The following is a 144,179-nucleotide window of genomic DNA, read 5'->3' on the forward strand; positions in this document are numbered from 1 at the left end:
TAACTGAGTTATTTCAAATCCTCAAGGAATAAATAATGGTTCTGCCTTTTAAGTGTTTCCAGATCATAGAAAAAGAAGGATCATTTCCAAGTGTATTTTATGAGGTTAGCATATTGATACCAAAACTTGGCCAGAAAGACATTAAAATAACTAATGCTTATAAAGAGCTTTTTGTATAATGAGCACAATTGCAAGTATTCTAAGAATATACATTCATTGGATTCTCACAAAATGCTTATGAAATAGATACTATTATTATCGCTTTTTACGGGTAAGAAAACATACACACAGAGAGGTTAAGTAACTTCCCCAAGATCCTGCAATTAGTAAATGGTGGAACTGCGATGGAACTCAAGTGAGTTGGTTCTAGAAGGCAAGTTATTGACTATACGCCTGCCTCTCATAGTGAACAGAAACTACAGGTCTTACCTCACTTATGAATGAAGATGCCACCATTTGAGATAAATTACCAGTATGTTAAATGATAAAATGTAGGATTTATTCAAAAAAATCAAAGCTAGGGTGCCTGGGTGACTTAGTCAGTTAAGTGTCTGCCTTTGGTTCAGGTCATGATCCCAGGGTTCTGGGATCGAGTCCTGCATCAGGCTCCCTGCTCAGCTGGGAGCCTTCTTCTCCCTCTCCCTCTGCCTGCTGCTCTGCCTACTTGTGATCTCTCTATCAAAAAAATAAATAAAATACTTAAGAAAAAAATCAAAACTAGATCAATAGTGTAAAAATTCTTCAATTCTTAAATTCTAGGTAAATGAAAATGTATAGGCAGTAAATTCAATTAAAAAAGGACAAAAAATCATGCATATACATTTGTAGGAAAGAAGCAAAAATTCTCCTTACTCATAGTATAGTACACACAAGAAAATAAAATGAAAAAAAAATGTAAGAATTTAATAAAAAGGTCATTGAATAGATTTGGGTCCTGGGGACATGAGACCCAGGGTCTCAAAGCAGGAGTCCTTAATCTGTTGACTGCTCTCTTGAGTGATAAGGATAAGGGCAGAATGTGGCCACAGATACTTTCTGTGTCACCTAAAATTACATTGTGCCATGAGATCATAGGTTACTGACTCCAAGAATAGACCTTTATACCTGTCCTTTGGGAGGCTGGGGACAAAAATGATGTTCTGAGAAGTTGCAACAAAATTATATAATTTCATCTATGTGAGACAGCCTCTTTGATCTGCAAATGTCCCTTTGGTTGGCTGGAATCTAAATCCCATTATTAAAGGTCCTTTCCTTTGTTAGAAGCTTCCTTAAGGTGTTAAGTGAAATACTTATGCTTATGACAGTTTACTAATTCTCAACAGGCATTTCTACCTTAGTGCAAGTAATTTAGGGCAAGTATGTTGGCTTCTCTGGTCCTTAGTGTACTTTTTGGTAAAATATATATATATAATGTACTTTTATATATATATTACATATATAATATATACTTATATATTATATTAATATATAATATATACTTTTATATATATTACTTTTATATATTATATATTTGTATTTTATATATACATATATACATATTATATATACATATATATGTATATATATACACATATAAAATGTACTTTTTTATAAAATGAGGAGGTCTGAATAAGAGAATCTAATATTTTCTTCCAGCTCTAACGTCCCATTATTCTAGATCCTAAGATCCTTCCCAGAGAGCCAGCACCAGTGGCTGCCCTGGAGGGGAGGTCCTAAGGAGCAAAATGGTGGTGGGTTGGGGAGGAGACCTGACGTAGGGAGAGCTAAAGACAAACTACATTTCTTTCACAACTTTGAGATATGCCTTGTAAAAGTATCTTTGCATGTAATATATGAAACATATGTGCCAAGGTGGAAAACAGCTATATAAATAAAAAGTATGGGATGCCTGAGTGGCTCAGTCAGTTGGACATCTGCCTTTGGCCAGGTCATGATCCCAGGATACTGGGATCGAGTCCCACACTGGGTTCCTTGCTCAGCAGGGAGTCTGCTTCTCCCACTACCTGCTGCTCCCCCTACTTGTGTACTCTCTCTCTCTCTCTCTCTCTCTGACAGATAAATAATACCTCAAAAAAAAAAAAAAAGTATGCTAGAAGGCACTGGTGGTCTTCAGTAAACTCTACTCCTTAAGGTATATCCTTTCGGCGTTCCAACCCAAAGCACTGAGGAATTTACTAGTTTCCTTCTTTTGGTAAACTCTAGCCACTTCTATTCTTTTCTTGCTGTAGTAATTGTGGAAACACTGCCCATCTCAGGCTCTCAGACCTCATCAAGAACTGATACGTGATCCTGGGGGAAAAGTGCCCCACACTGAGGGCTCCCTTCCTAAGTTACTTTTCTCCTGGATCTTGGCCCCATGGTTCTTCACCGTTTTATCACATTCTCTTCCTTTGTTCTTCTGTTGTCACGGTGGAAATTTTGTTCCAAATTATACAGAATGCTCTTTTTGATGGCCACTTTTTTAATTCAAACTCCTAAGGTCTCTCCGTCATTTAAAAAAAAAAAAAATTCTCAACAATGATATAGGTGGATAAAATCTGCTGAGTGATCACAGAAGTCCCTTATAAATTTTATCTTAAAAGAGGTAAAAGGATTTTAAAATTACATTTCTAGTTCTCCCAGGTATAAATCAGGCAGAAACGTTTATTTTTCAGTCAGGATAACATGATCCTGTGTTCACTATATGATTGATTTTGTTCTGCCAACTAAAATTGATCTCCATAAATTTTATACCACACCATTGTCTTATAAAGGATACAATAGTTATTGTCAGGCAAAGGCAACCAAAGCATAAAATAATCCTTAACAGAAAGTTATTTAGAATCCCATTTTATCATGTGATGACCTTCCTGTCAGTGAGATAGTTAGAATGTACTGTTAAAAGTAAACCCTTTAGCAACAAATACCTGTGTTTTAGTTTTAGCCCTGCCACTGTCTGAGGCAAATTAATCTCTCCCTTTTAGTTTCCTCATTGGTTAGATGAGAATTACTATGTACTCAATCAGGGATATTTCCAGGGTAAATAAAACACTGCTTAGGAATAATTATTTCTTAGCATAGCAGTAATCATATTCATTATTAGTCATTAGGCTTGATCACAATTTTCTAACCCTGGTTCTACTGACATTTTGGACTAGATAACTCTTTTTCTGAAGGGATGTCCTGTATATTGTAAGATGTTCAGATCTTGGCCTCTGTCCACCAGATGCCACCTGTACCCCCCTCACATAAAATGTCTTCAGACATTGTCAAATGTTGCCTGGAAAGCAAAATTTTCCCTGAAGAGGAACTCTGTGCTGGCAAATCACATATATATAGGACAGTCATCATACTCAAGTTGGAAAAACGCTAAATTCGAAGTTAGAATATATGAATTCATATCCTGGTTTTCCCTTTATTAGTTCTATGACTTCAGAGAATTCCTTGATTTCTCCTTGTCTCAGTTTCCCCACTGTAGGTATACAGACACACACACACACTCACACACACACACACACACACATGCACACACAGGTACATGTTATATGATATGAGTGAATATATGTAGCTATTTAGTATATGTGACAGTTCTTTTTATACTTAAAAGTACCATACATGAATAAACTGTTAAAAGGAAAAAAAAAAAAAAAAGCTCGTTAAGCTGTATCAGAATTACACTGGCATGGTAAAAAAAATAAAAATTGCTGGTCTCTTGATGACCTACACCCTCCCCTCCATCTTTGAGGCCTTTTTTTTTTTTTTTTTAATTCCATACATCACCCAGTGTTCATCACAGCAAGAACCCTCCTTAATCCCCGTCACCTAATTCACCCATCCCTCACCCACCTCCCCTCTACAGTTAAGGTTACAGTTGTTCTCTGCAGTGAAAAACCTGGTTTCTCTCTCCCTCTCTTTTTCCCTCTTTGCTCATTTGTTTTGTTTCTTAAATTCCACAATGAGTCGAATCATATGTTATTTGTCTTTCTCTGACTAATTCTTTTTCATTTAACATTATACTCTGTTCCATCCCTGTTGTTGAAAATGGCAAGATTTCATTAATTTTTATGGATAAATAATATCCTATTGTATATATATTCCACCTGTTCTTTACCATTCATTACCAATGGATACCTTGGCTGCTTTTATAATTTGGCTATTATAAATAAGGTTGCAATAAATATATATTAATTAACTATATATAATTATAATATATTAATTAATATGTATTTAAGTTAATAATAATTTGATTAATAAATTAAAATATATCCAGTGTTTTGTCCATATTGGAATAGATTCCTATTTCTTTTTTTTTTTAATATTTTATTTATTTATTTGACAGAGATCACAAGTAGGCAGAGAAACAGGCAGAGAGAGAGGAGGAAGCAGGCTCCCCGCTGAGCAGAGAGCCCGATGCAGGGCTCAATCCCAGGACCCTGAGATCATGACCTGAGCTGAAGGCAGAGGCTTTAACCCACTGAGCCACTCAGGTGCCCCTAGATTCCTGTTTCTTTAGTTGAGAACCAGATAAGGTGTTCAGTTCATGTATAGAGGCTATGTTGTTTTTTGTTGGGTTTTTTTTTCTTTTTTTTTGAAAGTACGCTTCACAACTGTATTAACCCTCCAGTTGACAAAACACTCAATGAAGAGAGGCACAGGAGACAGGCTCAGGAAAAATAAGAAAGAGACTAAGCTTTGTGTTTCATTTCTTTTGTTCATTCTCAGGCACATACTCATTGTGTGGAACAATAAGGAACAGCACACACTGTTTGTGTATTTATTATTCATTGACCTACACGGATCCTGTAAGCAACTCAATTGCTTTGATAAGATGCCTCTGGATACTTCTCCACTTCCCTATGCCTTTGAACACACTGCTACCTATATCTGGATGACTTTTCCCCCCAATGTACTTAATGAGCTCCTAGAAATCAGTATTAGTTTCCTAGGACTGCTTTAACAAAATACCACCTCTGGTCCCTTGAAACAACAGAAATTTCTTGTCCCACAGTTCCAGGCCTGAAGTCCAAAAGCAAGGTATCAGAAAGGCCATGCTTCTTCTTAAACTTGTAGGGGAGAATTCTTCCTTGCTTCATCTAGTGATCAACCAGGGACAATAGTAAACAATGAACTGATACAATGAAAAGACAAAATTGTGGGGGTTTTTTGGTAAGGATAATAGTTAAAATATTGATATAATAATCCTGGAAAAATAAGAGAAAAGAATTCATGCTGGTTAATGTTGGCTTTGGGAATGGTATGTAGGGAAAGAATGCAAGAGATCCTATACAGAAAAAATCGTTAGGACGTGAGAACTTACTATATGGACAGTAATAAAGAAGTCATTAAAGACCATTTGGATGTGGCAAGCCTAGATGAACTTGGGCAATGCGGATTCCATAAAATTTGTTGGGTCCCAGTAGCATGAGTATGTGAAGTGTCCCACAAATGGAGGGAAACGTGGGTCTGCCACTGAAGAAATGCACTGGACTAATTGATGAAGATTTGTTAGTTGTGTGCCATGAGACCAGAAGCCTCATGAAATTATAAAGAAGGATGGGGAAGCACAATCAAGGAAGAAATGGTAGGGAGATGAAAAGAGGAGTAAAGATGCTTTGTTCGGTAGATACACGGAGGGAAGAAAGGATGGGAGAGATTAGTATTAGCACAGTGCTGTGGAACTGAGAAGTGAAAGTTCAGGAAATACACGTATTAGGGATTTTTTAAAAATCACAGGGCTAGAAATAATGGCTAAAATTCAAGAGGGTTTTCCGTAACAAGGGGAGAGGATTAGAGCGGGGCAGCTCAGAGGTGAGAGGCGTGTCCCCGCCCAGGATAAGGCTGAACAGGCAAGTGAGTGATTTGGATGGCCTATGAGCATCCTTGTCACCTTGTCATTGAGGAGTACTAATCTGACCCTTTTTCTTTGAGACTTTAGCATAATATGACTCACTCCCTGCTAGATGTGAAATTGTGCCTTAGCAATTTATCCGAGCTATTAAAGGGGGAGAAAAATTGTACTTTATGGAAAAACCTTTTTTAATTTTATTAACACCTACTTCAAAGAGTTACTGGAGAAATTAATCTGACCCTGAATTCCTTAGCAGAAAGAAATTCATTGAGTTTCAAATGAGTAAAAAGCTATACTCTCTGTTTAACAGACTAGGGATAGGCTCCATTACCTTTAGCTATTTTAATACCCTGATAGTGGCTCAGTTTACAAAGAATGTGACTAAACCTATCCCTTATCTTTGTGATGTCAGCCAGTCCCAGCAGAAATACCTTATTGGGACCTGCCTCCCTCCCTAGCTCCAGAAGCAGCAGGAAATGGGCATAACCAGAAGGAACAGGAAGAGATAAGTTTCCCCCAGGAGTGTAATTGCCGCCTCTACCAATAACCATAGATATCACAGGTGGGCTAGGGGAACGGACAATAACTTTCCTGTAATAATACAACTAGTTTGATAGCAGCACAAACAAGACAGAGCACACTGTTCAATATTTTTGGAGCTTTCAATGACATAAGTTTTGCCCTAGTCAAATGGATCCTATTAATACTTTCATTTTTCTGGCCTAATTTCGAAAGTTATAACGTATCAATGCCCACTGGACAAACTTGTGAAACAGGATTCCCAAATCACTCTACTGGAAAAGATTTTGTAACAATTACTGACAGCAGTGAGTTTTGCTTAGGCTTTCGCATTCAGTTATTTTAAACATTATACTAAAAATGGACACTAAAAGCCACTCTGGGCATACATCTGCCTGTAGAGATCAGGGTGAATTTTAAAAAGTTTTCCTTGGGACTTAAAGAATGTAGGTAAATGGGATAATCTGGGCTAGTAAGAATGGGACGCCTGGGTGGCTCAGTTGGTTGGACGACTGCCTTCGGCTCGGGTCATGATCGCGGAGTCCCGGGATTGAGTCCCGCATCGGACTCCCAGCTCCACAGGGAGTCTGTTTCTCTCTCTGACCTTCTCCTCGCTCATGTTCTCTCTCACTGTCTCTCTCTCAAATAAATAAATAAAATCTTTAAAAAAAAAAAAAAAAAAGAATGGCTGACTGTCGGCCGGAAAGGATTAAGAATGACAGGGTTAAAGATAAGCTTTATCTTGGCAAATGAATTGCTAGGGGGCATAAAGTAGAAACCGTCAAAGTCTAAAAGCGAGATACTTCTATTTCATTTGGCCCTTTTCCTGGAAACTACGGATCTAAGAGCAGTTGGGAATTGATTACGTTTACCATGTAATTATATCAAGGTAAGATGCAAACCTTTCCACTCAGAGGTTGCTTGGAAGCCACATCTCTTTTCTTCCTCTTGCTTGTCCTAGTTTCCACTATTTGTAATCAGCAACACCCCCCACGCCCCCAGACACCCGTTCAAGGTCAGAGTCAGAAAGAACCAGAAATTTAAAGGTAGACCGTGCCAAGGATGAACAGCTGTCCCCAATCTGGGTTCTTCCTGTTGCCGCTGTTGTGTAGTACTCAACTCCTTGCTCTTGCCACAGATGTCCACAGGAAATGCATCAGAGAGGTCTAATGGGAGGGAATCAGACGCACATGTTCCTTAGTATGTGGTGATGGGCATCCTCAAAGTGCCCGACACAGACAACCCTCCCTCCCAGCTAGAACTGGTTCCAGGTTTGAGAAATGCTGAGCCTGTCCACACAAGCCTGCTGCCGAATCCCCACTCTTCCCCTTTCTCTATACCTTGTCAATAAAGGAATTCCAGAGCTGCTTGGGACTGTGGGGGGATGAAGGCAGCTCTGTAGTTGAGCTTAGTCACGTCCTCATGTGAGGGGAAAGTGCAACGTGTCCCCGGAGGGACTTTCCTGCCCTGCAGAATCCGAGCACATGGAACAGTTTAGGCAGGGAATAGGCTCAATTCCATGTTTTGAAATTTAATTTTCAGTCCATCAGTTATGATCAATCAGAAAACTGTTTGGTGACTGAGACTTGAAGTTACAATGTTTCTGGGTCCCATCGTCACAGTTAATTATTGCATTCGGCCCATAACAAATATTCAGACATTTTGCTGACCTGCCAGAGCAATGAGCATCCCGTTGGTATGTCCTAGCACATGAGAGAAGTGCTATGATTTCAACAAGATGTTGACGTCCTGTCACTGCTCACTACTCACTGTTCCCTGTCTCAGGACGTGGCAGGTTCACCTCACTGCCCCAAACTGCAGGACTCAATCCAGATTCCTGCTTCTTTACCTTCAATATTTAAAAAAAAAAAAAAAAAAAAAAAACGAACCACGAATCCTGTGGATTCCACCTCCTTGAAAATCTTTCATCGCCTTAGATCATTCAGTTGTCATAAAAACATTTCTTTTTTTTTTTAAGTTTTTATTTATTTATCTGAGAGAGAAAGACTGAGAGATCATGAGGGGGAGTGGTAGGGGTAGAGGGAGGAGAGGCAGACTCCCTGCGGAGCAGGGAGGAGGGACCCCTCTCCCCCAAAATGGGAGATTCCATCCCAGGACCCTGGGATCATGACCCTAGTCGAAGGCAGACACTTGACCATCTGAGCCACCCAGGTGCCCTCAAAAACATTTTATATAAGAATCATTGCACTAGCTTTTTAATAGATGTCTCTGCCTACATTTTTGCTTCCTATGCTCATGTTTTCCATGCCCAGCAATGCAGCCTGGGCGTTCTCATGTACAATTTTGACCTTCCTGATCCCTCGCTCAAATTCCACTATGGTTTTCTATCATCTGCAACAAAGTGTACACAGTTTGCAGCACGTACAAATTTCTTCATTATCTGGTCCCTACTTCTTCAGCTTTCTCTCTAGATACACCCCCGCCCCCAATCTGTTCTCCCTCCCCATGCCTTTTGTGTTTCAGCAATACTAAACCATCTGAAATCATCAAAATACTACAATGTATCTCATATAATATTCAAGACAGAGAATGTTCTCTATGTTCCCTCTGTCTTGAATGTGTTTATCCTCTCTTCTATCTAGCAAATTCCTCAAATCAAATAAAAAATGTGTTAAGTGATGAAGTATTCTGATATGCCCAGGGGTAAAAGGTTGCCTATCACATATCAGATGAACTTTATATGTAACTCAATTATGAAAATTGCCATGTTCTGTTGTAAATGCTTGTTTGCATTTCTCTTGCCCACTAATCCCTGGCTTCCCTGATGACAAAATCTTCATATCTTTTGTTTTCTTTGTATCTATACAATCCTGCATGGGATTCGCTTGCTTTTTCACTCAACATGATTTTTCTGAACCATCCGTACTGATTTGTTTGGCTGCCGTTGCTCATTTCGCATTCTGTGTAATATTCTAGTATTCCATTTTATGAATGTATTACAGTATTTTACCCACTCTCCCATCAATGGACTTTTGTGTTGTTTCTAGGGGTTTTCCTTATTATTATTATTATAGATGATGCTGTGATGAAGTCTTGCTCATATCTCCAGGTGCACGTGTGCAAGCTTTTTTCTGGAATATGTATCTGCAGGTAGAATTGCTGGATTGTAAATCATGTGCTTTTTTGACTTTCCAGATAATGCAAATGTATTCCAAAATTCTTTGCTAAAGTGTGTTGGTTTTTTTTTTTTCCCAAATCTATATTGGCCTGTCAAACTTCTATTGGCCTAAGCCAATAAAATGTAATGTTTGAGGTTATCTTTTCAATGGAAATCATTAGTGTCTTTGCCAGAAAATATTTATTGGCATTGTTTTAAACAAGAATCATTTCCATTGCTATTATTTTCCTACAAATTCCCTAACAAATGCATTTGTGTTACTATTGGTTTCCACTAAAGGCCACCTTTTTACAGTTGCAAAATAGCAAGGTCAGTAGAAAGCCACCCAAGGTATACACCCAATAAATCAGATTTATCCTGGGGAATCTGTTAGCCAGGGATCCCTAAACTGCAGCTGCCTGGCCAGATCCAATAATGGTCAGTAGCCTGTTTTTATGGAGTCCACAAACTATGATACTTTTTTTTTTTTTTACATTTTTAAGGAGTTCTAAAGGGGAAAATAAAAAGGATATGCTACAGAAATGTATGTGGACAAAGTCTAAAACATTAACTATCTGGCCCTTTACAGAGTAAGTTTTCCTACTTCCGTGCTAGGCAATGCCCAAAATCCCATTGAGAAGACAGCCAATAATATCATTTGCTTTTTATAAGAACAACTTTTTTTTTTTAAGATTTTATGTATTTATTTGAGTGAGAGAGAGAATGAGCAGGAGGGTTAGAGAGAAAGGGAGAGAGAGAGTCTTTAGCAGACTCCACTCTCAGCGTGGAGGCCCAATGTGGGGCAGGATCCCAGGATCCTGACATCACAGCCTGAGCTGAAACCAAGAGTCAGATGCTTAACCAACTGTGCCCCCCAGGTGCCTCAAGGACAACTTTACATTTTTTTTTTCCTTCTGGCAGATTGTATAAAGTAATACTCTTCCCAGTGATGTGTAAGAAGTCAGGTTGAATAAAAGTTGGGTTTATTTTGGAGTTTTAATTGATTTTTGCCTATTAATGAGATTGTGTACCTTCTTATAGGCTATGGTCATTTTTACTTAGCTTTTGTTTTCATGTCTGTGTTTTATCCATTTGGGGGGATTGTCTGGCTTTAATATTCCAATAATTTTCCACTTGAATATGTTGTAGATCTTTCCTTAGTGCACTGTTTTTTATTTTCTTTACAAAGTTTTTTGGCAAACAGATAGAATTTAATTTGTAATTAAACATATCCAACTCTTTATGTTTTGAGCCTTTTGGGGTTTGAAATCATTCCTTATTGCAAGGTCATAAAGACATTCTCTTATATATACTGCTAAAAAAAAAAGAAGAAATAGGTCCCCAAGTCGAGTCACTTGTGCTAAGCCCCACTTCAGCAAACCAAGACTTAATACCTAATGTAATTACAACCTCCCCCAGGTATGTAATCTTAAACCAGTCAATCTGGTTTAAGCAGTCGTGACGTAATCCACCTGATAGATCCTTCCAGTCCCCAGAGGAAGAAGTCATAACCCACTCTTCCATTGTCCCTGCCCCCTTTGCCTATAAAGATACCCCATTTTGTACTGCTCTTTGAAGCTCCTCTTCCTTTGCTAGCTGGGATGCTGCCTGATTCATGACTCATCTAATAAAGCCAGTTAGATCTTCAACTTTCCACAGTTGACTTTTTAAAAACAGATTTGGCGGCAGCAGTGGCAAACATCAGAAGCAAACTCCCGATAGCTTCAGAGACAACAAGAAAAACAGGAGTAGTAACCTGAGAGCCCTTTGAGTTCAGTTTTTCTCACCATTTCTGTGGTTTCTGAGGCCTGTGGGTAAGTTCCTCTCAGTTCTGGGCTCCACTCTCTTTATGTGAAACTACCTATCTGATTAACTTTCCAGTTAGTTCCCTATTTGACTAGAAACCCCAACCCTTGCTTCTGTCCCCAGATTCTACATTGGGAACTGCTGGTGGCTTAGTTGGCAGTTCTACATTTGTTTGGAATCCTGCCCCAGATGCCATATTGGGAACTGCTAGTGGCAGCTAGATTTCCCCATTTGTTTGCAATCAGTCTGTAATCCCCATTCTTTGGGGTCCATTGGTTCAGTCCCCTCCCCAACCCCTAGATTCCACATTGGGAAATCCTGGTAGTTGGACTGCATTCAACTTAAACACTGGACTGGGTCCAAGATCAGACTGGTCCAACTTAAGGACTGGACTGGATCTGTGATCAGATTGGGTCCACTAAGTAAAGGCTAGTGTTCATGGAACTCTTGGAAGATAAAAAGCCACAAATTTGATGGTCATGGGTTGAGCACTTCAAAGCTGTTAAAGTGGTTGCCCCTTAACGCTAAAGACTTCCAGGTTAGGATAAGTCGGTCCCAGGACAGGTTAGAGTGACCTTAGGTCATCTGCCAACCTTAAGAAAATCTCTGAGCAATGGGGCTTACTCTGAAACACCACCCAATCTCCATCCCAGTGGCACATCCTCATTAACGTTAGTTTGGCTCCAAGAGATCCAAAGGCTTAGCCAAAGAAGAATGGGAGCCTTATAATTCTAAGGAGGTTAAGCGTGCCACCTTCCAGCACACCTGCTTATTTGATGTTTAATTGCTGTGGTTCTGGAACTTAGAAATATCTACAATAATGACAGAATCTTGCCAAAAAACCTTTTGTCTCCTGAGAACATAGTAACTTGTCAGGTTGGGATTTCCAAAATATGGCTGGACAAAAGTGGGGGTTTAATTCCATTTGTGGTCAGGGTCCTACAAACTTGTGGCCAGCCCTCAGGGAGGGAAATTACAATGGCCATTATGAGAAATGTTCCAATTAGATAAGATCATTTAAGAAGCGCACTTAAAAATAGTGTTCCCAAATTAAACAAACAGAATGAGATACCTATTTTAATTGGTATGCAGAAGGCTTCAAAAGGCTTCGAGATTCCAAAATAGCTGCTTTGGAAAAAAAAAAAAAAATCACCCACACAAAAATGACACAAGAAGTACCTAAAACGAAAGATGGACTTCACTCCTTCTGCTCCCCTCCTTCCTCCTATATAGCACTTTTTCTATCATTTATCCTCTAAGTCGTCCTTCCACTCTAAAGAGACTCTAAGACTATAAACGGAAGTTCACCAAGTCAGAGGTCTCGCGGATGCCCCTGCGCGTACTGTCAAAGGAGGACCTCCATAAGGACCCCTCCCCGAGTTGATGACACTCTTTCGAATTATCCAGTAAACTGCTACGTTATCCCCTTAAACAGCTCAGGGAAACTAAAATTAAATTAATGAAAACCTTGCCAAATTCTGGTAGATACCAGAGCTACACCCTCTGCTTTAAACCCCACATGTAGCCTGCAGATGAAATCCTAGGAAAACTGGCAGAAGCCCGCCCGCTAAGGGTGAAGATTCTCACCAGAGTTAGCTCTCCCCCATCACTATCAGTAGTACCTGAAAAAGAGAAAAATAAAATAGCTTTTACACTCAATTGGTGGATGTTTCTGAAGTCCAAGGTGCTGTTTAGTACTGCCAGAAATACTTACTGTTTCCCAGCTGAAACTGAAGGATATTTAAAATGATTTTTTTGATGGGACACCTGGGTGGCTCAGTCGGTTAAGCCAATACCTTCTGCTCAGGTCATGATCCCAGGGTCCTGGGAAGGAGTCCCCCATCAGGCTCCTTGCTCTGCAGGAAGTCTGCTTCTCTCTCTGCCTCTGCCTGCTTGTGTGCACTCTCTCTCTCTCTCTGACAAATAAGTAAATAAAATTTAAAACAAACAAACAACGATTTTTTTGAATTGATGGTCAAACTAGAAGTTGATATTCAGAACCTGATAGGACTTTTTTTTTTTTTTTTTTTTTGTCTTCTCCCCTAAGCTAAACTAACTCTAACCTTCTTATCTAGGCCATCTCCTTGAAATGCAAACTTCAGGGAGGTAATTCTCAACAGAAAAAAAAGGGAAAGAGGCCTTAAGATACAAACTGCTGTAGAAACTCCCTTGCCCAAAATCTAGCCCACAGCTTCCATAAGATTACTTATCAAGGACAAGTGGGTATTCTCCAATTCTTGGGTGAAATGATCAAAGCATTTCTATTAGACACGTTGTTAGTGTTGTTATTCAGATCTTCTATGTCCTTTCCGATTTGTGCATGTGATTTATCAAATGTTGAGAAAAGAATATTAAAATCATCCTTATCATGGCGAATAACTAGTTTTCATTTGTAGTTTTGTAATTTTTGTTTTTTTTTTTTAATGCATGCTCCCCGATGTAATCAAGTTTAGAGTTGTACTACCCTACCGAACTGATTATTCTTTTTTGGGGGGGGTCAAATTTAAGTCTATTTTGTCTGATTACAATATTTCTACACTAGTTCTCATTTGGTTAATATTTGTTTGATGTATCTTTACCCATCATTTTGCTTTTAACCATTCTATAGTCTTATGTTTTAGGTTTCTTTTTTTTTTTTTAAGATTTCATTTATTTATTTGAGAGAGAAAGAGAGCACAAGAGGAGAGAGGTCAGTGGGAGAACCAGACTCCCTGCTGAGCTGGGAACCGTTGTGGGACTCCATCCCAGGATTCCAGGATCATGACCTGAGCCGAAGGCAGACGCTTAACCAACTGAGCCACCCAGGCACCCCTTTAGGTATCTCTTTCTTTTTGATGGCTGAGTAATTTTCCATTGGATACATATATCACATCTTCTTTATTCATTCATCAATCGATGGACGTTTGGGTTCTTTTCATATTGGGATAATGCTGCTATAAACATTGGGGTGCATAAATCCCTTTGAATTAGTATTTTTGTAGTCTTCAGGTAAATACCTAGTAGTGCAATGGCTGAATTAGAGGGTAGTTCTATTTTTAACTTTTTCAGGAAAAACTCCATACTTTTTCCCAGAGTATGGCTCTGCATCAGTTTTCATTCCCCCAACAGCGCACCATTGTTCCTTTTTCTCCTCATCCTCGCCAACACCTGTAGTTTCTTGTGTTGTTGATTTTAGCCATTCTGACAGGTCTGAGGTGATATCTCACCGTAGGGTTTTTTTCCTTTTTTTAAAATTTAAATTCAATTAATTAACATATAATGTATTATTTGTTTCAGGGGTACAGCTCTGTGATTCATCAGTCTTATATAATACTCAATGCTCGTTACAACACATACCCTGCCCACTGTCCATCACCCAGTTACCCCTGTTTGGCTCTCTGGTTTCATCTTGTTTCATTTTCTCTCTCTTCCCCTATGATCCTATGCTTTGTTTCTCAAATTCCACATATCAGTGAGGCCATATGATAATTGTCTTTCTCTGATTGACTTACTTCACATAGCATAACACCCTCTAGTTCCATCCATGTCATTGCAATTGCCAAGATTTCATTTTTGATGGCTGCATAGTATTCCACTGTGTATGTGTGCGTGTGTGTGTATACTATACCTTCTTTATCCATTCATCTGTCAATGGACATCTGGGCTCTTTCCATAGTGTGGCTATTGTGGACATTGCTGCTACAAACACTGGGGTGCAGGTGCCCCTTCAGATCACTACCTTTGTATCTTTGGGAGCAATTACCCCAAGAGGGAGCTCTCCTACACTCTTGGTGGGAATGCAAACTGGTGCAGCCACTCTGGAAAACAATTATGTAGGTTCCTCAAAAAGTTGAAAATAGAGTTCCCTTTGACCCAGCAATTGCATTACTGGGTATTTATTTCATTGTAGTTTTGATTTGTATTTCCCTGATCATCATCAGGGATGCTGAGCATCTTTTCATGTGTCTGTTGGCCATCTGTATGCCCAGGTATTTTGTTAGTCAAATGTTTGCTTAGATTTACCTATGTTGTTACTATACTCTTTGCTTACCACTCCTTCTTTAATATCTGATCTATCTAGTATTAACTCAGGCAGGCTGAGTCGACAAACCCGGGGGGAGGGTCCCACAGGACCTATCAAGAAGGTTCTCGGCTTCACACAGAATAGAAATCAAATGTGCACCCGAGAAAATGAAAACAGTTTACTGAATAGGGTGACTGCCAGAGAATAGCAGATGGAACACCCAGGAGACTCAGAAAGGAAAGGAGAATGAATCTCATCACTGCTTGGGACTAGGGGTTTATATTGGAAAAGAGTCTAGGGTATGTGTTTCTTCAGGAATCCATGGTTGGCTCCCATCAAAGGTGAGTGTCAGGTGAACAGTAGGTGTCATTGCATGAATTACTGAAGATAGGGGTATTGATGCCAGCGTGAGCTGAGATTTGTTTGGAAAATGTTTGGGATCTGGCTCCTCTTAGGTGTTATCAGGTGTTTGGGGCCTAGGACAAAATTCAGAGAACGGTTCACATTCTTGCTCCCCCCTTGAAGTGGGAATATAGCTTCTTTGTCTGATTCAGAGGCAAAATATGGAACATGAGTAAATGGGGCCTAGCAGACCAACAGCAGAGACGGATGGGGCTGTTCTAAAATGCAGACCCTTCAGCTTCCCTACTTCAGTATCATTTTGTTTTATAACCTCATTCTCAGTAAGTTCCTTTAGAGAAGTTAAGTAATCATAATTCTCTCAGTTTTTGTTTGGCATAGACTCACATAAAGCCACTTTATTATAGATTTTTAACTTGGGAATTTTCAAGCCACATAATTAGTTTAAATCCTAGCCCTACTGTCCGTCTGAAGTCTGGTTATGAATTTGCACCAGAAGTTTTTGGCCTAAATACACCTACCTAAGTCAAGCTGAAAAAAGCAAACATTTATGTTTGGCATGGGGAGGCAAGGGAGAAAGTGGGAATGGAGTTCGAGTTTTGTTTTTTCTGTTTTCTAGTTCACCTTTGCACTACTGATGTTTCTTTTCAGTGAGCTCAGCTTTATGTAGGAGTCTCTGACCTGACTTTTCACCTGCTCCCTAGGAAGTCCCTGGCACTTCTAAGTCCTGTTAAAACTGCAGCTCTAGGTTTGGGGAGGCCTACAGAGGTAGGTTGATGCCCCCGGGCAGGGCCATTTTTAGTGCTTATAAGCCTTTCTGAATTCCTGGCTGAATTCTATGATTTTGGCTTTTCCTTCACTTTCTTGCTGGCTCAGTGGTGCATTTAGAGGGTCTTTAAAAGAAAGACTTTTATCAAGCATTTGTAAGTGTTGCATATAAGATCAGCTTTTAAGGATCTATTCTGCAACTTGCCTGAACCAAAGCATTCCACGCTTAATAACTTAGGCGTGGTAGCTGGGCGGACTTTTTTCTCCTCCATTTTTATAACCCCCCAAATTGCATGATCTTGAACAACCTCTGTAAATCTCAGTTTTCTGAGTTTCATCAAACCTGGGGGCTTTTCATTAGATCCCTTAGAAGAGAAATCTTCTCAGACTTGCATAACCTCCTTCCGGGAAGGGATTTAGCATATTTGATAAAACCCTTAAATTTCTGGTAAACTTTAATGAGATTAGATTTCTTGTGGGAAACACACTTGACTATCAGCTGAAAGACAGTCTAAAGATAACTAACCATGCCATTTTTCCTTTGCTGTGTACTCTGTATCCACTCTTTTTTTCTTGTAAAATACCCTTACCAAGAGTGGATCTTTGAATTGGCTTCCTGTAGGGTTTTTCTTTGAGCCACAAGACAGGACTAAAACTATGATATATGCTCTAACAGAACAGTCTGAAAAGTTCTCATTAACAAATCTTTAATTTTTAAAAGAATTTAAGTGAATCACCTTTATTTCCAACTTTCAGCTATAAGTTTAGAGTCACTATCAGACTGCCTTATTTTCTACTGGTAATAAGATATTCATGAACTACAAGGATATTCTATTACCTTACAAAAGAACTTTTCCTGTTTAAAATTTTTGTGCAAATTGGAAAACAAAATGTAGCCTGAAAAGTTTAAATAGACATCTTAAGATCGGGCATGAGTTTGACTTGCATTTCCTGTTGATATGCAAATTTAGGGATTATTCTGGCCATGGCACCCCCCCAACATTCATTATTATGTTAATCAGAAGAAATGTATTACATTTTTAATACATGGGGATCCCTATGAAGGAACTGAGGACTGGCTACCTGGGGCGGGGGAGGGGGGGAAGAGAGGACTTTTTTGAACTCCTTTTAGTTCACTGTTGATTATGTAAGGTTGAAATAACATTTTGGTAATTATACTGAACAGTAATAAAAATTAAGCACTGAAGTGTTAGAAGATCTAGGTTTTCACACAGTGAATTTTAGTAGCTCACCTATCTATGCTTCAGGACTTTCTGTAAAATGAGGATACCAGTAACTCAGCATTTGAATCAAAATAAACAAGGTTTAGGGGTACGTGGCTGGCTCAGTGGGTAGAGCACAGGACTCTTGATCTTGGGATTTGTAAATTCAAGCCCCACATTGGGTATAGAGATTACTTAAAAATAAAATCTTAAAAAAAAAAAAAAAAAAAGAGGGGCACCTGGGTGGCTCAGTAGGTTAAGCCTCTGCGTTCAGCTCAGGTCATGATCTCAGGGTCCTGGGATTGAGCCCTGCATCAGGTTCTCTGCTCAGCAGGGAGCCTGCTTCCCCTTCTCTCTCTCCCTGCCTTTCTGCCTACTTGTGATCTCTGCCTGTCAAATAAATAACTAAAATCTTAAAAAAAAAAAGAATGAAAGAAAAGAATGAACTGGGTTCACATTTCCAGTTGAAACAGTTCTGGATGGTTTTTACTTAGCCAAGCTCCTTATGCTCATTTGTAGGTCAATTATATCTGTATTTTAGGATTGCATGTGGATTAAGTGGCATCTAACACGTGCACCAAGAAAGAGTAAAGCATAGAGATATGCAGAGAGTACTCTTGAAGCCTATATATTAGATTAACCTATATTAATCCAATTATTTAAAGATTGCTTTAACTTTTTGAAAAAATGTCTCTCCACTGTATTCCATTTACTATTAGCAAGTACCGCTTTTTCTCCCTGCCTTTCAGCTGTACCATGTAAAAAATGTAAAATCGGTCAGTCGCTTGATGTTAAAAACAGATAATTGCAAGTTCACAAAAAGTCACCTGTATTTCAGTAGGACCTTCCCAGGGGTGTGTGTGTGTTTCTCTGTGTTTGCAATTAGACATGATTCGAAAAAGGAAAGGGATCACTGTTAAAGCTACTCATATGTGTTTGGCATTGAATAACTGAACTAAAAATCATGTAAGCAAAACAACAACAAAACCAATATGGGAGGTCTAGTTCTTCTGAGCTCCTTGACACTTAAAACTGCTAAAGGCAGCTTTTATAAAGGAATCGCCTCTGTACAAAAAGCATTTTCTTTTTCTTAAAACTTCCTTGAGAAGGAATTGCATGTCTTACATGAAAATGGTGTGCTGCTTGGCTCCACTGAAATGACAAGGGTCCAGACACATAACTAATTTTAGTAGGTAGAACAGACACACTGTAGCCTATTTTTCCTGACTCTCCCACTCCCCATCCCCAAGCCTTCAGATATACACATCACTGGATTCCCAAGAGTCAGGAGGTGGGAGTGGGGGGTTTCACTACATAACATAGCTCTTGACATCATTTTGGGTTGACAAAAAAAAAGAAAGAAAGAGAAGGAAAAGGAGAGAAAGCAAAGAGAGAAGGAGAAAGAAGAAGGGAAAGGGAGAGGGGGTAACGAAAGAAAGGGATTAAGAAAGGAAACAAAAAAGAGGAAGGGAGAGAACCTAAAAAATGAGAAAGGAAGGAAGCTTGGATAGAGGCAGGAGAAGGAGCAAGAGAGCGAAAGAAGACTGCGTGCGAGAACCGAATCATTTTTGTCTCAGGTTGACTAGGGAGAGCAACAGAACCTTCATCAGCACTACACAATCTCGTAGAGGCAATGTATTGCTTTCTTGAAAGCCCCGAAGCTGAGCAATTCCAAGAATATTTGGCAAAGCCCTTTTGGGAAGGGTGAGGTGTGTGTGTGGGGGGGGTGCTTTCTCGCACACTCGTACGCCCGCCCCCCACACAAGATGTGAGAGGGTTCGGGAGACCTAGCGGAAACCTTCAGGTCACCCAGAGAACTGCTCCTCTCGCTCGTCCTGCGGCGGTGAGGCGGAGGGGGGGTGAGAGCGCCGAGACGCGCGGGGCGCGGAGATGTGCAAGTGGCGAAGCTGGACCGAGCGCAAGCGGGAGCAGCCGCCCAACTCCCGGCGCGGGATCTGCTGAGAGGCCACGGTGAGTCTCTCCGGGCGCGGGTCCGAGGGATGCCCGGTTCCCCCTCGCTCCCCCGGGCGCCGGCCGCCGCGGGGCCCGGAACCTCCCCGGAGTCCGGCCTTGGCTCGGCGCCGCCGCCGCCGCCCGCAGCCCGGAGCCCGTGCCGCTCCGGGCGCGCTGGGGCGGACGCACGGACCGACCGGCGCTCGGCGGGGCTCCCCACGCCCGGCCCCGCGCGCTCATTAGTCGGGATGTGTCTGCTCAGCCGCCTCCAACTTCTCCCGAATCCCACTGGTGAGTCCCGGGAGAGCGAGCCAGCACCTGGGAGCTGGGGAAAGGGTCCGAAGGGCGCGAGAGCGCGCGGGCGGTGGGAGCCGGCGGGACGGGCACGGGGCGGGCACAGCCGACCCAGGGGAGCGGCTGCCCGCGAGGCGCGCGGAGCAGGGTCGGCGGCTCGGGTCGGGTGCCACCGAGCGCCCGGGACCCTGCGGCGTGGGCGAGGGAGGCGTGCCCTGGGAAGGAGCCGCAACTAGGACCTGAAGAGTGAGGCAAAGGGGCAAAGAGGGTGACTTGGGAGGAGGGCTCTGCGAGTGATGTCGGGGCGAATCCTCAGGTTCCTTGCCGTAGCTCCCTGCAGCCTCTGCCTCCGGGGGTTGTGCTCTCTTGTCGAGATCAGCGCTGCCGAATTGCAGGGGGACGGATTGGGGGGCTGGGAATTTGCCATTCGGCTGCAGAGACACTGATTTCTTTTTCTTTTTCTTTCTTTTTTCTCCCCCCCCCCCCTTTAAGGAAAGGTTTGTTTTCATTTTGGTTTCTATGGGATTCTCTTCTCATTTGTAACTCACTTTTCTATTTTTACTTTTCCTAGCCTGAAGATCCTTTCGTTATCCTACCTCTTCATCTCGCCTTAACCTTAGTTTGCTCTTATATAATTTATGCTGATAGCGTGCTTGTGTCCGCGGAGGGTTGGTTGGCGGGAGCAGAGGGGAGTTCTTTTGTAGATGAAAGTTTCCTCACCTGATCGGTCTCTTGCTATTTGTATTTGAAAACGAGGGTAATTGCAACCAAACATTCCTCTTTAGCCACTTGATCGAGCCTGTTCCTCCCCCGTAGGTGATGCAAATGGTAATTTTATTAAACTGAAAAGTAGTTAACCTGACTTGCGGTGTCAGCGTTTAGAACCTGCTAATCGGCAGATCGGCTTGGAAAGCTTGCAGCGTCTTCACTCTTGCGTTCTTTCTGGGTTCCAGCGCAGACAGAAATTTGTCCGAGACTTTCTTGAACTCCAAGCTGTGACTTCTGTTGAATAGCTACACTGCATATGGGAGTGATGTGCTTGGTACTTGGTGTCCGGAACTCCGTACCCCGGGCCCTGGGAACACCTACAAATTAATGTCCTGGCAAAAAAAGGAAATGATTTCTCTTGAGCCTGCTCAGCTTCTGCAGCCACAGCCTAAATATGGAACCTGTTTCTCCTGCTTCCTGTGCCTCAGTTTCCATCATACAAACTGTTTCAGTAGTGTACCCTCAGGGGCTTGCAGAAATGCTAGTGTGGTAAAGTGCTGTGAAGAGGAAAATCACTTTGGTTTATAGGCTTCCCTTTAACAAAACTATTATCCTGTAGGGTCTTTGATTGGACTCTGTCATGAAGTGATGCCTGTTCTCAATTGATAAAGGAATTGCTGTGTTATATTGCTTTGAAATGCAGTTTCTACTTAAGCAAAATAATCATTTATTCTTTGGGGGATGTTATTAAGCTAAAGTTCAGAGATTTCTTTTTGGGTTAGATCTCCTAGATCTCTATGCTTTCCTGAGGATGTGTCTACATTTTGGTTTAAGTTTTTCTGACCATATCACTACATTGAGATGCAGTGTTTTAAACGTGCTAGGTATTTTTTGGCATATATGGAACTGTGTCAACTTTATAAATTTTTTTTGTATTCTTTTGTGCAATTGCCCCCAACCCTCCCTCCCCTAAAATGCAGTTGGGTGTGGTTGAGGTGGCTCTTCTGTGACTGGGAGTTGGTGATATCTTCCATCCTGTGTTTGAGATTCTGACCCCTGTTTTCTTACAAGAAAATAGTGAATCCACCACAGATATCTGAACATGAGTGACAAGGTTAACTAGGCAGTTACACTGGCCTCATTTCTGTTTTTGCTCAGTGCTGTTCAGAAGTGTTACTTAGGAGCAAAAAACACGTCGCAGAGCGTTTACAAGAGTGGCAGATGGAGAGTTTGCAGGTGATTCAAAGATGATACCTTTTTGATGCCGGTAAAAGGACTAGCAGTTTTGGTCACTGCCTCTATTTCCCTATAACAGTTTCTGTGGGCTTATGTGCACAACCATTGGGAGCCCAGCTGCCTCTTACCCCAATCTCCATGGTAAGGAGGAGATGTGAAGAAAAAGTCACACAGCCGGGAGAAAGACAGACATGCCTACCTACTAGTTTTCTTGCTAGTTGGAAGCCTGGTGGTGCCAAAGAGCAGCTTTAATTTAACCCTGTGGCTGCCCTTGTTCGTAGCCCTAGAGAAACTGATTATTGTTTCTAAGAACCAAAAGGAGAAGTGGATCGTATTATTTGAGAAATACTCTTCCGTAGATTGTCTCTGAAATACTAGAACAGGAAGATACATGCTCCAGAAAGGGAAATGTGATTAATATTCAGATGCTCTTTGGGTTGCTCTTGAATTCTTCTGGGGAAACTGGGAAAATTGTTCTTTTTATTATGAATCTCTCTGTGTGGTGTCCAAGTACTAAATTTGGTCCCATCTTTTCTTTCCCCAGTCACCATCCCTATTAAAACTCCAAGGACCACGATCAATGCAATTCCATATCATAACCCCAGGCGCTGTGAGACTAAGCCAACATGAGTTACATAACCATTAAGTAAGACATTTTAACATTCAGGTACATTACATTCCACTTTTATTGAGCAGACACAGTTTTCATGATCTAATAAGATATTTTTATTTGATAGTCTGTCCTTGGTTATAGCCTCGTGTAATCAAGAGAACAGCATGCTTAAGACTTTGTATCCAGAACTCTAAAGTCCATTTGTTGTTCACTTATTAATAACTCACTGGAGAGATTAAATTCCTAGTTATCAGCGGGATCTTCCAGGCCACACTTCAAATATAGACTCCATTTCAACTTTATCCTGTGCCTCAGTTTCCACAAAACACACTCACAGGAGATTGTGGGTATTCAACAAAGCTCTTTAACTCTAGGGGTATTTCTGAGCAGTCACTTCATCTAGGAACTAAATTATATGCTTAATTTGTATCAAACTATAAACAGTCTGTCAGTTTATGATGCTCTTTTCTACAGTCATGCAGAAAAAGTCTGGGCTTTGGTGGATGGTCAGTAAAAAATCACAAGGCCTCTAAGAGAAACGTAATGAAATTTAGTATTTCGGCTTACATGCCTTTGATTTCCCTCCCCCCCCCCCAAACTTCTGGCACTAAGATCTAAAATAGCTTTTATTGTTTGATGATATATTTCTATTTCAAGCAGTGACCAACTGTGTTGTATGTAAAGGACATTTACTAGTTGTGTAGTTGGGCAAATTACCTGAATTTTCTGTGCTTCAGTTTCCTAAGTACAAAATTGGAATATTAGTGGCCACCTTATGAAGATGAAGTTAGTACGTATAAAGCACTAAGAACTAGTGACTGACACATGGGACATACTCAATAAATGTCAGCTCTTAGTAGAAGTATTCATATTAATTTAAATACAAATTAAATAAGTATCTTAACAATAGTTACCCTGACCTCCAGGGTAGAATTTTTAAAAATTATATATATTTTTTTCTTCTTCCATCGCATAAAGAAACATTGATTAAGGGTAACATCTTTCATCCCTGAGTGTAAACCACTGACTTTGGGCTTAACAAGTGACCATTTTCAGAATGTTGCCTAACCAGTTAATAGATACCCACATCAGCAGTAACTATAATTTTGAACTGTAAAAATAAAAGTTGTTTTTAAGACTAAAAATTAACTCTCACAAGTGTTTGTTCCTTTTTTGTTTTTATCTGTATTCATGTTTCAAATTATTGCTTAGTCAAAACCTCAAAGTATTAGTCATTGATTTCCATGCTTATAAAGAAGCCACTGGTGCAAGATACAAAATTCACCTTTGATGTTGTCCAAAGTTCAGAAGGGTGAGTTTAAAACTTTGCTTTATGATGGTGCAGCAGTTATTTGCTTTGAACTGCCAAAGGAGTCCTATGTGAGTATTTAGCCGAGACTTCTTGTCTAATTTTGCTTGGATCATCAGTGATACATATATATATATATTTTAAAAAAAGAAAAAGAAAGAGAGAAAGATGGATTGATTATGACCTGTCATGTCAGATTCATTGGCTCTGTACTCTTTGTTTTCAGAATCAAAATTCTGACTTTCAACAACAATTTATTTCTATTTAAAATGAATTAAATCTTTACTTTTATTTAGCCACATTAAGCTTATGGAAAATTGTACATACATTTCCTCTTCTTTTTCTCTATTTATTAATTTGTTATTAGTGATATTCAAAGACTTTTTTTTTTTTATTTACAGATTTTAGGTGATGGGCAGATCAGAAAGTCAGATGGATATAACGGATATCAGTACTCCAAGGCCAAAGAAACAACGATGGACCTCCCTGGAGATCAGTCTCTCGGTCCTTGTCCTGCTCCTTACTGTCATTGCTGCAACGATGATCGCACTCTATGCAACCTATGATGGTGAGTTACTACCACGCTCGTGTGCACATACCTGCACACAAGAGTGGGATCTTCATCTGATGCTTTTTTCATCTGCCAAATGAATGTGTTAAGGAGAAGGACACTGAAGGATGGTGGTATAAAGATTCCTTTATAAAATGTCACATCGATGTGTCTAAACAATGAACTCGGGCTAAAGTACAATGTCTGTCATGTTTGAGCTAAGTTATTAATTGCCGAGTATATTTAGTGTACTCATGCTTATGATAGAAGGATTCTAATGTATAATTTTATTTAATTAAGGTGTGCACAATTTTATGGCCAACTTCAATTAGTGAAATTTGTTGTGTCATTGAAAGTGTAAAGGAGCTCACAGGGATCTAAGAGGTCTAATTTGAGTCTTAGAAGTTTTTCACAATAAGGGTTAGAAAAGATTGGTTCCTTAATAGGAAGAAAAAAAAGATTACCAGACTAAAAGGGCTGATTATTTCAATCTGATAGACCTAGGTCTTAGTGGGTAGAGATGATACAATTAATGCACTGTTTCATCATTATCAAAATTTTAAATTTAGGATTTGCCTATTTTATTTCTGTATATTTATTTCTAGCTATTGACAATGATGTAAATACTCGGGTTTCTTAGCTCTTGCTTGATGGAACTGATTATTTAGTTGGCAGTTTTTAAAAGAACAAAAGGTAGTGAGAAATTAGAAAACCGTATTGGAAATATTTATGCATGTTTCCTTCTTTTTCTAGATGGTATTTGTAAGTCATCAGACTGCATAAAATCAGGTAAGAAGATGGCTTTTAAATTTAAAAGTTTTGCAAGTAATGTATGGCATTTAAAAATCAAATGCTAATAGGCAAGCATCCCTACATTTTCTTTGTTTATACTTTTATTCCTTATACCTCATTTATTTATAGTCAAGGAGAATCTAAATATAAGTAGTAGATTAATTAGCTAGCTTATTCCAAAAAAGAATTTACTCTTTTCATACCTGGAGTGTTTGGTAGGGTGATAGAGAACTGTATCTCTAGCTTAATGGAGCTTGCCCCGTGGTTGGAGAAAGAAAATCAACCCATTGAATTGGTGAGCGTGGTCGTATCATTAATGTTGATTTCTCGATGCTGGTCGTGAGCGGGTGAGAACCAAGAAGGGAGTGAAATGTAGTCTGTAAAGCGAGGTGGAGACGTGGAAATGTGGGAGGGGCTTTGAAACAGGGCTGGGTTTGGAAGTGGAGGTACGGAAGAGGGATTGCCACAAGGAGAAGGAACAACAGAAATAAATCATGTTGTTGAGAAGCAGTGCATATGTAGGCTTGATAAATAGGGACACGTGATGGAGAGCTTTGAAAATCCACACGTTAGCCTTGAAGCTGTAATGAAGGAGAAATGGCTGTTTTACAGGACCGATGGTTCAGTAAGGCAGAAGCTGAAAGATGATTCCAGGAATGGCGGGTTGGGTGTGTTGAGTGAGAAGCCGTGTGCCAGAGAGGGTGGGCAGGTGGGGGCTGCTGCTCCCATGCTGCTCTGCGTGGAGGAGGCAGCCTGTGCTGCTATGAGAGCTACGTGACAACGTGAAGGGAGATTGGTGGCTCAGTGGAATGTACCTGCTCAATGAAGGACGTGAAGAACTTGAAAATAAGGCCAAGTTTTAAAACTGAAGGACTCGGGAGAATGGTGGCAGTGGACACAGAGACAGAGATGTTAAGAGGTTAAGTGTGTCTTAGGGAGAGATGTGATTAATATGGATTTGGACATGTGGGGGCTGACTCAGGGGTTACACCCAAGAGGAGAGAGACAGCAGAGAGGCAGGGATGGAGTGGAAGATCGCTCAGGTGGTGCATTTAGGATCTGTCCAGGGGGTGATGGGCAAAGCCCTGGGAGTATTTGGGTTCCCAAAATGGAGATGAGCTATAAGGGCCAGATATCAAGAACTAGAGGGGAGGGAAAAGAAAAGTCAGAGAAGGGAACAGAGAAAGCATGTGGAGTTCTGAGATAGCACATCGGTTAGACTGTGGTGCAAAAAAGAAAAACATGTTGACAAGGAGAAGAAAGGTCGCAGCTGAGCACCACACCCTGGGATATGAACACGGCATTTACCTCTTGTCTCCTTTGGCAGGAGAGTCTAAACCTCCTTTCTAATGTTTACATTTCCTCCGAGAAATAACCTGTCCCAAATGATTTTGAACCATTTGCTGTTAGATGGTTTTATCTGGGTTTTTGATCTTCATTGTCCTTTGTAAATAATGATGAGAAACTGTCTCGGGATTTCAGGTGATAGTCTTATGTTCTGAATATTTGCCCTTTGCTTTTCTGTATTGTTTTTTTGAGATTTTCATTGCTGTAGTCATCCTGGAACTCATGTGTGCTGGCAGGACACCTAAGATGTGGTTGCATGACTGGAGGGAGGCCTGATTGGGACATTAGCCACTGGCTGCTCAACATACTAATAGGGACTTGCCCATCCAAGGGCTTTCCCAGAAACCAAAGAAGTTTATTTATTCCCCAGGAAATGGCTGCACAGATACCCTGGCTGGGAGATGTCCAGGGTCACTGTTCCAGAGTTGGTGTGTGCTCAACTTGTCAATGTTACCATTTGCTCCTCCTCCAAACCCTGCCCCACTTTTCTCTTTACCAGCTGCGTTTACTATAAGCTCATTACCTTCCTGTTTCGAGAACCTCCTGCTTACCTGTCACCCTCTGTCTCCTGTGAACCTCTAGCTGTCTCCAAGTTTCTCTGTCCTTAATACACTTGACATGTCTTTTAAGTCTCTTAAGCTATAGATTCTCTCACACTTTCTCTCTTACTCCATTTTTCTCTTTCTTTTTTGTTTTGTTTTTGAAGAAATGGAGTCCTTTCACTAGGGAGGCATAGAGATCTGGGCAGATTCCCCTCAGGGTACCTACCCCAATTAGCAATGTGATATCTGGAATCTGGACTCTTAGATGTGACTTACTGCTTAGGGGTGGGCCTTCAGCTTTTTAAAATAGTGTTTAGCAAACCTCCATTCATTAAGACATATTTGACATGTATCCTTTAATGGGAGGTTAGAAATCATACCAGATGTAAAACAGTTCCAAAACTGTTCCTTGGCAGAGAAACATATACAGTAGACATAGCGTCAGTTGCTGAATAACTCTGTTCTTATTCAGCTCTGTTTGTTTACAAACTGTTAGAATGCTTCCAGGTTTATAGTTACTATTATTCCTGAGAGATGAAATGAAGATGAAACACACTCTCGTGGATACAGTATTCACACTCCTGCCTGCTCACACGCCCACAGTCCCCTGCTAGTTAGTAAACCTTTTCCACCATAGAAGATACAACTACTATTTTTAGAAGTTGCTGCAAATTAACAAAATTCTACGGGAATTCTTGGGCAGAAGAAAGTATTAAAGAAAGGGAATGGGCAGAGTCCAGTGGACAGAAAGGAAGAGAAAGATGGGGAAAAAAGGATGTTGAAAAGAATATAAAGTCTCCTCTTGACAGTTCTAGATGACTTTAAAAGACTAGGAGAATTCAAACACAAGCATGGAATTCTAGAAGTTGGTATTTCTAGGCAAGGTGCTCACTTTCAGTGAAAGTTGGTTCTAGCTTAAATCTTTCTCCGGATGGATGAGGGTGTCAGGGCAAGTGATGAGTGTGCTGCACGGGCTCCCAGAGCCCCCACTGCCCTCAAAGAGCTGATGCGGCCCTAATTGGAAACATTGGTTATGAGGCCCAGGCTTTGACTGAAATGTCGCATTTGAGAGAAACATGCATAGACTCCGATATGACCAGACATCTTTAAAGGAGCTAAGGTTGACTTTATGAAGCCAATAAAGCTCTTGGAAGACTTTGCTCATAAGATTCGTCACAGGCTAACCAGCTCTATAAACTGAATAGGAATGACCTGATGGGACATCACCACAACAGCTCACATGTAGACAGTGGCTGTGCCTGTTGCTCTCTGGGTCACTCAGAAGGATCACCGGACACTTTTCAATTACAACCAGGGGGTGCCTGGCTGGCTCAGTTGGTAGGGTGTGCGACTCTTGATCTCAGGGTTGTTTGAACTCCACAGTGGGCATAGAGTTGACTTAAAAAAAATTAATAAATAAATGACAAGCCAGGGGGAAAACAAAACAAAACAAAACAAAAAAACAAACTCTTCGATCCTTTGAAGTCAATACATAGAAATTAAGTCATACTAAGGCAAAAATGAAATACTACAGGCCATGGATATCTTGAAATGTATTTGGTATTAGGTACGTTAAATCTGAACATCTGCAAATTTAAATATCTAGAATAGACTCAAATGATGTTTATAACACATACCTAAAGATAATTTGTGTGTGTATGTAATGTATCAGTATGAAAGATTACACCAAACCCAAAATAAAACAAACACTACTTAACAAATAACAAGTTAAGGCAGTGTTCAAAACACTACTATTAAAGCATGAGTAATATTATTCATCTCTTATTTACCATCTAAGATGGTCAAAAACGTGGAGTTATGAGTTTACTTGTGATCTCTCAAACTTCTCCATGTGATTCTAAGTCCTGAAACTGGCTTCCTTTGTGCTGAAGCCTTATTGACTCAGAAGATTTCAAGGAATCACATGCTTTAAATCAAGGCTTCTCAGCTTCATCACTGTTGACATTTTGGCCTGGATAATTCTTTTGGGGGGAGGGGGCTGTCCTGTACATTATAGGATGTTTAGCAGCACCCCTGGCCTTTTATCCACTAGATGTCTTGTACCATTCCCCTCTCAGCCAAAAATTTGAGACAGCCAAAAAATGTCTCCAGACATTGCTATGGTCCCCTTGGGATGGTAGAGTCACCTCCGAGTAGGTTCCATTGGCTTGAAGATCTCCAGAGATATCCAGTGCTTTTTCCCTTTGTGGTAGGTGGCGTAATGCCTCCCTAAAGATAGCTACTTCCTGTCCCCAGATCCTGTGAATATGTTACCTTATTTGGAAAAAAGGGACTTTGCAGATTGGATTCAGGATCTCAAAGTAGGGAGATTAACCTGAATTATTTGGGTGGCCTTGTGTAATCACAAGCATTCTTTTAAGGGGAAGGGAGCAGGAGGAGCATTAGAAACAAAGAAGGAGATAGAAGCCCAAAAGTGCAGGCAGCAGAGGTTGGAGTGAAGCAGCCATAAGCCAAAGGATGTGTGCCACCTTGAGAAGCTGGTAAGGGAAAGGAATGGTTCTCCCTTACAGCATCCAGAAGGAATGCTGCATTGATACCCCTTTTTAGAACTGCAGGATAGTAAATTTGTGCTGTTTTAAGCCATTAGGTTTGTGGTAATTTGTTAGCGGTCAGAGGGAACCAAGACATCCTCCGTAGCTACTTACTGGAAGGCTATCTCTGAAGAATTCGGACTCGCGCCCATCTACACACATGGATGTTTCCCACCAAGCTGCCTCTTCATTACTAAATTGAGGAATGTAGAGGCGCCTGGGTGGCTCAATGGGTTAAGCTTCTGCCTTTGGCTCAGGTCATGGTCTCTGGGTCCTGGGATCAACCCCCGCATCAGGCTCTCTGCTCAGCGGGCAGCCTGCTTCCCCCTCTCCCTCTGCCTGCCTCTCTGCCTACTTGTGATTTCTCTCTCTGTCAAATAAATTAATAAAATCTTTAAAAAATTTAAAAAAAATAAATTGAGGAATGTAATACAGAGATGTAGGGAAGGAATGTTATGTTACATGGATTTGTAGAGGAATATAATAATAGAATACAGACGAATAATACTAGAATATAATACAATAAAATAATAATAGCTACTACTGATTATTTATGTGTCTAGCACTACTGTAAGCGGTTTTTACATATTAACACCCTTGATTCTCATAATGACCCTGTGAGGTAGGTACCATTACATCTTATTTTTACAGATGATTGAACCTGGGCTAGGATTCTAACCCAGGCACCTGGTTCTAGAACTCATACTCATCACCATTTCTCCATGTTGTCTCAAAGGAGACTAGGAGTCTCTCCAACATTTAATACCCTATGTCTGTACATATGAAAGCAGATTGCCTCCTCTCCTGCTAGAACCTAATGCTCAGAGGCACAAGAAGACTCTCTGAGCGTTGAAATAATTAAATCCAAACTGAGAAGGAGGAGAATAAATAAATCTCTCTTCAATCCAGAAACCAGCTATTTTACAGAGACCATTGAACATCTTCATCAGTGATTTTTAGCACAGCAAATACAACCTGGAATTGAGGGGTCTAAAGAAGCAAATATTAACAGTGTTGTCTTAGACTCTCCAGGGGATAGAGAAGCCAAGTTAAGATACATGAGCAATATGATGCACAAGAGAGAGAAAAAGACTGTCTGTACAGTTGTGCAGGTTGTATACTGCATAATTATGGTAGACCCGAGAGATTGGTTCACAGAGCATGGAGACCTGGATGAAACCTCTCAGAATTATTCATTTCCTTTCCTCTTTAATTCTCTACTCACCAGGCAAACTTTTTTTTTTTTCCTACCAAGCAAACTTTTGATGATTGTTTAATTATTAATAGAAAGAAAAGAGGCATTCTGTTCACTTGAAAGATAGATTCAGCGTGGTGAGATAATGGGTTCATATTCTGAATATGAACCTTCAAATTCCTGATCATTTTTGCAAGGATCAGATTCTGGTAATGCCCTAGGTGAGGTGTCTTGGCATCAGCTGGCCTTTTCCTGGAAGCAACAGGGACTCCCTGGCTCACCATTGGCCATGGTCTCTCTCCTTTCTTGCCTGTTAACAGCCTGGAAGTCTCCATGAAGGAACATAGCACAACTAGATCAGTCCAGGAAAGACCTCAGACGGACTCTGGAGGGCTACCTGGTGCGTGGCAGCCTTTCAGAGTAGGAGATGAGGCTATTTCATTATGTAATTAAGGTGGAAAAAAATCCTCTGGGCAGTAAGAACACAGCAGGTTTCCACAGCAGGTATCTTAGTGGAAAGCCAGCTGAAGCTGCCTTGTTAATTTAAATGTGGCATGTGACAGTTTGCTTTGGGCAGCTTTCCTGACACCATTCTCTTGACAATTGTGTAGCATTACTCTCTTTAAAAATTCTCTGGTTATAATTAGCATCTGTCAATCAAATCCTTTCCGAGAAGGGAATCAATTATGTGATAAATACAAACATATGTAACATATTTTTCTTACCTGCCGGGTAGAATTTAAGCAGGAGTGCACTGCCATTTTTCCCCCCTTAATGCATGGCCAAGGCATGGAAAACATAGGTAAGTTGAATGAAATGGCTAAAGGGGAAGAAAATTAGCAATGCCTGGTAAGCTTATTTGGAATCCTAAGGTTTGTTTTACAGCTGTGAAAATTACCTATATGGGAAGGAGAGTGTCTATAAACTGTAGCTTAGGCTGGGATGAGGACCCTAGCTATACACTTAACATTGTAGAGTGAGAGGTGTGGGAAGACCCCTTGTGGCTCGAGGGTCTTCCTTTCTTCTGTTCATCACCAAATCCATAGGCTAGCAAGGTGCTTTCCAGTAACCCTTTGATATAATAGGAAGATCAAATTGGTAATATTCATAGATTATTTAAGGGAAATTTAAAAATAGAGAATTAAAAAATCATGAGGGAAAATTCCCAAATCCTGAAAGACTTCATTTCCTCTGATCATTTAGGAAAGGAGATACAGTGTAATGGTGGAGAGGAGGAGACGGCTCTTGAGCCTATTTCTGACTGACTGAAAACTGGAATATAGTCTCTCAATTCAATGCAACCTCACCTCATACCCACTAGAAAGGCTTAATAAAAACAAACAAACAAATCAGTATGAAGTGTTAGTGAGGATGTAGAGAGAGACTGGAGCCATCATACATGTTGGTGTGAGTGGAAAATACCTCAGGACATCACAACTGAATATGTAAAAATCATTTTGGAAAACATTTGGTGATTTTCATAAAAGCTTAAACACACTCTTTGTATACGACCTAGCAATTCCACACCTAGGTGTTTACCTAAGAGAAATGAAAACACATGTCCTCACAAGAACTTTTATGTGATTGTTCATTATGGCGTTATTCATAATAGCCCAAACTGGAAACGACCCAAATGTCTATCAACAGGTGAATAAACAAAATATGGTACAGCCATAAATGGGAATACCACACAACAATAAAAAGTTGACACATACAACAGTACGTGTGAACCTCAGAGTCATTATATTAAGTGAAATAAGTCAGACACAGAAGCTGGCATATTATACATTTCCTTTTATATGAAATTTCCAGAGAAGGCAAAATTACAAAAGGCACAAGGCAAGGATAGTTATTGTTTGGGGCTGGGAGTGGGGCAGGGATTGCTGCAAATGGGTCAAGGGAGTCTTTTGGGAGGTGGAAGTGTTCTCAAGTTGGATTGTGGTGATGGTTTTGTTCAACTGTATAAATTTATTAAAAAGTCTTGGTCAAATTTTATGGTATGCAAGTTGTAACTTAATATAATCATTAAGAAACAAAACCAAGGGTACCTGGGTGGCTCAGTGGGTTAAGCCTCTGCCTTCGGCTCAGGTCATGATCTCAGGGTCCTGGGATTGAGCCCCGCATCACGCTCCCTGCTGACCGGAGAGCCTGCTTCCTTCTCTCTCTCTCTCTCTCTCTCTCTGCCTGCTGCTCTGCCTACTTGTCATCTCTCTGTCAAATAAATAAATAAAATCTTAAAAAAAAAAAAAGGAAACAAACTACCCTCATCCCTTTTTGTCATCTCCCCAGTGTCCATCTATAGGTAATTTTATTTTGATCTCCTGATTGCTATTAAATATTTAGTCCCATTTCTGCAATTCAGAATGATTATGGGTCATTTTCAGGGGCTACCAAATTTTTCTAAATAAGCTCACTCAAGCGTCTCTGTTTGAGCGAGTTTCTATTCTTGGATTTTATGAGCGTAATGTTGATGAAAGTCTTGGGAAACAGAAAATCAAGTAGGAAATTAAAATTACTTCAGCATCGGACTTTGGAAGTGTTGTTTGCATGAGCCGGGGTTTTGCTTTCAGAGGGAGTCAGGAATGCATGTGGGATCAGAGGGCTTAGTGGACCAGCCATTTCTGAATCAAGGTCAGAATACCGGGTCTGCCGTGGAGCATTTACCCTGGATAGTCCTGCTTTAAAATGTGTTGGTTTCACATACGGGGTTCTCCAAAATGTTTCCATTTTCCCCTCGACTGCTACTAAAAGTCAAATTTTTTTTTTTTAGGACTTCTGTAATTATAGGACTTCTTTGTATGCCATCTGATACATTAGCATTATTCTTATCCTCCTCTTTCTTTTTCATCCGTTGTATAGGAATTAATTTATGTGGCCTTCTAAGGCCACTTTGTATTCATTTCAATATGTTAATAATTAGATGAATAGAAAATAGACAAATTCCAGCCATAGATATGTATAGAAGAAAGGCTGTTAAATAGTAAGCTTTATTTCAAAGAGATGCAAGTGTTATGAATAATTAAGGCACAATCTCTTGAAAGATTACTGCCTCTTTTTCCATTAAAGCCAACGTAGCGTGGGGGAACTAGGATGCAAGTTTTGGCCACATCCTGTGTTGTTAGCATGTGATCTTAATTAAGTAAGTTTAGCTTTCTGAGTTTTATTTTCCTTATCTACAAAATTGGAATTATAGTGTCTCATTTCACAGAGAAACAGCAAAGACTAATGACAGCCCATTTCACATCACACATCCTTTGGGGAGGTGCCCCTTAGGTATAAGGCACAGATATATTCCATTTAATGTGTTTTTTTTCATGCAAGTTACAGATACACTGTTTAAAGCTACTTATTGAGAGTCAAAAAGCAGTCAGTATTTTTTCTTTAAAGATTTTATTTATTTATTTGTCAGAGATCACAAGTAAGCAGGGAGGCAGGCGGGGTGGGGGGGGAGCAGCAGCCTCCCCATGAAGCAGAGAGCCCTACGTGGGGCTTGATCGCAGGACCCTGCGATCATGACCTGAGCCGAAGGCAGAGACTTAACCCACTGAGCCACCCAGGTGCCCCTACAGTCCATGTATTTTTAAAGATGAAAGTGTGGTCAAGAGAGAGGGAAGGAGAGGGAGACAAAGAAAAGAGTAGTACACTCTATATATTCTCGGGTAAAATTTGTCATCCCTTATTAACACTTTCCTTGACTTCTGCGCTCTATTTTAGCTCAGTGGTTGACAGGTCAGCCTGTAAAGAAGTTAAAACAAGCACTGTCAGAAAAATGGGAGCTTAGATCCAAGTTTCCTATAAAGCAAGACCTACCTGCAGGTACACTGATTTGAATACATAGTTACTCTAGGTTGCCTTGGCACACTCTCACCATTAGCCCTTCCCTTGCCATGGATCGACCCCCTAAAAGTAAATAAGCCAGAGACATGCTGCAGTAGGAGAATAACCAGATCCTTGCTCTTCAAAGTCTGGTCCATCGACCATCAGCATCATCATCAGCCGGGAAACTTGCAAAAGGGCACATTCTCAGTCCCCAGCTCAGACCTACTGAGTCTGCAGCTTCAATTTTAATATATGTGGCAAAGTTAGGGTTGGATACGAGGATTCAGGAGCCATGAGCAACCAGCAGAAGAGTGTGTGCAATAAAGTCTGAGACATGCTGAGAAATATCAATTCTCTACTCGGGGTGCTTATTAGGATAATTTGGGAAACTTTTTTAAAATAATACCCAGGCCAAACCATCTGTGACACACCAAGTTCCTGTTCCTTCAATGTTAGTTGTCTGTTAGGTGTCAGGAAGAAAAGCACTTTAACATTTTAAATCAGTTGACATTAAGGTGCATAAGAATTATGCAAATGTTCGTGTTTTTAAAAGGAGGGGTATATTAACCAACGAATTCCTTTAACAGGTGCATTTCAATCTGTGCTACCCTGTGAAAACTAAATTAGAGTGGCTGAGGCACTGGGCCTGTTCACGAGTAATGTTGAAGTTGAACCAGCACATCCTTCCAAGTGTCCTGGGAATGATGTGGGTGGGAATGTTTTCACAGAGACATCAGAACCACATCTTTCCTCATCTGCTCATTCATTTACTCATTAAGCTGTACATTCGTTTGTTGATTTTTTCCCCCCAGAACATTAAGTGAGCACCTTCTAAATGTGGCACCCTTTTCTAGACACCCAGGAATGTGAACTCAGATACTCCTTGTCCTTAGAAAAGTGGTAGTCCACTCAGTATGACAGACCAAGAAACAAAATGACCAAATGGTTTGGGTAAGCTCTATGGCAGAGGCAAGCAGAGAGGGGAGCACCTGAACCAGATTAGTCATGGGAGTGGGCAGCTACATTGATTGTAATGGGCCAGGAAAGCGTTCTCAAGAGGAAATGTCACCCACTAAGGGCTGAAGGATAGTCAGAGATTGGCAGACCCGTGGAGCATGAACACAGGCTAGATGCAGCACACCAGGGAAGAAGGCTTGGTGAGTTTAGGTCCTGAATGTGGTTCATGATGGCTGGAAGGATGCACTAGGCTAGCAAGTCATGGTACTAGAAAAGTAAATGGGGGCCTGATCATGTACCACATGGGTTGTGATTCCTCCTAAAGTCTACAGAAAATAGAGAAATATCTTACAGGGATAATCTGGAGGATTTTAAGTGGAGGTGTAGCATTCTCAAGCTTGCCTGCTGGCTAGCTCACACCTGTGAAAGTGGAGGCGAAGACTTACCCATATGAGGGAATATCATGTCCCAAGTGTGAGGGGGAGACTGGCAAGATGGAGGAACCGAAGGAATAGCTGTAGGGCTATGGCATAGAGGGTGTGTATAGGGATGTGAAAGTGGGGATGGGAAGGGGGAGTATTGGGTGTTGGCACGGAGATGAGCAGGTGTAGGATCTCGTAGTGCATGTTAAAGTGTTTGGACCTTCTACTAATAGCTCTGAGAAGTTACAGAAGGAAGGGTTTTAAATGAAGCATGACTTGATCAGAACTGTTGGGAAGGATCACTGACTATAACTCAGGAATGACTGTGAGCAGGAAATTATTCCACTGCCCACATTTTGGGATGAGAGCTAATCATTGCCTGGGTTTGAATGGTAACAGGGTGGAGAAAATGGACAGATTTTAACATGCAGTAAAAAGTCCCTTTTGAGCCAGTGTAGACTTAAGATACTAGCCTTCCATGTGGCAAAGTTAGGATTGGATATGAGGATTCAGGAACCATCAGCATATGCATGATGTGGTTGAGATTTGCCGGTAAGGGAATGAAGATTTCCAAAAAGGATGGAGGGGGAGGAGTCAGACTGGAGGGAGAGGAGTCAGGCTGGAGGGGGAGGAGTCAGGGAGGGAGGTAGGAAAAACAGTGAAGCATAAAATCACCAAGGCAAAAGGAAGAGAGCATGTTAAAAATCCGATTGCTGGAGCTAAGTGCAGCTGCAAGGTTGATAAGATGAGAAATGAAAGCAGAGAGGAAAAAGTTGAAATTTCAGGCGGAAGGTGGGAAACTTGGTATGTCTTGTTCCTGGGAACATAAGGGAGGACATATCCAGGGGAAAGATGGCAGGACTCCTCTTAGACAGAGGAGGGCCCCCTCTTCTTCTCTTGCCGGGGGAAAGGAGGCAATGGTGGTCTGAATGCAAATACATCTGGAAGCTGGGAAGGTTAGAAAGGCATGTCACCCACCATCCTGTTACTTCACTTTCCGCTGCGAAGTAAGAAGCAGAAGCTGGTGGAAAAAGTGGGAGTATTGAAAGCTGGAAAGGGGCAGTGTGTAGAGGGGAAGGGAAGGCTAACCAGGGCCAAGTATGTAGGAAGGCTGTGCACAAGACTGATAACCCTATTGAAACTGAAGGCCATTATTTGAAATGGCATGAAACCAGGCAGTTATGGGATTTTCACTGATAATATCTCCAACAGATATTTATTGGGCACTGCTCTAGTTGCTGAGGATGTGGAAGTGAATAACACAAAATCCCCGCTCACAAGACGCTCACAATAAAAAAGGAGACAGTCAATCCATCAATATATAAAATACATTATTAAATATCTCAGCCTAGAGTTGGAAGGATAAGGAGGGCAGCTGGATGGATTCTGGGTAGGCTTCCCTGCAGAGGGCAGGGGAATGGAATACTTTGATGAGATGATGGTTTAAATGATGGCACTACAGGATGTGGGCTGGATAGAAGATGAAGGCAAAGGGAAAATAGAGTGGGATGTGAGTTCTCAGTGAAGTTCAAGGGCAGGTATAGAGGGAATAAAGAAAGGGAAACAGTTCTACAGATCAGAAGGTCAGAGCATAGGTTACTCAAGTTGAAGATCTCGAAGGCAGAACTATTCTGGGTGATGGCAGCATCAGAATGGTACCATAAAAAATGCATGTACTGATGTGGAGTGGAGGGGAAGGTCATGGCAGTTCAGAAGTTTAAGAAGTTCTCTAGCTGAGGAGGAATGGAGGTGGTCTCCATAGGCCGGATGTTACCTGGGAAGGTGGCCGAACTTTCATGGAGGGAGAGACTGGGTGAGGTGTCTGTCTTTCTAATGTTTAGAAAGTTAAAGAAATACGTAGCTGAGGCTGGAATGGTCCAACTGGCAGAAGCCTAAATAAAAATAAAGCCCGTGAAGAGTGATGATTTGGATGCCACTCGGAGTGACAGGAGAAGGTTCGTTGTGCCTTTCTGGGTCTTGAAATGCTGGAGGGCCTGGGAGCTTCAGGAGGAGGGGTTTTGGTTAAAGCAGAGTTGGTGGCAGCACTCAGTGAGTGGGCTTAGAGCTGAATACTTAAATTCTTCCTGTAGTACTTATTTATTACTTAAACACTTAAAATGCTCCTTTAATCCTGTTTCCCCTCACATCCCAGACCCGTATCTTTTCTACTCCAGAGAGGAGTTTGCAGGAAATTTCCTTTTGAATGGAGGTAAATGATTGCTGACAAGAGGAAGATTCTTGAGTCTTAGGACGTGCCAGGTGATCTAGAAGTTAGTTCGCACAGGTTAGGGCTTTGGGCTCACGTGTTGTCATATGTAATTACCTAATTCAAGTGGCTAAGTAGCAACCAGCGAGAGGAAATGCTGGAGGCCACCTGTCTGGCCTGATGCTGTTGAGCTCCACTTGACAGAATTATTAATGAATTCATGTTTACTTATCTTTTCACTCCAAGTGAATCTGTGAGTTCTTAAGACAAAATGTTTGTTTAAACGTTTCTCACAGGCACGGTCTTCCTTCCAAATTAAAAAAAAAGAAAACAACCCAAAACAGATTTGTCACATTTTAGAAATCAAAATATCTTTTAAAAATCTTGTTCATTTTACTTTATTTTTAAAGATTTAATTTACTTATTTGAAGGAGAACACAAGCAGAGGGAATGGCAGAGGGAAAAGTAGGTTCTCCTTTGAGCAAGGAGTCTGACATGGGACTCAATCTCAGGACCCTGGAATCCTGGGATCATGACCTGAGCCAAATGCAGATGCTGAACTGACTGAACCACCTAGATACCCTGTATCTACTTATTAAAATTTTATATTTAAGTAATCTCTACACCCAGTGTGGGGCTCAAGCTTGCAACCTTGAGTTCAAAAGTCACATTTTCTACCAAATGAGCCAAACAGGCACCCCAAAAATATCTTTTTTAAAAAACTTTAGTCCTGGGGTGCCTGGGTGGCAATTGGTTAAGTACCTGCCTTTGGCTCAGGTCATGATCCCAGGGTCCTGGGATGGAGTCCTACATCAGGCTCCCTGTGCAGCAGGAAGCCTGCTTCTCCCTCTGCCTGCTGCTCCCCCTGCTTGTGCGCTCGCTCGCTCGCTCTCGCTCTCTCTCTGACAAATAAATGAATAAAACAAAAACAAAAACGAAGACCCTACTTTAGTCCAGAGGAGTCTAACAATAATAGGACCTTAGCTGTGAAGCTAAAAAAAATGGGGAGGAGGTTTAGTCCACAGGACAGAGTAGATCATTGTTCAGTCAAATTGAAATCAATAAGCAGGCAACCAATGGCCAGCACTGCATCTGTTTCTTTGTGCTTGATTCTTAAAGCAGAAACAAGCAAGTCAACTATAAAATGATGGATATAGCCCAAGCCATATCTTTAAATAGTTTCTTGGGTTAATCAAGGCTTTCCTGAACTTCAAAGAAATTCTTATTTAAAGAACTCCCGAATCATTACAAACTTATAATAAGATGTGCTTGAGGATCCAGTAGTTACTTAAAAATACTTCCAGAAAAGAAAGCTTTTGTTAAATCTGTGGACTTAATTTTCTGGTATAATGAAATTACCTGACTGAAATTAGGTTGTTTTGATACCTCTGCTAGTCTGAAGCCAGATGAATTCATTATCCCTAAACATATGTATATAGCAATTAATGGTCTTACTAACTTGGAAGCCAAGGAGCAAAATATTAATAGTTGTATTTGTTCAGAGAAATAATATTTAATTATATTTGAGTGGATCAAGTAAAGGAAGCCATATATAAAAAGTCATTAACTGAACAGAAAATTTCTCAGAGCACTATCTATATTATTCTGTAGCAAGGATATAACAATATGTTGAGAAGAAATGGCACATGTGATACCTTGAAAGCCCCCATAAACTCCTATCCATGCAAATATGAATCTTTTAAAAGGGACTATAAGATAGTAGGAATGGACACTACGAAACTTGACACGATATATTTTAGCTGTCGTAGTAAAATTAAAACCAGGAAAAGAAGTGAGAACATTTGCAAGATTTACCAACGGGTTGTGTTCCACACAGGGCCCGTGTGGCAGGATCAGACCCATTTCAGGCCCAGGCACTCACTAAGGTCACAGTCAGTGGCTCTGTCTCCAAATTTGCTCTGTCCATGCCTCCTGAGCTGCCTCTGACCCCAGCTCCAGTTACATGGGTTCTTAACCTTGTCCCTTGGGACCTCACTTCTGGTTCATTCCCCACCTCGGGACGCAGAGTTTCTGCTTTTCCTTCCCTGTCTTCTGGGACTGAAACATAGCTTAGCTCTTAACCTCATTACCTTTTGCCAGAGCTTCGCGGACTTTCTTGGATCACACTGCTGGTTATGGCTCCTTTGTCACAATGGCTGTGGGTTTCCATCCCTCAGTTGCACTTTGCTGAGAATTCCCTCTGTTGCTGACCCTTGTAATCTACCTAAAATAAGACTCAGTCTCAGTGGACTGGCCCAGACTTCTCTACCTGAGCCCATGTTATGTACATGACTAACAGTTTACATGGAAGAAAATGTTTCTTCATTTACCGAGGGAGGAACAGCTCACTAATCTTGGATGTCAGCACAGAAAGCCAAGGATCCTCCTTTTCCCTCAGCCATCAACTACCACACCTATTAATTTTAAAAGCTTGACGGAATCAGGTTTTTATCTTGTTTTATTTAATATAAGAAATCTAATTTATGTGTGAAAAGTTAAAAATTTTTTTCAGATATTGCCTATCTGACTTTAAATGAACAATAAAAGTCATTTTTACTTACAGCTTAGTAACAGAAAAAAGAAGCCATATCAAAATGTTTTAAGATGCTGATAGAGTACATGTGTGCTTTTCAAAGCTTTTAAATAACAGATGGATAATTTACTATGAGAAGACTTACTTAACTGAGAAGGAAGGATTCTTTTGGAACGTCCATTATCTACTCATGATGCAAAGTATTGGGATTAGATTCCTTGCTTTGGGTGGGGAGCGTACCTACAATTATTATTGCTTTTATATTCTGTGAAATATACTTTGAGTTATCTTGCCTCATTGATGATCTGAGGCTCCCTCTCTCACCTTACCATGTGTCATACAAATGATGTCGTGTTGTATGAAACACAGAGGAGGCCAGCCAGCAGCCTAATGTCTGTGGTCCACAAGATCTCTGGTTTCATGGAGAAGATCCATCCAAGCGAGGGCTCAGAGAAGCATGAGCTGATTTGGCAGGGCACGTGTCCAAGAGATGCTTTAGAACTTTGTGACCAGCCATGGAGATTGAAAATAAAAGGAAAGCTCTCTCCATGACATGCCCATGATGAGGACTTACAGGACAAGGCTGGCTATTTCCTGCAGGCTCCACACAAGTCAATGCTTTCTCATGATCACATCCCACCCCCTCACAGGACAAGGTGACACAGGCCAAGCTCCTGCTTTTTAGTTCCCACCCATCTGCTTCCACTAGTCAAAGATAGGCAGCATTCCGGGGGTGCTGAAACTCTTCGTCTTTATCCATCCTGCACCCTTTTTTCAGAAGTTGACCTACCTTTCCACACCCATAGCCTCTACACTCCAGCCCTCATGTCAAGGCCATCACCCACCTTTTCAACCTGGAGAACAGCTTGGTACCTGACTCAGGTATTTGTTGAATGACTAATGAATGAATGAATGAATGAAATGCCCTTCTCTCCTCCTTTGCACAGCCAATCCTTCCTTCACTCCCAGCACTCCCTATACACCCGTAACTCACATCTCACTTGTAGTTAGTTGACCAATGTCTAGTTTTGCCCACTGCAATAAAAGCTTTGACTCTAACTTACTTATCATTCTGTTTATAGCACCTAGCATGGTATGGGGCACATAGTAAATTATCCATACATATTGGTTGAATAAATAAATAAATTATTTATTTATTTTCCTATACTTATTCTCGGGTTCCTTATCTTGAAGTCACAAAATCGCTGTTCTCCAGCAAAGGGATTTGTCAGGGAACCAGATACACCAATATGGCGGCAAAGATGTGTCCTTATTCAGGCTTTGTCCTGCTGGCAGAAGTCGGATTTCTTGGCTCTAGGTTTTCTCTGCCACGGGTCCTGAGTTCAGCCCTTCTCTGCTCATCTGTCTCCTCTGCTGTTTCCTCTTCCCAGTTGTTTCATTTACCTTGCTAAATCTATGCTCCTAAGCTAGAATCAGGTCAGCACAGAAACAGTTTCTGGAGGTATTTCCCTTTCCCACTATTTTCCTGTTTCAGGGAGAATTTCGACCTCGATTCCTACTAAGGGAAGCATTTCCAGCTCTCTAGGACCCACATTACCACTAGCCCGGCTCTCCTTGTCCGCCTCTAGTCTGGCATGGCTAGATACAGTTCCACTAGAGGAGTTCATGAACATTATGAAAGAAACAGTGTTGTTTCAGAAGAAAATCTGCAAGCTCTGAGGGCGGGGATTACACCTGCTTATTCACCGTGGTGTATTTAGTTCTGAATAGTGTTCGATGTATAGGGGGACTCAAAAATATTTGTCAAGATGAAATGAAGAGTTTCTGAGTCTTTCATGCTCTACGAGGAGAATTTTTTTTTTTTTTGAGAAGGAAAATGATTGAGCATAATCCCCTGTGTCTTTTATAATATAAAAGGACTATTTATTCATTAAAAAACAGAAGTGGAGCCAAACACAACCTGACGTCACCTGAGCGCTGTTTCTTACATGTACTGAATTGAGTAGTGCTTACTAGAGAAGAGACTTCGTAACTGATTTTGACTTCAGTATTCTTTTTTTTTTTTTCTTTATTTATTTGGCAGAGAAAGATATAGCCAGAGAAGGAACACGAGCAGGGGGAGTGGGAGAGGGAGAAACAGGCTTCCCACTGAGCAGGGAGACTGATGCGGGACTCGATCCCAGGATCATGACCTGAGCTGAAGGCAGCTTCTTACTTAATAACTGAGCCACTCAGGCACCCCTGACTTCATTATTCTAAAAGCACTGATGACCCAGCTTATCCTGCTGCTGCGAGTTTTTGCACCACTGTCTAATCAAATTTGGTGGCAAAGGCAGAATGTTTTGAGTTATTCTTAGTGATTACCTATTAGTGAAGTTGCTCTGATCATTCTTGTTCAATAACATGACCTGAAATAACAAAATGCTTACATGGGAGAAACTCGGGTGTGTAAACTCCCTGCTTCCTCTTTGGACAAACCTAACAACATCCAGGGAGCTATCTGCCTGACGGGAGTTGCTGAGGAAACAGCTTAGCCTTTCTCATCACCTTCAATATCTTTCTTCAAAAAGGAGCATTTTTATTCATTAGCATTATAATCAACATGCAGCCCTGATAACTTATTTTAAGTGATATATTGTATTTAAATTGCAGTAGAATCGCTAATAGCTTTTTGCTAGCAAAGAATTTTTTAGGATTCAAAATGCAAATTGGACCTGGAAAAGAAAAATTATTTTTAGAAATATGGCACTTTAACTTAACTGTAACACAGTTTCAGGGCTTTCTGTTATTAACAGAATATGTTTTGGGTTGTGAATTTTGGAGGAATCCCTATTGGCAAATTGTTGACTGTCATCTCTTGGCTGTGAGCCATTCATTGAAATGGGCTATAAGATAAGGCTGAAGAATTTCACTAATTTGAGGAGAGCCAAAAAAGGATTATTATTATGGGTCCATTAGACTTGAGATTTCTGTGATTATCTCAACAAATTCTAAAATTCAGGGCCAAATGAGGTGAGAAGAATTCATGTAGCTATACTCATGTTATAGAGCAATTAAAGCCTTAATTGTTCATCAGACCCCACCCCCCAAAACTGGTTGCCATATAATTTAATTTGGCTTCTCTTCCTCTCTCTGTGTAGCTTCTGAAATTCCTTTAATATTATTTGGACATGGAAGAATGATATTGTATTAAAAATGTCAGCTTGGGGCGCCTGGGTGGCTCAGTGGGTTGAACCGCTGCCTTCAACTCAGGTCATGATCTCAGGGTCCTGGGATCAAGTCCCACATCGGGCTCTCTGCTCAGCGGGGAGCCTGCTTCCTCCTCTCTCTCTCTCTGCTTGCCTCTCTGCCTACATGTAATCTCTCTGTGTCAAATAAATAAATAAAAAATCTTTAAAAAAAAAAATGTCAGCTTAAGTTTAGACCTATGCTCTATCTAAAGTCGTATCGGTGATCTTGAACACGTAACCGCTCTGTGCCTAGATTTCCTTGAAATAGGGGTAATACATCTTACTGTGCAGAGAATTAATAAGGAAAAACAATTTAAAGCCAGAGAGACAATTTAGCATCACAGAAGAACTCAGACTCTATCCACCACTGCTTGAGGTCAAAACCTTGGTTTTGTTGCTCAATTTCTACAATTTCTCAATTTCTACAGCTTTAAATGGGAACAAAATTAGAGTTACCATATACAGTTTAAGGAAAACAAATGTTAAGGATTTTAGAAAAGTGCCTCCAGAACAGTAAGTGCTCGTGCCTAATACATGTCAATCATTGACTATTATTAGTAATAGTAGTAGTAGTATTACCTGAGCCTCTTTGGCTGAACACAAAAGAAGATCCTATATTTTAGACTCTATATATGAATCCAATAGTGAGATTGTCCCTGTAAATCTGATACAGATGGATTCAGGTTAACCGTTTAGAAGTGTGCACATGCACACATGTGTGTTTTTGTCTATATATTTAAGGTAAATCAATCACATGCATACATAAAATAGTTATAAACTAATTATTTCTCAAACTAAAACACAAAATAATAGGTTTCCTTTCTCTTCTTTTTTTTTTTTCTTTTTAAAGTAATATCTCCACCCAACATGGGGCTTGAACTCACAAACCCTGAGATCAAGAGTTGTATGCTCTATCAACTGAATCAGCCATGTGCCCCAGTTGGTCTCCTTTCTTGAGAGTTGCAGCTCTCAGTAAATTCACTGTGATTCCCTCTACCTGTATAAATCCACAGACAGTTTCTGAACAAATGTATAGTGAGGGCTTTTCTTGGTGCTGACCATTTAGACTGGTGTAAGACTTGACCTTGGCTTAGCTGGAGCTCAGCTAGTGGTTGATAGGGAGTGGTTGATTAAATGATAAACTAGCAGTCTAGATTACATTCAGCGTGAAGTACTCATCCACCCCACCCCCAACCTTTCTTTAGCCAAGGTATCACAAAAGCATTTTGGGGACAAGGATTTCATTTAAAAGTGAGGAGTGTGAGGAGTGGACCGTGGAAGAATCCAGAATGTTTGTAATGAAAACCATTTGGCTTTTATTAGCGTTACTCTGTGTGCTTGCTAATTTTCAGTCATTTTCCCTTCAGGAATGGTCCCCTAGATTCTAGTTTCCACATTACTGCCTTTTGAATGGAGTCCTTTGTGACCCGTTGTGATTACATTGCATTTTCCTTGTGTTTTTTCAAAACGTTCTGACTTTGCCTTAATTTTGGCTGGGGGATGGCGAGAGGAGGGTAGCAGCAGGGAATGAGGTCAGCAATACGTTCAGCATTTTGTCAAAAAAGATTTTTCACTTGTCAAATTTGCCTAGTAAGTAATATCAGGCATAGTGTCTATTAATAAAGCAAACATTTAGGACAGAAGGTTGGGTCAGAAATGGGTGTCCTAAGGTCTTTATAAGAGCATTTGTTCCTGGGTACCCCAACATTTCTCTGACCTCTTCTGGACACTTCCAGGACAGTTATAAGCCAGGGTGATTATAGTCATTTTAAGGTAATGAAATGAAAATGTTAATGTGGTTGGAGTCAAAAAGCCAAGAGTTTGGGCTGATTTGGAGAGAAGAAGCTGAAAACAGTTTTGTTCATGTACCATTTCCTAAACCTTAGCCCCACGCAGAGTAAGAGGGTCATGAAAGAAATCTTTTCGTAGAATCAGATGTGTCACTTACGTTGTAAATAGATGCCTAACCTATTTAAAATGTTTGACCCTAAAATATAACTTTAATAATTGAGGTTGAAGTTCATTGAATCCATTCCCACTTAATATTGTTGCCTGTTTTGTACATTTCCTGGGTAGTTCAAAAGCCTCAAAGAAAAAATAGAAGTATAGCTGGTCCTAATTTTTTGCAAATTCCCTGTTTGCTAACTCACCTACTGGCTAAAATTTATTTGTAACCCCAGAATCAATACTTGTGGTGATTTTGAGGTCATTTGCAGACCTGAGCAGTTGGTGAAAGATGTGAGTCATCTTCCACGTGTGTCCCCAACAAGGACTGTAAGCAAGGGTCCTTCTCTTGGTCTGTTTAGTGCCGTATTTTTCGTATTTGTTGTGCTTTTTGTTGGTAATTTCCTGGTTTAAAATGGCTCCCAGACATAGTGGTGAAGGGCTCTTAGTGTTTCCAAGCACTAGAAAGATGTGTTATGCCTTACAAGGAAAAAAACCTGTGTTAGATAAGCTTTGTTCCATCATGAGTTATGGCGCTATCGGCTGTGAGTTCAGTATTAATAGCCAATGATGTATATTAAATAACATGTCTTTCAATTAAATAAAAACACACATAAAATAAGATTATGTATTGATCAGTTGATGAAAATACTGTATAATCCAAGGCTCTTAAGAACCTAACCCTGTATTTCCCCAAGGGTCAATGACTCTGTACTTGCTAATTCAGTGTTGGTTGTGACTTTACAACAAACTGCATTAAATAAAAAGAATTGACCATATTCATAATTCCCATGAATTCATTCTCATGGAAAAGCATCTGTGATCTATTAAGTAGGAACCAACATTAAATAAGGTTAAGTCCATAATAAAGTTTTATAGCACAAAGCTTTATGTTATCCAGTTTATTTATTTGCTACTTGTGACAATTGTACTTATTTTAGATTTCCTTTATTTTAGTGACGGTTTCCCCAGGAGCACCTGACACATGCAGAAATTTCTTTAAAACACACACACATTAAAAAGGAAAATAAAATAAAATAAAACACACACACAGGGACCAGAAAACTAGCCTCTAGGGTATGTATGTGTATAAACATTGAAATATTTCTTGTGCATAGTGCCAAAAATCCTGTTTTCAGTTAGCAAACTATTGATGTTGTTGGAAAGCAGGGTTTTGGGCACTGGGCAGCTCAGTCAGTTAAACGTCTGCCTTCTGCTCAGGTCATGTTCTCAGGGCCTGCTTCTCCATTTCCTTCTGCCCCTTCCTGCCCCGCCCCCCATGTGTGCATGGGCATGTTCGCACTCTCTCTTAAATAAATAAAATCTTTAAATTAAAAAACAACAACAACAACAAAAACCCAGGGTATATAGGTAGGAAAGGGGGACCGTATGGCATGGACGCCACTGGCATTCAAAGGCAGACCAAAGAGCTCGTCTTCTTGAGGTAACAGGTAGAGAAATTCCAGTGTAACTGGCATTTCATCATTTCTTTTTTTTTTTTAAGATTTTATTTATTTATTTGACAGAGAGAGATCACAAGTAGGCAGAGAGGCAGGCAGAGAGAGAGAGGAGGAAGCAGACTCCCTGCTGAGCAGAGAGCCCAATGCGGGGCTCCATCCCAGGACTCTGAGATCATGACCTGAGCTGAAGGCAGAGGCTTTAACCCACTGAGCCACCCAAGCGCCCCCATTTCATCATTTCTGATCACGTCTGGCCACTGGTGGAGTGGTTGTGCCCAGGTGTGTCACCTGAGAGGCCCAGGAGCGTCCTGAAATAAGCGAGAACTCATCGTAGAGGAATAAAATCAAACTCAGCAAAAATGTCCCTTGAACAAAGCCTTGTCCATCAGCAAAGAGAAATAGTTCTGAATGGAATGCAGACTTTGCTAGTATATTTTCCTCTAAGCCAGGCCTATTGGTCCTTGTGGTTCCTGGGAGCGGGCGGCATGGAGGTAAAATGTAAGTCAGCTATTTACCTGGAGGCACCAGGAGTCTCTTTCGGACTCCTCCAGGACAATGACAGATGGAGGGCAGTTTCACAGAGCTCCTACACCCCAAGCTCTGTCAAGGATGGGGTCTGGGGTGAAAGGTCGTGCAGGCCAAAGGCAATAGAGTAGACTGGAGGCCTGGAGGGCAGGAGCAGTGGGCTTGTACACGGGAGACTCCTGTGTGGCTTCCTGCACTACTGGGCCAGGGATTTATAAGGGACTGAAGTGCACTTAGAATAGGTTGTCATGATGGGAGCCCGTTCACACAGACTGGAAAAGCAAGCCAAGATATGCCTGGTTCATCCAAGTATGAGACCATCTTTACTTTCAAATGTTGGATTGGATACTGGATTGGATATTGAATCCAGTATTGGATATTGGATTCTCTTGTCCTCATTTTCCATGTGTCTCTGTTCTCTAATCTGATGATTTCCCCCTGGCTGCTTATTAGAACCACTCAGGAAGCCTTTAAAAAAATGCCTAGACCACCCAGAAGATTCTGATTTAATTGATCGGGGGTGAATCCTGGGCATTTGGATGCTGGTGACTCACATGATTAGCCAGGGTTGAAACGAACTGCTCTGAAATGTACATCCCAGAGAATTTTCACTCTCCGGAGTCCAGTGGATTATATGCAAACCTAAGTAAGGCAGGAATCCTGCTACATGCCCACTTCAAGAAGATGTACAAATGGGCTCCACACCACTCGCCTATCTGCTTGCCCTGCTGTGAAGAATTCATCTGTTGTTGTTGTTGTTGTTGTTTTAACCTCTTCCTTCTTTCTGGGTACTACAGACCCTCCCAGTCCTGCTGCTTTCTCGGACCTTAGACCCAGGGCTAGGTGCTGGTGATAAGGCTGACATTAGGAAAAGAGGGAAGCCATGCTTACGGAGTGTCAGGGAGGGGAGGAAGTCGAGGGCAAGGGGGAAATAAAGGGCAACTGAGAAAGAGTGGAAAAGAAGAAAGGGAGAGAATGCAGATCACTGCTTCTCACACAGCCCCATCTGGTCTACCCAAAATATGGAAGGAAGTAGGTGGGGCACTCAGAGCCGTGGGAGCCTAAGTGCAAGGCCTGGGGCTCCATCATTTACTGGCTTCTTGACCTTGGGGAAATAACTTAATCTTGTACAACTAAAAAGTGGTGAAGCTCGGGGAGTCAAAACAGGTCTGTCTTATTTAAGGACCCCAAACATTTTCCCAGCTTGTATAGCATCTTCTAATCCATACCCACACAATGGACTCTTGGTAATGAATACAGTAATTAATAACTTCCCAGATGGTAGTTGAGCTGGTTTTAAAAATTCCATAGTCAAGGAAGTTGGGAGAATGTAACAAGAAGATTAGTTAGAAAAAAAAAAAATGGTGTGTCATATATTATCAGCCTAAAACATTTGGAATTGTCATTCATAAGAAATAAGCTCATTATTAATAGAAGATTACTTCTCTTGTCTTTATGTGACTATTTTCTTAAATTAAAAAATGCTTTTTTTTCTTATTGCAAAAGCAATGCATGTTCATTTAATACAATTTGGAAAATAAAGATAAGCAACTAAGACAAAATTAAACACACGCATAATCCACCAACCCAGATATAACTGCTGCAAATGTCTTTTAGACTTTTCTGTGCTTTTATACAGACATCTGGTCAGCACCATTCAGTGTCCATACATTTGCCTTTACTACATCATTTTCTGTGTCTGATGAGGAAGGTGAATAATTTTATTTGTTTTAAAACCCCATTTGTTTACTCAGAAGTCAGAAACACACAGATAAGGAAACATCTGAAGAGCCCAGGTGTGGCTCTGGGGAGAGGCTGAGTAATTCAAAACAAAGTGCAAAATCTAGAAACAATCACAACCAGTTTGACAGTTGTGTGTCTGTTTCCTACAGCCCTTCTACCCACAGGTCTGCCGCTGACTTCAAAGAAAAGTCAGCCCAGAGGAGGTCCGGAGGATACGGTGCAAACTGAGAATCAAACCCACGATAAGAGATTAAAGGAAGCTTGATCAAAGCCCCGGCATAAAAGTGCTAGCCCATGACTTGCCTTGGCCCATGGCCCCCAAATATTCGCCAGAACAGAGAGCGCTCTTTGAAGTGATTGGAAGCGCCCATGCCCAGATGAGCTCTCTGGTCAAAGGGAGATTTAAAAAGTGCCACAGGAAGGAGTTGGCAAAGTTGCCCCTTCCTACCTCTGGCCTGCACCAGCCCTCACAAATTGTCGGAACACTGCTTCTTTGGTTTGTTTTCCAGATATGAGTCGTTTCACTGGGTGTCAAGGACGAATTCCCCCTAAGCGGGAGAGGAGCACTTGTTTCCCTTGTGGGAGACGGGAGATGTGTAGAGCTTTTCATAGGGCAGCGGGTCAGGCTCAGGAGCCCAGGGCAGCCACGGCTCTTCCTATTAAACACCTTCAAGGTGTTTAAAAGAGCGTGAGGTATTTCCAAGCAGGCAGGAAGACTTGCCCGTTGCTGTCCGTGTTCATTGGGCTCGCTCATTACACGTTCACGGCTCTCCTGCCCTTCCAGTTCGTTGCTCCTGGGGTGTTAGGACACAAACCAGCCATTTCCCTGGCGGGGAAGAGATGGAAGTGTTCACAATATGGCACTTGCCTCTCCAACATTCAGTTTAAATACTTAAAGGTATTTTAAAAGATAAGAGTTACATAAAATTGCTAAAAATGTATGCTTAGAACATACTTCTTTCAGGCTCCAGTTTTCTGGGTTTTTTTCCCCCTTTTTAACAGGGTAATTTGCCCAGTGTTTAGGGCCTTTATTTTCACTTCCCCTGTTGTCATCTCTTCATTTCCTTCAACGTTTAAGGGCATTACTTTTTCTACCTTTTTAACGTCGATTTTCTAATCTCTACTTGACGTTTCAGGTTAGAGTTTTTTTTTTTATCAACAGATCTTGACTGAATGCGACCTGAAGCTCTGTGAGAGACCTGGAAAGTGCTTTCCCTTCTTTCCCAGAACCACACAGTCTAGGGGAGGGGATCGTGGTTTTTCTGACAACAAAAATGAATACTATGGCAGCTGATACCAATTTTGTAAGGACAGTCCTTGGTGAGGAAGGACAGTTTGAACTGAGCCTTGAAAACGCCTCAAATCTCTAAACATGAAAAAATTAAAAAGGATGTTTTAATAGGGGTGGAAGCACCATGGTCAAAGTTACAAAAGCAGAAAACTGTAAGGTGTTCACAGCAGAAACCGAACAAGGTCATTTAATTGGGGCAGGTGACGCATGTGAGGAAGTGGGAAGAGAGAAGCCTCACTGGACAGGTCAGAGTGACAATACGCTGTGGAATCTGGATTTTCTTCTTTTATAAAATTTCTCTGAGTCATTTATTCCATCTGTGATTTTACTTGTTTTCTTTTTATTCATGTGTAATTAACATACAGTGTTACATTAGTTTCAGGTGTGGATTTTATTATGTATTTGTATATATTTATATGTTTCTCTGGATTTTATTATAAATGCAGACAGGACATATTGAAAACCTCAGAGTGGAAATGGCATGCGAAAATCTTACGGCAATAATCAGACTGACACACAAGATGGATTGGAGTGGGGAGAGGCCTGGGGCTGTAACTTGGTTGAAAGGGCCTGGGCAGAGCCTAAGAGAAGGAGGGCCCGAAACAGAGCAGAAACAGTGGACATTGATTGCAAGGATGGGGCGGACTGGAGGCCATGAGATGAGAACTGGTCTGACCCGCAGGGGCAGGGGAGGAGGTGTGGAGGAGGAGGGAGTGGGGCTCATAGTGACTCAGTCGGGTGGTCACACACAACCATTTGTGCACGCCTTTTATGAGGTGCCAGATGATGTGAATACAAAGAGGCTAAGTTCATCAACTTGGTCAGGAAGACGGAGTAGGTGTCCACAGTGAGAAACCTCATCTGAGCACTCAGGACTGAGGGAGGCCGTGAGCTCTCAGGAGTCCTGAGAGAGAAATAATCCCTCAAGTGTGGAGTCATGGGAACTCTGGGGAAAAGATGGGACATACGCTGAACCCTGAATAGTGGGTAGCGTTTGGGAAGAAAGGGAAGAGTTGTTAGAGGGGGGCAGTGTGGGAGAAACAACAGCACCAGGTGGAGAAACACAGGAATGTTTGTGGCACACGCAGCAAGCCTGTCTGGCTGGAGCAGAGAGTTTGTGTGAAAACACAGAGGGGGGGAGGTAAAGAGAGAAGGCGGAGAGAGACTTTTGATGAGTCTCTGAAAGATTTAGAGGCCAGCTTAAAGAGTTTCGTAATTTAACCTGGACAGTGTCAAGCCACTGACATTTTCCAGTGAGAGAGTGACTAGCGAAAGTGTTATTTGGGGAAGTTTCATCTGTGAAGGACGTGGGGAATATATTCAAGAAGGGACAGGGTACTAGCACCATGAGTAGCTGGGGGACTTCGAGTGAAAATAGAAACTGATCATGGCAAGAGTACAGAAAAGAGGCAGAGGGGTTACCAAGAAGCCTAAAGGGCAGGGGGCAAAAACAGAGTTTTACCCAAGGCTCCAGCCTGGGAGGCCACGATGGGGGTCGTGTTGTTCAGCAGAGCACAGGAGTCCAGGAGAGGACTGGTCTGGAGATGACCCAGGGCTTGGCGTCAGAGACATGGAGCCTGAGGGGGCCGCCAAGCAAACACACCCAGAAGGTGGTGAGAACGGGAGCGGGGTGGGCTTGACGTTCAGCTGGAAGATAAACTGAACCATTCCCAGTTGGAAAGAATCCGCACACCTCAGCGATTGTTGGAGGTTTTTAATTAATGAATTAATTTCTTCAGAAAGCGCAGTATTTTCAAAAGCTCCTTGGAGAACTTAACACTCTCTCGATACCACTGTGTTCTCAATTGCTCTTTTGTTTTCACCGCAGAACAGTTCAACTTGTAGGAGAAGGAACGTGGGGAGGACCGTGGGAAGGTTTTCTCACTATTCAGGTGTTAGAAACTGTGGGCGTTGTACGTAATACCCTCCTCAAGCCGTAATTTGTATTTCATACATCCTTCTAACCGGGGCACCCAGCACAGTCAGTGTTTTGCACACTGTTGATACTCGCTGTTGGCTCATTTGCATTTTCATCGAGGTTCTCCAAGATGAAAGAGTGGACATAAGAAAAGCTAACAGGCTTAGTTAAAAACCAATTTTATAATGACAGACTCTACATAAACAAATGCAAATCAGATGTCAAATTTGAATTGCAAAAATTTTGTAAGCAAGGTCCAAGAAGTAATAACAGCAGATTGACATCCTCACTAAAATGAAATCCATGAGCAGTCCCCCATGGACACCTGACTCCTGCTCTCGGCGTTGTGCCTTCGAGCCCCACGTGGGGTGTTGGTATTACTTAAAAACAAAAAAAACAATCCCATAGCCCTTGGAGTCTCAGAGACATAGAAACCTGAGGAGTAGAGGCAACAGCTTCAGTTATTAGAGTGAAGAACCACCTTGTGTCAGCCCCAGGCTTGGGTTGGCTACGGCAGACTGGTATTCTTTTTTTCATCTGAGATAGGAACTAGCAAGAACCTCAGTTATTTGGAGGTGGGGGTGAGATGTAGGATGGGAGGACCGAGACCTCTCAGAAAGAAACCCAAGCAGCTATAATAAAGGAAAAGAGGACTCTACGTAGATAGTCACCATTCCTCTTCAAGTGACAGTTAACATAAGTAAGAAAAAGGATCATCAGTCCTGTTGACTTGATGAAGGGCTCTTCTTCCCCCTTCCAAAACACTTAAGAAATACACCCTTCATTTGATCTCGTTCTTTCTCTGGTCTTCCAGCTGCTCGACTGATCCAGAACATGGATGCCACTGCTGAGCCTTGTACAGACTTTTTTAAATATGCCTGTGGAGGCTGGTTGAAACGCAACGTCATTCCTGAGACCAGCTCCCGTTACAGTAACTTTGACATTTTAAGAGATGAACTAGAAGTCGTTTTGAAAGGTTAGTGGAGTTTGTGTCTATGCATCAAAGATTTCTCTCTTAATATATCCATATTTTAAAGCTACGGCTCTTAGCCATTACGGAGAATGTCACAGAAGATTAAAGTCGATAATCCCTCCAAGTTTTGTGGCTCACCATTAAGTCGCTCTGAGGGTGGTAACACTGAAATGGATATGTTGGCAGCTCCACATTCCTGCTTTCATGTGTGGGTATGCGTACGATGAAGCTCTGTCATCCCTAGAGATGGTATCTTACATCATTTCACATTCTAAGAAGTAGATTGCCACTAAACGCCATCTCCATTGTTTTTCCATGCTGGCCCTGGCTGAAGTCAATATTGAGTCATTACTGTGTTGAACTACTGTGTTTGCATCCCAGAGTAGGTATATTTATTCTAACCCAGCTAAGACCTTCTCCCCAGGAAGCTGAGGAAGTCTCATCTGGTCTTCTGCTCTCCTCCATCTCCTGTTCCCCTCTTCTAGAAGTTACTCCATAGAAGCAAAATTCTTGCTATTTTCAAACATCCAAACAAGTAGAATAAATCAGTCAGTTTATTGGGAGCATGAACAGTACAATCACACAAAGATAATTATTTCCAGCCATCAGGAAGACTATTGTATTAAATTCCATATTCCTCTGTATTATTATTTCTCTTTAATCTCAATTTCAAAAAAAGTAACTTATGTATGGCAGAGCAGTACACATCACTGTTCACAAAAAAAGATAATCTCGTCAAAAAGACTTTCATCTAACTTGGCTAATGAAATCAACTCCCAGTTCTGCACTAAGAATAATGATCTGGTAAGGGGTTTAGCTTTTCCTTTAGGGTTTAGAATGGGGAAGGAGGGAACATACACAAAAGCAAGCTTCTTTCCTGTACCTTTGCACTGCAAATGTTAATTACAGCTGCAAATGAGCAATTATGTTAATGTGGTTTATTAAATGCTCTATTTCCAGATGTTCTTCAGGAACCCAAAACTGAAGATATAGTAGCAGTACAGAAAGCAAAAACATTGTACAGATCTTGTATAAATGAATGTAAGTGCTCTCCATTTTATCACCTTAACAGTGTGCCCCCAAATGCAAAGATTTCATAATGAATTTATTTTCATTGTTTTCAAAAGCTGCCATTGATAGTAGAGGCGGAAAACCTCTACTCAGTCTGTTACCAGATATATATGATTGGCCGGTAGCAACAGAAAACTGGGAGCAAACATATGGTAAAGCAATTTTCCTTCTTTTTTAAAAAATAATTTCCATGTCAAATCTGTGTTATTAAAGTATCATATTAATGCACTAAAATTTCTAAAATATACTTCACCTTTCATTGCTTTAGGTACTTCTTGGACAGCTGAGAAAGCTATTGCACAACTAAATTCCAAATATGGGAAAAAAGTCATTCTTAATTTTTTTGTTGGCACTGATGATAAGAACTCTGTGAACCACATAATTCATGTAAGTTTGTGTGGCAGACAGCCAAAGTTATCTCTAAATTGTAACAAAACATCTACATACATTGTTACTGATATTTAGGAATAATGAATATTCTCATTCTATCTGTATGAACAAGATAGTAATAAATTCGTGCTCTGTCCCCAGTACCTGGATTCCCAATTTTGAAAGTATTTTCTCAATGCTGTGTTTCAGACATTCATCTCTCCCTTCTGCTACTGTAGGACTAGACACTGCTTTCTTCATAAAATAAAGAAATGAAAGGGGCTCCTACTTAGAAAAAACATCCAATTTCTCTGTGTGTTCATGAAAAGAGCATAGTTTGGTTTACATAAGTAATGCAAGTCTAGAAACCAAAAATTTCTAATTGCTTCCAAAAAGAACATAGAAAAAGTTTTTGAATACAATTTTAGTTGTTACTGAAGAGTATCTGAACTTTCTTTCGGTGAAGGTAAATAAAATATTCTTTTAAAATGGATTTATTAAATTTTTTTTCTCATGTAAGCCATTCATTTACATTTACTTAAGGTACCACCCAAGATGAAATTAATGCTTAATGAGCATGTTTGGAATGGACTGAAACATTTACAGAACTTTTATTTTGTTTCCTTTAAAAGAAAGTACCCCAAAAGTTGCAAGTATGAAAAGATTCATATTTATGTCACTATTGCATAAATCTTTATGACCATTTTTATCAAAATCATAAAAGGGACTGAACGTAACTCTCTTCTACGGTGAACCCCTTTCTCCTTCCAGAATTCACTCTTTTGACTCTTAAGTGCCAGCATCCCCCAAGATCACCATGAAGAGATTCCCTAGGGGGAGTGTGGAGTTTGGAAAAGGGGCTGAGCCCTCTCTGTGGAAAGAACCTTCTAGTTCTTTCCATACCAATCCTCTGGGTTCTGTTTCTTTCGTATTGTCCTGGGCTCTTTCAGCTGCTGGCTTCCTCACTCTAATCCACCCATGCTCTCATTTGCCCCGCCGTCATCTAACCATGTAGTGCTTCGGAAGCAATCCCACAGAACTGCGAGTGTGTTCCAGTGGCTCTTACTGGAAAACAGTGGACCAGGCACACCAGAGACGAGCCTTGTTTTCTCTTTCACACACAGAGCTGCCCGGATTTGAGCAGAGCAGGAGAGAACTGAAGTCTCCTCTATCCTCCTAGGGTGGGGAGTGTCAAAAAAAAAGAAATCTCTGGCAAGATTTTCCCTAGCCAAACCGTTCTAGGGTTACTATAGAGGTTTCCACTTTTTGTTTTTTTTTTTTCCCATCCCCATTAAGGGTGAGAGTAGAAGAGAATGTCCCCCAGGAGAGCATATTAGGATCTCAGGAAGCCAAATGTCCTGTAAATCTGTAATTTAGAAATTGTGAGTCCTAAATTGTAACATTTTTTGTCCACCTGCCCCATCCGTTTTGCATTAAAAAAAAAAAATCTTTCCTGGTGTATTTTCATTCAAGTTTTCTTTGGTTTTCCTCAAATACCTGTAGCATAATCTTCCAGATGACCTAACTGCCCATCAGAGTAACACTTCCAGGTGGTGTGGAAACCATTGCCTAATTTGTAGTCACTCATTGTCTGATTATTACCCCTATAAGCCGCAAGAACACTAGGATCTTGTTCATACATAGATAGACATGCTTATGTTGTCCCAACTGTCTGACATCAACTGAACGGCTTATTTTCTTCCTTGTCTATTTTTTATAGATTGACCAGCCTCGACTTGGCCTCCCCTCCAGAGACTACTATGAGTGCACTGGGATATATGAAGAGGTAAACAAACAAACACAGAAAACTACAGGAACAATTGGTGTAAACTTACAAATAATACAAAGACTTAAGGCCAGATGGGAACTTCACCCTCTGTGTTCCTCACTCGGAACAGACAGTATTACACACATAGCAAGCTTCCTTTGACTGAATGAATATTCTCAGCAGACTGAATGAACGTCTCTCGAGAAATAAGGAAACTTGCAATTCCCGATTTGTGTCTCGATTCTTGCTATTGAAGTCAGATGACCCATTTTGAAAAGTGAATTGTACGTGTTTCATTTCCTCTGAAAATTGAGTTGTTTGAGAACTGAGCAGATGAATCATGATCGAGGGCAGTGCCAAGCCAGGATCGGGGAGTGGTCCGTGGTGAGACACATTTTGCAACTGAGTACCCGTTCAGATCTCTTGGATGGGATTTTTAGGGAACTGCTTAGATCGGTCACTTTGGGTTCAGACAAAACCTTCGCAGCTTTCTGACTCTGATGCTGGTCACTGAGTCAGGGGGCTTCCTACGCCACAGAAACCTGCTGGACACCTGGGGTGTTTCATATTGTCTCCGAGCCCTGCTGTGCTCCCACTACACCCGTGTGCCAATGCTTACTGGTGTAAAAAACAACACAAGATTCCCTCAGCTATGTGATGCATTATCAGATACTTGCGAAAGATCTTAGTTCTCTAAATGTTTTCCTTGTGATTATTTTGTATCTCAGAAGTAAGGTTAAGTCTGTATTTGATGATCCTGATAGGTTACAATGTATGGGTTATGTCTGAACTTACCGCTTAACGAAAACAATTAGCTAAATATGTTGACGCCAAAATTTAGTTTGCCTTATTATTAAGTTCAAATGGCAGGGACTAAATTCACTGTAAAGTTTCTTCTTGAGTGGCTAACCAACACTGAAATGAAGAAGAAGGTGTATTATAAAAGGCCACAATTAGTAGCACAGACAGTCAAAGGGAGGTGGGGTGTTAGAGTTTATGATAATCTAGTTACTGTGTGGGTTGCAGCTATTATAGGCTTTTCAAGCTACTTCCTATTCCAGAGTTGAGGGTGATTGAGAAATTTTTGACTCATTATATTACATTGTCATCATCATCAACTGGGATGTTTTTCGTATTTAAGATTGTGCCCTAAAAACATTCAGATTTTTCCAGTCCTAAAAATATGTGTTTTTTGGTACTTTAACTCTGATACCAGTGTGATAAAGTTTCCTACTTCCGCGCCCCACCCCCAAAGAAACAAGCTCTCTTGAGATGAGGGGTGTCTTTGTGCATTTTATTTATTTTAAGATTTTATTTATTTTTTTGACAGAGAGAGAGAGTGAGCATAAGCAGAAGGAGCAGCAGAGAGAGAGGGAGAAGCTGACTCCCTGCTGAGCAGGGAGCCTGATGTGGGCCTCCATCCCAGGACTCTGGGATCATGACCTGAGTGGAAGGCAGAGGCTTAACTGACTGAGTCAGCCAGGTGCTCCTGTCTTTATGCATTTTAAATTCAGTGCTATCTCATCATCTAGAACAGGTCACACACTGGCCATCAGAGGTTTGAGTCTATATAGAGGCATTTTTATTTAACCTGAAGTTTTGTTGCATTTTTTTCTTTTTAAAGTTTCTATTTATTTATTTATTTTGTCAGAGAAAGAGTGCAAAAGCAGGGGGAGCAGCTGGCAGAGGGAGAAGCAGGGTCCCTGCTGAGGGACCAGGACCCTAGATCCCAGGACCCTGGCATCATGATGTGAGCTGAAGGCAGATGCTTAACCGGCTGAGCCACCCAGGCATCCCTCTTTGTGTTTTTAGATTTTGGATTAGTTGCCAATTTTTTTAAACTTGTAAGATTTTGCTCTAGAATCCAGATTTCTTGATAAATTGTAAGATTGGAAACCCTCGGCCTGCATTCCCATGTAGCAGCAGTTGGACTGGGCTGTTTGCGTCTTGCCACTCGGCATTTGTTCTCCAGATTTAAGGAGTCTTTATTTAGATGACCACTAACTTGTATTGCCTTCCTGGTCCCTGTATGCCCTTCAGTTTGTAAGTTAGTTGGGTTCTGGCCAACCTACGGTAACAGAGACCTAAAAATAGTGAAGCTGCAACCAGAGAGAAGCTTATTTCTGTCTCCTATAGTACAGTAGGAGGCAAGCAGTCAGGTGGGGAAGGAAGCTCTGCTCCATGAGATGTCTGGGCCACAGCTTCCTTGACCATCTTATTGCTCGAACATTGACCTCTTCTTGTGTTTGATAGTAGTCTACTTGTGCAGAGTTGGTTCACCAATGCTATGCTCACATTTCATGCCACAGGAAAGAGAAGAGATTTCTCTTTATGTAAGTTATGCAGAAGTTGCATGCATTCCGTTGCTTAGCACACTGTCATGTGGCTACAACTAAGTGCCAAGGAGGCTGGGAAATGTAGTCTTCAGCTGGGAAGCTCTGTATGTGCCTCTTTAAAATTTGGTCGATGAGGAGCCAAGTTCTGTTACTAAAAGGCAGAAGGGGATCTTGGCCATCAAAGGCATTTAGCAGTCCTGCCACTGTTTGCATCTGTTGGGCGGGAGATACTATAACTATAGTCAAACAACACATTGGTGATCAAACCTGGAATGAGTCATATATTTATAAAGTTCGTGGGAGAGAAATCTGAGGCTCCGAGGCCTCAGAACACTCCTAGAACACTCAGAAAAACAGTAGTAGAACCAGAGCTAGAACTTTGGCCCCTGTCTATAGCTCCTTCCATTATGTCATTCCAACTTTGTAAATAGTAATTTATGCTGGTAGGGTTCTTTAAATGAGCAAGTGATAGAGAAAACCCAGAAGCACTGGCATTTACAGCCTGGAAGTCATCGGTTCAAATGAGGTGCCCTTTGATGATCTGGACAAGGCTCATAAACACATAGCATGCTTGCTGCCTTGTCCTGCTTCCATAAATAGGGCTATTGGTCACTGTGCCCATTCCTGCTAACCTCAGTCCCCGGAATACTTCTCAACTCGGTGCTCCAGCTCAAGCAAGCAGTTGAGGGAAGTTGGCATATTAGGATAAACTCTGTCATCCTGGAAATGGGTAATTACTAGAATATTTTTGGACCCTCCCCTGCCTTTAAAATCTGATATTTTAAAATATCAGCCTGGGTAGTTCAGTGGGTTCAGTCTCTGCCTTTGGCTCAGGTCATGATCTCAGGGTCCTGGGATCGAGCGCCCTGTCGGTGGGGGGGGGGGGTGCCGGGGGGGTCTCTGATCAGCAGGGAGCCTGCTCACCCCCACACCTGCCTCTCCGCCTACTTGTGATCTCTTTCTCTCTCTCTCTCTGTCAAATAAATAAATAAAATCTTTTTTTTTTTTTAAATCTGATATTTGGGGAAGAGGGTTGCAGGGAGAGGAGGGAGAGTATGTGTGGCCATGGAAGAAATTCCACTTTCTCCTTACTGCCCCCATGATATTTGCTCCTGTCTCCCAGTCACTTCCACCCATCATCCCTCACTTAGTTTCTATTCTGCATCCCTAGCCAGCTATCAGGTAAAAGTTAATTCTAGTTCTCACACTACCTTGCTATCTTTGAAAAAAGTCAACCCCCTTAAGGACTTTTTCCTCAGGGCTGTATTGGAAAAAAAAAAAATGGTGAAAACAATAGGCTAACAAAATAACTTCTAGTGGGAAAGTCATAAAGCTGGAAGAAGTCTTAATATCATTGTATCAGTGTATCACTGGTCTGCATTGATTTTCTCCCTTACAGGCTTTTATATATGCTGTTTCCCTTTGCCTGGAACATTCCATACACTCCTACCGCTTGCTCAGCCCCCTTCCTTTCTCCTCACCTTTTAAATTGACATTTAAACTGTACTTACTTATGAAGGCCTTCCCTGAAACTTCTAAGTAGATGAAGATACCTTGATGTTCCCGTACTACATGGGTTTCTGGATACTTCTTTATTTAAAGTCATTTTTCCCCCCTGGGAAACTGTAAAAGTAATGAACAGTAGCATGTCTTGATTATTCTTTGCTTTATTTCCAGTATCCAGGTCAGATTCTGACCCTTAAGAATTATCGAGTGACTACTAAATGAATCAGGGGATGAAAATGGGGATGAACAGTTGAAGGGGAAGATGGCAGGGAAGAGAGGAAAGAAAAGGAAGCGAGAAGCACCCAATCCTTTGAGGTCCTGCCTAGTTCTTCACTTTGATTTGGGGGCAGGTGTGAGCTCTAGAATATCAGTAGCTGAGGGACTGGATTTTCTAAGCAAGCATCTTACACACATCTCATAAACCGTGTATCCCTTTTCCTCAAGTTCTCCAGTTTTTACTCTCCAGTTCTTTCTCTGCTACATTCAGCTTGCCTGAGATGTGTTCACACACTTTGTGGGTCCCGTATTTTTGCATACCACGTCATTTTAGTGGCATAACTTTATTGGGCAATCATTTATTTTGGCAATTTATTTTATTGGCAATAATAATTTGAGGATTAATATGAGGTGACCAAACTTTTACCAAGAAAGGTGTTGCATTTTTGACTAGAGAGCCCGGCTTCTTTGCCTGCGCCTCTAGCCAATGATTTTCAAACTCTACTGTGGAGTCTGGCTCTGCAGATACGCTTCAGGGGCTGGGGATGAGGGAGGGTCACACCCCCTCTGATCAAAAGGACCCTAGTCATAGATTTTGATCAAATCATTACCTAAGCCCATTTCCTCAGGTCCTCCTTGACCACTCTTTCAGGGCTATCCAGATCCTTCAGGGCATCTGCCTCCATATGAAGCCAAACTTACTATGAACAATGGAAACAGTACGATTACTAAGAAAGCCCACCCATTCTGTCTCATAGAAGCATGGGTTTTTTTGATTTTTGATTTTTGTTTTTTTCATGTTTTTGGTGTTTTTTGTTTGTTTGGTTTTGTCTTTTGTTTTTTTGGTTAGTTATTTTTGTTTTTGTTTTGTTTTTCTTGCTTTTGATAACCTCCAAATAGAATTTTTGTTTTGTGATAATTATGTGGCATTGAAAACAGTAAAATGCCTTGTCTTTTTTACACAACTGAGTAATGAAAATAGATGATACATTTTTATTTTCAAGAACTATTTCTTACCTTCTTCCTCAAAGACAAAACCTATTTTTCTCTTGTTAAAAGACCTTCCTGCCTTTCAAACTTACTGTGTGCTTTTATTCTGACAGTTTTAAGTGTTATATCTTGAAAAATGCATATTGTATTTCTCTGAGTGTTTTAAACTTTTAAACACCTCTGTTCCTTTTCATTTCCTGTACTTTCCCTCTCACTTAAAGAGAGAATGTGCTCTCAGGCAATAGAAACCAGAGTATATTCTTTTATTTTTTATATGACAGGATCATATGTTTTCTTTCTTTCTTTCTTTAAAGATTTATTTATTTATTTGAGAGAGAAAGAGAAAGCAGAGGGGAGGAACAAAGGGAAAGAGAAACTCAAGCAGAGTCAGCACTGAGCACAGAGCCTGACACAGGGTTCAGTCTCATGACCTTGAGATCATGACCTGAGCCAAAACCAAGAGTCAGATGCTTAACTGACTGCACTACTCAGGGACCCCAGGATCCTGTATTTTCTTAATAATTAAGGTTACTCATGCACAGACTTGAAGAGCTAAATGGGACATTAGAGGATTTGGTCCAAACCGTTATCTTAGAAATGAGGAAACAGAGACCCAAAGAAGTAAAATGACTTGCTTAAACTCACAGATTAAAAGATCCATGTGTTGGGCACCTGGGAGGCTCAGTGGGTTAAGCCTCTGCCTTCAGCTTAGGTCATGATATCAGGGTCCTGGGATCGAGCCCCACATCGGGCTCTCTGCTCAGCAGGGAGCCTGCTTTCTCCTCTCTCTGCCTGCTGCTCTGCCTACTTGTGACCTCTCTCTCTTTCTCTGTTAAATAAATAAATAAATAAAATCTTTAAAAAAATCCATGCATCAGTTAAGAATATTAATTGTAAGCAGTAGAAACCTACTGTGATTAATTTGAATGACACACTACTATGTCAAAGGACAGAAGTAGCAAGATTTGAAACAGTTTGATCCCTTCCAAGGGTATAAATTTCATGCAAGGAAAACAATATGAAAGATACACACTACCTATAAAAAATAATTATGCCCTCCACGGAATTTTTGAGAAATTTATATGAGAATTTATATGAGAAAGTTCTTTTGTACATTGATTGATTCACTGAAAGGAATGATGGCCTGAATTTTCTTAAGTAATCACTCACCTTCAGAGAGTCTCTGAACTGTGTATTTGGGGATAAATTGGAATTGTTTTCAAAGCTTCCCTTCCATTTCCTCTTTAGATTATCAAGGCTAATTGTTACCTTGTCCTCTTTTGTAAAGAAATCTGTAGGTTAGCAGCCCTAAATATCAGAGTGTAACTGGGCTATAGATATGTTTATGCTCTGTGTTTGAGAAAGTAGAATCAGCCAGAGTAGTGGTTTCATAACCTCTTTATGCATGTCCATGGCAGGGCTCTGTGGGGCCTTCATGTCTACATACTTCAAGATTATCCACCACAATTTATGTTACTTGCTTGTACATCAATAAGGTATTTATTTGAACAGAGCATTTCAGGGCTTAAAGAAAAGTGAGGGAACCCGTGGTCTAGTGGATGGGAGCCAGAGAAGGTGGAGCAGGAAGATAGTGCTACGAGGCATGGCAGAGAAGAAGTTGTTCAGAGGCATGAAGAAATTGAACATTCTTAGAAAAACTGAGGGTTTATAAAGAATGGAGGTGTTTGAATGTCAAGGATAGAGGACTTGGAACATGGCCAGGATGGCTGGAAGCCAGAAAGAGATGATCCAGGGTCTGTGTTTCAGGTTTCTCTTATCAGAGAAAATGCAGAGCAGGAAAGAAGGAAGGAGCACAGGCTGAGGTTTGCAGACCTTTAGATGAGCGGGTGCAAGCCAGAGAGGAGTCTGTTTGCCCGCTTATCCAAAACACGCTGAGACGAACTGTTCTAGCCCTGGGCTGAGAATCTGATGAGGGAAGTGAGGGAAGCTTACTTAATGTACTTAAAATTTAACTTCATTTTTTAAATCGGTAGGTATTTATTGAGCTTCTACTATGTGACAGATAGTTTTCTAGGCAGGAGAGATGCTGAGGAAACAAGGCAGAGAAGGTCCTTGTTCACCTGGAGCTCACATTCTGATGGGAGGAGATAGAAAACAAAGAAGTAAATAATTTAAGGAAATAAGATGACTGCAGATAGTAGTGTGATAAAGGAAAGAGAACAAGGTGATATGATAGAAGGTGAATGACTACGGATGGGGTGGGTTGATAATTTAGATGTACTTTGATTTGATTTTTTAAAAAGATCACTGGCGCTACTTGGCTGACTTGATAACACAGATCCTACAAGGGAAACTGCTGACCTCATTTTGTCCCTTCTGGGCACCAGGTGACTAACAGTCAGGAGGTTTTACCTAGCCCAGGTATCTGTATTTAACAAAACATAAAGGAGCTTTTATTTTTATTTTATTTTATTTTATTTTATTTCATTTCATTTCATTTCATTTCATTTCAAAGATTTTATTTATTGATTTGACAGAGAGAGATACAGCAAGAGAGGGAACACAAGCAGGGGGAGTGGGAGAGGGGGAAGCAGGCTTCCCACCAATCAGGAAGCCCAAACGAGGACTTGATCCCACGACCCTGGGATCATGACCTGAGCTGAAGGCAGACATCTAACGAATGAGCCACACGGGCACTCCTATTTTTTATTTTAATACAATTTATTAAATTATAAGTTCATACTCAGTAATTTTTCATAATGATTGTGTTTAGAAGAAAGTATTTTTGTTTTAAGTCACTGAGTTTTGGAGTGATTTCATTTTTCTGCAGTAGCAAACTGGAGCAGCAGTAGAAATGAGATGTTAAGCTAGTGCATGGAAAGGATTTCTAGCCCAGATCTGAGTGAGGGAAGATAATAACTCCTGATTCCCACCAGCTCTGAGTCAGGGCACCCATCCTCTGAGAATGCCCACTACTTCATCATTTGCACAGGAAGCTGAGACTTTTAAACCTGAGCTTTTAAACTCGAGACTTGGTGAATATGACAAGACTCATTTTGGCTGTGTGGCATTGACAAGAGAATTTTTTGAGATGGATTAAATCTGGTTTATAAAAGGAACTACATGCCTCTTCCCAAGAAGACTTCCTCAGAAGTTACATAATAAGGTTCTCCTCATGAATAATCTGATGAAAGCTCCAAGGAGTCCCTGGGCTGGTCCGTCACAGATCTTCTTGATCCTTTGTTTCTCCTGCTCAGATCAGGAGTTCGTTATGCATTCTGGGCCCCAGAAACGGCTGTGTGATTCTGGATCTCTGCCGTCCCTCTTTGGGGAACAAGTCTCCACGTGCTGGCCGCTGCGTGCTCCCTGAAAATGATGTTTAAACGGTGGGGGTGGGGGGAGAAATAGACCTTTTTGGTAGGAAACCTATTTTTCCTGCTTGATGTCCCCTGTGTGTTTCTTCAGGAAACTTTCTGTGTATGTAACGTTATTAAGAATCCCCCGGCATCAGTGGCTAAGAAGAGCACAGTTCTGTGACTTTTCAGGCACCTTACGCTCCATATGTCTTCCCTAGAAAGGGAAAAGCAGAAAATCGGGAAGAGCAGGGTGTCCTGGAACAGAATCTTTAGAAGTGAAGCTCCTGGTCCTTAGGTGTTTATCATACCAAAGCACCGAAATATCAGCCAGTTGAACTGGAAAGCTTTCTGTTCATCCCTGGATCTTGCTGTTATTCATATACAAAGATATTGAAGTTTAAAGGACAGGAGTCAAATATCATTGCTGTCTTTCTCTTTGGCAATCAACAAATACCAGCTTATTTCCAAGCAGGAGAAGCCCAATTTCTGAACAGAGCCAATTTATAAATATCAGTGCTTGGTCCTGCAAAGTGAAGATAGTTCTACTTAGAGTGACAGTTCATGGTCTTGGGTATTAGTAAATATCATCTCATTGATAGCGTGTTATTTAAAAAGTCACAAAACTGATATTATAGATTTTCCCATAAAACCATGTAAAACCAATGGTCATCTTTGAACGTGCTATTATAGGAATTGGGATTTACAATGTCTTAATTTTTCAAAGGGCCACGTAGGTATTTTGGTGGATTCTTTTTCACCCCAAGGATTCTCCATATGAAGGCTTCAACAAAAACTACCTTATGACTGTCAAGGTGGTTGACTCGGACCTTGTCCTAGTAACTAATTGCTCTCTCGGTGACAAAATAGAAAAAATTGAATTTCAATTTTAAAAATATCCTAGCCAACCTACTATTCAGGTGTTAAAATATATGTTGATTACTTTCTCCCCAAATCATGACAATTACTCTCATTTGGCATATCTACAAAGTATCTCAAGGAAGAAAATGAGAACCTTAGGGTAGAGAATCATACCTTGTAAAAAGGATTTAACAGCAGGAATAAGCCTGGGTTCTGACAGCTACGAGATAAATTTGGAAGCCAGGAAAGATAATCAAGATACTAAGACACATGTTTTAATCAGTTACATTGGAATAGTTGCCAGGTAATGGAGCTCATTAAAGGAAGTGGTGTGTTCCGTGTAGCTGTGTTAAAGAGTCAAGTATCCCAGAAGCTGCTGACACCGCCTGTGCTTCCAGATTTCTGAGAAACTGGACCTGCTTCGCGGATGAGAAGCACCATCCGAAGTTCTTGTGCTTGCCTTTGCCAAGTTCCATAGTCTTGAAGTGTATCTGTAAAGATAAGATATTGGAGTAGAACCAGTTCACAGGGGCAATGGCATGCAGGAGAGCATTCTTGTTACTGCTTTCTTACCTCGTTAACAAAAATGCAGCCCACAGAAGAGAAAAACAAAAATCTCAGCAGACAACTATCGGAAAATTCAAATTACCGTTTCCTTCATGGTAGTAATTCCCTGCTGAATGCAGATGAATTCATATAATTTGAAATATAGTTAATTCCAAACACCGCATGCTTATAGTTTGGAATAGTTGGTCCCGGGAGATAAGAACTCAGACGGATTTGTTTACTTCCAAGTGAAAGAAGAATTCTGATTACCTTTTAATAGGAAAAGAATGGACGTGGTGAGAATATGCATAAAAACATCCTTTTATCCCTGCGACCTTTGTAATTGGGTTTTAATACAGGCCCACAGCTGAAAACAGTCAGTTCAGTTGAGCAGCAGGTGGATGTATAGAGATGCTGGCTGGATGTCCCAGCATTACAGGGTGTCTGAGAATAAGGAAACCCTCTCCCTGGGGAACTGTTTACTTAGCACTTACTGAAGGTCACTGAAGGTCATGGAGTGCCAGTATCTAAACCTTACCTTAAGCTGTCTTCTTGGTTTTCAAACTGGTAATACCTGTACATCTTCCTTGATAAAATATTTATTTCCCTATAAGTTTTATGTTTGATCCTCTTGATAGTTGCTATAAATTCAGATGGGCCTTTCATACTCACAGTGAATGTAAGTGTGCCCTTTCACTGATAATCAATATAATCAATATAATAATCAATATAAACCCTCTTGAAACTATAAGGTGTTATAGTTTCAACTATAAGGACTGTATAACTTTCCTTGGTATTCACCCTGGGAATGAGTATTAGAAGCATAGATGTGCCCGTTAATCCCACACTTGTGTGACATGACTTCCCCAGTTGTGGTTGTCTGTCTTGTCATTAAGCTGGTGCTAGAAACTTGAATTTTGAGTAAATTTTCACAAGGTGAGATCATAATTTATTTTAACTGTTGATGGATAATAATGGCTGAACAGCAACGATTGAGAATACGGAAGTGGTCTTCAATTTCCTAACTAAAACCTCCAGGTTTGTGGACCTCATGAGAGCACAGTCTTATTTACAAAGACACACACACACACACACACACACACACACAGAACAATAACAACAACCCAAGACACAAACAAAAACAACTGCTTGGCCAGAAGAGACATAAAGATGTCCTTCCTGCGTGTATGTGAGTTTGTGGCCTTCTCTTCGTGAACAGTTGAAAAAGATATATAAGATATATATAAGCAGAGAAAACTTGGGAGATGGAATTCAGGAAAGGAATTTATTATTATTTAAGAAAAACTACTAGATTATTACTTATCAAGTGTTTTTGCAACTGTATTCTTAGTAAGGCAATTTTAAATAACGATTAAAAATTGAAAATGACAGAATTCTCCAACCAAATGGTTATGAATTACTTAGTACTTTCAAAGAGATAATTTTTTATTCCGCTTTAATTCAGACACATGATGACTTTTTTAAACATTCTTTTTTTTTAAATTTTTATTTATATATTTGACACAGAGAGAGAGAAAGAGAGATCACAAGTATGCAGAGAGGCAGGCAGAGAGAGAGAGAGAGAAGGAAGCAGGCTCCCCGCTGAGCAGAGAGCCCGAAGTGGGGCTAAATACTCGGGCTCTGACATCATGACCTGAGCCAAAGGCAGAGGCTTAACACACTGAGCCACCCAGGTGCCCTACATGTTGACTTTCTAAGAATTTGTGCAGGTCATTTATTTTAGGATTTAGTAAAGGTCTTCTATTTTATTATTCTTTAAGTGTTACCAAAAATTATAAATAAATTTTAAGTTAAATTACCATGATAAATATTTAGAATGTTCTCCAGCAATTCACTGTTGTGTATTTTTTGCAGGCTTGTACAGCGTATGTAGATTTTATGATTTCTGTGGCCAGACTGATTCGTAAGGAGAAAGGACTGCCCATCGATGAAAACCAGCTTTCTTTGGAAATGAAGAAAATTATGGAATTGGAAAAAGAAATTGCCAATGTAAAACACATTTTCTCTGATACATTGAATAATGTTACCACTCTTTTTTTTTTTTTTAAAGATTTTATTTCTTTATCTGAGAGAGAGAGGGGGGGTGAGAGGTAGTATACAAGCTGGCGGAGAGGGAAAAGGCAGAGGGAAAAGCAGGCTCCCCTCTGAGCTGGGAACCCGAGACGTGAGACACGTGGGGCTGGATCCCACGACCCCCAGATCATGACCTGAGCCACGAGCCACTCAACTGACTGAACCACCCAGACATCCTGTGTTCCCACTCTTTTCTTTCTTTCTCCTCTCTAACATATTGGAAAGGTAAAAAGGTGCAACTTTTTCAACAACTGGTAAAAATGCATAGCTCAGAAATGAATCATTGACTTTAAGAGAACCTTTGAAACTATAGAATTTTGTAGTAAACTGAGTTCCTGACATCCCAGAGACATAACTAAGTACGATAAATATTAAACTAGATACACTTAATTACCTAAGATAAGTGGATTATACGAAAAGCTTAACTATTTGCAGTCAGATGGTTGGTGGGATGTCCTCGAGGCTCAGGGCACATGCGATGGCTAACTATTCCGCAAAGCTGTTTTAGTTTTGGTGTGTATAGTTCTGCTTTGTTTTATTTTAGTTTAAGGTGATCACAGAGATTAACTCTTCCTCTGCTTAATATTAGTCCCTGAACACTGCCACGTGACCACACAGTGTGACCAAGTTCCAACTGTCAGGCTGGCTCAGAGGTTCTGACAGGAACAGCAAAGCCCAGAGCGTGTTTTCCTGAGTTACCTCTGGTTCCGATGAACCCTTGAAGTCTGAATTGGCACCTTTTTGTCCGACGTTCCTCTGACAGAGTCTGCAGTCCCGAGGAGTGAACTCTGTCTAAGCAGCATTAAGGTTACTGATTAAACCCACGGTTGGTTTAGTCTAGAATCTTTAGGGCTCTCCCTGACATTGCAGACAAGTCTGTGCTCCTGAATCCTCCTGGTGTTTGCCACTGCCATCAGAATCTTTTTTTTTTTTTTAAGATTTTATTTATTTATTTGACAGACAGAGATCACAAGTAGGCAGAGAGGCAGGCAGAGAGAAGGAGGGAAGCAGGCTCCCCACCGAGCAGAGAGCCCGATATGGGGCTCGATCCCAGGACACTGAGATCATGACCTGAGCCAAAGGCAGAGGCTTAACCACTGAGCCACCCAGGTGCCCCTCAGAATCTTGAAAACTAAAAATCTTTGAGGGCAATTTTAGCTTTCCTGGAGCTATGTGAAACCCCAAATCTCCAGTCAGAACCAGACTTTGCTTGGAACCGTGGTTGGATGAATGACGGTTGGGTGGGTTACAGGTGTTTCTGTGCTGGAAATGGAAGTGTTAGAGGAAAACAGTGTATTGCCCTCGGTTTCTGCCGCTTGCACCTTCCCAGACCATATTCTCCTTTGATCAGCCTCAGCTCTCTGATAGGCATATCCTACCTGAAAATGATTTGCATCTATTTTTTTTCTCCTCTCTTAGACTTAGGTTGTGGTGAGGTCTTAGTCTTCTTTAATTGACCTGTGTATCTCTGGCATTATCCAACTTTATATTCCATTCATATGTTCAATAAATAACTTTTAACGTGGTGAAATAAATAAATGACCTAAAGGGGATACTGTAACCCAGAAATAACTCCCATGTTAAGCTACCTTTGGTCTCTCTTGACTTTAAAATTGCTTTTTTTCTATTTCAGCTGCTAGTTGGGGAGTTGTTATTGCATTTTTTTTGATTCTGTGAAAAATAAGTAAATAAAACTGATGAGTCTAATGCTGTAGAGTGTAGAGTATACTGTCTAGGCAGGATAAGAGGACAGTCACAAAGGTAGGAGTTGCTATCACTTTCCTCAGAGAACCATGCTTTGTACTAGGAAATTTTTCTCTTACTTGGCTTGAAATTCTTGCAGAAATCGTTATGGTTTTCTTTTTTTTTCTTTTTTTTTTCCTTATCTGGATATTAACTGGGATACTAAATGGTAGCAATGAGGAAGTGGGAGAGGATATTTGAGAGATGCATTGCAGGTGATTGTATTTGAGGAAGTTACCATATAAAACAACCACAGAAACGACTGAGCTGACCATGACCCTTAGAAGGAAGGAGGCCTGTGGACACTGCCTGTGTGGTTCAGCAGTGGTCAAAGTATGAAAAGATTTTTGAAGAATCTTATATTAACACGGTAGCCAAATCTTGATGATTGTTACTGAATATGCTTAAAATCTCCCAAATTCCACTTTTCTCTTTGATATAAGTTTATTTTAACCATAAAACAAGTGTAGAAAATAGAACTTATATTGTACTTATTTCATATTTCTTTTCCCCTCATAGAGAGTTATGTTTTTCTGAAGTATTCTTAGTTGTAAAATAAGGATCAAAAATTAAATCCGTAGGCTACAACTAAACCTGAAGATCGAAATGACCCCATGCTTCTTTATAACAAAATGACATTAGCCCAGATCCAGAATAACTTCTCACTAGAGATCGATGGGAAGGTAAGTAGCAAGTTTCGTGCTCTCTGTTATTGTGCCATTTCCAAAATTATAATAGTGAGGTACAGTTTGTTAAAATTCAGTGATTACTTATTTATTGAAATAGATTGAACTTCAAAATGAATTTAGATGACACCAACCATTTGATTTCATGACAAGACTGGAAAAAGGAACACATACCTATGTGAAGTCATTGTATTATATTGAGTTAGAGTGAATATCAAAGGTAAAATTCCTTTCAAGGCAGCTGTGCAATGAAACCGTTGTAGCAAAGGATTTGGAAAACATTAAAATGGAAAATCCTTCTGAGAGACAATCATATAGCCATTGGACTTGGACAGTCAAATAATAAAATCACTAGATTTTTTTTAAGTCCTAAAAAGGATAATTTATATATAGAACTTGCCATATTCTCATCAAGGCCATGAACCTAGATGTTCAGAGCAATGATGGAAACATAGAACACTAGAAATAAGGAGAAAAATCTGGCTCATAAATTCCATTATGAATAGTAGTAATTCATGAGCTAGGATATAGTAATCTTTTGGGGGGGCTATGTATGTATCCTTGTGTATTAGTTGATGCACGTGATTGGGAACTGAAGCAAGATCCATGGGAAAATCAACAAACTATCACATTCAGTGATAGAATTCTCTCTGGCCCTAATTACAGTAAAAAAAAGGGGGGGGAGGTTTGTAAAGACATGACCTATTGTTAGGAATTTGTCACATAGAACTGTTTAATACAATGAGGGCTTCATAAATCTGTTTTTGAAAGATTGGTCCAAACCACCAAAGAAAATTGAGAAAAGCAGTTATTAATACTTAATAAGTTATCAGTATTTTATGTCCTTACAAATGTATGAACTTCTCAAACACTGAAATGTGGCATTTTAGCAAAATTTGCATAATCGCAATGTTTGTGTTATTTTTCTTATATCTACTGTTGGTTGAATAACCACGATTCCCATTTAGAGAATAAAAGATAAGATTTCATCTTTTAGCAGCTCCAAAGTGTAAAAATCACATGCCTATCGACCCAATACTGATAGTTTTAGATATGGTGTTTGGCTTCATTGGACCATTTGTGTTGTATCTCTAACATTACTATACCTCTCCTATGAGAATAGTATGCGGTTGTTTATAGCTGGATCTCCACTGAGGTGTATTAGCGGTGTTTGAATGGATTGTTAATATCCACTATTAAAAGATAAACACTTTATACCCATTTAAATTTTTGTGTAAACCAAGGAAACTTTATTTTTATTTTATTTTATTTTTGTCTTTGAAGATTTTTATTTATTTATTTGACAGAGACTGCAAGAGAGGGAACACAAGCAAGGGGAGTGGGAGAGGGAGAATCAGGCTTCCTGCTGAGTAGGGAACCTGATGTGGGGCTCGATCCCAGGACCCTGGTACCATGACCTGGGCCGAAGGCAGACGCTTAATGACTGAGCCACCCAGGCACTACAGGAAGCTTTATTTTTAAAGCTAAATGTCCTTTCTGTGTGTGTGAGTTAGACCAAGATGGGCAACACTGAGCTAAATTTCTAGCTGTATATTCTCTATCCTTAGAGGCTTTGCTTTTGCTCTTAGATGGTTGGTTAGTTTAATGCTGCTATCTGAATAATCATGCTACAGAACTAATTTTTTAAAATTCAGAAACTGATTGGAACAATGGAGGAAAATTTCCAAACAAATATCAGACTGACCATTGTGATATTACATAATGATGCGACTGGCACCCTAACTATGTCTGACTCCTTGAGTCTTAGAACCAAGAAGGCAAATCCACAATTACTGAATGTTTCATGCCTGCTTTTTTCCAGCCATTCAGCTGGTCAAATTTCACAAATGAAATCATGTCAACTGTGAATATTAATATTGCAAATGAGGAAGATGTGGTGGTTTATGCTCCAGAATATTTAACCAAACTTAAGCTCATTCTTACCAAATATTCTGCCAGGTAGGTATGTCAGAGTGCCTATGTCCTCAAAATTTACATTTACAATCACTCTTTAGAAGCTTTGCAGCCTCATCTTTTCTGTTGCTGGGTGGTGGGTTTTTTTATACAGAGATCTTCAAAATTTAATGTCCTGGCAGTTCATAATGGATCGTGTAAGCAGCCTCAGCCGAACCTACAAGGAGTCCAGAAATGCTTTCCGCAAGGTGAAGAAAAAAATCTCTTTTCTTAAGACTTAAAGCATAAGGAGTACATGGTTATGAAGGCTTGCCATGTACGCTGCTAGAATGTGGCGAACTTTGCCAGGAGTCAACATGCCAAGTGTTGGCTGCTTTGCCCATATTTTGGCTATGTTGCCTAGCAAAGCCAGCTTTCATGGGCTTTGTCCTGCTCTGGCACCAAGATTCAATTTCTCTGGAAGGAGATGCATTTGGTTATTGGAGCAGTTTGTGGGAGAATACTGGCTTGGTTTTTTGTTGTGTTGAAAGTAATTGCAAGGGTATATATTTCAGTTAATTTGACTGTCAGGTGCTTGTATACAGCACACTAGACAGGCAGACAGATGGACTACATTGATGTAGACAATCCACTGAGAGTACGCCTACCTGGGGGCAACCGTAAGGCCTTTTATTAGGCTGTACCTTCACTATTTAAACAATCATGACAGTAGTCCTGTGGTGAGGGGAGATGAGGGATAGAAGGAGACATTTTGGCAAATGTACTGGTTGGTGTTATGGAAAGGAAATAACTGCTTATTTGAAATTTTTAGCATTTACTCTTTGAAAGAAAATGTGGGCAAATTTTTAAAATTAAAGAATGTAAAAATGGCATCTCGCGCAATTTCCCTTACTTCAGTTAATCCCCTCGTTAGTACTTAAATTTATATATGTACAGTTCTTCTAAGTACTGGAAGTTCAGCTAAAACATTAAAAAACAGGAATGTGTTTTCTTGTATACCAGATTTCTCCCCTGTTACATAAATTGAACATTACTTCATGTTTATGTTTATGCAGTCGGAACTATTATTTTTTTGTTTGGTTTTGAGGGGAGGGCATTTTGTTGTTGTTTTCTAAAGCCGTCTAGAAGGATATTCACCTGTAATAGCCGAAAGTTCTACTGGGACAGCTACTGAAAATATACCTTATTTTTGGATTATTTATAAGTAAACAGTCCAGTTGGATTACATTTTGTCATGGGTGAGGACAACATGCCTTGTGAGGAGAAGCAATGAACATTTGCAAGAACTTAGGGGACATAAAGAAAAGAGTCCTGTGGAATGTGTGTTCACCTTTGCTGTGACCATCTATTTGTGGTCAGATGTCATTTCCTTTCTCTTACCCATAGGCCCTTTATGGCACAACATCAGAAACAGCAACATGGAGACGTTGTGCAAACTATGTCAATGGGAATATGGAAAATGCTGTGGGAAGGCTGTATGTGGAAGCAGCATTTGCTGGAGAGAGTAAACATGTGGTAATGTTCTCAGCCTGACACTTCTATCAGTTAGTTGCTTGCATCAATGTGCAGTTACAATAGTTAAAAATTTGGCTCAAGTTTTACTGATTGGCAGAAGAATCTTGGAATCATGATTTATTGTTATTTGTTAGTGACTCTCCCCCTCCCTCTCCCAAGGGTCTGGTTATGTTTCTAATCTTAATATTGTCTGATCCAAAACCAATTGTCCATTTTCTGGAAGCAGTGTATACCCGGTGCCCACTCATGTTCTGTTGATAGAGACATTTGTAAATTCTCCTATTAGCAAGATTGACCAAGAATTAGTGTTTTCTGAAAAATGTTGAAAGTAAGCCAGAGTTTATTTGAGATACTAAAAAAATATACTTCATTTTTCATTGTTACTGAAATGAAGAGGATGGAATTTAAAGTGAAAGAAACTTATTAAAATACTACTTCTTGCTTAATTGAACTACTAACAGTGATGACACTGTTTTATGTGAATTCTTTTATGATCATGGAAACCATTAAATTCTAAAGATGATTTTTTAATTAAGGTGTGTGTAAGACTCTGTTGAATCCTTAGTGTTGGTCGTAGCAAGATTCCTTGAAAAATATAATGATCCCCATATATCCATGTGTTTATGTCACAGTTTGTCTATAAATACGTGTTATTGAGTTCTGTAAAGACAGCTTATAATCCTATTTTTTAAAATTTGTGTTACCAAAAAAAGTAATTCATGTCCTAAATTTGTCTTCTGTTTCTGTGGTTGAAGGTTGAGGATTTGATTACACAGATCCGTGAGGTTTTTATTCAGACTTTAGATGACCTCACTTGGATGGATGCTGAAACAAAAAAGAAAGCTGAGGAAAAGGTAAATTATTAATTAATTTTAAAAGGCAGCACTAACTATTAAACAATTTCTTTACATGAAAAGATGAACTTTTAAGGAAGTTCAGGGATTGCATAAAATGAAAGCAATCTCCTTCAAGATGTCATTTCCAGGAACAGTTTTCATGGATAAAGATTTGTTTCTGTGATTTACACCTTTTATTATCTTGAGATAATAAAAACTCCTACTCTCCATATTCAATTCAAAATCTTGAAATATCCCCAGTTTTCCTTTTTTTTTAAAAAAAAGGGCTCTTCAGAAAATAAGAGGAAATCTTATATGAACAATAAATATCTGAAAAATATTATCAGTGATTCATACTATTTCTCTTTTTATACAACATATCCAAAAGGATTCTACCAAAGCCTAAAAATATCAATTTTTAATCACAGATTTCCAGCTCAATTTTGAAAACATGCCTTATTTAGATTTTTATATGACCTCGTGAAAAAAATTCTAAATTTCTGTCAAGCAAAGGTAAGGTGATGTATTACTTGAGTATTACATGGTGATCTACAGGTAGAGAGATATTGAGGGAGCCTTCGCATAACTATTCCTCTCTACCCCCATTGTGTACCTGTGATTGGGACTCCTAGTATCTTGCATAAGAACAGAGGTGTCAGATGTTTAAGAAAGTCTTAGGTTTAAACTCACTATGATTATTTGTCTCGATAAGTATAAAACTAAGAGGAACATATCCAGTATATGCTTTGGGAGTAGTATTCACATACAGTCTGATAATTCCACTCCAGTTGGGGTGGCAAGAACAGACCATTCTTCAAACTGATAAAGAAAGATTTTATGAACCTATTATAATATGAAAACCAAGCTGTAGTCTAGTTGTTTTCCAGGATTAAATCATGTGAAGGGACTGTCGTTTTTGGCTATCCCAAAGCTGTGGCTGGGTTAGATCTGAAATTTATGCACCGCAATATACCTATCTATCCATCACTGACTGGGTCCTGACATTCAGGCTGGATTTACTCCTTTTGGGTTCTGGCTCTTTGTGACATGGTTCTGTTTGATGTGGCCAGCTGGATTGAGCTTGATCATCATTTCCCAAGGTGGTATTATAAGCCATTGAACCCATAAGTAGTTCCATAAAAAAATAGTCCCTGTCTCAAAGAATTTAGGAAATTACTTCCTGTAGGAAGGCTTCCCTGCCCCCACCTTAGACTAGGTTACATGCTCCTAGGGTATGATTTTCAGGCACCGTATCTAATACTCATTACATGTTAGACTGCAGTAAAGAAGTCTGCTTAACATTCTTGTCACAGTATTTACCCAAAGTATTTGACAATAAATCCTTTTTATGTAGACCTGTTTCTATAGAGTTTGTGCCTCTTAGAACACTCATTGGGGAAGTGTCTTCTAGAAAGTAAAAAACCTTCAAGAGGAGGCTGTTTGTAATGGGCAGTGGTGTGGAAATCTACAAGAAATCGGACTTGGCCAAACTGACTTATTGACACATATCCTGTCTGATCTACTGCGGAAATCCTGTGCTTATGAAACAGATTTGTAACATAATTAAATTATTTAAGAACAATATAATATGATAGAATCAAAAGTCAAATATCTTTGAGAAAAATGAGAGAAATAAAAAAATGGAAATAGAAATCATAATAGGAAACAAATAGCAATAATGAAATAACAAAAGTAAGCAATTCTAAAATAATAAAAATAAAAATTAGAAATGTAGTAAGCAAGTGGTCAGTATGAGCTGGTATAACAAGGAAAATCCTGTTCTCTATTTATTTAAATAATGCCATTCACTTAACTGTGGGAAGGTAGGTACACTGGGTTTGGAGACCAAAAGAGAACATACAGACTCCAGGACTCAATATTCAGAAGGAATATTAGCACTAAAGCTGTAAACCCATATCTGTTTTCTGAGCTAAGTCAGTGAAGTGGAAAGATAATTATAAGTTGCTAGAATGGAAGCTCTAAATATTAGCCCTCCTATAAAATTGAAGAAAAAAGCCTTTCAGAGAAAAAGTTCATAGAAGTACAATACATGTGGAATGATGCCTTGTCAGTTTTCATTTTGGTTTTCTTGGGAAAGCTGGAACCTATGAGAATAGGGTATTAGAAGCAAAATTTTGGAACTGTTTCTCATTTATTTTGGACCCCAGTGAGAAACCATTTCAAAGATCTCTATCTAAGTGTTGTCAAATACTATTTTTGTAAGCAAGATGGATCAAGTTATTCAATCGCTAGTCACGGCAAATTATAATGTTTGCATTTGGAAGTTACACAATCACCCTTACATTCAATGTTTTAATTTTTCCTAGGCTTTAGCCATTAAAGAAAGAATTGGCTATCCCGATGACATTATTACAAACGAAAATAAACTGAACAGTGAATACGCTGAGGTAGGTCTCTACGAAGACTGTGCTGGTGATACCTGGGGTGGGTGGGAATGTCATTTCTAGCTGTGGGGTGCCAGAAGTGATGTGGAATGGCCTAAACCCGAAGGTCTCGTTATATAAAGTCTTTTACGCTGAAGACAAAACTGTGTTTTAGTTTTAGCCTTTTGTTTCATCGGCCTGGTTCATATTTGGGTTTTGTTATTTCGGTTTCCATATATTCCACTGAAGAGTAGTGGGAAGATCTCGTGTCCTTTGAAATGCATCAAGGGCGGACATCAGAGTGTTGAGCAACAGGCAGCACTCAGGCTCCTTATCTCCTCTCGTATAAGCCCAAAAAGTCAAGTCTTCCATTTTTCTCCACTTTCCAATTATTCCTCCATGGGATAAAAACCGGGTCATGCCTCTGTATTGAAAAAATAAAACAAAACAAAAACCTACTGTTTGAAAACCAGAAGCAATTTTATTCCCCTCTGGTAATGTAACAGCGAAAAGAGAACAGAATCAATTCAAGTCACAACGCTGTTGATTTCAGACCCAGTTGAGGGTCCTGTCGCTAACCTTGTTGTCCCTGCAACTCCTTAGAAACCCAGGCGGAAGTAAGGTGATTCTTGCCCAGACCTGGGGATGACAGTGATTACTAATCCATTGATTACTGGCCTCACATGCGGGTTTACAAGCCACAGTGTCCTCTCGTCTCTTTCCATTTGTAGAAAAGCTTGACTGTTTCTTCTTGTAGATGGACGGGCTGCAGCATGTGAGGCCTGGGGGTGGGGGGTGTCTTTGTCTCAGGAGTCAGGTGGCTAAGAGCAAAGACTCACAGACAACTACTTGGGTTCAAATCCCAGCTCCTCCACTCACCAACTTGGGCAAGTGACTTAGTTGTCTGCCTTAGTTTCTTCAGCTTTAAAATGGTGCTAATAGCCCATCTTTTTTAAGATTATAAGGATTAAAAACATGTAATATATAAAGTGCTAAGAACAGTGCCCAGTACATAGTAGGTGCTAAATTAAGAATGGACTCTTGTCTCGCCTATCATGTAAGGGCTAATGTCAATATAGGAAAGCTTGTCAGACACTTGGTTTCATTGATTAGTTCCAGAAGAATAGGCTAAAGTAGTGATTGAGTTAGAGCACCAGTGACCTGGGATAGAGAACTAGGCTAATGAGAATTCAATCCTTCTTTGGTAAGTTTTAATGCTGTCTGTTAACTTCATTAACTGATACGTTTAAGAACATATCCCTATGCTTTTAGCAAAAATTTTGATTACTTTTCCCAAAATCTTTTATGTAATATAGTTGAACTACAAGGAAGATGAATACTTTGAGAACATAATTCAAAACTTGAAGTTCAGCCAAAATAAACAACTAAAGAAGCTCCGAGAAAAGGTGGACAAGGATGAGTATGTATATTCATTTCTTATATGTTCATTCAGAAAAGGGCCTTTGTCCCTCTCATTGTTGGGTTAAGAAAAAGAAGTCGACTTAAAATAATGTTTAAAAAGTGCAATGTCTGTCAATGGAGTGAGTACCTCCACATCTAAGACTATCATACTAGACATGGGTCAAAGATTTAAGAAAATATAAAATTTTTTTATGAAATTGTCCTCAGGCTACCCTATTTCTTCGGTTTTCTCTCATTCACTGCCTATCTCCTCTACTCTGTCGACAAGTTTCTCAAGAATGCCTTAGCCTAGGTAACCCAGAGCTCCTACAAGCCTTCTGTGAGGCCGCATTTGCGGTACTGAGAATGGTCTTGGCCCAGTGCCCACTTGTTTTCCTTGGGTCAGTCATCCACAGCCCCATCCCCTTCCTAGACTGCTCTTTGTAACACCCTCAGCCTTGTGGCAGCCAAATAGGAGATCATGGGAGTCGCCTCCAAATGCTCTTCATCTCTGTTTATTAGGGGCAATCGTGCTTCATATGAACATTAACATTAGTTCAGCCTCGAGTTTTCAACTAAATGGGTGTGGTTAACGTATTTACCCACATGAGTTTCTGCACTTAGATCCCTAGAGCTGCTCATGTTGACTTTTTCTTGCTAGGCTCTTAACTCTTGGAGAACAGGGGCTCTCATTCCTTTTGCCTGTTCAGCGCAGTGCTGAACGCATAGAAAGTTTTCAGTTAAAACCGAATGAATGAATGAATGGATGAGCAAATGAAAAATAAACGTACTAACTTGATGTGTGTGGTAATGAACAAAAATAATGTGCCAGTGAGGTGCTTGGTTTATTCATGTGCTCATTTATTTTGTCACTTATTTGTTTATTAAATTAATATTTTAGAACACTCAGTCCAGGTATCATTGGGAACTAGGAGATTGAAGGTGAACTGTGATTATGTTATATTACATTATCACAGCAGAGGGTAAGAAAGGCATGATATAATAAGCTCTACCACCAGAAAGGAAATGTGCTGGGAAACGTACAAAGTGACAGGGTCTGATGGCAGGCCATTCTGTTCCCAGTTAAACCAAGTACAGGTTGGACAAAATTCCTAAATGACAACGCCGATATATTTCAATCGCTACAGAGCATTTTGAATCTGTCAGGTACCCCATAAGACAGTCTGATTTCTTTTGCTGACTTTGGAGTTTATAGTGCAGCAAATGTTGTATTGTCTGGTGCTAAAAATAGGGCTGCAGAGGCTGGAGAATGTCATGCCCTCGCTAGCAAAGAAGGAAGGAGAATGGGTGCATATGGTTTGTGTTATAATCGGTTGTGAAATCCTATTTCTGGAAACCCACAAGAAGTCACCAAAAAGAATATTCTGTGGGTAAACTGATAATCTGAGAAGTTTCTTACAAGTCTAGAGATTTTCATTTCTTTAAAAATACATATGCTTACAATTAATCATTGCCAGTACTGTATAAAATATCTACAGAGAAATATTGTCAGGTAGGGTTTCTGAAAATAGCGAATATAACCTGCACCCATATGACACCAGAAGGATGCTTCATGATTTTAAAAATGGTTGAATTATTACTTGTTATTTTCCTTTGAAGTTAATAGAGTCCAAAGTTCTGTAATCTTTTGGTAATACAGTTTGCATTTTTCATTCCCTTTCATCATATGTGTTGGTTTTCTCCCGAGTCCTCTTCCGTTACAATAATCACAAGTGAAACCCCTGTACAATATATTTTTTTAAAGATTTTACTTATTGGGGCACCTGGGTGGCTCAGTGGGTTAAAGCCTCTGCTTTCAGCTTAGGTCATGACCCCAGGGTCCTGGGATTGAGCCCCACATCGGGTTCTCTGCTCAGCAGGGAGCCTGTTTCCCTCTCGCTCTCTGCCTGCTTCTCTGCCTACTTGTGATCTCTCTCTGTTAAATAAATAAATAAAATCTTAAAAAAAAAAAAAAAGATTTTACTTATTTATTTGGGAGAGAGAGAGCATGAGCAGGGGGAGCAGTAGAGGAAGAGGGAGAGGCAGACTCCCTGCTGAATGGGGAGCCTGATACAGGGCTTGATCCAAGGACCCAGAGATCACGACCTGAGCTGAAGGCAGATGTTTAACTGAGTGAGCCTCCCAGGTGCCCTTACACTATTTCAGTGAAAGTTGCATCCGCAGAATGCATAGCTCAGTAGAACCTTTTGGGTCCTTCCCTTGATTGTTTCTTTTTTTGCGGTGTACATAATACTAAAGTTATAGTTTCATGTCTTTGGATGAATTTATACATGCAGGTAACTGCCATCCTAATTACAACATGAAACATCCCCATTCCCGTAAGTTTTGTTTGGCACCTCTTTCCACTTGGTTCCACCACGTGGGCCCTTTTGTGTCTTTTTTCTTTCACAGAGATGATTTTGAAATGCATCCATGTTCTGTAGATCTTATATCTGTCTCTTGTATGGGAATCATTACAAATCATTACAATATGTGATGTTTTGTGTCTAGCTTCTCTCATGAAGTTCTTTTTGGAGATGAAGAACCAAGAGAATTAGCAGTGAAGCTTCTGGAAAGAATTTGAGATTCCATAATGGGACAAAGGGAGGAGATGTTAGGATCTTGGCAGCAGCCAAAATGGACTATTTTGTTGCCAACAGAATGGTCTGGGAGAGCGTTAAAATTGGAGCATGTGCTGAGTTGGTAGGAAGGAATTGGTGATCTGTGGAAAGCAGGGAAGCAGGATAGACACCACTGGGGGATACTGGAGGTGCATCCATGTTTCTCTCGGAAGAGCTGGTCTTGACTTACGCCCCAGCTAATTGCTGTTGTTTGGCTTTCTTGAGTTTTGCTCTGTGGGTCTTGAACCAAACCTGCAATACCATGGAATCGTTCTCCAGTTTTGAGGCCATTTCTTTCTGAAGGCTGGGAGCGGGGTATGGGTTCTTGCTGGACAAGAATTCCAGATCTGTCCACTGTTACTCAGTGAGCATTGTTCGTTTCCTTTGGGAATGCTTCTGGAGCTTTCCTTTAGGAGGGTCCCCTGAGCCTGACATCAGAGATCTGGATGTGTTCCCATGCTCTGGTACTGTGTCAAGCCTAGAGAATTTTTTTAAAGAGACAGATCGAGTCCTATTATTTCCTGATGAAAACCTACCTGTTGCCTGTCTTACAAAACAGGTACAAGGCTCTGCATTCCTCTCACTAGTTCTCTAGAATTCCTTGAGATTCACCCCCTACCCCCACCCAGTGTTGCCCAAAGCTCCAGCCATAGGAATTACTTTCAGTCATTGCTGCATGTTTTCTTCCTCCTTGTCCCTTACCTGGGACCACCCTTTCAGCCTTTGTTCATCTAACAGAAACCTACACGTTGTTGGACTCAACTGGAACATTCCTTCCTTACTCATAGTACCCCCTTGCATTTTTCTCTTCACCTCATGCCTGTGCTAGCCCTTGTTGAAAGCAGAAACCATATATTTGTGTCTCTAGAGTTGGAACACTAGAATATAGACCTTTCCTCGGTATTTGTGGGGTTCATAAATGATATGATAGCCAGTTTGTGATCGTGCTGATGAAGTTGACTCAGCCGCTAAGATAAAGATGGTCACATCCCACCGTTTCACCATCATAGTTAGTGAAGTTAAGCAACAGCTTTCTGCTGTTATCACTTTTTAACAGATTCAAAAAAATTGAGAAAGTCAGGAAGTGTGTCTGTGAAATACCTGATTTAATCATTTCGCTAAAATAGCCTTCTGCCCATTTGAGCAGCTGACAACTGCAAAGGGCATGGATTTAAATTTTTAAAAGCTTGGTTCATGCAGTTTCTGAGTGCCTAGTATTTCCAGAATTATCTGAAACATTATGTTCTCTGGGTTTTTGGTGCCAGTTTGTAAAGAATTTCAAATATGTCATATTATCAGATAGTAATAGTGCTCAATGGAGAATATAATATCTACTGGCAAAGTTAATTAGATATGATCTCTAATGATTTACTTCCAGTAACATGATTATTCAGTTAGAGTCAATAGAACTAGCAAAACTCAAAAAAGAAAACAAAATGCACAACAACAACAAAAAGAACTCCCTTTCTTGTTTTTAGACTTGATGTTATTTTATTCATTTCCTAGGATAGAACTTTCTGTGATATCACTGTTCTGTGGCAGTGTTTGTAAATTATGACCACTGAACCACAGAGTTACTTACCATAAACTCCTAAGACTTATTTCATTGCTGTATCTTTCCCACTGTTATGCATCAAAATAAAAACACAGAGACATTGACAGGAACCAGATCAATAGGCATTTTATTGAGCAGCTGCCATGTGCAAAGCACTGTGCTACGCACTATAAAGGATACAGAGGAATAAAATGTGGACCTGCATCTCGGACCTCACCTTCTAGGGAAAGAAGCAACTTAGTAACAGTTAAATCTGATAAAAGGCAGAGTTTTGTTGGTGCTATTGCAGAGAAACAAAGTGCTAGGAGAGCACTTTTTTTTTTTTTAAGATTTTATTTATTTATTTGACAGAGAGAGATCACAAGCAGGCAGAGAGTCAGGCGGGAGTGGGGGGAAGCAGGCTCCCTGCTGAGCAGAGACCCTGATGCAGGGCTTGATCCCAGGACCCTGGGCCAAAGGCAGAGCCAAAGACAGAGGCTTAACCCACTGAGCCACCCAGGCGCCCCAGCAACTTTTTTAAAATGACAATTAAACCTTCAAGTATTAATGAAACATTCTCTGGAAGGGACATGTCAGCACTTATTTATTTACTTTTTTAAAAGATTTTACTTATTTATTTGAGAGAGAAAGTGAGAGACAGAGCAGGAGCAGAGGGAGAGGGGCAGATGGAGAGGGAGATGCAGACTCACCGCTAACCGGGCAGCTCCACATGGGGCTTGATCCCAGGACCCTGAGATCATGACTTGAGTCAAAGGCAGATGCTTAGCTGACTGAACCGCCCAGGCCCCCCAACATGTCAGCTTTTAAATTAATAAGGAAGAGAACAGAGGAATCACAAGAAGCAAAACAAAACAAACGGTTGGTTCATTTGTCTTCATCTTTATTTCTTCAAGCCTGCTGTTGTTTTCTAGTCTGTACTAGTTGGGTGGCATCAGTCCCTAAAACAAGTGTTGGTCCTCCTGAGGCTGGCAGCCCAACAGCTGTGTCTGTCTGTGGTTTTTCCTGAAAGGCCAATCCCACCAAACATGGCAGGGAGGCTGGCACCCTGTGAAGTGACACCGTCGTTTTGGCACTGCAGTGAGTCATGAACTCTCTCAGCGTCCTGGGGCTGCCATTTACTACCTGTGGCCCTTTAAAAGGCATGTAGTTACCTGCTTCATAAAACGAGTGGATTGATTTAGACTGTATAACATTTCTAAGGTTCTTCCCAGCATTAAAATTCTATGGCCCTAACTGTGAAGGTTTGATAAGAGCCAAGAAGTTTTCCCCCTTGGCTTCTATACATCAAGACACTCAGGAGAAAAGGAACATAGTCACCAGAGGTAGGGAAGTACCTCACTTTATAAAATAACCCTTCTGGGTACGCGTAGGTGGCTCAATTGGTTAAGCAATCTGCCTTTTACTCAGGTCATGATCCCAGGGTCCTGGGATCGAGTCTGGCATTGGGCTCCCTGCTCAGCGGGAAGCCTGCTTCACCCTCTGCCTGCCATTCCCCCTGTGTGTGCTCTCTCTTTTGCACAAATAAATAAATAAAATCTTTTAAAAAATACAAAATAAATAAATTAATATTTTTAAAAAACTCTATTCTGATGTTTCCCCTTCACTAATTATATCTAGAGTCAGACTTCTTTTCATGAAGTCCTGTATCAGTGAGCTTGGTTATCCAAAGAAAAAGAGCATGCAAGGCTATTATATTATGTATGTGGGCATTATATATATTATGTAAATTATATATGGGTAAATGAGGTGATACAGAGGGAGTTGGTAGGAACTGTCTGGGGTGGGGTTGCAGAGTGACAGAGACTTGAGACACAAATGAATCTCCATGAGAGTAGGTATGTGGGGAAGGTTTACAAAAAGGATTATTTGGCTCATCAAGTATTACTGAGCCAAAAAGACAGAATAACTAAGCTAGACCAAACTTGAACAAATCATTCTCTTTCCCTACGGCAATATCTGCCTTGAGATGCTTGTGTTCTACGCATGTTGTAATAGATTAAAATTTTAGTTTTCCATCTTGTATGTTCTCATTAAACTGACAGGCTTTATGCTTTTCCAGTGTGCTTTAGGACTATAAGCAAAACACATTTTATCAGTAAAAACACTTCTGCTTTTTTAACATTAAGTTTTTAAATTTGAATTCCAGTAGCGTTAACATACAGTGTTCTATTCATTTCAGGTTGTGTAATGATTCAGCCATTCTGTACATTACTCGGTGCTCACTGTGATAGGGGTAAAACATTTCTGCTTTTTAATTAGCATCCAAGGAAAGTTTGGTTTGGTTTGGTTTTTAGAGGGGGAGGGGAAATAAGGGAATTCAATAATTTAAAGGTTGACGTTTTAAACTAGGAGAATTTTGCAAAAGAATTCTGGAACTTTTATACTAGTTTGCCGTCTTGAGGGGATGATGTTCCATTGGTCATAGTTCTTAGTGGTCATGGCTGTCTACAGCCTGCATAGCCCCAGTGCCTCACCTAGGCCTAGTGCTTCCCCCCGCCCCCAGCATCTCAGGAAGAGAGGCTCTTCTCTCTTGGAGGGCTCATTGAGTGCCTCTCATGTTCCCAACACTATTCTAAGCCCTAGAGATAGAGTTGCAAGCAAGTAAGACTATATTAAACTAAAAAGTTTCTGCATAGCAAAGGAGATAATCAACAGAATGAAAAAATAACCTATGAAGTGGGAGAAAATATGGACAAATCATATCCCTAAAAAGATGTTAATCTCAAAACTACATAAGGAACTTCTAAAACTCTCTAACAAAAGAACTAATAAGCCAATTTAACAATGGGCTAAGGGCTTGAATAGACATTTCTGTGAAGAAGACATACAAACGGCCAACAGACAAATGAAAATATGCTCAACATCTCTGAGGAGGGATGGATCAGGGAAATGTGGATCAAAACCACAGTGAGCTCACACATCACTGCTGTCAGGATGATTATGACAAAACAGACAAAAAAGACAAAAAAAAAGTGTTGGTAAAGGGTGTGGAGAAATTGGAGCCATTGCACATCTTTGGTAGGCATGCAAAATGGTGTAGCTGCTATGGAAAACCATATGGACGTTCCTCAGAAAATTAGAAATACAGTCATACTACTGTATGACCCAGCAAGCCCACTTCTAAATGTATATCCAAAAGACTTGAAATCAGGATCTCTAAGGGATATTTGCCTTCCCATTTTCATTGCAGCACCATTCAAACAGCTTAGACATGGAAACAACCTGTTTCCATTGACAAATAAATGAATAAAGAAAAGATGGTATATGCGAACAATGGAACACCAGTTAGAGAAGGAGATTCTGCGATATACAACAACATGGATGAGTGAATAAGCCAGACAGAGAAAAACAAATACTACATGATTCCACTTACATGAGGTATCTAAAATAGGAAAATTCATAAAATCAAAGAATGGAATTGTGATTACCAGGGACTAGAGAAGAGAGCGGTTTCCAATCAGCAGGTATAAAGTTTAGGTTAAACACAATCAATAACCACTAGAGGTCTTCTGACAGCGTTGTATCTACAGTTTACAGTAATGTATTGTCGACTTCCATGTGGTAAAATGTGTTAAAAAATGTGGTAAGTGTTCTTACTACAATTAAAAAAAAAAAAAAAAAAAGAACATCACTGCCTTCATGGAGTTACTGTCTAATGAGCTAGACAGACAATAATGTCAAATTAAAGCATTGCTAAGGGTTATATGGGAAGGAAGAAGTTTCAGTTCTTCCCTGAAAGATCCCAAGATTATTCTAAATTAGGAAAATCATCACCAAAAGAAAATTCTGACAGAAATGATCCACCCACCCATGTATTTCTCAATTTGGGAATTTCTCTGAATTTGGTATATCACAAAGTGGAGGTAGCACGCATCTGTACTTATACACACATACAGTTATTGAAGACTAAAAAGAGTGTGCCTTATTGCTAAACTTAGAAACACATGCAATTGGTTGACTTCCCAGAAGAAAACCAGGTTAGTGATTTCTATGGCCTTGGGTTGAAAGAGGAGTGAAGAATTCTCCCAGTGTTATGTCAGGATAGGAGTCCTGGCTCTCACCTCTCAGATAATCAGATGAGTACTAAAGTTAACAATTCTTATGCAGCAACAGTGAATATTTTAAAGGGGTTCTTTGGTCCTATTGTGCTTTTACCTTTGGGTAAAAAATATTGCCCTTAATGGAACAGTGGAAAGAGCTTGTACTTTGCAGTCAGGTGAGGGAAGGGGGGCTGTGGGTTAAGATTCTTGCTCTGCCAATTTAGACAACCTGCATACTATCTCTGAGCAACAATGATTCCTTTATAAACTGAGGAAAATAGCATCTATTTTTGCCTTATGGGGTTGTTCTATTATATAATGTGCCTGGCATATAAGTTAGATGCTCATTAAAAAGTAGCTATTGTTATAATGTGGTCATGATGGTCTTCTAGAATGACTTCATGTGGTGTAGAGGTTGCATCCTGAAGTGCATTAGGGTAAGGGGGAAACCTAAATTTGAAGCAGTTTTAAAAGGAGCACTTTCAAAGGGGCGGTCCAAGATGGTGGCACAGGAAGATCCTACTGAACTCCCCTCTTTCCATAGACACACTGAATCTACAGCTACATGTGGAAGACCTAGAAACTAGCTGGACAGCTTCTTCATGACAAACAGTAAAAGGCCCAAACTGAGAAGGATGGGAGAGGGAGACATGTGATCTTGCCAGAAACCCATCCCGGGTATGGTGACCCCCAATCAGGAGAGATCTCATAAATCCAGAGCTTCTTCCTGAGGCATGAGGGGTTTGTTCCCCACATCAGGCAGCCCAGCCCGTGGGACCTGCAGTGGAAAGATACTGGCTGTGAAAACCAATGGAATTCAAATCCAAGAGGTGCAAAGGGCTGGAGGGAATGGAGGTAACACCCTTAAAGGGCTCACCTGCAGACTCAGTTCTCTCCAGGGATCAGCACAATAGTAAAAGTTTGAAAAGGGCTTAGATTCTATATGAAGGAAATTCATTTGCTAATCTTACCACATCTATCAGAGGGCATGGGCCTGTTGGGACTCTGTAGGGACAGAGGCGTGGGTTGGTGCCAGTTTTGCTCTCTCTCTACCTTGATAGCATACACTAGGGGCCTCAGCTATGCCTTGTTAGCCTACCTCAGAGTGCCATTCTACTGCTTTGCCGAAGCCAGACACAGTATACACAGAGGTGTTCCTTAATTAGCTGGCTCTGGTGGCCAAGGGCCTGTGTTCCTGGATTCCCCAGGACTGTAGCAGTTTGAGAGATGGTTTTTGGTAGGCAACCACCCCCAGGGCACTACATAGACCAAAGATTGAAACACACCTCCGGTATTCCTATGGAAAAAGACCCATTTTCTTATCCTGGAGCTTCAGTCTAAGGGGCAGATTTCAAGTTTGCCACAAATCTAGAGGCTGTGGAGGTGCTCGCAGAGAATGTAGGCTGGGGGATGCCATCTTTGTGCTCTCCCTCGGCCTCTACTACATCTCCCCAGTACTTCCCCAAAAGGAGCTTACACACTTTTCTGGAGTCCCAGTTTTTATAACTGTAGCCCAAAGACACCTGCAGATCACTTGGTCTGGAGGCCAGCAGGATTTATGATTATTTGTCCTTCAAAACTGTATATACTTGCACACTTTAGAAATTGCTGCCTGAGGGTCTTCCCATCAACCTGAAACTGGGTACTAAATAAGATTCCTCCCTTTGGAGCACTGACAGGTCTTGGCACACCATCAACAACTGGGATCTATGAAGAATAAATCAAGTTGCTTTGATAATTACAAAGGTTGGAAGACAACAAAGACCTAGGGCAAAGTTGAACAATAAGGTTCCTCTCCTATACAAGGCCACTCCTTCAACAGTTTTTTTGCCTAATACACAGAAACAAACAGTGTAGAACAAAATGAGAAATTAGAAAAATATGTTCCAAGTGAAAGAACAAGTTAAAACCTCAGGAAAAAAGTCTCAGTTGAAATGGAGTTAAGTTACCTATCTGATAAAGAGTTAAAAATACTGGTCATAAAGACATTCACCAAACTCAAGAGAGAAATGGAGGTGAAAGGCCTGTATACTGAAAAGACATGGATGTCAGAAATTGAAGATGACACAAATAAGTAGAAAGATATTCCATGCTCCTGGATTGGAAGGATTAATGGTGTTAAGATGCCCATATTACTAAAGCAATCGATAGGTTCAGTGCAATCCTTATCAAAAAGCCTAGGCAGTAGGCTCCTTGACATTGGTCTTGGGAATGATTTTCTTGGCTCTGACTCCAAAAGCAAAGACAATATCAAACTAAAACCTTCTGCAAAGGAAACCGTTAAAACAACAAAAAGTCACCTACTGAATGGGAGAATATATTCAAAATCCTTTATCCAATAAGAGGTTATATCCAAAATACATACATAATTATTTATATGTGTGTGTGTATGTATATACACACAATCCAATAAAAAAGTGGGGAGGGCATCTGAATAAACATTTTCCCAAACAAGACCTACAAGATGGCTAACAGGCACATGAAATGATGCTCAATGTTACTAACCAGGGAAATGCAAATCAATCCTAATGAGATATTACCTCACACCTGTTAGAATTATGATTAAAACAGTAAGTTGTTGATGTTGAAATGACGGAAATGAAATGATGAAAAAACAGCAAGTGCTAGCAGGGGAACTCTCATGCACTAGTAGTGGAATTAGTAGAAGTGTAAATTGGTATAGCGACTATGGAAGACAGTATGGAGCTTCCTAAAAATACAAATGGAACTCTACCATATGACACAAAATTTCAATTTTGCTATTTATTCAAAGAAAATAATAACACTAGTATAGACAGATATATGCACCCGTGTATGTATGACAGCTTTATTTAGAAGAGCTGAGATGTGGAAGCAACCTAAGTATTCATTGATGGGTGAGTGGATACAGAAGATGTGGTACATATATGTGTATGAATGTGTATATTTATACATATACATCATCTACACACATGCACACACACAGTGGAAAATTACTCAGCCATAAAAATGAGCGAAATCTTGCCATATCTAGCAACATGGATGGAATTTGATGGTATTACGCTAAGGGAAATGAGGTAGACAGAGAGAAGCAAATACTGTTTGATTTCTCTGATACGCAGCATCTAAAAAACAAATGCACAAACAAAGCTCATGGATACATAGAACAGAACGGAGCTTGCCAGCACAGAGGACAGCTGGAGATGGGTAATAGACGGAAAGGAATCAAGAGGTACAAATGTCTAGTTATAAGATAATTAGTCGCGGGGAAAATGTACAGCATGCTTATTATAGTCAATAGTGTGTGGTGCATATTTGAAAGTTGCCGAGAGCATAAAAATCACCACAAGAAAAAGGGGGGAAAATGTTCATAACTTTGTATGGTGACTGGCAACTGATTTATTGTAAGGGTCATTTTGCAGTGTATACAAATATCAAAGCATTCTATTATATACCTGGACCTAATATAATGTTATATGTTAATGTTTCCTCAATTTAAAAAAATTAAGTTTTCTGACCCATGAAAGCCGTATATCGTTTCCACATTTTTAAGTCTTAATTTCTTTCCATGGTGTTTTGTAGTTTCCAGCATCCACTTCTTGCACGTCTTTTGTAGAATTTATGCCAAAGTGTTTTAGTCTTCTTAGTAGGACTGTAGATGGGATTGTTTTCTTAATTCCTTTTTGGATTGTTCGTTGCTAGTATACATAAATAAAAGTGAGTTGTGCATATTGAAGATAAGTAAATGAAAAGCACTTACATTTTTAAAGACTTTGTCAATGGCGTTCATCATGGTCCTGAAATGTTATATATTGCACAGATCAACAGCTCAGAAGTAGGGGGTTGTAATGGAAGATGAGAAGCTCCCCTTTCCCTTTAGTTTACATACTCCTTTCCGAGTAGAGTCACTTCGCGTATAAGTGTGTTAGAAAAAGGTCAGAAAAGCATGCTGTGCCTCAGTTTCTATACCTGAAAACTGGAAGTGTCATCTGTCTTCTGTGACTGCTTTGAAAGGCTGGGTCAGAGAAAATGAATAAATGTAAAGGGTTACAGTGGTTACTGCAGCTTCAAAGTGAGAATTCTCCTTTCCAGGAGTACTCGAGGAAAATAGAGAAAACCATTGTTTTGTTCTGCTGATTTTGAAGGAGTTGCTCTGGGACCACTAGATGCTGGGAAACCGAACACTTTCAAGGAAAGGGGCATTAACCGTTTTGTTGTTTTAAGTCCGAAAGTTACACATGAGCGGGTGAAAGAGGAGTTTCACTCCAGGTGCTTTTGCAATCCAGTGGGTTTATTACATTCAAAAGGCTGGAGGATCAGGCTGTCCACGTCTGCCTTTCCTCCTTGCTATAAAAATGATGTCTTTGTGCTTTCCTTTCCTCACCGCCTGACTTCTTCAGGGTAATAAGAGTTAGAAGAGAAACACCTGGTCCCCCTCTCAAGGATATTTCGGTCATGTTTCCTATCCACACTTTTCGGCTTTGAGAGCCATGCTGCTCTTTGTTCTGTGGAATGCTCCCAAACAAGCATCAGGTCACCTGACAAAATTACGGCTCCAAAATTAAAAATTAGGTTCTCCTCTTTCTTGCTTTCCTGCTCTGCACTGAATACCCCACACACCCAAACCCCTATACACAGAGATTTAGAAGAAAAATCAAAGAACAGGGTACTACTTCGTCTCTCCGGTCCAGTTCCTGTTCCAGGAGGCTGCTAGTGTCTGGGTCTGGTTTGGACTTTGAAAGGTATTTTCAGGTGACCTGCAGTGTCCGGTGTTTTCAGGCAAGAATCACCACCATTTTGTTTTCTCTTCTGTTGAGCATTTTCTCTTTTCTGTGCTGCTATTCCCCATCAAATTTCTGTGTCCCATAAATGGAAGCTTTTCCTGAAACTTTGAGGCTGCATCCATATCAGAGTAACTGGCAGTTTTTGTTACATCACCATTTAACTTGAAAAGTATTTTCTTTGCTCTGGTTTAGCTTTCACTTTAACGTAGTGAGATATTTCATAACTGGCTGGATGTATTAGACATTGAACCTCTAGCTGTCATCATCATTTTATTTAAGATGTGGTGATCCAGGGGCACCTGGATGGATCAGTCCATTAAGCATCTGACTCTTGGTTTTGGCTCAGGTCATGAGCTCAGGGTCCTGGGATTGAGCCCTGTGTCCTGGCTCCCCACTCAGGGAGTTTGCTTAAGGATTCTCTCTCTCCCTCCCCTCGCTCATATGCATGCTTAGTCTCTCTCTCTCAAATAAATAAATAAATCTTAAAAAAAAAAAAAAAAAAAAGATGTAGTGTTCTGAACACAGTATTCAGGCTCCTATCATTTCCAGGAACAGTATGCCCTGTGCTTTTGAATCTGGGTAATCACCCCGGGGTGGTCTGACAGTGCATTGTGAAAGTTCTCAAGGAAGAAACGGCAAACACTACACAATAGTGCTCCATGAAACTAACTGTCGTAATTCTAATTTTACTTGAGAGCTCTGTGATCATTAATAGCAACGTATTTTCTTAAAATATAATTCACCATGGACATTTTAATATGTAAAACACTCCCTCCTGCAAAGTTATAAACGTGAATCAAAATGCAATCTTAAACCCCTCACAGTATTGTAACAGAAGAGCAGAAAAGCACTAAAACAAAGGTATGGCATTTATTTTTACAAAAGGAATAAACATGAGAAGGGTATATAAACATTATCATGCCCTGCTTTTGAGTTCTGCCGCTGTCTGAAACATTAGTTTCATATATCTAACTCCTTCCCTCTGCAGTCTACTTAGTTTGAGAAAACATTTTGGATTGGCACATTTTGTCTTTCGTTTTTAGCATGTGTCTGAGTTCAGAACAAAACAGTTGGCATATTATTTGTGATTACTGCAAAAGTCCATGCAGAGTATATTGTTACTAAATCAGTTCATAATTGGGAAACTGAGCCTTTAAACAACTGAGACCTGGAAACACATTAAATCAGTTTTATAACAATTTAAGTTAATAATTTTAAGCTATTTATGCATCAGATCTACTGCCATATTTGCTATCAGAATTTTTGAGGACAGTCAGAAATACCTTTCTAAGGAGTCCCTGTAAGGAATGCTCTTTGTCCTCAGGGGTAGCCTGAGTCCATTGTCCATTTTGTCCCCCTGCCAGACAATTAAGAACCATACTTGAACCTGAGTTGTGATACCTGTGTGAATATAGGTAAACATAGTTCTGAAAAATCAATTTTCCTTAGCATGATTTTACTTATATAAGTATTTCCTTTTGTAATACTGTTTGGTCACACAAACAAAATCTACTTGTTCTGTATAGTTCCAGATCTCTTGATTTTAGTCTTAACACCTCCGGGTTTGCATTTTTTATTGTGAGTCGTCCCAAATCACGTGGAAATCAAGTGGAGTTGAATTAAAATAAATACAGCTATATGCTTGTAATCCTCAACCTGCAAGGAATTAAAATACTGATGACTCAGCTGTGATGAAATTGGAACAAATGATACATCGGTCACACCATCCTGTTCAAAAATGTTTTTCTCTATTTAGAATGACGGTAACATCAAACTAAAGAAACGGCATTGATCGACCATCTACCCTGTTGTCAAACTTACTTTCTTTCAGAAGAAGAATTTACAGAAATGCTGCCTGGATATTTTTTAATTCCCCAATTTTTAAAAAAAGATTTTATTTATTTATTTGACAGAGATCACAAGTCGGCAGAGAGGCAGGCAGAGGGGGGATGGGGAGCAGGTTCCCTGCTGAGCAGAGAGCCCAATGCAGTACCTGATCCCAGGACCCTGGGATCTTGACCTGAGCCAAAGGCAGAGGCTTTAACCCACTGAGCCACCCAGGCACCCCATTAATTCCCCATTTTTTATATGAACATCTTCATCATGTTATTGGAGATAAAGCCCATGCTTAATTAGAATTTATCAGACAGTTGTTATATATGGCTCTCTCGGTTCTTTTTAAGAGATCAAGATAGGACTCAAATCTGACATCCTGCAATAGTTACAGAAATTGTAGCTAAAGTGCTGACTTGGGCAGCTGACTTTGTCTTGCTTACCTTGCAAAGCAGGGTCTGGAAAGTGTTCTAATTTAATCTCATTGTACTGATTACTGTAAACTCCTTCCATAAATAGGATAATAATTGCCCATTAATTGTTGTCCTGAAAGTGATGTAAGTACAATGAAGCCATTAGCTAATAATATAGGATTGTTTTAAGTGTATGCATGTGTGCTGCCATGTAAGAGGTTATCTGAAGTCGCGTATTGTCCATTTTTCAATGACTGTATAGAGATATATGTAATGTTCTATTAAGATGGGGGTATTACTCCTGTTGCAAAAAAAAAAGGCTTAACAATGATTTCATTTTTTATTTTATTGAAGTACAGTTGACATACAATGTTACATTAGTTTCAGGTGTACAACATAGTGATTTCACAAATCCGTCTATGCACATCACAAGTGTGGTCATTATATAACCCTATTATAATAGCACTGACTAGATTCCCTATGCTCTACCTTTCAACTCAGTGACTTACTCATTCCGTAACTGGAAGTCTGTACCTCTCACTCTCCTTCACTCATTTTGCTCATGCCCCCACGCGCCTCCTCTCTGACAATCACCAGTTTGTTCTCTGTATTTATGAGTCTGTTTTGCTTTTTGATTGTTCATTTGTTTTGTTTTTTAGATTCCACATGGAAGTGAAATCATGTGGTATTTGCCTTTCTCTGCCTGACATCTTTCACCTAGCATAATACTCTCTAGGTTCATCCATATTGCCACAAACAGCACGATCTAACTCTTTTTTAAGGTTGAGTAATATTCCAACAATGATTCTTGTTATCCAGTCATCATAACATCTGAGCAGAAAGACATGGGAACATTGGCACCTACACAGACAGACAGGCAGACAAACCTACTTCTGAACCACCTGGATTTTGTTTTGCAGTCATCATACAAATACATGCCTTTGCTTAATTAGCTGGAACGCTGCATTAAAAGAAAATAATTTAAGATGACAGTAGTCAGAGGCACATTACCTGCAACTAAATACCTTATTTAGACACTGTCTCAGTGTCTAAATAAACTAGAAAATTTTTAAAAAAAATTACACTTGAATCTAAAATTTTAACAACTTGTAGTTCAATATTCTGTCAAATACTACAGAATGGTTGGTATAGTTAAATAGTATTAGAAACATAAAGGTAAACATATTTCAACATGATGTCAGTCCATTTGCAGTTTCCAAAAAGGTGCATCTGAATGGGTTTTATACTATGAGGTACCTCCTGAAAAATTCATACAAGTAAGGTAACGGACTGCAAATGTGGATACATGCTGATTTTTCAAGAAGTAGAAATACTTTTGAACAAGATGGCTCACCTAGTGAGCTAATTTTAATTTGTTGATCATATTTCAAACAGAAAGTTAATGTTGGTCTTGGAATAGTAATAATGCTTTTATGGTAGCGAGCCCATTGAATCGGATACTAATAGTACAATTTGTAACGAGTTCTTATGTTTTCCATAGGTGGATAAGCGGAGCAGCTGTAGTCAATGCATTTTATTCTTCAGGCAGAAATCAAATAGGTAAGGCCTATTCCTAAATAACTCTTTATAATATTTCTCTGTTGTTACCAAGTTGTAGTGCATTGATTGCATGACCAGTTTTTGGTGCTCCCCATAAAAGCACAGCTGAGGCTGAGTGATTGCTTTATTGAATGTACTCCTTGAAAGTAAATGCATCCATGCACCTCTTTCCACTATAATAGCAAATTTTAAGTCAGTACAAATTACATAAGTGGTTTTCTTTCTTTTGCAATGTTCTCATTTGTGGCTAAGTGGTTTATCTGATGTCTAAGTGCTTTTATTTTATTTCTAAAAACTTTTTAAACATCTCTTATAGCTTCATAAAGTTATATTGACTGTACGTCTCTCTAAGCATCATAATCTTAAAGGAGTTTAAGGTTCCAAGAACCAGCTTTACAGAGATCCGGTTCTCCTGGCAATTTTGTACACTGGCTCTGGTGGGGATGGTCCCGATCTGTATCACCTGTTTCTCTAGACAACTCCAAATTTCTCAGAAATTTGAAAAGTTGGTTATATTAGGTTGAACCATGTGAAATTACATTTACTTGATTACTTTTAATCAAAAAATAAAAAATGTTCAGTAAGAGTAGTATTGTAGGAATCTGTGTAGAAACTAATAAGTGAGTGAGTGATATAACTAAATGGCTTACTATAACAAAAGTATGTTGATTCTCTTCCTAGGAAGACCTTGAGATTTTTAAATTCTTTCTTAAGTATTACATAGATGGACCCATTTTTCCCCCAAGGATTTTAAATACAAAGAAAGGCACCAAACAGATTCAGTACTACCAAAGTTGTACTAAACAGAAGTTGGTTAGTCAATTTCTCCAGTTACATGAAGTCTAGCCCTTCATTTCTAAGTGTGGTCAAGAATCAAAAGGGATGATAATTTCAGCATTATTCTAAAATAAACATCTCAGAGTTCATTTTAGAGTCTGCCCTGAGCCTTGTTTTTCTTGAGCTCTGTTACTAATTAGATTAGAAATGATGAAAAATCCTGAAAGATTTTTTATCATTGGCTAAAAACAAATTTTATGAAATTATAACCTTATTTTATTTTAAAGATTGATTATAGCTTTCCCCATTGCTTTTAAACATAGGAAGAGTTAAAGTAAGAAACTATCTACATTTTCTTCTAGTATTTTTATGGTCTTTATTTTTGGAGTAACTCTTTAATTCATCTGGAATTTATTTTGGTAGATAACATGAAAATGAATAATCAGAAAAGTTTCTTTATATAATGTATAAATACTAAAGAAGGCATGTGCACCTCTTAAAATCAATCAGCTCAAAGTCTAGGCTAATACATTTCCTAGTTAGTACAATGATAACCTACACTCCAACCAGAGCCTATTTAATGATCAACTCAGAACCATGCAGTCTATCCTTTGGGAAGTATTCCTAGAAACCACTCAGACCCTTTCTTAGAAGTGCCTTTCTCTCTGAAGAGGCTTCACTTTGTTTTTTGTTTTGTTTTTTTGAGAAAGAGAGAGCATGCACACATGTTCATGCACGTGTATGGGGCAGTGAGGGGGACGGTAACAGAGAGAATCTTAAGCAGAATGACCTTTTAGTGAATTCCAAGGCAAAGTGAGACAGCCTGGCCTTTGCTGTATTAGGATAGACTAAGGGATGTAGCTTCATTTTAATCCAGTTCAGGAAGGACCCTGGATCCTATCAGACCTGATGATGATTCATTCCAACAAGAAGGCCCTCTGTAGGACCACCCTGGCATGTTCATCCCTTCAGCCCCTCTCTAGAGCAGATCCACATACTTCAGGTCAAGACAGTACCTTGTTTGGCTCTGAATGATCCCATATCCCTGGAGCCAGTTTGAAATTGGTTTGCCTCAGAGATTCCCTGATCAGAGAAGACGGAATGTTCTCAATTTGAACTGAATACCCTCAAACCAAAGACACACACAGCAAAAGCAAAAAGAAGGTAAAAGTGGCCTAGCATTTCACACAATAGATAGTTATCCTCTGAATAATCAAGAATTGGCTACAATAAGCATTCTTAATAAGAAAGACCTTTTAAAGACTCTCAAGATAAATCATCAGATAGAAACTTGAAATCTGAAAAACTGTTAATGTCTTTTCATATGCTTGTGTGCTAATAACAGCAGTTCAGAAGAAGGGAAAGTGTCATGCAAGAGGAGAACTCTTTGACATGTGTACGTTTTCTCTTTGACAATTCATTTAAATCTTCAAAGTGGGGATTGCCTTAACTAAAAGATAATTAAAGATACCGACCTCCAAAAAAAAAAAAAGATACCGACCTCCATCTTTCTTCTTGATAAAAGTGTGTGTGTGTGTGTGTGTGTGTGTGCTTGCCTGTCTGTTTATATACATAGATACACAACTTTTTAATCTTGATATTGTGCATTACAGAATTAGAACTGGTATAGACTAGGGCACCTGGGTGGGTCAGCTGGTTAAGCATCTGCGCTTGGCGCAGGTCATGATCCTGGAGTCAGGGGATCGAGCCCCACATCAGGCTCCCTGCTCGGGTGGGGAGTCTGCTTCTCCCTCTCCCCAGCTTGTGCTCTTTCTTTTCCTCTCTGTCTCAAATAAATAAACAAAATCTTTTTTAAAAAAATAGCATATGTCTCATAAATGACCCTTCCATCTGCACACAAATACTTTAAATTAGATCACATACAATTTCTCATGGGCTTGGCCTTTCTATGCTATGGTTAAAAAAAAAAAAAGAACTTGTTTTATTGTCATATATGGATTTATTCATATTAATAATTTCTTCTTTTTAATTCAATTCCAATGACTTTTTGTTATAACTCACACAAGTAGACTATTTTCTAAGCTTTATGCACCCCTGCCACTTCATGTCAATTAAAAAAATCAGAGGCACCTGGGTGGCTCAGTCTGTTCAGTGGCTGCCTTTGGCTCAGGTCATGATACCTGGGTCCTGGGATGGAGCCCCGCATCCCCTGCTTGGCGGGGAGTCTGCTTCCCCCTCCTTCTTTGTCTTCCCTGGTTCATGTGCATGCTTGCGCTCTCATTCTGTCTCTCAAATAAATAAATAAAATCTTTTTAAAAAAATTTTGTCCTAAAAACAAAAAACAAACAAACAAAAACCTTCCCGGATGGAAAGGCATACTGAAAGTGATGAATTCACTGTCTCTCATTCCCCACACATTTGCCCCATCGACTCCAGAAACCTTCCGTGGATCATTTAGTGTATACAGCCTGTTGGTGTTTGACTATCTTGAAATAACAACTTTTTCTAAAGGTACCTTCCTCATTCTTAGGAGTCTTATTTTCAGACTTTAAAATCAAGAGCAAATGTTTCAAAACATATTGCTATTCCATTTAACGTAAAAATTAATATTTAACTTTCTCCACCCAATATTGATCTTACCTAATGTCTTCAACCTTTATATCAAAGATTCTGAAATTGAATTGCTTGCAGCCTTAACAAACCAAACCAGGGAATTGAGGGCACGAGAGGGAGGGAGGAACAGAATTTTTTGTGGCATGGACCAATGACTTATTCAATTAACTTACTTGTTGACCATCGTGAACATAAAAAATGTACAACTAAGCAGCTGGTTGTTATCAACAGTTGTGAAGTCTACTAGTAACAGCAGTAGGCTATGGGGAAGTCCTCATCACTGAGATTTAGCTGACAGTGTAAAAGGGGAAATCATAATTTGCAAAGCTGAACTTGAAGACTAGTAATTAATATGAGCCATAAAAATCTTATCACTTGCCTGAAGAATGACATATCAGGATATAATTTAAGCAGCAGGATCTTTACAGTTAATGTTTAGTCTTGATAGCACGTTTCATAAGAACATTTTATATAAAGGGTGGATTTTAATCAAAGTACATAGTGTGGGAGATAGTATTCATTTTAAGTTAATAAAGTACTGCACATAATTTTAATACTTTAAGCTAAAAATAATTTCTTGGCACTGTTGATAACTCAAGCAGCTACATGTGAGGTATAACTTTCATCAAAATTCTCCAAGGACAGCAATATTTATTTTCTAACTATTTTGTCATTTTGGATGTTGTGGCAACTTTCCAGATTCTTTTTTTAAGTTTCTGGAGAGCACTTAAATTGTCCAGCATGTTTTTAAAGTCTCTTCTATAAATATCTAATATTTATCTCTGAAATCCATTCGAGGTGCTGCCATATTCTCCCCACTGGAAAGACAAAGAAACAACATTGGCTACTATTTGAACTAGATCTTAGGTTTCTTAAGGTCAGGGACTTCTCTTGTGTTCTTGGAATCCCAAATAGTGATCGCTTCGGGCTTTACATGGATGGGTGTTGATACTGAAGATTTTTTTTTTTTTTTGCTAAGAACATAATTCAGTAGATACTAGGATTTTGAAACATGAAAGATGAAATTGCTAAGTATGAGCATTAAGAGGGGAGGAGGGGGCATAAGAGAGATGAAGTAGGAGAAGACCATGGAGTCAAAAGCCAGAAAGAAGATGCTGTACTTAATTAGAAAGCACCAAACCGATCCGCTGGAAGGCTTTTTTTTTTTTTTTTTTTTTTTAAATCAGGGGAGTGATAATGACCAGAGTTACACTTTTTTTTTTTAAGATTTTATTTATTTATTTGACATAGAGAGATCACAAGTAGGCAAAGAGGCAGGCAGAAAGAGAGGAAGGGAAGCAGGCTCCCTGCTGAGCAGAGAGCCCGATGTGGGGCTCGATCCCAGAACCCTGGGATCATGACCTGAGCTGAAGGCAGAAGCTTTAACCCACTGAGCCACCCAGGCGCCCCTGACCAGAGTTACACTTTAATCTGGATGCAGGATGGATTAAATTTAAGTTACGTTATAGTTGGGTAGACAGGAAGTGGAAAGATCATGTAGGAAATCAAGTAATTCTTTTTTTTTTTTAAGATTTTATTTATTTATTTTTTTGACAGAGAGATCACAAGTAGGCAGAGAGGCAGGCAGAAAGAGAAGGGAAAGCAGGCTCCCCGCTGACCAGAGAGCCCGATGTGGGGCTTGATCCCAGGACCCTGAGATCATGACCTGAGCCGAAGGCAGAGGCCCAACCTTCTGAGCTACCCAGGCGCCCCTCAAGTAATTCTTAAGACAAGAAATGATAATATGAAGTGGGATGATGGCAATAAGGCTGATAGGAGGAAATAAACAGAAGAGATGCTCCTGGAAGGAAGATGCATGAACTGGTCTTTTCCTAAGTAGACTGTGTTAAGACTTGGTAAAAATAAATAAATAAATAAACAAATATTAAAAAAAAAAAATAGGTGTCTAAGATAAGTAGAAAATGTCGTGCCAGGTGGTTGAGACCCTTCAAATGCCACTAGCAGACATAAAGTCAAGAGAAGAAAACGAGTTTGATGTTTGACACATGAAATTTAAAGTTTGTGAGACATCTAAGTGTAGAAGGCTAGCCAAGTTAAGGCAGATGTCAAGGTAGACATAAAAAAAAGTGTGATTTATTTATTTAGTTGTCTCTGGGACACCACGGTAAATGCATTGGGTCACTCATTTATCATTGATAATTCACCTAGTCAGCATATTTCCTAAGCACCTGTTTTGTTCCGGGCACCGTTCTAGATTTAGGTGCTGGAGATAATGAGTGGAAAAAAAAAAAAAAAAAAAGGACTCAGCAAGTAAAGAAGTGTACTTATAGGCGCACAAGTGTCTGTTCTCAAAGGACTGGTATTTGAGGTGCTGGAGCAGGTGAGGATGATAAGAAAAAGAAAGACAACAACTGAGAAGAAGGAAATAAATAGCCATAGATGCCTTGTGGGAAATAACGTAGGTCAATGTGGTTGGGAGAAGCCCTCGATCGAATAGTTATGTTTATTTAACAAGCTATTATAGATGGATAAAATGTTAGAGATGACATTAAAAGCAATACTTGTGTTTTTTTTAAAGCAGTATTTGTGTTATTAAATAACTGTTCCTTCCAAATATTTGCAGTGGGAAAAGTTCTTCTGAATGAAGATGGTAATTTCTCCTAGCTCTAAACTCCTCAGAGCAAACAACAATCTTAGCAGAGCTCATATCGTGATTATACGGTATCACTTATACAAGTGAATCATGATTACAAATCATAGATCCTGGTGCTGCTTTGGGATGAACTCTTTGTTGTCATCAGTCATAAAAGACCTACTCTTGTTTCATCACAAGAAGACTTTTGTATACAATTAAGTGAAAGTGACGAACTGGAAAGTAGCTTAGCAGGCAGAAAGCCCAGCCCAGCGCTGCCATCGGAGAAGAATGCCACAAACCATTTTTAACCATCTTCTTTCCTTGTAGTCTTCCCAGCAGGCATTCTCCAGCCCCCCTTCTTCAGTGCCCATCAGTCTAACTCATTGAACTACGGGGGTATCGGCATGGTCATAGGACATGAAATCACCCATGGCTTCGATGACAATGGTAAAGTACCATGGACCCTTTCCTTTGGCTGGGACACATCCTGATAAACTTGAACAGTGTTATTGTACTTGATCAGTATGAGAGCACATTTAATCAGAAGGGTACCATTGACTAATAATCATACTTTCAGTGTCCCTTCTAAATTGTTGCTTAGGAAGATCAGAAATATCTCGTAGTGAGATAAGCAGTGTGCGCTTTGCACTCTGATGAAGTAACACAAATACTCACATTTAGAAGAGAACTGTGTTTGTTAACACCAACGATAATGTTTGCTCTTATTTCATGATTACATGTTATCTATCTGGACTTCTAGAGGACAGGGTCCATGTCTTAAAACCAGATGTAAAATAATCAAAAAGTAAAAGTAAGGTGCCTGGAAGACTTAAACTGCTCACGGACGGACAGAACTTTTTTTTTCTTTTTTTTTCATCCTTTACCTAGTTCAGGACTTTGCAAATCATGGGCACTTAAATGTTTATATGCTGCCTCAAATGGCAAAAATAGATTTAGAGTTTCATTGAAATTTGAGAGGCATAGAAGTAGAAAAAAGCACGAGATAAATAGAGAAGTGATAGTTGAAGCTATGGCAAAAAAAAAAATAACAGAAAGAAAATAATTAAGCCTTAACTAGACTTAACTTTAGAGCCATAAAAAGAAAAGATGACAGGAACGGTACAATTTTGGAAAGGACTTACTACATGTCTGTTAATTCAAGCATATAATAATTTTCACGGGTAGGTATTAAATACCACTTCCATTTTTTTTTTTTAATGGAAAAAAGTAGAGGCACATGAAAGACTTGCTCAAAGTTACAAACCTAGGAATTAGTGGAATCAGGATGTGAGGCCAAGTAGTTTGCCTTTGTAGCCTTCTTCTCATTCACTCTATCGTCAGTAACTATTTAAAAGGATGATAAAATGAAGTGTTAAAACGTGGCAGATAATGGCACTGTAGTTCAAAAAAAGGAAATATCGAGGAGGGTTAGCAGGAAAGCTCCAGGAGAAAAAGGGACTCTTTCTTTGTGCTTGAAGTAGATGGAAACTCTGAGTCCACAGTGTCTCATGAGGGGTTTGAGACATGAAATGAATGCAGAATAAAAACAGTATTTTTCAGTCTCAAAATATCAAATTAAACAGACTTGGTCCATATGAAAACCATCCAAGAGAAACAAGGCACGATTTCAGGTGTGGCTTAACTGGTGGCCTCGGCTGAGGTATCAGGAACCACGTGGGTACAAAGCCTGGATCAATACTAAGGCCCACAAGCAAAGCAGGTCCTCATCAACACGGGATGTGAAAGGGGAACAGTTCTTCTCATTACCTGTCCACTTGAGTGGGATCATATGGGATTTCTGTTTTTAACTTTTTAAAGAATGGACATATCCAATCTTAAGTCCGTACCTTTTGAATTAAAGATATCTTAACCATAATTCTTGATGTAATGAGTTCCCCTTTTACTTAAATCATTTTATTACAGGCAGGAATTTTAACAAGGATGGAGACCTCGTTGATTGGTGGACTCAACAGTCAGCAAATAATTTTAAAGCCCAATCCCAGTGCATGGTGTACCAGTATGGAAACTTCTCCTGGGACCTAGCAGGTGGACAGCACGTACGTTGGAATTCTCTTGAAAAGTTTCAGATATATTCAGTCTTTGTTATCACTTTTGCTTTCTTTTCTGGAGTATAGATGACATATAATGTTACATTAGTTTCAGGTGTACAATTTAATGATTTGACAAGTTTATACATTGTGCTATGTTCACAAGAGTAGCTCCCATCTTTCCTGATACATTGCTATTACTGTATCGTTGACTGCATTCCTTATGCTCTGCTTTTATTCCGGTGACCTACACATTCCATAACTGGAAGCCTGTATCTCCCTCTGCTCTTGACCCATTTTGCCCCTCCCCATAGTCCCTTCCCCTCCGGCAGCCATCAGTTTATTCTCTGTATTTATAGTTCTGATTCTGCTTTTTGTTTGCTTATTCATTTTTTTTAAGATTCCATTTATGGGTGGAGCTATATGGTATTGGTCTTTCTCAGTCTAAATTATTTCACTTAGCATAATACCCTCTAGGTCCATCCACGTTGTCTCAAACAGCACGATCTCATCCTTTTTATGGCTGAGTAACATTCCATTGTGCATATGTGTACACGTGTTTCACTTCCTCCTTATCCATTTGTCTATCCAAAGACACTTAGGTTGCTTCCATAACTTAGCTAAGGTAAAGCTGCAGTAAATAAATATATCTTCTCAAGTCAGTAGTTTCATTTCCCCTGGGTAATTACCTAGTAGTGAAATTATTGGATCATATGGGATTTCTGTTTTTAACTTTTTAAAGAATGGACAAATCCAATCTTAAGTGCATTATTGATGCCTTCTTAACAATCCGAATACAGGTAAGGTTCTTTAAGCATCTTTTGTTTTTTAACAGCTCAATGGAATTAATACGCTGGGAGAAAATATTGCTGATAATGGAGGTATTGGCCAAGCATACAGAGTGAGTAATAACACTTTCTCCCATTTTAGTGGTTGGAGTGATAATATCCTATTTAATCATTCATTTAAAGCCTTTTGCAAAAGGCACATATAATGTAGGCAGTAAACAATGAATAGAAAGTAGAAAATGCACATGGGAAAAGGGGATTGTAAGTGTGCTAGCCAGAAAAAGCAGTATGGTTATGACTGAGCTGAACAGTCTAGGCTTCTGAGAAGCTGAGAAGAGGAAACCTGGAATGTTATATCAGCAGAAATGAGGAGGCATGCAAGTTCCACAGAGGAAGCAACATTTTTCTAAGAAATGAGCTCTAAAATATTTTTATTTTAATAAAAGGGGCCTCCTTGAAAGGATTTTTTCAGTCATTGACCAGTGTATTAAATAGGACCTTCAGTTTTACAGCAGGTGATGCAATCTTTGGGACGATAACCACAGTCCAGTTACAACGACCCAGTGAGAGACTGAAGTGATACAGCTCCAACACACGGCCTTCTGGTCATCCAAACTGTTACACCCAATGGAGTGTATTGATGGAACATCCCTTAGAAGCTCATTTAGCCTTTCATTCATTCTTGGACTCAACAAATACTTGTTGAGGACTTTACTGTGTGTTTGGCACTATTCTCAATGTTAGAGACACAGCTGTGAACCCTCCATAAAATATGTCATTATTTGATAATTGGAGCAGGGATTAAAAGATGGTCTAGTTGATGCCATGTGCACAAAAAAAGTAGGGATTTTCACAAATGAGTAGAGGAGTAATGGTGTTGGAAGCAACAAGAAGGAGTGAGGGTAGTTTTGAGTGTTTCTTCCAATGCTGAGGTAGTTGACATTTGGAATAATGAACACCATCTGCTTGAGAAGGTACAGGGGACAAAGTGCCCCAGGAAAAACCAGGCTTCTCTAAGACAAGGACGGATGGAGTATTCTGTGCAGTGGATGAGGATATAAGATTACTTGCCCACCATAGAAATGTATGGATTAGAGGGGAGGAGGCAGTGGTTGGGCCAGGAAAGGGTAAGCTTCAGAGCATTGTGAGAGAGATGACAGGTAGAGCCCGTAACTTGGCAGTGACCATGGATGATCAAAGTGTGAGTTTTGGAAGATTCAACTGCCTGCAAAGAGTGAGTCCCAGCAGAATCCTGGGGGGTGGTAGAGTGATGCTCCTTTGAATGGTTGGCAATACTTTGACTAAATGCCAGGCAATGTGCATTTTACCTCATTGGATCTAGGTACTTTTATTTTCCTATAGATATTCTTGAGCTTTATACTTGGACATGATTAAATTCCTCAGAAATGGTTTGATCCTTCTGGACCTTGCTTTTACAACTTGTTAGAGGGGCTAGGATCGTGCTCAGTCTAGGGACAATTATTCTCCACTGCTGAGGCAAGATCTACAGGGTGAATCTTGAGGTGCCCATCTGATCTCTAGGGATCCTGTCCTGTACAGCTTTCTCCTCTTTAGGACCCTCTCCTTGGTGTCCTTGAACTCTCAGCTCCTTCTCAACTCAGGCAGTCCCCTGGGCTCCAGTTGCATTTCCCTTCCCTGTGTTGTAGCCTGGAAATGCTTAAGGCAATAAGCTGGGACATTTATAGGGCTTAAATTATTTGTTTACCATCTCAGAGCAGTCACTGTCTTTTATGCCTGATGTCCAGTGTCATGCACATATATTTTGTCCATCATTTGTTGTTGCAGCAGAAAGGTGAATCCAGTCCCACTCACTCCATCTTGCCTGGAAGTGGAAGGCATGGGCACTGTTCATTCTCCCACAGTTATTTCTAAAATTCAGACAGATTAAAAATCATTGCTGTAAAAATGCTGTAAAAAATGAATTGATGGTACTTCCATGACGATCTTCACCTAAAACAAGTACAGACTTACTATAATGAAGACAATTATAATTTTTATTTTATTTTTTTTAAGATTTTATTTATTTATTTGACAGAGAGAGACACAACAAGAGAGTGAACACAAGCAGGGGAAGTGGGAGAGGGTGAAGCAGGCTCCCCACTGAGCAGGGAGTCTTATGTGGGCTCCATCCCAGGACCCTGGGATCATGACCTAAGCCAAAGGCAGATGCTTAACAACTAAGCAACCCAGGTGCCCTGCAAATTATAATTTTTTATACATGAAATCATAGCATCTAATACCCTGTCCCCTTTGCTAGATTGTGAGCTCCCCAGGAGGGAGCAGGCTCAAGTCTTCCCCATGTTCCTAGTATCTTTACATAATAGAGACTCAATTAATCTGTGTTAATGGCAAGGAGGAGGACATGAAATATATCTTCTGCTTATCTAATTGATCATTTTCCTTTGTATTAAATTGGAAGTAACACGTCTCAGAAAGTTTATTGTAAATTCCTTAACTATGTTTAGTAGAAGAAAACTGCATTTTTTCATAGTATTCATAGAGCCTTAAGAATTAAGGACACTTTCTGACATCCAAGTGACCTAAATTCTTTCTTCCTAATGTAACTGAGGTTTAGTCCATTTGCCCTGTCTTCTGGGATGCCACCACAATTACTCATCTTCATGCTTAGAATCATAGGATACTAATTTTTAAGAGATCTTAAGGAATTCCTTGATTTTTGGCATGAATCATTCAAAGTCAGGAGTAAATCTTTTTTGCTAAGAGTAGTAACTGAGCTAAATATGGCAATTACAGAATGACTCCCTTGGCAATTCATTCTTCCACCTGGCAAGACTTATCCATCTATCTACAGAATGACGTTTAGATAAGTTTTTTATCATTTACATAAGTCATCCATTCATTCAACTGACACTTTCTGATCATTGATATTTTCAGAGCATTTGTAAATAAATTCTAGTTTTCTTTCTAATCCATGAACCAGTTGTAGGTTGCCGTATGTAAATAGATTATTACAGTGGGTGGAATGGTCTTTTGCACATATTTATACATGAATTTAGAAAATTATAATCATCATGTTTCCATTTCATTAACTGCCTAGGCCTATCAGAATTATGTTAAAAAGAATGGTGAAGAAAAATTACTTCCTGGACTTGACCTAAACCACAAACAATTATTCTTCTTGAACTTTGCCCAGGTATTGTATCTTTCTTGATTGATAGATACAAAAATCATTTTGAGTTACAATTTCATAGTTAGTTAGATATTGCATGCTGAGTTTTCTTGTTTTAATCAGTTGTGGCAGAGCATTTGACGTGACTGACTTTCACTGTTTATAAAACACTATCAGCTCATATTAATGGTAATTATGTTCCTGGTTGCCTATCACTGAACATTATTTGAAGAGTAAATGGTTGAGAAATGCAGAATTCCAATTTAATTTTCGCACACAAATACTCTTGGATGGAAACCAAGCACACTAAGTTCCTTTTTCTGTTCCTATCCCTAGGTGTGGTGTGGCACCTACAGGCCAGAGTATGCTGTCAACTCCATTAAAACAGATGTTCACAGTCCAGGGAATTTCAGGTGCGTGGGTTTGAGCAGCAGTCCAACTGCTCCGACATTGACTCCATTAATTCCACATTCCGAAATTGGCTTTTTGTAACTCTGACTGTAAAATTTGAAAAACCAGGGTTGTTTTTTTTTTTTTTTTCCCCCTTTTGAGGGTCACGGATAGGATCAACAGAACACAGCAGGATAAATGTCATGTTTACATAAGCAGAGCCTTGACTGCTCTTAGCCTCAGAATGTACGTGACCTATGCTTCATGCCTGATGGATTCCAACAAAGATGTTGCCTGAGAATAGTGGCCCTATTTAAAGCTAGCACGAAGACATTTTTAAGAGCCTATGAAAAGTCGAGGCCTAGCACCAATGAGTAGCCTTCCCAAAGAAAGATTTCCGTTCAATGTATAAAGAGAAACGTGGTTTTTTTTTTTTTTTTTAAGATTTTTTATTTATTTATTTGACAGACAGAGATCACAAATAGGCAGAGGGACAGGCAGAGAGAGAGGAGGAAGCAGGCTCCCTGCTGAGCAGGGAGCCGGGGCTCGATCCCAGGACCCCAGGATCATGATCAGGGCTGAAGGCAGAGGCTTTAACCCACTGAGCCACCAGGTGTCCCAAGAGAAATGTGGTTTAATTAGAGGTTGTCCAACATGGCATAGTTATCCCCAGAACTCCAGAAGAGAGTACCTTGAAGCAGAGAGGTCAGAGGACAGCCCATCAGGGATGCTGGAGAGAAATGCTCTGTAGAGTGAAAGGTTGAGTTAGAAGAGATCTGAAGTCTTTTGGAGATGAGAAAATCTAAGAGAGCATTGTATTGAAAGAGAATCACTCTAACCATTGTTCCTGTTAAATCCTGGATCCCCATGTATCCAATTTAGGACCGAATTATTAATGCTCCTCCTTCCCACATAATATTAACATTTCATCACTGATTTACTGATCAACAATACTTCTCAGGCAGGAACTCTAAAAAAACAAACTTAAAATTTCATAGAGTGGTTTGGAAAACAGTTTGAGAATAAAAGAGAATTAATGGGCTGAGTTTTAAAAGCCCTTCCTAAAATGAATGTACACATACTGCCTGGATCATTCACTCCTGGGGAAAAACCACATTCAATTATGAAACAATAAAAGAGCACATTTACAAATTTAAGAGTTTACTCAGCTTGTTCTAGTATCACCATCGTAATCACCATCATTTAGAATTTGCCTTAACGGTTCTTTCAAATTTCATTCACTCAACAACTGTTTATTGTACGCCCATTAAGTATGTGATCCAAGGTAAATTCAGTCTTGCTAGAAAAGTCAAATTAACTTCTTTTTAGATAATGAGCAGCAAAAGTCACTGGATCAATTCCCATCGCAGTTTATCTAAGTAACTTTTTGTTTTCATTTTTAGAAGTTTGTTTTTTTTTTTTCCTTACTGAAGTCTTCAGATGAGAAAATAGGGGAATCTCATTCTGAAGCGCAGAGGGCAATTTTTAGAAGCTCACATAAACCATGATCACAGTCTAATTGGTCAGAGCTCTTCCCTTTATAGCCTCATGAGCTAAAGCATATATATGTGCAAAAACCTAATGAGTTTAAGTAATATTATTATAATACCTGGTACACCTGGCATATCCTGAGAGAATGAGAGATTGGAAGTTTTTGATAACTAAAACTTGTCCCTTGAGTATTAACATTTTTACCTTAACCGCTGAATTAAAATTTCTCTGTTTAAAATACATTTTCCGACTTATTGCCTTATTAACACTGTATCCTGAACAAAACCTAGCATTTTTTTCTTAAATGACACAGACTATTGCTATGACTATTAGTTGGCATTTTAGTATTTATTAGCTTAGAGAAATCCTCAAAAGCTAGACTGTGGAGAGCTATTTATTTCACTAAAGAGCCACTAGTGGGGATATGGTGATGCTTTTTTGACTTTTCATTTTGGCTTTTTATTAGTGTTTTCCTGTTTGTTTCTTCCCTCGTTCTCTTTTCTGTTACTATATAGCCTGCCTTTTGCCATCCCATTCCTTCATTCTGATTAGCTCAGGAGGCAGATCCTTATAATTGAATGGTGGAAGAAAAATGAACGCAAGCTTTGAAGTAAGAAGCACTTGCGTTCCATCCATGGCTCTGCCATTTATAAGTTGTTGCTTAACTTCTGTGTCTCAGTTTCTAGATATTTTACATTAGGATTAAATTATCCTGCGAGTTAAGAGCGTTAGTGTTAATAAAGAAAAAAATATTTATTACAGATATAAGTTTGAAAATTAGAGCTAGGATTGTTTTTAGATAAGAAAGGTCTAAACAGGGGCACATGGGTAGCTCAGTGGCTTAAAGCCTCTGCCTTCGGCTCAGGTCATGATCTCAGGGACCTGGGATGGAGCCCCACATTGGGCTCTCTGCTTAGTGGGGAGCCTGCTTCCTCCTCTCTCTCTGCCTGCCTCTGCCTACTTGTGATCTCTGTCTGTCAAATAAATAAATACAATCTTAAAAAAAAAAAAAAAAAGGTCTGAACAGAATAAGAATCTCCAGGAGTAAACATATGGAGTTTGCAACAGTTTTTATTAGCTGAGAGTCAGCGGCTTTTTGTGCCCATTTCTTACGTCTGGATAATTCAGAATGTCAGTAACTGATCACTGATTAAATGATATATAGGTAAATATGTAACTGTTTTCTACCCTCAGTTTTAAACTGAAAACAATTGTATTATAAATATGTAAAATTTTCTCTATGTAAAAATACATATTATTTTATTATAAAATATGTAAAATTATTCACGGCTTTATTTGTAATGTTCTTTGTTCTGGTGCAAGAGATGCCTCTGACTATTTTTTGTTTATTGTAAGAAAAGTATGTGTTGTTTTTTAAAAAGGGTAAATGGAATGCCAACCTTTTGTCAAGGAAATTATTATTTTCTCTGGAGGTAAAGGGATTTCCTTGGCAAAAGGTTGAGGTTACATTTAGTTTTGGAAACAGGCTGCTTCCTGGCTATACAAAGTAAAACATATTTTTAAAGAGCCTTAAAATCTAATAGACGCTGAATTGCTATTGAGAAATTGTGCTAGTGGTTTGTGTAGAAACATTTCTGAAGTAGAGAGAGATTTTGTAACCTTGTGCCTGAATACCACGGGATGAAAACAGAGGGCAAATTATACTCGACATAAAGCTGAATCTCTAAAACCACATAAAGCTGAATCTTCTAAAACTTTAGTGTTTAAAATAAAAACATTTCTCCTTGATGTGCTAGAAATTGAACTCACAATTTAAATGACTTCTTTTTGGAAATTCAGTTTCTGTTCGCCGTCCCCACTTGGAATGGTTGTTGTGTTCATATGGGCCATCTAATCTACAGATGTGTCTCTAAAGTTATCCAGATGTAATACTTCTCAACAGTATATAAGGGTCCGATACATTTTTTAAAGGGTGTCCAAAGGGACAAAGTGATACCAATGTATACTAAATAGTAAAGTAGTGCTCATTTAGATGCTTAAGTTGCTCAATATTATCTTTCAGTCAGAATAAAAGGGGACTTCATAGAACTAACACCACTAATAAAGCAAGGTATTTTTTCCACAGCTTAAGTTCTAGTACTTGTAAGATATTCTTTCTGGTGTGTTATGTAGACATTTTCTGGTAATATGGTGATTCTGTTCCCTATTATTCCATGAGTTAGTATGTGTATGCTAAATCTACTCTTTGAAATACTAATGTGTCCTATATTTGCCTTAAATATTAACATTGTCTCTGATATTTTGTAAATGTCAGTTTTGATTTTGGTGAACCTTGGAGCACTTGTTAATCTTCAGATCACATCTGGGAATCCATTCAGGCATTTGTTTCTTTGTGAATTTATAGTGGGGCATGTGCTGATCAATGGGACCTTCCTTTAACAAAATCATGAACAACAGGGATAAAGATTGGATAGTATATTTATAAATGCAGCTAGTTAACCTTGTAACCAAGTCATTCATTTAAAAGAAGTAACAAAGGGTTGTCAGAAGACCAATTAATTGCAAAAAGCTCCTTCAATAATTTAAAAATCCAGTTAAGTACAATCAGGAGTAGTCTTCTTGGTCAGCTGAAGTTCAGCTCCATATCCCTTAAATGTTTTTAAAACAAGTGATTATTTGCCAAGGGAATAAACAACAACAGTACAATAAAACATTTTATATAATAAAGTCAAAATTTCAAGTAAATCACTTTAAGAAATAACCAATAAAAGTCATTTATCTTTTGTTATTACAAACACAAACACTGTACAGTTTTCATATAGCATGAAATTCATGGAAGTCTTTTATGTAATATTAATGAAATATGACCCCACTCTTAAGAGAAGGGATTCATTTGATTAATAATGTATCCACTTTCTGAAATAGATTATTTATGTCATCCACCCAAAGATTAATGTAAACAATAAGACATTAATCAGAATCCTAGGAAGGTCAGTGAAGTCCTGGTACCTGGTTGAGCTAATTATTCAGCACCAAGTGATCTTAGGTGAAGCCTTTGGATGGAAAGAGAAGAGCTGGAACGGAAATGGAGAGGTCAGTGTGCATTAGGTTGAGTGTTGCTACATGGCTAACAGCCATGGGTGCTTTGTGAAGACATCCCTTCTTAGAGGTGTGTGGGTTGTTTTGTTTTTTTCCATTCCCCTCATTTTTTTTTTAACAAATGTAGAATTAAATCATGGGTTTAGACATTTTACTGCAGTACTTGTCCCCATATGATCTAAGATACAATCCTTTAAAAATAAAGTTTAATAAAATGAAAACAGAAAACAGCTTTTCTTCCAGTATGTAGATCCCAGATGCTTTCCCTGTCCATCAGGGAGCTTATTGCTCCATTTGAGGAACAAGTCAGACTGCCGTGATGACTGTCACTCAGCCAGCACATAGGGCTTCCTGAAGTGGGAAGGGGATTGAATTAAAAGAAACAAGGTTTCTCTCTGTCTCAGAGTCCATGAGCCTAGAAACTTAAAAGACTAAAGACCAATACAAATTCCTGATATCTAAAAATCTTTTTATTCCTTGGGGTGCCTGGCTGGCTCAGTTGGTAGTACGTGGGACTCTTGATCTTGGGGTTGTGAGTTCAAGCCCCATGTTGGGTTTAGAGATTACTAAAAATAAAAAAGTCTTTTTGTTCCTACATATATGACCACTTTTGACCAAGCATCAAGTGAATTTGTTCTTGGGCTTTCAGATATAAGAAATGACACATCATCGTCATCATCACCATTATTATAGCAAATTAATTCAATCTCCAAGCTCCCACCCTAAGCTTGGAGGTAAGACGTTTCAGTAGTTTTCAGTGTGTTCCTTTTTAGGGTTGTACGGGAATCCGAAGACCCAGAAACTAGGGAATTAGCCTCCAGTTATCTCCAGCCCGCCATGGTCCCTGCTGATATCTCTGCAGTTCAAGGGCTTCATCTGAAGTCGGGCAGCTTCATTTCCTTCTGGTGGTCATGGGCAAGGGCCTCCTGCCCTTGAACTTCACTGCCCTTGAAGTTCAGTCTGCCCCATATTACTCGCCATCCTCTCAGAGATCTTCTCAGGGCCCTGCTCAGAGTAGGAGGCATGTCTTTGTCATTCATACAACCCACCATTCTGGGCCCCTCCTCACCTTTGGGGAGGTCTGTCTTCTCCATCTCAGGGGGATTAAGAGATCTGGCCCCCACCCCACCTGAGCACTTCCATACCAGGAAGACTCCTGTTAATCTTTAGGACTCCTATAGGAGTACTAAAAAATAAATAAATAAATAAATAAATAAATAACCATGCAACCAAAAAGTTTACATTCTCCCTGAAGGATAGGGGAGTTGTGATATTGGGAATGGAGAGATAGTTGATGTGGTAATGGTTGACACATTAAGAAGTCTGACTTTTAGAAATTAGATACAGATCTGTCTTTCCTGGAATGGGGATAAAGAAAAGAAATGTTTGCTTTTTCTCATGGTTGGTCCATAGTAGCAAATAAACACAAAAATGCTAAGCAGTGTTTTTCTTCGTAATGTCCTATTCCTCCTATATATGTAATCACCATGACCAGCTGACAGGCTCATTTCTTCAGGAAGTATGTGCTGAGTCCTACAATATACAAAGCACTGTGTGAGGCTTTGCGGGGAGGGCAGCAGGGAGCCAGAGATGCACAGGATTTTGCTCTCCGATTACAGTGTAAGCTGATGTCACAAAGTCAAGAAGGAGAACAAATCACTGTGAACTGATAGGGCTACTACTGGTGAGGGGAACTAATTAGGGCATTCTTTGAAGAAAGCCTTTGCGAAGAGGTATTTAAGTAGAGGCAGGAAAGCTGAGAAGGAGTAGATCATGGAGTCATTGGGCAGTAACTTTCCAGGGTATTGGTCCGTAGGAACGGGAGACCCTGAAGAGGGAAAGAAATGGCTGGTTTGATGACTGGAAAGTAGGTCTGTGTAGTTTGAGCCTGATGAAAAACAGGAAGAGAAACATACTATGAGGAGGCCGGGAAGGTAGGCTGGAGCCATCAGAACATTGGAGACCATGGAGAGGAGTTGATTTCATTCAAGCCCCTAGAAATTTTTAAGTAAGGGAATTACGGAATCTGACCTAAACTTCAGAGATCATTCTGCTGTGTGGAGAATGGGTCAGAGGAGATAAGACTGCAAAGATTTATACTTAGCATACCTGCCATGTATGGAGAGTTCAGTAATTAGAACATACTCTCCTGTCCCTTGCCCAAGGTCTTCCCACCACTCTCGTCCATTTGCCTCCTTGCCCTTCCTCCCAGCCGAAGGTGGGTGTGGTGGGATGGTCCCAGTGGGAAGAGAAGGAAGGGAGCTGGTTGGGGTTTATGGGAAAACCTGACTTCTGCCTCATTGTACTGACCTATCTCTCCTCTCAAATGCTGCTTGGTGCCAACAGTGGGCCAGTCAGTGTTGTTTTTGCCCATTGAGGTCAGAGATAAGAAGACGTTGACTTTTTGCCAGCCCTTTCCAGTTAACTCAGGCTGAATCCAGTTTCTGGTACCTATGAAGTTCTTTTGGAAAAAAAAAAGAAAAGAATGATCTTCCTTACTAGATCAGATCAACAAATATCTATTTAAAGCCTATTATATTTATCATGTGAGCCCTCCAAGATGTACTGAAAAATCGTGATGTTATTTTTGACCAAACTCTTCTTCTAATAACTGCAATTCTGAATATCAACTATTCACTTATTTTACAACATGCATAGGGTGTTTCTAAATTAACTCCCCCATGACAACCTTAAGATGCAGGTTACTATTATATGCATCCTACAGGAAAGGAAACTGAAGCACAGAGGCACTAAATAAATACAACTCATAACCAGGCTTCAAGCCACACAGTCTTCAAAATCTGTGCTCCTGTACGTTGTTGCCTGTCCATTTAAAAATTCTGTTAATGAGTAGAACGTTTTTTTTTCCTCTCAGGCTGTAAATTCCAAATTCTCTTGATAGGCCTACATGAAGAAATTCTGTAGAGCTCCTACATGGCATAGGCCTAAGTATCAAATGCTGACAATGACTTTTTTTTGTTTCACAGGATTATTGGGACTTTGCAGAACTCCCCCGAGTTTTCAGAGGCCTTCCACTGCCGCAAGAATTCATACATGAATCCAGAAAAGAAATGCCGAGTTTGGTGATCTTCAGAAAAAGCGTGTGGCCCTTGGCTAGATTTGCCAACACCACAGAAATGGGGAACTCTGTCCACAGAGGTCATTGTAATTACATGGGGTTAGTTCACAGAGATGACAGAGCATCATATTAGAAATGAAGTTAGGTTATTCTGGAAAAGGTGTGGAGGGGGGGGGTCCGGTGTCTATCAAATCATCACTTTTCACTGTGTAAATAATGCTTGATCTCTGAAGATATTACCATTTCATTTCTGTTTTTCATATGATCAGCCAGTTTGAAAACAGTGTTAAACACTCGATGTAGACTAGGATTTCTAATCAAAGGGAAATTAAAGAGATTGAAGCATACAGTTGGCTCCAACAGCACAGCTGCAACATGAGGGTTAAAAACACATTGCCTAACTACTTATGTTTACTTTTATTTGCAACATTTTGCTCCTACAGAACTCTTCCAAAGAATTCTTATACATCTTGGGGCCTTGGGACTTAAAGTAATTTTTAAACCAATTTTGCCAATCATCAGTTATTCATTCTGAGATCATTTTATTTTAAGCCACTCTTAGGGCTAAAATGAATGTCTGAAACTGATTTTCATTGTACCTGCTTTCACCAATACTGAGATTCTTGGGGCTCCCTGCAATTTTCTAAGCAATTTCTTGTTCTCTCTCTCTCTCTCTCTCAAAACTTGATCTTTTTAAGAGATTTGTAGTAATGTATAAATAATAATTTTTATATTTAATTATTAACTACATTTATGACTAAGTAATTATTATTATAAGTAATCATGGAATATTGACGTTTCAGACAGATGAATAGTTACGGACCAAGATCTGAAAAGTGATGTACAAAGGGAGATTTGGGACTTTTTAAACTTATCAATCATATTGATAAAAAGCTTTAAGCACAAACTCTGGGTTAAAAATTGTCATTGGACAGTTGTCTAAAGCGGGATTTTCAAAATAAACTCTGTTCCTGAGGGCTATGATAAAAGGACAACACTGCGTCTATGTAGCTCTGCATCTCCTTATCTTTTCAGGTGTGTCATCTGATGGAAATATTTTGATAATAAATTGAAACTATAAGCCCATTACTCACCAAGCCTGTTGTGCCCGCTGTCTAGCTTTGGAAAGTGCATTTCTGAATATAGATGAGAGGCTTCCCCACCTCACACAGACTGCTTCTGAAACCCTAACTCACATAGAGTTCGGGGAGGACACTGTCTAGTCCCTGACAGGAATTTATCTCTTGAGGCTTTTATCTCCTTCTCTTTCCCTGTCCTTTTGTCTAGTTTGGTTAATTTCATTACTTGATTAATAGTTTACAAAAGAGGCATTTTCCCCTTTTTTCCTAAAAAAATGAAAATGAGGGAATTACTCTTCAAAATATGTGTTAGTGTTTTTGCTTCTTGAAAAATGCCCACTTACCTTTTTTAAAAGTTATGAAAATATAGTGTATCCACAAAAGTTTCATTAAACATGAGTTACAGCTCAGTGAACTTTCTCTGGCTGAACACAGCCCTGCAACCAGCACCTTTAAGAAACAAAACATTACTAGTGCCTTAGTCCTTAGTACTTCCAACCACCACTTCCTTCCTCCAAGGACAACTACTGTCCTGACTCCTAATTTCATACATTAGTTTTAATCGATGAGCATGTGTTCTTTTGTATCTGGCTTCTTTCACTCAATGTTACATTTTGAGATTCATCTGTATTGTTGCATTCGACTATGGGTTTCTCATTGTCATTACTCAATACTATCCTATTGTATGGTTATAGGACCGTTCATCCATTCCGTTGTTGATAGGCAAGTGAGAACCTTCCGGTTTGGGGCTGTTACAAATGGTGCAGTTATGAGCCTACATACTTGCACTTACCTATCTTTCTTAACTTGAGATTTTAATGAGCTCAATTCCACAAATATTTCATCAAGTTATTATAAATATTGAAAATACAGTTTTAAACTAGCCATGGATAGCTTTATCTTTTTCTTATATCACTGCTACCATTATTATGGATAATTCAGATTCTACTTATGGATATATTTCCTTAAAGAAACTGAAAACACAAGGAAGATTGGTGGTTAGAGCAATAGGAGTGTCCAGTTCTGAAATAAACAACTGTATTTGAATCATTTAATTTCTATCCTGTCAGAGCAGCTGAAGAACAACTAGTACAAATTATGAAAAGATACTAAGTTCCCCCACTCTTTAAAACACCAGTCTCCCATCCTTTATGGAAGGACTTGAGTGAAATTTTCTGGGGAAAAAAGAAAGAAAAGGCCTTTCTAATGCCTGGATCTCCTGTGTCTAGAAATGTCAGATTTCCTGGGACTAAGGGATACACCCAAGTGAAAAGACCAATACCTACCCCCTCCCTCACACGTGAGGATATTACTAATTGTATATGGCATCGTTGTTGAGTTGTGTGGGTCTCTCAATGAGTTCCAATCCCCTGGAGTTGTTCCACTACGTGAGGCCTATTTGTAATCTCACACATAAATCCAGTTCACCGTGGCTGAATTCTGGTCCAGAAGAGAGCTGAGAAGCTGAGACACAAAAGGTTGGGAGCCAATATAACTCGGGAATGAGCAGAGAAAGAAGTTCTCATTGGTAAGGAATCTGCCTCCATGCTGCAGTGTCCATGTGGGTTCTGGGTGAGGTGGAAACGATGCCATCCTGGGAGAAGAGTCTTCTAGTCTTATCTGCTGTTAATGACAAAGTGACCTTGGGCATTTGATCCCTTCTCTTGGGCCTTTGCTTTTCCCACATGAAGTAAGATTCTATCAGTAGTTCTCAACAAGAGGAGAATGTGTCCAGTACTTCCTTGCTTGTAACCTGTCCCCCTGTGAAGAACCAATGCATAAGATAATTTCAGAACTCTCATGTAAATGCCTGAGTCTAGTTAGACCACATTGTATCTCAAAGACAAGGACTAAAGTTTGATCTCATTTGGGTCCATGCTGTTCTTACTAGTTTTCTCTAAAGCCTTTATTATTCCTGTTGTCACAGAGGGAATTCTCAAAGTAGAAGATAACTGTTAGTTTGGAAAGAAGACTCCCCCCCCCATCAAAGATGGAAAATCTGAAAGTTTTATCCGTTCCAGTCTCAAAAATACAAAATAAAAACAAACATTTTTCATAGTATTGCTTTTCTGCCTATTCCAGCCTCCCCTTGAAAAACGTTATGGCCAAAATGGAGCTTTTGTCCCTGCTATCTTACGCTTCCTGCAGGCTTCATTTAAAAATGAAGGATATAAACTATTGCGTCAGTGTTTTCTTGCATATACCACCGCATTCTTCCAAAGATACCATGCTTTTCTGTTCTGATTTCTTTGCAAAAGTTCAGTGAAAAGGTTGTCAAGTATTACAGAGAATCCCAGGCATAACCAGATGATAGCTTAGGTAGAAGCGCAGGTTGTCTTTGTGTACCATCCCTGGGCTGAAGGACTGGACTTGATTAATCAGGTGAAGAGAGGAGCCACCTGTGACTGTTGTCAAAGTGGCACGTGTATATTGCATTCTAATCTCTTCTTTAACAATGTTTTAATTTTAACTCCTTTGTATTTTGCATTTCCTCTAAAACGTGAGAAATACTACTGTTAGTTTCCACTTTGTAGCCAAACTACTGTGCTTCTATTTTGTTGTTCAACAAAACAGATCCTCTAGGTTGTGCAGGAGAAGGCTGGCAGAAAAATGAGCATAGACTCTTGCCAGAAATAATGATGGGCTCTCGGCTTGAACAGTGCGGGAAGACTGGAAGTCTAGCAATTGTGACTAAGTTTTATATTTCTGAATTTCCTTCCTCCCGAGAAACTAATGATACTTTTTTCAGGTGTCAGACGTGTTAACATCTGTTAACTCCTATAAATGCACTTGGTTGTCATCTCTGCTCTGATCATATCAAATTATAATGCAACTGAAAAGTTTTCTCTGTATGCAGGAAGACAAAAATGGAACCAAGTACAGTATCCATATTATCTGTTTACCTTGGTGTAAATCTTTCAAAACACATGCTATCAATGCTCTGTGTCTCCTGAAATACAGCATCAAAGACGCGATGCTAAGATGTTTATGGCAGCTCTACCTTTAATATCAAAGCAATAGGAAGGAAAAAGTGAAATAGGAGAAAATGTTTAGATTTGTTCAAAGAAAATATGAAGAGGATGCAATTTTAGAAATGCATTATGATTTCAATTATGTTAAAATATTGTTGCATAGAAAAGAGTTGGAAGAATATATGCCAGAAATTAATAGGGAATATCTGAGTGGTAGTATTATAGGTAATTCTTATTTCCTTTTTCCTCTGTATTTTACATATTTCTATAAGGTAAAAACATTACACCTTAAAAGTCATCTAAAAAAAAAAAACTGTTACTTGGAAGATAGGAAGAAATAAGGCAGAGAAGATGGAAGGGAGAGGAAAAAAGAAACCAAATTCCTTTGAATTTAAGATGTGTTCATTTATTTAAGAAGCTATCCAGTTTGGTACTCAGGCAACTTAGACCCAAGGAATGCAGTGAAGTAGATTTTGGTCAGGAGCCTCCTTCCCCCACAACAAGCCAGATCTGTTTCCCAAGGTGGCTTTGATACACACCGCTTGACACAGAGCAAGGGAATTTTCAGACCTTCCACTGACTGTGCTCAGAATGGCTCCCTGAGAACAAACCATGTGCTTCAGAGATTTTTTTGGTCTTTACTCCCCCTGAGGATGCTAATGTTGGCATTCTCTCCCACTGGGTCTGCTGCCATACGACACCCTACCATCTACCAAATCATGGCCAAGGTTAAGGTTATAGCCTATGACTGAAACAGTATCCATTAAATTATATAGGGATTGGACCTAAATGCTACCTGAGAGGCACCATGATTTACTTGGGGGTCAGATAATAAAATTTAAAGGTTGAATAGGGAGGAGACAGCAGGATACAATGAATCCGAGGTAACTCCCTGCTTCCATGTGTTTCTTTTTTACTTTGGCCATAGATGAAGATCACACTCATGCTAGTTTAGCCAAATCTAGAGATTTTCTTGATCCACAGTACCAAACAGGGGGCATGTCTGAGTAATCGGACGTTCTTTCATGTGCCTACCTTATTGTTGCCAGCTGCCTTTCTCCAAAAGAAAGACGTGATGGTCAACCATGCCCAGGCTCAAAAATTCTCTGCTTCCTTCACAGAGGAAGCACGGGATCTAACTATAGTCCACATTTAATATCCTAAAGAAAACCCAATGAAAATCCTAGAGAAAAAGCCCATTTTGAAAACATGTCTACTTCACTAGAGAGGGCGTGGGGAAGTGGTGATGTTGTAGAAATTATGATCATTGATCCCCTTACCCGATCCTCAGAGAAGAGTAACTTTCCAAAACAAAAGAAATCACCATTCCTAAGAGAGAAAGCTAAAGAAGCAGATGTCCAAAACACTGGTAACACTAGATGCTTCTTAAATGCTTTATAAGACATCTCAGTTTGGATCAGATTGTGCATATTAAATTTTGAATAAGTGCCAACTTTAATTCTGTGTGATCAAAATGAAGACATGCATTTTAGTTAGATTTACTATTTAAGCAGACTTAAAGTCAATAATAGAAGGGTAGAAAGGAAGAGAAATAATACCATTATTATACCATATGTATTATTATATGTACATTACTATAAATGGTATAAATAATACCATTATTATACCATACGTACTCAAGGTATGTATAGAGTTTCCAATTAATATAACTAACTTGTGAGGTAATGTTGGTACCCCTGCTTTACAGATGGTGAATTTGAGTTTCACAGAAGTTTAATTAATTTGCCCAAATTCACACAGGTGGTAAATGATAAGACCAGGGACCAAACCAGGGTATGTGGAAGTCCAAAATCTACATAAATTTACTATCAAAACTCTCTATATCACTATAAAATGCATTTCAGCCCATCCAAATAAACTCATTTGTAGCTAATAATTCCCAAAACACACCCTTTGAGAAAAATAAATGAAAAATAATGTGTTTTTTTTTCCAATTACTTCTATGGCTTTACAAAAGCCATTGTGATTTTTAAAAGGACATTAAGTATTTTAAAGTTATATCTATAGATACTTTTAGAACTTCTGCTGTTCAATGTACTGTGTTAGAAGCAAAAATTAAAATAATTGGAAAAGAAGAACAAGACAAAGTAAGAGTCTTTGGCTGGCCCTACACTTGTTCACTGTATCCATTCACTTCTTCCTTGATGAAGCATCATGCACCTTTTCACACATAAAAATGCCTATTTATCTTTTGCTGGGCCCACTAGAAGATAAAAATAAATAAGACAGCTGGCCTTTTAATATAGTAGAGACATCAAAACTGTACACAAACAAATGCAGCTGAATGTGGGATGTGCCAAGAGATAATAAGAAAACAAACTCGGAGAATACAGAAAAATTTTCTTTCCTAGCATGCCAGGCATTCTGGAAGAAGTAACACTTAAATGTTACACTTGATAAGACGGATGGGACTTTGTCAGTTGGAGAAGAAGGCAAGGAAGTATAGTGGCTAAGTGTATCTCTTACAGAAAATTAGCTAACCAACGAATAAGGAGTCCACATTGACACCAGCGAAGACAGACACTGCTAAGGGGACTGTGCACTGTGAGACTGTTGACACAGCTATCCAGTGTTCACCGTTAGCTTTTTGACATGTCTTGTAAGCATTTCTTGAAAGAAAAGCTTCCCTTATTTCTTCAGATATCCTACACTATTTTCAAAGTTTTCTCATTATCACTCCACTTTGAAAGAAATCCTGTGCATTTCTTGTGTTCGCTAGAAGTTGTATGATAAGGATATTACTCCCACTCCTGGAAACTTGGAATTCTACTCTGATTCCAGTCCTGTTGCTAAATCACATTTAGCAAATAACTATTTCTCTGAATTTCCATTGTCTAAGAGTCAAAATCAGAGTTAAGATCAAAGACTTTTCAAAACCAGAAGGCAGGCAGATGGAATATTTTGCAAACCAAACTCCTTGGAGATGATGAAAGAGATCATCGTGCAGAGGAACTAGGGCACAGTGTTATGGAAAAAATCTGAATCCAGAGAGAGCCAGAGAGACCCAGGGACACACAAGGTCGAAGCAAAGACCAGCCCAATGGCTACACAGCAAGCATTTGGCTCCCCAATACCTTGATGGTTTACCTCTGACTTCTTGACACTAATGAAGCCGGTAGATCTTTAAAAACATGAGGGCTTTTAGCTAAAAGACTAGAATTTGTCTTTTCCTCGTCCTGTGCTGTCTTTCATGTTGCTCTAGGTGAGTCATTTACTTGATCCCTTTTTTTTTTTTTTAACTGAGGTTAAAATGGCTATATGGTATATTTGAAAGTTTTTTTTAATTTTTTATTTTTTATAAACATATATTTTTATCCCCAGGGGTACAGATCTGTGAATCGCCAGGTTTACACACTTTACACACTCACCAAAGCACATACCCTCCCCAATATCCATAATCCCACCCCCCTTCTCCCAACCCCCCTCCCCCTAGCAACCCTCAGTTTGTTTTGTCTTGATCCCTTTTAAACCATTTTCCTCACTAGACACTCCTGAAACAGAAAAAGCACAAAACCTGCAAACTTTAAATAGCAGAGGAGTTCTTCAAAAGTAAAGAGTGAAAGCAAGAACACACTCAAAACAAAATTGAAGATTTGAGTGAGACGGTTATTCCGCGGGAAACAATTTGGGCAAGTCCTCTTCACTTTGCTCAGAAAATGGCGTTGGCCCAGAGACCTTGGGGAAGCTGTTGAACTCCTTCGAAACTTCATTTATTCCGAAGTAAACATAAAAATGTAAATGCACTTGTGTCCCCAAAGGTGTCTACTTCCTAATCCCCAGAACCTGTGAATATGTCAGGGCTAAGAAGAATTCATAGTTGCCAGAGGTTGTTACCGGAACTTCGGAGGGCGAGATTATCCTGGGTTACCCAGGCAGGCCTAAAGTAATCACAGGGGCCTATAAAAACGAAAACAGGCAGCCAAGGCCAGAGTGAAGCCACGGGAGTTCCACCAGTTGTGGCTGACTGTGAAGGTAGAGGAAGGTCACAAACGAAAGGATGCAGTCAGCTTCTAGAAAGTGGAAAAGGCAGGGGAACAGGCTCTCCTCTAGAGCCTTCAGAAGGAACACAGCCCTGTTGACACATTTATTTTGGCCCCAGGAGACCCCTATTAGATTTCTGACCTACAGAAATGTAAAATAATAGATTTGTGTTGTTTTCAACCACAAACAGATTGTAATTTGTTACAGCAGCTGTAGAAAATACGGTAGGAATAAATATTGCAAGTTACATAATACTTCAGAATAATTTAAACGTTTTTGAATATTGTGCTACACTCAGGTATTATCTTCTAATGGCAAATACACACGACTTTATAAAATCAAAGAATACTTAAACTATTATCTGTTACTAGGTAGTGAAGTATATGGTATGACGTCAGTTTGAAATAACTGGATACAAATTTTCATTATTCTCCACTAATACGATGTCATACCTGATTCACTCATGCAAAGACTGAAATACTGGCCTTTATAAAATAAACATAATTCACCTTACAGACATTAGGTGTTTGACACTTAGCAAGCCTTGCCTATCACCCACGTTTCATCTCAGCATGCAAACTAATTATCTACCAACAGGGCCTTCCCTGTATAAGCACTAATATGTCAGGAAAATATTTATGGCTTTATCCACTAAAGTAACTAAAATAGAAATTGTTTAGGCAAAGCTTTGAGAAAATAGAAACCCAGGACCATGGAAGTACTAATCATAAAGCAGCCTTGAGATTTTAGTGCACTTGGCATATTGGTTTTCCTGAAAGGTTATTTATAGGTATTATTTCTACCTTAGGGCAAGCTAATGAATTGCTGTGTTCTCAGAAACTTCTACACTTCAGCTATGTCATAAATAAGACATATTGCCCCAGTGCTCAAACATTAAAAATAAAGAGGAGATAGTCACACTGGCAAGTGCGTGCTGTCCTTGGTAGCAACACCAAGAATGCTCCTGATTTCTCAACATCCAATACCTGCAAGTCCCATACGTGCGTTGCTCACGGCTTCCTCATTCTTGCTGAGTTCTGTAGAAAGAAAAATGGATGAACAAAGCCCAGCCTGTGGCATGCGGGAGCCAGCTATGACCAGCTGATAAGAGCTGATTTTTACATTTTTATGAATTTTGTGAGCCAGTAGATACCACTTTGGAAGGTTCAAATCAGCCAACATTGCAAGTCAGGATTGGCTGTTCGGTTGATTGGTTGGTTGATGGATTCTTCCCAGAGATCCAGCTGTTCATCATTTACCCAGCACCCGCTGGCCATGACCAAAGGCAACATGAAATCTAGTAAGTGAAACCAGGGGGTCTTCTGAAGTAACACAATCTAGGGGACTTCTTATATGTCTTAGATATAACAGATTTGTATATTTGTAACTTTTCTCACTAATGGCTCTAATATTCTCAGTACTCTAACATGTCACAGTTTTCCAATCGATGAATGTAAGGTGTGTTGAGAAAGGGGTGCCTTCCTCTGATTTATGCAATGGCAACATGGGGACTAATGCTAACTTGAGGAGGTTAACTGACATCAGACTAACTATGATATAGGGTCTAGTCATGAAAGAAATGATAAAGGAGTTCGAATGAGACTATATTCGGTAAGATGCATCATTAAACCAGGTTTTAAAGATGGATAGGTTTCCTTAAGATTTTCTTTATTTATTTGAGAGGGAAAGAAAAAGCATGAGTGGGGCAGGTAGGGGACAGGGAGAGGCGGAGGCAGAGGGAGAAGCAGACTCCCTGCTGAGCAGAAAGCCCCTTGTGGGGCTGATACCAGGACCTGGAGATCACAACCTGGCTGTAGGCAGATGTTTAATGAATGAGCAGATGTTTAACCTGAGCCATCCAGGTGCCCCAAGACAGACAGATTTTTAAAGAGAAAATAGCAAGGCAAGAATTCCAAGAGACGAGAACAACTTGAGTCAAAGTTGATAAATGGGACAATCCTTCAGAGAGCCAAAGGGGGTGTCTACAATTAACGAGAGGAAAATTCACTTCTCAAAGTAGTTTGGGGCCCAATTGTGGGGACCTAGAATTACAGACTAAAAAGTTTACACGTTGTAAGTGCATTTGAAATTTTAAAGCCCGATTCTCTGTCAAGAAAGAGGATTGTGCTAATGTGACACCAGCCACCTAGGAACCAACACGAGAGTTCATGTCTGTTTTCTTCACCACAGTACCTTTGGGGCTTGGTACGGTATCCAGACAGTGCAGCAATCAAGTCCTTTCCTGTTTGGAGACCATGAGTTGAGTGTATGTCATTGTACCCAATCCTTCTACCACCAAACACTCCTGTCAAAATATTTCCAATATATTCCAACTAAGCCAATCTCAAACCCTTTTTTGAATTATTTTATAAAGTGACTTATATAACATTTTGCCAGATTAACATTATTCAGGCATGTGATGTGATGGGCAGTGAGTGTTATATGTGACCAACTAATGAATCATTGAACGCTACATCAAAAACTAATGATGTACTACGTGTTGAATAACTGAATTTAAATGAAAATAAAATGAACAGGTTAAAGTTAAGAGGCAAGGCTAGTACTAAGCAGACATCATTAGAATAGAAAATTGTCACGGGGGCCCCTGGGTGGCTCAGTGGGTTAAGCCGCTGCCTTCGGCTCAGGTCATGATCTCGGGGTCCTGGAATCGAGTCCCACGTCGGGCTCTCTGCTCAGCAGGGAGCCTGCTTCCCTCTCTCTGCCTGCCTCTCTGTCTACTTGTAATCTCTCTCTGTCAAATAAATAAAATCTTTAAAAAAAAACAACTAATGATGTACTACATGTTGAATAACTGAATTTAAATGAAAATAAAATGAACAGGTTAAAGTTAAGAGGCAAGGCTAGTGCTAAGCAGACATCATTAAAATAGAAAATTGTCACGGGGGCCCCTGGGTGGCTCAGTGGGTTAAAACCTCTGCCTTCGGCTCAGGTCATGATCCCAGGGTCCTGGGATCAAGACCTGCATCGGGCTCTCTGCTCAACAGGGAGCTTGCTCCCTCCTCTCTCTCTGCCTGCCTCTCTGCCTACTTGTGATCTCTTGTCTCTCAAATAAATAAATAAAATCTTTTTTAAAAAATCATTAAAAAAAAGAAAGAAAATTGTAACAAAAGACTAGAACAAGGGAGACTTGCTTATTAGTGTGGTTCTAGGTCTGTTGTGGAGCTTTGAATCAGAAGTAGCCAATGGTACTCAAAGGGAGGTCAAGGAAACAGAAAAGAAACAGAGTTGAGGAGAAAAGTGGAGAAGATATTTTAGGGAAGAGTTTCATTTAATTTCAACTTCAGCACCCCCTGTTCCCTGAAGAGAAAGGATGCTGCCCCTCCCTCTTCTGGGAATCAGGGCAAATCAATGACAAGTCCAAGAGCAGTGAGACAGCAGGCTTGGAGCTCTGTTAGATAAGGCCGCAAACACTGTACACAACTGATCAAGAACATTAACCATTTATAAAGCAGGGAGTGGGGGACAGAAAGTCTCACCAGTTTCCCTTTGTCTTAACTTCCATTCATTATGTAGGAACAAATTCCGGATCTCAACTTCCTCCCAAATGTATTCTGTGGTCCTCTGAGGACCACACTCATGTTCCTTGTCATACCAAGTCAAGCACACTCAACCACTCAAGAACTCTCTCCTCTCTGGCCCAGGTTTCTCCGAAAACTTTTCCTGTTCATGCCAATTCCTAATGTGCAAAGGGGGCTACTGCTCTGCTAATCCCCATGAAAGGGACAGACATGGCTACCTTTTCGCAGTGATAAGACTCCCAGAGCGCTGATGCTGGACACCGAGGGCATGGGGATCCCAGCTGCCGGCTCTCTTTCTGGTTACTGCCAGAGATTCCAGCGCAAAATCTTTCCGCTGCAGCAACTACCATGTGGTTGACACCTTATGTTCCCACCTCCCACAAAGATTTTTATTTTTAAGGGGGAAAATATAAATAAAAAATACATGCTTTCATTATACAATAAATAAAGATATATTGATAGTGTTTACTTGCCTTGTTATTGCAGACCTCTTGACATAAGACTCAAATCAGAACTAGTGGCAACATGCTCGCTGATAATGTATTGAAAGGATCTCCTTTCTCCTAAACCAAACTTTTTAAAAATTTTATTCTGTTTTAAATTCCAGCATAGTTAACACACATTGTTACATTAATTTCAGTTGTACAATATAGTGATTCAGCAGTTCCATGCAATACCCTGTGCTCATCACAGCAAGTGCCCTCCTTAATCCCCTTCCCCTATTTTACCCATCCCCCCACCCACCCTCCCTCTGATGACCAGCAGTTTGTTCTCTACGGCTCAGGATCTGTTTCTTGGTTTGTCTCCCTCTCTCTCTCTCTCTCTCTCTCTCTCTCTTTTCTTCCCTTTGTTTTTTGTTTTATTTTATTTTTGCCAAAAAACTTTAAAATCTCATCTCTCACTTCCCTTAGGATAATTACCTTTCATTAGGCTCTTCATTTCACTCTAAACAACTTCCTGATGAGCCTGCCCCGCTCCTAGACAGGGCTGATACTGAGCTGGTTGACGCCTGTATATATGTGCCATCTGTTTACCACTGGGACCTGCTCGGATTGGTTGGTAGAAATTATTTTAGACTCCCCAAATCCTAGGGTAAATACAATGGAGGCTCACAAAAGGGCACTTTAAACATATTGCAGGAAAGGGCATTTTCCGTGCATTTGTTGCTTAATATAAATTAGAAAAATATAAGGTTGCTGTATGATAACAAATGTATTGATTATTATTTCAAGGAATGTCCGTGCTTTTCCTCTGCAAAGATACCTACTATACAGTAGTACAGAATATAACAATCAGATTCCTTCTGGACACTGAAATGTAGCCTAATGTCCCAGTGTGATTTGTCAGGTAAAAACTGCTGTGTCCCAGTGCCCATTCTCCTTTTTTTCTTCCTTTTTATGACAAAATTTTTGAGTTTTGTGAGCACATGGCTACTCAACTAGAGACTGTATTTTCCGGCCAGGAGTGGTTGGACATGTCATTATGTTATAGCAAATAGAATGTGAACAGAAGCGAAGAACTCAGCTTCCAGATCTTATTATCTAAGGAGTTGCTTGCACTCCATAGTACATCCTGGAACATACAGATGTGTCGATGAGCTAGTTTCAGTCTGGGCAGGTAAAGTCACAAGACAGATAGACTCTGGGTCCCTGGGAAGGCTCACTCTGGGCCTATTCTGGACTGTTAAATGAGAAAGAAACTTCTATCTGGCTTGAGTCTGAGTGCATTTTATTAGGAGGACGGGGTCTGCTTGTTACAACAGCTCAGCCTGTGTACTAATAAATAGGAGGAGCCATTAAAAAGTCATCCATCTCTGGAAGGAAGAAACAAAATTTAAATATTTGTATATGAGTGCCCAGAGAAACTATATAATACAATGTCAGGGACCTGCAGCCACTGAGAGACTAACATCTATCAAGAAGGAAACTGTGGGCTTAAACTTGAGATGTCACACACTACAAACCATATGACAGTATGGAAATTGGTCCTATTCAGGAATTAATATGACAAAAGAGAATTACAGTAAAATAAAGAAATTTGCTGTTGTCTTTGGCAGCCATTTCTCTCATATTAACTCCCAGAGCTCATACTCAGATGAATAAACAAATAAAATTCCAAGGACAGTTGAACATGCCCTGGTAAGCAATGCTAGCTCCTATAATGAAGATTCTCCCAAACTGAAAAGCGCAATCCAAGTTTTGCTCTTCTTCACCTGATATCTGGTGCAGCTGGACATTTTCCCTGGGTGTTCTTCTTTGACTCTTGACTGTTTTCTGGCTCCTTCTGGCATTTTTATCCACCATCTTGGAATTCTTTGCTTCACACCAGATGGACTAGGTGGGGGGACATAGAGAGAGCTCCTGGGGAAATCACACAGAGCACCCAAGGCTAGAAGTGAAAGCCAAAATTTTCACTCACGTTTTATTGACCAGAACTAGTCACAAGACTGAGAAGTGTAGAGAGTTCATTACTATTCATGAGTATTCGCAGTCTCTTCCACGGCAATCATTTTGAGAGCTTTGGAAGCCAACAGCCCTAAACATATCAGTTATAATCTGGTGTCCACTGAAACTCCCAGTCCCCTGCAATCGTGTGGAAGACGCCGTGAAGTATCAACTGTAGCATATGCCAGATAGGAAGGATTCAGGATAGCCCCCATTCTATGATATTGGCCCTAATTTTATGAAAGTTAAGAGGTTAAAATTTCTTTTCTCTTGATCCCCTTCATCCATTTTTGCCCACCCCTCTACCCCACACTCCCCTCTGGCAACCACTGGTTGTCTTTATCTATGAGTTTTGTTTTGTTTATTTTTATTTGTTTTTTAGATTCCACATTTAAGTGAAATCATATGTTATTTGTCATTCCCTGTTTAACTTAATGCCCTTAGCGTCATACCATCAAGGTCTATCCATGTTGTCTCCAATAGCAAGATTTCATTTTGTGTATGACTGAATAGTATTCTGTTGTATGTATGTACACCACATCTTCTTTATCCTTCATCCATTCATGGGCACTTTGGTTGTTTCCATATCTTGGTTATTATAAATAATTCTGCAACAGGTATAGGGGTGCAGACATTTTTCTTGAATTAGTGTTTTCATTTTGCTGGGGGGGTGGGGGCAGGGAATAAATTCCTAGAAGTGGAATTGCAAGGGCATATGGCAGTTCTCTTTTTAATTCTTTGAGGAACCTCCACATTTTCTACAGTGCCTGCACCAATTTACATTCTCACCAACAATACATGAGGGCTCCCTTTTCTCCACATCTTTATCAACACTTGTCATTTTCTTTTTTCTGATAATAGCCATTCTAACGGGTGTGAGATGATATCTCATTATGATTTTGATTTGCATTTCCCTGTTAATGAGTGATGTTGAACATTTTTTCATATGCTTTTTGGTCACCTGTAGATCTTTTCTGAAAAAAAAAAAATCTATACAGGTCCTCTGAATTTTCTAAATATAAAATCATGTCATCTACAAACAGTGACAGTTTTACTTCTTTCTTTCCAATTTGGATGGCTTTTATTATTCTTTTTCCTACTTAGTTTCTGTGACCAGGACTTCCATACTATGTGGAATAGAAGTAGAAAAATTGGGCATTCTTGTCTTGCTTCTGATCATAAAGGGAAAGCTTTCCGCTTTTTACTGTTGAGTATGATGTCAGCTGTGGGCTTAACATATATGACCTTTTCATTATGTTGAGGTACTTTTCACCAGTACCAAATTTGTTGAGAGTTTTTAATTATAAATCATTGTTGAATTTTGTCAAATAGTTTTTCTTCATCTATTGAAATAATCGTATGATCCTAATATTTCATTTTGTTAATGTACTCTATCACACAAATTGATCTTAAAGCCTTCTAGCCTCCAGACCAGGTGATCTGGGGTTGGCTTCTTGGAGAAAGTTGCAAAACTTGGACTTCTGTGCTCAATATCACTCAACATCAGGGAAATATAAACCAAAATCACAATAGGATAATACCTCATACCTGTCAGAATGGTTAAAATTAACAACACAGGAAACAACAGATGTTGCTGAGGATGCAGAGAAAGGGGAACTTTCTTACACTGTTGGTGGGAATGCAAACTGGTACAGCCACTCTGGAAAACAGTATGGATATTTGTCAAAAAGTTAAAACTAGAACTACCCTATGACCCAGCAATTGCTCTTCTAGGTATTTACTCAAAAGATGCAAAAATACAGATTTGAAGGAGCACATGCACCTGGTGTTTATAGCAGCGTTATCAACAATAGTCAGGCTATGGAATGGCACAGAGGTGAAGCTCTGTCCTATCAGCTTTGGGTGGGCTGTGGGAGCCATGCAGAGCCAAACCAAGGCATTTTAAAAGCTTCCTAGACTTTGGATATCCTTACTTTCAGAAATTCCACCCTACTTCATATCAAACATATTGAAATATACTTCGATTCCACATGAAATATAATTTATGTGAGTTTACATGAGTTTCAGGCTTGGAGCCGAAACCATTTTCAAGCCTAAAATATCCTATTGACCTTAACACTATATCAATAAATATAGTCCTCCAAAGAATCGTTCTACACATTCTCACCAAAGAAATTCCAATATGGCTATCTGGGTTCCATATAGTTCCATTCCCTGGGAGCCCCCAGGGAATGGAACATACATTAGAACACTCTATTCTTTAAAAAATAGTGACCATATGAGTCACTACACTCACTTGGGAAACTGTAGAGGCTAGAATAGGAATGGTAGAAAGGGTAGTCTAACATGACGAGGAGGCCAAGAGGTAGTCAAGCAACATGGTTCAGCAAACTTGATGGTTCTTGAGTGTTCTCAGAATGTGATCATGGGAGCAAGTGAGGCATACTTAAATGTATCTAGAGATTTGAAAGGGAATTTAATGGTACGTGGAAACATTATACTAGTTGAGGTACAAGAAAAGAGGAAGCAGATACCTTAAAAATGACATGGGTTATCAGACTAATTGGTCTCTGATCCAAAGATATTCAGTGGGTTGAACCCTTCCTACAAAACATCAGGGAGTTTGCACAACCAATATTTCACACTATCTTTCATGAGCTCTCCACAGAGAACTGTTGCTAAAGTATATATATCTGCTCCATTATTTGTAAGGGCAACCCAGTTGTAGACACTACTGGGGAATTTGTGAAAAGAATAGCACTTTTTCCAAATGATTTTATACCCAGAGATCTGAATAGAGAGCAGGAAAATGCATGGCTCGCCAACCCAGACTCAGGCCAGCCAGGCAGGTACCAATTTACCCTGCTCACTACTTAGGATTCCACATCTTCCTTGATAAGTCAGGTAGAGAGGCCAGGGCAGGTGAAGTGGACTGGTGAAGACTTTGTCAATCCAAGAAAAAAATTTTTTTAAGATTTTATTTATTTATTTGACAGAGAGAGAAATCACAAGTAGATAGAGAGGCAAGCAGAGGGAGGGGGGGAGTAGTCTCCCTATGGAGCAGAGAGCCCGATGTGGGGCTCGATCCCAGGACTCTGAGATCATGACCCAAGCTGAAGGCAGTGGCTTAACCCACTGAGCCACCCAGGCACCCTGTCCAAGAAATATTTAATAGACTTACCAATACACTATGCAACAATCAAAATAAAACAATATTTGTGGTCACATAGGTTTCCAAAATGTCTATCACCACAAGTTGACCTGGTGACTAATAAGGTTATTTATTACTTGGTTCTACTGGGGAAAGATAGAGACTGTTGCTTTCTGGAAACTAATAATACTGGGTATGTGCACAATAAATTCCTGTAAGATACCAGCTACATTAGGAAGTACAAAACTAACATAATAATTCCTTTGTTTGAATGCCTGTGTCTTATGCACCATGAAAAACAAATTTAGAATTATTTGGCATTCCCCAGCCTTGATCATTATGAGATAACTTCTTTTTAAATCCAAGATTACAAATAAAGTCATCATATAAGGCCAGTGATGAAAAATATTTTAAAACCGTGGTTCATTCTGAAATCAACTGGATTTGGCAAGCATCTAACTAATTAAAACCTATTTTGTAATTTGAAATTGGGCCAAGCCATTAAAGATAGCCTCTACAAAAGAGCCCAGGCTAATAAAGAAGGAACTCGAAAATTAGGATGAACCCAAAATGAGTAGAGCAGCTGCCTAACACCTGGTAGTTAATGAAAATCAAAATCAAATGGTAAGAATAGCTAGAGGAATGGTTGGAATTCGTAGTAATAAACCATGTCAAGAAGACTATTTACAGAAAAAAAGAAGAAGAATTGCAAGGAAAGGAAAAGATTCAAGCTTCCCAATGTAATGAATTCTATTTCAAATAATCCGAGCTTAAACCACAGAGCATCTCAACACCAACAAAAATCTCCGTTTTGATAGAAGTGGGGAAAAGAAAGCAGAAAATCAAATCCCACTTATAGGTCTAGAGAGAGAAATTGACAATCAGAAAATTAAAATGATTTTATTGCTGTTGCTTATTAACAACTCCAGAAGGAAAGGGAAGGGGGCTGGAGGTAAGGGAACCTGTCATGAAGGAGACTGTGACCTTGGGCATGTTACCTAGTCTCTACATGCTTTAATTTCTCTTCTAAATTGAGGGAGCTGGCTAGATGATGTCTAAAGTCTAACACTGTATTTCACTGAAATTTGAGAAGTCTCAGTGTGACTAAATAAGGAGAATGGTATGTCACTGTGAACCGTAACAAACAGAGCCCCAGGCTTGCTTTATTTCTTCTCACTGAATGAGGTCCATTGTACCTAGATTCAAGCTTCTCTCTCCATTTCCTTCATAAGACATTGTTTCTTGTATCTTTTTTCCCCCCTCCCATCAGGAATGTTTTAAGGCATAAGTAAAGTTCTTGGAGCCCTACCCTTGTCACCCATCACTTTCCTCAGTACCCTCCCTCTGGCCTTGGCCAGCCCTCACATACAGAACTGTGCCTGGCAGCCATGTCCTGGGGCACAGAAGCACAGGTTTCCCATGGCAGGAAAAGGATAGGGAAGACCTGTGGGAGAGAGGGCATGCAGTGGGTAAAGGTTGGGGGGAGCAGGAGCAGAGAGAGAAGGAGAGAGAGCATCTTAAGCAGGCTTCATGCTTAGAGCTGAGCTCTCTGTGGGGCTTCATCTCATGACCCTGAAGTCATGGCCTGAGCTAAAATCAAGAGTTGAACACTTCACCCACGGAGCTACCCAGGCACCCCGGAGGGCCTATTTTTGAGCTCTGCTAAATTATAGGTGCAATTTTGGATACTTTACATACAGTATCTCATGGAAGCTTCAAGCTATTAGATCTTCCATTTATAGACAACAAGAGAGAGGCTTTCCCAGAAGTTGGTTTGCTTATACTAGGTTACTCAGCTGGAAAAGCAGCATAGATAGGACTGAAATTCAGCTCCTTTTTACTACTTACCTCTTTCAGAAAAACCTTTCTATTTGTGTTTGGTTCAAGTGTTAGCAATCAAAGGAATCACGATAAATCTCTTTTCCCACAGTGTGTGAAGTGTTCTGTCTCTCTCCCTCCAGGACTTGTACTTTGCCCCTTCAGGGCCCAGCTCGAAGGTTCAAAGAAATTTCTAGTTCTTACTCACCTTGCCTTACAACAGTCCCTGACAATGCTGTGCAACCGTGATGGGCTGGATTGTGTCCACCCAAAAGATGTTGAAATCCTGACCCACAGTCCTGTGAGTGTGACCTTATTTGGAAATAGGGCCTTTGCTGATGATCAAGTTAGGATGAGTTCATTAGGGAGGTCCCTAATCCCATGTGACCGGTGCCTTAGAAGAAGGGGAAGTTTGGATGCCAAGACAAATATGCACATAGGAAAAATGACACATGAAGATGAAGGTGGAGATTGGGGTGATACATCTATGAGCCAGGAACACCAGCATTTGTCAGCAATCCACCAGAAGCCAGGAGAAAGGCATGGAGCAGATTCTCCTGCACTGCCCTCAGAAGGAGCTAACCTTAGTTCATGGCACTTTGTTACGGATGTCCCTGAAACTAAAAGAGTAAACACTAATAGTATATAGGGCAACAAGAGAACAGCTGCAAATTATATAACACAAAATTATTTGAAAAACTCAAATAAAAACTCAGAAGGCAAAAGTAATGCAATATTTGGTCGATATGTATTTATTCTACTCTGATAGTATATCTGGAAAATGAGGCCATCAGATGTAACCAAGTATTTAATTACATTAATTGCTTATAAAAATGAAAGCTTTTAGTCTGGGAAGTCATGTTAATGCCTCCTGGAACTGTGTGCTTCAAGATTCATGCATGTGAAATTGACACACGTGTTTTCAAGTCACAGAGGAAACTGATCCTGCCCAGAAACTGGAAGGTGTTTAACTACTGAAACTCAGTCCCAAGTTTCAGCTAAGTACAGGCTGGTTATGATTTTGAAAACCTGAGGAATGAAAAGCAACAGGCAAGGATACACTTCCTAGATATCTTTCCCTGGAGCCTTTAGGAGTATCCTCCAACAACCCAACTCAGATCATACTTTCATATGCATTTCTAGTTTGGTTTAAAGCACAAAGGGAATAGAATTCAAATAGCACAGAAAACAAGGTTGTGTCTTAGTGGACCCAATTCAATCTGTTAGCAAATATTGAAATTCATTTGTGAATTAATTGGAAAAGCATCCAACACAGATTTAAGATAACCATGCTTTCATTGTGTATCACATGAGGTTAGTTGGCACCAAGAAAATAAAAAGCAACTTTAAAGACAGGTTACACAGATCAGCACATTCTGTATTTTCTGTGTCTTATTTCTCATCAGCCGCCAATCACATTTCTTCCAGTTCCAGGTCATTAGAATGCATTATTCAAGAAACTAGTTAAAAATTTACTGAGCAACTGTTAATTTTTTTTTCATTACTGTAACAAATATTCTTTTATTTATAGAACAGGCCAGGCACTGTCCTTGGATACGGAACGCAACAGGTACCATCTCTGCCCTCATAAAACCCACCCTCGAGCTTGTTCGTAAACTTGCATTCAAGGCAAAGGGAGTTCACAGAAGTGTAACATTCCTACAAGAAATGTATGGAATATTGTGATGGCTAGACCTATATAAGATCTCTCAAATAGCAGTACAATGTATAGCACGGGAGTAAGAGCCCAGTAGGTGACATTCACAATGACTATCAAAGACATACACTACTTTTCTGCCTAGAGCTCTCCTTCTCTGAGTTGCCTCAGATCCATGACTGCAGCAGAGGCAGCCATGTTTTCAGTGGGACCCCCAGGGTCTCTACACATCACCTATAATCATCTATAATCTAAAATGGATTATAGATAACTTCTGTGATTGAGTTGCAACCCAGAGAGCAGCCAAGGCTTTTGCTGTCCCTTGAGATCTAGAGAAGATGACTTAAATCCCCATGTTTGTCCCATAACTCGTAACACCGTCAGCCTCCATGCTCTGCTCTGCTGCCTTATTTTTTACTCTGTCTTCTGAGTGCACCTTTATTTTGACCACTTTCAAGCCAAATGTGCCTCCCCAAAAACAAATGGACTAAAATGAAGCTTACATCCATTAGGCTTTTAAATGTATGCCACACATTTAAAAGTCCTATCTTTTAAAAATTCTTTTAAGATTTATTTATTTATTTATTTGACAGAGAGAGATCACAAGTAGGCAGAGAGAGAGAGAGAGAGGAGGAAGCAGGCTCCCCGCTGAGCAGAGAGCCCGATGTGGGACTCGATCCCAGGACCCTGGGATCACGACCTGAGCCAAAGGCAGAGGCTTTAACACACTGAGCCACCCAGGTGCCCCAAAAAGCCCTATCTTAAACCTTAATCTTTATTTATCTTTAAATCTTTATCTTTATTTATTTTTATCTTTATCTTTCATCTTTATCTTTAAAGATATATTTAAATAATAATATATTATAATACATTTTATAATAATGATTTTTATAATTAATTTATTATAAAATAATCATTTATCATTAATTTAATTATTATGATTTGTTATTATAAATTTTTTAATTAATTTATAATTAAAAATAATTTGTTATGAAAAATCTTTATCTTAAATCTTTATCTTTATTTATCTTTAAATCTTCAGAAATGCACCATAATGATACAACATCCTAAAATGCAATATCGAAGTCCCTATCCTAACCCTTTAGGCTACTCTGCTGGTTACTCTATCATTTCCCCCAATGCCACCCCCTACTCAAGGCACTTGCATACTCCTGCTCACGTCTCATGCACAGCAGTTGGGCAACTTTTTAAATGCCAGATCTTTTGCTTTCCTTTTGCCTGTTTGGGGAATTATCAAGACCTTATCCTAAACAAAAGCAATTTCTTCTGTAAGAAGAATACTGTTGGGTGCCTGTGTGGCTCAGTGGGTTAAGCCTCTGCCTTCGGCTCAGGTCGTGATCTCAGGGTCCTAGGATTGAGCCCTGCATTGGGCTCTCTGCTCAGTGGGGAGCCTACTTCCCCCCTCTCTCTGCCTGCCTCTCTGCCTACTTGTGATCACTCACTCTGTGTCAAATAATTAAAATTTAAAAATCTAAAAAAAAAAAAGAAGAAGAAGAAGAAGAATACTGTTAGGATGCCTGGGTGGCTCAGTCAGCTGAGCATCTGCCTTCAGCTTAGGTCATGATCTCCAGGTCCTGGGATCAAGCCCCCTGGGCTTCCTGCTCACAGAGAGCCTACTTCTTCCTCTCCTTCCTGCTTTTGCTCTCTCTCAAATAAATAAATAAAATTCTTAAAAAAGAAGAAGAAGAATACTGTCAGCTGTAAACTGGATTTCTAAAAATCTCCATTACAGACTATTGACAAAGTACTTTAGAAAAACATAAAAAGGAGAGAGTCATTTGGAGAAGACTTTAAGTGAGAAGGTGACATTTAGTTGGATTTTAAAGCATCAGCAAATTTCCTAAGGCCAAAAATGAGATGATTGAGATCCTGCATTGAGGATATCACATAAGAAAGGATAGACATGTCTAAGAACACAGAGTAAGTTCCAGAAGGCTTAGGTGATATGCCAGGCAACTCACAAGTATAATTCCAGGTCAGACTGAAAAGGTGCCTTGTGGGCACCTGGGTGGCTCAGTGCGTTAAGCCACTGCCTTCGGCTCAGGTCATGATCTCAGGGTCCTGGGATCGAGTCCCGCATTGCATCGGGCTCTCTGCTCAGCAGGGAGCCTGCTTCCTCCTCTCTCTCTCTCTGCCTGCCTCTCTGCATACTTGTGATCTCTGTCAAATAAATAAATAAAAATCTTAAAAAAAAAAAAAAAAGGTGCCTTGTGAGAGAGTGAAGATCTCTAAAGATGGTCTGTGGAAATAAGCTTTATTATAGCTCCCCCAAAGCTTCTGCTTTTCATGATATGAGTAATTTGTGGTTCAAGATACCAGCCCTCGGAATGAGTTTGTACCAACTCAACAACAGTTATTAGGTACTCAATATGTGATAGACACCTGGCTAAGAATTGGTGATACAAGACGACTAAATGCTTAAAAGGCTAACATACTGAGAATTTAGTGCAGAGCTTCCTATGGGGTGGTCTGAAACACACCATCTGCATCTGCAATGCATCACAATACTTATCTCTCTCTTTTTCTTTTTTTAAAGATTTTATTTATTTATTTGACAGAGAGAGATCACAAGTAGGCAGAGAGGCAGGCAGAGAGAGAGAGAGGAGGAAGCAGGCTCCCTGCTGAGCAGAGAGCCCGAAGCGGGACTCCATCCCAGGACCCTGAGATCATGACCTGAGCCGAAGGCAGCGGCTTAACCCACTGAGCCACCCAGGCGCCCCTGATCTCTTTTTTTAAACTTTAATTCCAGGGACACCTTGGTGGCTCAGTCGGTTGGGCATCTGCCTTTAGCGCAGGTCGTGATTCCAGGTTGTGATATCCAGGGTCCTGGGATAGAGTCCCTCATCGGGCTCCCAGTTGAGCTTCTCCCTCTGCCTGCCACTCCCCCCTGCTTGTGTCCCCTCTCTCAGACAAATAAATAAAATCTTTAAAAAAAATTTTAAGTAAATAAATAAATTTTAATTCTAGTATAGATGACATACAGTGTTACATTAGCATCAAGTGTGCAATATAGCAATTCAATGCTTCTGTACATTACTCAATGCTCATCATGAGCCGTTCCCTTATTTTGCCCATCCCCCCACCCACCTCCCCTCTGGTAACCATCAGTTTGTTCTCTATGGTTAAGAGCCTATTTTTTGGTTTGCCTTTTTCCCTTTGGTTTTGCTTCTTAAATTTCATATATCACTGACATCATCAGGTACTCATCTTTTTCTGACTGGCTTATTTCACTTTGCATTATACTCTCTATCTCCATCCATACTGTTGCAAATAGCAAGCTTTCATTCTTATTTATGGCTGAGTAATATTCCATTATGTGTATATATACTACATCCTCTTTATCCATTCATCTGTCAATGGACATTTGTGCTACTTCCATTATTTGGCTATTGTAAATCATGCTGCAATAAATATAGGGGTGAATGTATTCTTCTGAATTAGTGTTTTTGTATTCTTTGGATTAAAACCCAGTAGTATAATTACTGGATAATATGGTAACTCTATTTTTAATTTTTTGAGGAACATCTGTACTGTTTAATAGTTTGAATTCTCTACAGTATATGAAGTTTTCTTTATTCTCCACATCCTGCCAATACCTGTTATCTCTTGTTTTTTATTTTAGCCATTCTGACAGGTATGAGGTAATATCTCATTGTAGTTTTGATTTGCATTTCTCTTGATGAGTGATGTTGAGCATCTTTTCACTTGTCTGTTAGCCATCTGGATGCCTTCTTTGGAGAAATATCTGTTCATAACTTCTGCCTATTTTTAAATTGGATTATTTGGATTTTTTTGTCTTTAGTTGTATAAGTTCTTTTTGTATTTTGGATACTAACCTTTTGTTGGATATGTCGTTTGCAAATATCTTCTCCCATTCAATATGCTCTCTTTTACTCTTGTTGATTATTTCCTTTGCTATGGGAAAGCTTTTTATTTCAATGTAGTCCCAATAGTTTATTTTTGCTTTTGTTTCCTTTGCCTTAGGAGACATATTTAGGAAAATGTTGCTACAATTGATGTCAGAGAAATTACTGCCTATGCCCTCTTCTAGGAGTTTTATGGTTTCAGGTCTCACATTTAGGTCCTTAATCCATTTCGGTCCTTAATCCATTTTGAGCTTAATCCTTCGCCCAGTTTCTTTCTTTTGCATGTAGCTATCCAGTTTTCCAAACACCATTTGTTAAAGAGACTATCTTTTTCCCATCACAAATTCTTTCCTCCTTTGCAAAGAGTAATTGACCATATAATTGTGGGTTTATTTCTGGCTCTCTATTCTGATCTATGTGTCTGTTTTTGTGCCAGAACCATACTGTTTTGGTTACTACAACTTTGTGATATATCTTGAAATCTGGGAGTGTGATACCTCTCATTTTGTTCTTTTTCAAGATTACTTTAGCTGTTCAGGATCTTTTGTGGTTCCATACAAATTTTAGTATTATTCATTCTAGTTCTGTGAAAAATGCTATTGGTATTTCGATAAGGATTGCATTAAAGTTGTAGATGTCATGGATAGTACGGATATTTTTAACAATATTAATTCTTCTAGCCCATGAGTATGGAATATATTTCCATTTGTGTCATCTTCCATTTCTTTTATCAGTATTTTATAGTTTTCAGAATATAGGTCTTTCACCTCCTTGTTTAAGTTTATGCCCAAGTAGTTTATTATTTTTGATATAATTGTAAATAGGATTGTTGTCTTAATTTCTCTTTCTGCTGTTTCATTATTAGTATACAGAAATGCTACAAATTTCTGTATATTGATTTTGTATCCTGTGATCTTACTGATTTCATATATCATTTCTAGTAGTTTTTTGGTGGACTCTTTAGGGTTTTCTATATAGAGTATCATGTCATCTGCAAATTTTGAAAGTTTTACTTCTTCCTTACCAGTCTGGATGCCTTTTATTCCTTTCTTTTAGGACTAGGACTTCCAGTACTATGTTGAATAGAAGTGGTGAGAGTAGACATCTTTGTCTTGTTCCTGAATTTAGAGGAAAAGTTCTCAGTTTTCCCCATTGAGGATGATATTAGCTGTGGGTTTTTCATATATGACCTTTATTAGGTTGAGGCATGTTCCCTCTGAACCTATTTTGTTGAAGGTTGTTATGGATAGATGTTGTACTTTTTCCTGCATCTATTAAAATGATCATATGGTTTTAATCTTTTCTTTTGTAGATGTGATGTATCGTCTTGATTAATTTGCAAATATTGTACCACCCTTGTGTCCTGAGAATAAGTCTCATTTGATTGTGGTTGAATCATTTTTTTAATGTATTGCCGGATTCAGTTTGCTAATATTTTATTGAGGATTTTTACATTTATGCTAGTCAGAGATATTGACCTATAGTTCTCTTTTTTGTAGTGTCCTTCTCTGGGTTTAATATCAGGGTAATTCTGGCCTCATAAAATAAGTTTGGAAGTTTTCCTTCCTCTTCTATTTTTTGGAATAGTTTGAGAAGAAAAGTACTACCTCTTTTTTAAATGTTTGGTAGAACATTTGTGAAGGCGTCTCATTCTGGATTTTTTTTTACTGGGAGAATCTCTTCTCTATCACCAGTTTCTTGTTTCTTGTTTCTTCTTTGTCTACCTTGAGAGTACGTAGAAATCATCAGCAGAACTTTAAGAAATCCTGATGGCTCTGTCTTATCTAAGACCAATTAACTCAGAACTTTTGGAGACAGGACCCCAAAATCCGTATTTCTTAAAGCATTCCAGTTGATTCCATTGGATAGCCAAGAATGAGAACAACTACTCTATCTGTAGTTTTCTTTGTTTGCTTTCTAATTTTGGTGGAACATACCCTCAAGAAACTCTGGAAAAGAGTACTGAAAAGATTAAATTTTGAGACTTTACTTATATGAACATGCTTATATTTTGCTGTTCATTTGAGTTATAACTTGCCTAATGTAGAATTCATACTAGGAAATATTTTGTTTCTCCAAATTTTTGAAGGTGCTGCTCCACTATCTTCTAGCTCTCGGTGTCACTTTTGAGAAGCCTGAAAGTGTTCTGATCCCTAGTCTTTCATCTATGATCTGTACTATTCCATCTACATTTTTATGGGGTCTTCCCTTTGCCTTTGGCATTCTAAAATTTGTCGATAATTGTCTTGGTGTGGATTTATTTTCATCTATTTTCTTGCTATAAAGCACCTTTTAATCTTGCAACTTGGGTCTTAAAATTTTTCTTAAATTTCTTCATTGGTGACTTATTCTTCTCTCTTTCTCTTCTGGTTTTTTTTTTTTATGTATTTATTTGACAGAAATCACAAGTAGATGGAGAGGCAGGCAGAGAGAGAGAGGGAAGCAGGATCCCTGCTGAGCAGAGAGCCCGATGCGGGACTCGATCCCAGGACCCTGAGATCATGACCTGAGCCGAAGGCAGCGGCTTAACCCACTGAGCCACCCAGGCGCCCCCTCTTCTGTTTTTTTTTATTCCGGAGCTCATATTTTTCAAATATTGGAGCTTCTTTCCCAGTTCTCTACCATTCTTGACTTTTCTCTCCAGTTTTCTATTTCTAAGTCTTTTTGGTCTTGGATTGTGTTCCCCAAATATATGTTGAAGTCCTCCTGGCCAGTACCTCAAAGAGATACCACCTTTAAAGAGACAATTAAGTTAAAGTGAGGTCATTAGGGTGGGCTTTAATCCAATGTGGCTGGTATTTATGAGAAAAGGAAATCTGGACACAGGCACACCTAGAGGGAGAATGCCATGTGAACATGAAGGTGGTTATCTACAAGCTGAGGAAAGAGGCTGCAGAAGAAACCAATTCCGCTGATTCTTGACCTTCAACTTTTGGACTCTAGAAGTATGGGAAAATAAATTTCTGTTGTTTAAGCCAGCCAGACTGTGGTACTTTGTTATGGTAGCCCTAGAAAACTAATAGTCTGCTTTATAGGAGCTTTTCTATATTTTATAACATTCATCTTAAAATTTTCTTATATCTGCTATATATTTCTAATTTTTTAAAAAAGATTTTATTTATGTATTTGTCAGAGGGAGAGAGAGCACACAAGCAGGGAAAATGGCAGGCAGAGGGAGAAGCAGGCTCCCCGTTGAGCAGGGACTCATTCCATATAACTGACATTGGCCTTACAGATCAATATGTGCAACAGAAGAGAAGTTGGAATGACCTGAGCTGAAGGCAGATGCTTAACCAACTGGGCCACCCAGGCATCCCAGTATTTTTTAATTTCTGAGAGTTGGGTTTCTTAATGTTCCCGTTATAACAGCATCAGGCTCATGCTTCAAAGATGCAATATCTTTTCTTATCTCTCTAAAGCTAGTAATGGTAGTTTGTCTTTCTCTGTTCTCGTGTTCGGTTTCCTCGTGTTATCTATTTTTTGTGTGTTTTTTAGCCTTTGTCATATGCTAAGTTTCCTCAGGTACCTGATTTTCTGTTTCCCTTTTAAGAAAAAGGTAATAAAAAAAACTGAGCTGAAGTTCCAAGTGGTGGATGGGATCTGTTGACTGTGGGCTCATGCCCTTTGATCTTTAACCCAAAGATTGAAAACTAGCAATCCCCAGGCTGAAACCAAAACAAATG

At 39.7% G+C, this 144,179-nt stretch overlaps 1 protein-coding gene across 3 annotated transcripts; it reads left to right on the forward strand.

Annotated features, from left to right (window-relative positions):
• Positions 1-19,415: 19,415 nt before the first annotated feature.
• On the forward strand, positions 19,416-117,083 carry MME (membrane metalloendopeptidase). 3 transcript variants are annotated; one of them, XM_044251643.1, is made up of 23 exons: positions 19,416-19,595; positions 24,139-24,305; positions 25,041-25,076; positions 53,539-53,700; positions 54,658-54,738; positions 54,825-54,920; positions 55,037-55,155; positions 56,858-56,923; positions 68,550-68,684; positions 71,093-71,194; positions 73,020-73,156; positions 73,266-73,359; positions 74,498-74,626; positions 75,382-75,480; positions 77,790-77,870; positions 79,163-79,266; positions 95,974-96,032; positions 102,307-102,426; positions 103,903-104,036; positions 104,863-104,928; positions 107,895-107,990; positions 108,303-108,379; positions 115,895-117,083. In XM_044251643.1, exons 2-23 carry the CDS (start codon positions 24,149-24,151, stop codon positions 115,992-115,994), a joined length of 2,250 nt encoding a protein of 749 aa, XP_044107578.1. In that variant the 5' UTR covers positions 19,416-19,595; positions 24,139-24,148; the 3' UTR covers positions 115,995-117,083. The 3 variants fall into 3 exon arrangements, with proteins under 3 accessions (XP_044107578.1, XP_044107579.1, XP_044107577.1); XM_044251644.1 differs by lacking the exon at positions 19,416-19,595 and adding an exon at positions 20,099-20,117; XM_044251642.1 differs by lacking the exon at positions 19,416-19,595 and adding an exon at positions 23,740-23,808.
• Positions 117,084-144,179: the final 27,096 nt, after the last annotated feature.

Source organism: Neovison vison, chromosome 6 (assembly GCF_020171115.1).
Source record: "Neovison vison isolate M4711 chromosome 6, ASM_NN_V1, whole genome shotgun sequence".
Classification (NCBI taxonomy): Eukaryota; Metazoa; Chordata; class Mammalia; order Carnivora; family Mustelidae; genus Neogale; species Neogale vison.

What these genes read in the sequence shown, in the direction of transcription:
- MME (XM_044251643.1), top strand. Translation starts at nt 24,149, where the DNA reads ATGGGCAGATCAGAAAGTCAGATGGATATAACGGATATCAGTACTCCA. An exon ending in TGGAAAAAGAAATTGCCAAT is followed by an intron (nt 68,685 to 71,092) that starts GTAAAACACATT and finishes TTAAATCCGTAG; the next exon opens with GCTACAACTAAACCTGAAGA. An exon ending in CTTACCAAATATTCTGCCAG is followed by an intron (nt 73,157 to 73,265) that starts GTAGGTATGTCA and finishes TTTTTTATACAG; the next exon opens with AGATCTTCAAAATTTAATGT.